Below are 144,179 nucleotides of genomic sequence, written 5' to 3'. Positions count from 1 at the left end.
CACATTAGTACACTTTCCAGATTTAATTGAAGTTTGCACCTCAAACTCCGAAATCCAAACATTGGTGGGAAATTGTATTAACCCCTTCCCTGTCCTCTCAAACAGCACAGAATGCTATTTAACCTTTCTTCAATGACTCAAGGCTATCGACAAGACCCCCAGTTATTATGCTGAATGGTAATCCAGCTCTAGCTCTGTCTCCATATTCCTCTTCGTCCTTATCAGGTGGTCGAATCTATTTTTCTGTCACCCAAACCACCTATAATAGCCTTCCTTCCCTACCTGTGTTCCACTAACTGCTGCATCTTAACCAGTAAACAAGCTTATTAAGAAGTACTAAAAAGAAGCTCAGGGGTCCCTGGATGGCTCAGTTAAGTGTCTGCCTTCAGCTCAGGTCATGCCCCAGAGTGGGCTCCTTGTTCAGCGGGGAACCGGCTTCCCCCTCACCCCCCACCCACCCACTCATGGTCTCTCTCCTGCTCTCTTTCTCTCTCTCAAAGAAAAGGAAAGGAGGGGTGCCTGGGTGGCTCAGTGGGTTAAAGCCTCTGCCTTCGGCTCAGGTCATGATCCCAGGGTCCTGGGATCGAGCACAGCATCGGGGTCTCTGTTGGGCAGGGAGCCTGCTTCCTCCTCTCTCTCTGCCTGCCTCTGCCTACTTGTGATCTCTCTCTCTGTCAAATAAAAAAAAAGAAAAAGAAAGGAAAAAGGAAAAAAAGGAAAGGAAAGAAAAGGTAAAGGAAAGAAGCTCAAAGACTCAGAGTGTGCTCCCCTGCTATTCTCATGTCAAGCACCGAGTTGCGGCACTGGGCTCTGGAACATTTGTTCCTGTCCATCATTCTTGCTAAGCAAATTCAAGGTTCAAGGCTAAGTATTCTAAAATACAGAGGCTACTGACTAAAAGTCTGGCCACGCGGGGGTTCTGATGTACCTTATATTGTATTGCCTTTTAGAGATTTTGAAGTGTTTTTTATCCATATAATCATACTTAATAATCACAATACTATTCAAATAACCAGATGAAAAAGATCTCAGACCTAAATGGACTCTTGCCCCCGGGTGCAAGCAGAGGGCTTTCTGTTCTCTCCAAACACTTAGGAAAGATTATAAAAAGTCAACAGTTGGAGGCCCTAAGACCTTAAGCACCACGCAGCTCTAAGTAGTTTCTTTAAAGCATAAGCACCTGACATGAACTAGGATGTCAGGAATTCAGCCACGCTGGCTCCTGAGCAGAGAACAATGGGTGAACTCACAGTCTGGAGCAGAAGGAGAAGACGGATGAAAACTCTGCGCACACTGAGCTTTAGAATTTCGCGAACAGTTCTACAGCACATGGTTTAATGAAGCAAATTAGACTGGACTATCCTATATGTTGCTTTACGTTTTAAAAGCCATATCCATCTTACTTTTTGTCTCCCAGAATCAAATTAGCATTTTGTCAGAAAGCTAAATTTACACGAAGGATTGACACGCTCATTCTCTTGGCATCACCAACTGTTACGGGGCTTCATTCCTGAGAGCAGAGCAGATGCAGTTAGGTCTGCTGTCCCCATTAGTTCTTCCTCTCACGTCCAACATAGTGCCCGAGACGAAAAGGCACTCAATAAATGTTTGATGAATCAATGAATTTGTAAACTCATCAGATTTGTAAATTATCTGCCTCATTTCTTCCAGTTATGGCTATTTGGGAATCAAAAAGAAAAAAAAATAGAACTAGATTTAATAAACCACCAGCCGATCATTTACCAAGCTATTTGGATTAACCACAACTTCCATTATTAACTGCCTTCTGTGTTAGGAAATGTCCAGAGGCAGCATGGAGAGAAAAAAACGGGAGCAGGAAGGGAAAGCAAGTGGGGAAAGCAGCAATTATGCTGAAGTAGAATTAATTGTTCCAAATCCATCACCCTCACCTCCGGATCACATAATAATGGGTCCTGTGCGCCCTTTGACTCTACACCGCACAGCAGCACCGCAAACGGAATGCACTATGAACCGAAATCTTTTTGTTTCTCTCCATATACGGTCTGGGCACGTAGCCAGTAAATGGGTTCAAATGCCCTCAAAGGACCATGTTCCAGCCGGCGGCTCCATTCGCCATACGTGGGATTGTGTGGACACGGTCCTGGGAGAAGGTCTCAGCTGTCGGGGAGGAGGCAGGGGTCTCGGCTATCTTGCTTTCATTCAGTCTGACAGTGTTTACTTATTTAGGATGGAAAAAGAAGTCGTTTGAGCTATTCCTATGTCTCTCTGGGATCCACGGGGCTCTCTAATTGCAACAGGGAGACATTTACATATACTGTACATATTTAAATTCAGCAGCCCTACTGACAGAGTCTTCCAACAGCTGTTTAACCAAAATTCATCCTGGGCCGCCTGGGTGGCTCAGTCAGTTAAGTGTCTGCATTCGGCTCAAGTCAAGGTCTCGGTGTCCTGGGACAGAGCCCCACACGGGGCTTCTTGTTCACTGGGGAGTTATTTGCTCCCTCTTCCTCGAACACTGCCCCCCACCCTCCGTGCGCTCTCTCTCGCTCACTCTATATCAAATAAATAAATAAAATCTCAGGGTACCTGGGTGACTTAGTCGGTTAAGCATCTGCCTTTGGCTCAGGTCATGATCCCAGAGTCCTGGGGTCCCCTCCCACGACAAGCTCCCTGCTCAGCAGAAGAGTCTGCTTCTCCCTCTGCCTCTGCCTCTCCCCCTGCTCTCGAACTGTCTCTCAAATAAATGCAAATCTTTTCAATAAACAGATAAATTAAAATCCCTAAAAAATAATAAAAAATAAATATCATTAATCTTAAATTCAGTTATTTCCTGAAATCTTAAAACCATCTATCTTCTATTTGTTGTAGTTTATTAAAGAGATCACATGGTGAATTCCTCGAATAAGTATTTCTTCATTTCCGCTCCTTAGGATGAAGAAGTTTAGCAGGAGAAAAAGCAAAAAAGTGGTTTCTGATATTTTCCACTCTTCTCCCAAACCCACCCTTACCAAAAAAAGTATCACTTCACATTTGCATATATATCTTCCCAGTCAGAGTCCATGAACTTCCTAATATATCTAAAATATACTCAAGATATACAATTATTCATAGGAAATTTTTTGACTTTCTATGATGCTTGCTACTCCTGGTTTTTGTACTCAAATTTTCTTTTCAGTTCCCTGCAGCATTTTAAAGGTTACTCCTCATACAAGTGTGGATAGCAGTGATCAATACAGAAATCAGTGATCATCTCTGCTGGGTATCAAGTGTGTACGTGATGTCTGTTTCATTTAGCAGACACACACAAGACAGATGTAAGAGTTAGTGAAATCTACCTATATGCTTAATTGTTTCTAAAGCTTAAGGAAGCTTATTTAATGGTATACCATTTAATTAAAAAAATAAAACTACATCAATACACAGATGTATCAAAATACAAATAGTACCATAAACAATTAAATCAGGGGGTGCCTGAGTGACACAGTCCATTGGGCATCCAAGTCTTGGTTTCAACTCAAGTCATGATCTCAGGGTCTTCAGATTGAACCCCGTGTGGGGTTCTGTGCAGAGTCTGCTTAAGATTCTCTTTCCCCCTCCCACCCACACTCACTTGCTCACTCTAAAATAACTAAGTCTTGGGGTGCCTGGGTGGCTCAGTGGTTAGGCCTCTGCCTTCAGCTCGGGCCTTGATCTCAGGGTCCTGGGATCGAGCCCCGCGTCAGGCTCTCTGCTCAGCGGGAAGCCTGCTTGTCCCACCCCCATCTGACTCTCTGCCTGTGATCTCTGTCAAATAAATAAATAAAATCTTTAAAAAAATAAAATAACTGTCTTAAAAAACAAATTAAACCAAGAACTATCATCCCCCTTCACAAAGTATGAATTGCCAACTGTGAGCTATTGCACAGTCCTAAGAATTGTTGATACAAGAAGACATAGTTTAACTACTATGGCTAATTACAAAACGTATTATAACTGTGCTTTTCACTTAATTTGTAGTCTCTTTTCACTAATAGAAGGGTAAGATCTTCTAGCATGAGTGTCTAAAGGCAGAGTTTTATTAACAATTTTCATATAAAACTGAGGGACAGTCTGCGTAGTACTCTTCAAACATCTCAAAGTCATGAAAAACACCAACTAAGAAATTATATCAACAGAATCTAAGGAGACAGGAAAACTCAATATGATAGGATATCCTCGACTGGATCCTGGAATACAAAGACAACATTAACGGAAAAACTAGGGAAATTCAAGTGAAGTCTGGAGTAAAATTAATAGCATTGAGACAATTTTGTCTTAGTTTTGACAAATGCACAAAGTAACATGCATTTGTGGAAGCTGAATAGAGGGTATAGAAAAATTCTCTGTGTCATCTTCACAACTGTTCTGTAACCAAGACATTATTCAAACATAAAAAGTTTACTTTAAAAATGACAAAGGTGGGGCTCTTGGGTGCCTCAAATGGGTAAGCATCTACCTTCAGCCCAGGTCATGATCCTGGGGTCCTGGGATGGAGTCCCACACTGGGCTCCTTGCTCAGCGGGGAGCCTGCTTCTCCCTCTGCCTGCTGCTTATGCTCTCTCTCTGGCAAATAAATAAAATGTTTAAAAAAATAACAAAGTCAATAGGACTAAAGATACCAGAGAAACAGAATATAGAGGTCATATTCTCATGTTTCCTATATGCCGGACACTATGCTAAAAACTTAACACGTATAATCCCAATGAAATCTCCACTACGTTCCAAAAGACATATCCTATTCTCTTTTTTTAAAAGATTCTATTTATTTATTTCTCAGAGAGAGAGAGAGAGCACACACACAAATAGGGAGAGTGACAGGCAGAGGCAGAGAGAGAAGGAGGCACCCCACCGAGCAGGCAACCCAATGCGGGGCTCAATCCCAGAACCCTGGGATCATGACCTGAGCCAAAGTCAGATGATTTAACCCACTGAGTCACCCAGGTGCCCCCAAAAGCCATATCCTATTCTTATCTCTACCAATGAGGAAACTGAAGATCAGAGAAATGAAGTAACTCGCCCAAGGACACATACACAGAAAGGGGCTGGCACAAGGTTAGAAGTCTGTTACCAAGACAAAACCAAAGTCTAGAATCAACCACGACACTCCCCAATCCCACTAATGGAGATTGCTCATTTTTGGGAAGCTGCAGATTACCTGACGCCCTGCGTGGTCACATGTTTAAATAAGTGCTACCTTCAGAAAAGATTTTGTGCTTTCCGAGTCTCCATTCTAATAATGTCCACGACTTACTACATCAACTGCAGCCATTTCCATTGTTAACTTGTACTGCCATTTCTCTTTACTCTCACGGACCTCTGCCCTTTTCCATTATCACATTCATATATACAACCCATACTGCACTGAGTGGAAACCCATCTTCCGGACTCAACAGAATGACGGAATTCTTTCTATATATAGTACTATTTGCTTGGAACATGACATTACTTTACACTGCTGATCTCTATACCCCAAGAGCTGGATTATGTAAAAACACCTTGGCTTCTTGTGTTCATCTGTGCCCAAGCATCTCAAGAACTCATTTTCTTCATCTGGACCATCTGTCCCAAAGGTTAGGTCTCAGACTTCATAGTTAGCTTAAGAATCTCCCCTATGGGGGCGCCTGGGTGGCGCAGTGGGTTAAGGGTCTGCCTTCAGCTCAGGTCATGATCTCAGAAGCCTGAGATCCGACCCCGCGTCAGGCTTCCTGCCAGGCAGGGAGCCTCTTCTCCCACTCCTCCCTGTTCCTGCTCTCTGTTGCTATATGTCTCTCTCTCACTCAAATAGATAAAGAAACTCTTTTAAAAAAAAAAAATAGGAGATGAAGAAGAAACAGAACTGTAATTTTTAAAAAGATTTTTATTTATTTATTTGATAGAGAGTGAGAGAGAGAATGACAGGGGAGAAGGTCAGAGGGAGAAGCAGACTCCTCGTGGAGCTGGAAGCCCGATGCGGGACTCGATCCTGGGATTCCGAGATCATGACCTGAGTCTAAGGCAGTTGTTTAACCAACTGAGCCAGCCAGGCACCCCCAGAACTGTAATTTATATGAATGAATGAATGAGAGGGAAATGCTGGCCTAGCCAACAAATAAGAGGCACATACTCCCTCGGGACTCTACAGAAAGTTGTGGAAGAGCTTGGACCTGACAAGAAGAAAGGGACACCCTTCCAGACATAGGGATTTTAGCAGAAAGCAAATACAGTAAGGTACTCAACCAGCTGATACTTCTCCGTTTAGTATTTTCACAGGTTAATTTCACCTTTTAAGGTTCATTGATCTATTTAGATTCAGATGCCATACTCATTTGTGAGTTAGAAGAAGTCCTTTCTCACTGGGGTCCAGTTTCCAGATCTGTACAGGGAGGTAGTTAATGTTCTCTAAGGGCCCCCACCTTCTCTGACATTGTAACAGCTCCAGAACAGGAAAATCCAATCTAAACCATAGTCTAAAGTGATGGCCATCCCTAGACAAGGTAAGATCGGGACCATAGCATGTCTATAGTACGAATTCATAAGCAAAAAGGAAACAAAATAATGTGGGTGTTGAGTTTGCTAAGTTCTTTATAGATTCTGGACACTAGTCCTTTATCTGATATGTCGTTTGCAAATATCTTCTCCCAAAACTTCCAAACTCATTTTATGAGGCCAGCATCACCTTGATCCCAAAACCAGACAAGGATCCCATCAAAAAACAGAGCTATAGACCAATATCCTTGATGAACACAGATGCGAAAATACTCAACAAAATACTAGCCAATAGGATTCAACAGTACATCAAAAGGATTATTCACCACGACCAAGTGGGATTCATTCCAGGGCTGCAAGGTTGGTTCAACATCCGCAAATCAGTCAATGTGATAAAAGTAAATTAATTTAAAAGGAATTTCAGTTCTAACTACGGAAACTTCAAAACAGGGCTTGGAAGTGCTCTGGAGTAAAGGGACGACAGGTTTGATGGCTTTTCTTTTTTCATTACTATTAAAAAAGGTAGGGCGCGCCTGGGTGGCTCAGTGGGTTAAGCTGCTGCCTTCGGCTCAGGTCATGATCTCAGAGTCCTGAGATCGAGTCCCACATCGGGCTCCCTGCTCAGTGGGGAGCCTGCTTCCCTCTCTCTCTCTCTCTGCCTGCCTCTCCATCTACTTGTGATTTCTCTCTGTCAAATAAATAAAAATCTTTAAAAAAAAAAAAAAAAGGTAGTGTTAGTGCTAATATCATTAGCGACCATTGTTTTTATTAGTTTTGACAAAAAAGCACTAGATTTTCTGCTGCAGGAGTGAGAGGTTTAGCAAAGGCTTTAGGGAAAGGCATAGACTATTTCACCTGAGAGGAAAACCAAGAGACATAAGGTAATGCTTTTTCTGATCAACTCATGAAGAAATAGGGAAAAAGAGCTATTGCTTGAGTCACATAAAGATAAAATGCAGGGGGAAAATGTTTAATAATCTATGGCAAGTGTTTAAATCTTTTCAAAACAGTGACTCAGAATAGCACATTGATTTTCTTCGTTGTTAATTACCCTTAAAGGAACAATCAAGTAGCTCAGATCAAACATTGAACCAGTATTTACTCACCAGTATCATGGGCTGGCAGTTACAAGGGACATGGAGAAAAAAGAACAACACAGCTAGGATTGAGTTTACCTTCTAATACAGGAAGATTTGTTCGGAAGGGAGGGAGCAGGTGCTTATCAGACAAAAACTTAGGAATCCTTGACTTAACCCATCACGTGTTGTTTTTTTTTCATTCATTCATTCATTCATTCATTCATGTTTGCATCTGTCACATCCTTTTCCTAAGGTTCTCCTGGGCTACATTTTTAAGCCTCTCCAAGCTGTCCCATACACAACCATCAAGTTGTCTTGCTACTACACACCCCAAGATTCAGCCACACCAAGTTATGTGTAGGTTCACAGGTTGCTGGACTTTTTCAGGCTGGTCTCTCTGCCAACATGACCTTTTAAGACTCAGCCAAAAACCACCTCATCGGTGAACTTCTTCCTGACACCTGCAAGCAAAAATGGTCCTTTCTCTGCGATTCCCCAGCACCTAGCACATGACTGGACTGCCTCTTGGCAAACTCTACGGGAATTCTTTGTTTCTAATCCATCTCCATCTTTAGAGAGTTGTCTAAGACAGGACTCAGTTTCAGGAAACAGAAACCATCCCCAAATGTTTAACCAGAAAGCAACAGAACACAAAGAATTGGATCCTTACAAGATAGATGGAAGCGATGGAGGAGTGGGCTCAGGACCGGATCTCCATGAATGGCTCCCAGAACTACACATCTGGCTGGCCCCACAGAAACTCAGGAGAATCAGGGAGCACTAGCATATAAGGGGTTATATGCTAATAAGGGGCTAATAAGCAGCTTCAGAAATGCCCTCGTTCTTTACAGCGGGGCTTGGGGATGGCAACAGCAAGGACAGCTGGACCGCTACCACCTCTTTTACTGCTGCTAAGTCCCACGTGAGTGCACGTATTTGATGAAGACGAGGAGAACTCAAGCTACAAGGAGACTTTGGGAGACACAGATTTTTAATTTTCAAAAACTCGGCAATATAGGCAGATAACCAGAAAGAAAGTTGGAGTAGATGCTGGGGGACAGTCTCCCATAAATCCCATAGAGACTTAGCATCCAGAAATGGTTCCCAGCTCATAGGATGGACGTAAAAATGCTCATTGAAATCATGAATTCTGAATGTAAAAGGACTTAGAAGGTGGTTGGTATCTTTCAAAGTGGCCCCATTTCTTGCTTTCTTTGTTTTTCTAACAGCAAAACGTCTTCATTTTTTTTTTTTTTAAAGATTTATTTGACAGGTAGGCAGAGAGGCAGGCACAGAAAGAGGGGGAAGCAGGCTCCCTGCTGAGCAGAGAGCCCGATGTGGGGCTCAATCCCAGGACCCTGAGATCATGACCTGAGCCAAAGGCAGAAACTTAACCCACTGAGCCACCCAGGCGCCCCAAAACGTATTCATTTTAAAAGAACATTCACCTTAGCGTCATTTATAAAAGGGAAAAATCTGGTCTCAACTAAGTATAAAATAAGAGGAGATTAACTGAATGAATGCTAATAAATAATTATGCAGTCATTAAAATGATTATGCAGATCTCTCTGTGGACAAGGTATGATACTCACGATCTGACCCACCTCACACACACCACAAAAATAAAGGTAAATTAAGGATAAAAACATGAGAAGCAAAATTTGAAAACCCCAAAAGCAGAAAAAAAAATTCAGGATGGGGAAAATTTTTCAAATTACGACAGTAAATGAGCATACACTATAACAGAAACTGCCAAATCTGACTCTATTTTATGGCATGAATTACTATTCTACTAAGTAACCAGAAAGCCCATCAACACAGGATTAGCATCAAGATTTTATGAAGAGGGCTGGCTCACTCGGTCAAGCATGTGACTCTTGATCTTGGGGCTAAGAGTTCTAGCCCCATGCTGGGTGTTAAAATTACTTTAAAAATAAAATCTTTAAAAAAAAAAAAAGAGTACATAAAGAAGTAATCCTAAGAAAACCCAATGAAGGCACCTGGGTGGCTCTGTGGGTTAAGCCTCTGCCTTCAGCTCAGGTCATTATCCCAGTCCTAGGATCATGCCCCGCATCATGCTATCTGCTCGACAGGGAGCCTGTTTCCCCCATCTCTCTGCCTGCCTGTCTGTCTACTTGTGATCTCTCTGTGTCAAATAAAATCTTACAAAAAAAAAAAAGAAAGGAAACCCAAGGAGCCCAACAGAAAAAATGAGCAAAGGCTATTAACAGGTAATTCACACATTTTTTTAAAAAGAGCCAATAAACAGGGGCGCCTGGGTGGCTCAGTGGGTTATGCCGCTGCCTTCGGCTCAGGTCATGATCTCAGGGTCCTGGGATAGAGTCCCGCATCGGGCTCTCTGCTCAGCGGGGAGCCTGCTTCCTCCCCTCTCTCTCTCCCTCTGCCTGCCTCTCTGCCTACTTGTGATCTCTCTCTCTCTCTCTCTGTCAAATAAATAAATAAATAAATCTTTAAAAAAAAAAAAAAAAAAGAGCCAATAAACATTTGCAAAGTCACACAACCTCACCACTAATCCCTGACATGCAAATTAACATGACAACAGATCCTAGGACCATCCAAAAGTCTGGGAAAATTTTTTAAGTCTCACACTGACAACCATTGGCCGAAACTGGGGGGGGGCGCGGCACTGGAACTCGAGCACGAGGGTGAAAGAGGGTCATTTTCCACAAGCACATTGTAGAGTGACTCGGCTCCACCTCTCAAATTGTGCCTAGATAATGCCCCCAATGAGGGGTCACCGATTTTCCTGCAAAGTGCCGAACAGTAAATATTGGAGGTTTTGCAGTCCACATCATCTCTGCGGCAAGTACTCAACACTGTCATTATGCGATGAAAGCACAAACAAGTGGGCGGAGCGGTGTTCCAATGGACTTTGATTTGCGGAAACAGGCAATGAGCCAGATTTGGCCCCTGATGTATAATTTCTTGATTACTGCCTAGAGAAACGATCACATATATACACAAATAAGGAGGAAGGCCCCAGGGTATTCCCTGGATTATTAATAATGTTGGAAGAGTAGGAATAATAGAAATATCCATGAGCAACAGAAGAGGTAAATAAAGTATGCTAATGTCACGAAATGGAATACAACACAGCAGGTGAAATGAAGAAGCCAAAATATATTTAGTGACATAGCCAAACTTTAAAAAATAACGAGGTCGGTGGAAACGGCGAGTGTTATCTATAAAGTTTAAAATTTTACAAAAAGCCATAGGGTGAGGGTGAGGGATGATTTCAATTCTGTTCACGGTGCTTTCCCGTATGGCTTTATTCTTGTGAGAAATATCATGCACTCATATTATGTTTACCCCACACATTCATGAAGGAGTATTTCGAAAGCACACAAAATGTGGCAAAAGAAAACAAAAACCAGCCATAAACTCACCACCTTCCTGAAGAAACACACTGCAAACACATTTGACATAGTTCCTTTTCGTTTTGTTTTTGGGTCCCTTACTTCTTCGTAATTGAGATAGTACTAAAGATAACCTTTCCACTGTCTGCTTTTCTTCACTGATTCTAAGCATTTCTCCAGGGCATCTTCGATCCCTTATAGGCATCATTTTTTTTTTTACTTCCATATTATTTATAGGTTTGTAAATGTGCGACTTCAAATCTCTTTCCCAGAAATTCTGGGATAATTTACCTAGTAAATTGCTAACATAAGCCTTCAATTCCACGCCTTCTATACATTCTGTACACTGACAGAGGGTAAGTGAATTATCCCTAGTTCTGCCAACGTGCCACAATCACTAATGCACCCATACGAATGAGCGAAAAATTAAGTGGATTGAATAAACTACGTTTCAGAATGAATTGACAAGACACTTTCTAATTAGCAAAGCTGCTTTAGACTCTCATGTCCGTCTGGGAAAACAAACAAGTACTTAAAAGATTTTCTTTCTTTTTGTGGCCTGGGTCCAAGAGGTCAAAAGCTGATGCTTTGTTGCTTTGTGACCCTGACAGGAATCATGAGCCGGTGGCCTCCACCCAGGACATTGAACATGCTTTGCAAACCTCTCATCTACATGCCAGGGAAGGTGACATTTTGAAATATGGTTTCGTGGTGTAATCACCCAGAAACTCATCAATGCCCACGGGCACCTTGACATTTTATTGCTATAGAACTCATCATCTAAACCTTATAATAAGGCGTCTGTTGGATCCAAATTCAGCAGCTCTATCGTTCCCTAGGTGTTATTTTAAAAGGTTATTGATGTCTAAAATAATAAGGCAATAAATAAAACTAAGCTGCTTTAAAACTGCTACTTCATTAATTCGGTTATTGTTTTTCATAATACGTATCTTTGGATCATTGAAAGTTACTTCCCTTTCTTCAGCAAGGTAGAAAAAGTTTTGCCTTTTTAGACTGTGCCATATAAAGTAACAAAATCAAGACAGTTGGGAGATCTGATTTTGAATGGTTCAATGGTCAGTCTTCAAAGGTTGCTGAATAAGTCACTAGTCATCAGTTGGCCTTGGTTATGCCAACTTCTCTGTTCACTCCTTGCACCTTCCAACTGCTTCTCACCTACCACTGTCTTCCCAGAATACTGGTTAGCACCTCTCTTATTGACATAAGAATAATCTGAGAGCACATTCAGGATTTTTTAGGGCCACACCAGACACTTAGCTTACCACTAGGTTTGATGGACCTAAGAGAAACAGGACTGTGTCTTATTCATTGTCAATAGTGGCCAGTGGTCAGAATGGAGCCTGTGGCACACAGCTAGGGAACAATGAAGCCTCATTGAATTGAACTACAAATACCCAGGAATGAAGTGCCCAGTGAAATTTTGGGAGTTAGGTTTCACCACCAATGAATGTTACAGATCAAACCAATTAATTGATGAAAGAAAACAGTATGCTACTTATGTAGACCGAATGTTTGTGTCTTTGTCAAATTCATTTTAAAACCTAATTTTATAGTATTTAGAAATCGGCCCTTGGTGGGGTGATTAGGCCATGAGGGTGAAGCCCTCACGAATGAGATTAATGACCCTGAGATAAAGTTCCTAAAGCATTCTCTCACCAATCCTGCCATGTAAGCACACAGCACCATGACAGGGAGAAGAAGCAGGCACTCACAGGACATTGAATCTGCCATTCCCTTGACCTCGGACTTCCCAGCCTCCAAAACTGTGAGAAATTAAATTTCTGCTGTTTCAAACACCAATTCAATGGTAATTTTGTTATAGTAGCCCAAATGGACTAAGATCTCTACCACATAAAATACGTGTTTTGCTTATGAAATGTGTGTTATTTCTAGAACTCAACCTAAAGGAACATGAAGCCTACCTTGAGAAAATACACCTTGAGAAAATATACACTCTCCAACATCACCAGTAGCAAAACATAGTATAAATTCTCACGTACATCCAAGCTTGTCAGAGGAACAGTGTTGTCAACTTTAAAAAAGAAAGTGGCTGGCCCATAAACAGAAACCCTGTATTCCACAAGCCCTAAAGTTCTTCAATCACCACCACCTGAAACATACCATGTTGGCAAGGAACGCACTAGTAGGCCTCTCTGTCCCCCTAAGTTTCACTGTTAACCACAACCAACATTATCAAGTTCCTTGTAGAGTAATATTCATGTGGTAGATTGGAAGGTTCTTGAAGGCTTTGAACACTCCCATATCCATAGCAATTATTACTTCCTGATGTCTAGTAGGAAAAAAATATTGGTTGAGTGCCCTTACCTCCTCTAAATCATGGGCCCAAAGAGTTTGGCAGTGACTGCTAGAACTTGAAATATTTTTGAGGCCCAGGTTTCACTTCTGGTTCACACTTCCAATACTCATAACCACACCTATGGTGCAGTCTGGTAGGTGGGCAGTGGCCACCCAAAAACAGAGCCTGTGACAATGTTGTCCAAAGACTCAAATAACAGGAGCTCTAGACTACGGTGTCATTGCAAATCTCCCAGTGAGCTGTCCAATGTGTCTTCATAGAAAGTGGAAAATAAGATCAATACAACTGTTTTGACGTCTTCATAGACACAATGAGCCACAGGGGCAGCAGGAAACATGGTTTACACCTCTACCCCATACGTACTATCGGCAATTCCTCTGCTACAATTCAATGCAAGTAATGAGATTTTTCATCAGGCAGACCACGTGCTTTTATTAAAGTAGCTCATTTAAAGGGAAATTGATGCACTTGTAAATATTTAGAGAACATTTCTAGCTCTGTGCCCACATTATTATATAGGCTCCCTTGTCCTTGGAATGTTAATAGTCCCAATTAGGCTTACAAATAAGTGTGAGTCCAATGGCACCAGCAAGCTGCCTGCATTGTTTATCATCGCAAAGACAAATTGATTTAGGAGGCCGCTCTCCCAGCCAATGTGGTGAAAACCAAAAGTGGTTTGAATGTTAACATTAGTTAGGGAAGGGTCATTTATTAAAGCTGAAAACCCCCTTGCATGACTTCGTTGTTCCAGGGGTTGCAACCTTAGGGCTTTAGTTCCATTACTTCAGAGGGACTCTTCCAGTGACTCCCCCACCCCCCAGTCCTCAAGCCCCAAGGCTATGCTGCCAGTCAAGGGATAGAGGTGATGTTAACATGCTGTTCAGGGTGTTTCAAAGCTCATACATATGCACTTTATCCACTGAATCTTAAGACTGCCATAGGAGGGGCCCCTGGGGGGGTGAGGCTCGGATCCTGATTCTAGGGTCCTGGGATCGAGCCCCATTTTGGGCTCTCTGCTCACGAGAAGCCAGCTTCTCCCACCCCCTCTGCCTGCTGTTCCTCCTGCTTGTGCTCTCTGTGAAATAAATAAATAAAAGCTTTAATTGGGAGGGGAGGGGGGGGAGACTGGAATGGGAGATAGCCAGGGTAGCGTATTCCCTTATTTCAAAGACATTTGGAAAGTCCCAGGTCAGAGGTCTAGTGAAACAACTGGAGTGAGTGGGAGGCCCTACGTAGACCATCGTGGGTGATGCAAATTTAAGACTGGATGACACAATATCGAAAAGAATTCTGAATCATTATTTTAAAATGTCTCATTTCAAGACATCCAAACTGCTTACAAATGTCTGCATCACAAAGTCAAAGTAGACCCTGTGCTCCATCCAAATCCCTCTCCCAACAGGGTGACCATTTTAAACCATTTGGTATGTAACAGCTTTTTCACACACACAACACGCCTGTTGGGGTGTGTGTCTCCATATGGGTGTATACACAAAACTAAGATGTTCCACATGAATACATGATTGTATCTTAATGGCATGCATGAACATCTTTCCATATCACTGCGTATAAATCCACATCGTTCTTACCAATAGCAACAGCCCAGGGAATGGATGTACCGTGAACCAGTTCCCAGGGAGCTTGTGGGTAGATTCTTTTCTTTCTACTGCAAACAGTGTCTCAAAGCAAACCCATATTCACATAATGTTGGCCCACTCAAAGTATTCCCATTGAATGGTTTCATAGAATTAGAATTGCCAGGTCAAAGTACGTATGCATTTTCGATTTTAATACATAGGGTGTAAATGCCTTCCAAAGAGGCTGTAGCAATTTCCAGTATATGAAAGTGCGTGGGGGTTACTTTGAATAACGGACAGCATGTGAGGACGGTAGATTAGGAGGGGAAAGCAGAGTCAAAGAGAACTTCAAATTCTTAGGTCTGAGTGATTTAAAGCATGGTGTCAAACTCTGACACACACAGAGAAGCTTGAACAGAGCATGGTTTAAGGGGAAAACAAACAAACAAACAAAGAAAACAGGAGAGAGAGAAGGAGAAAAGAAAAGGAGAGTAAAGATAAAAGAACAAAAGGCCAAAGACTGAGTCTTTAAGGTCCCAGTGGAAAGAAAGCAGAAAGAAACGTCATCAAAGGGAACAGAGGATGCGCAATCAGAAATGCAGAACGACAAATCTACAAGGGAAGACTTCTAAAGAGAGGCTAATCCCGGTGGCAGGGCACAGAGGTAAGGCATAAAAGCCCTCTTGCATCTAGTGATCAGAAAATCACTAGTAACCTGTGAGAATGCAGTTTCACACGGGGGGCGGGGCAGAGATTGGAAAGGATTTTTAGAAAACAGAAACAGAAAGATCAGACATTCCGGAAAGCTGGTAATGAAAGGAAAACAAAGCGAATGGCCAATAATCTGTCCTCCTACCCCCTGAAGGACCTGATGAGGATGTCCTATACTGTGCCTTGCCACTTCTTCAGGTGACGAGAGATCTCTGATGACACAGGGAGTCCCAGCACAGTAGCCTCTTCAGCTAGAATTAGCTTGGAGGGACCTTGGCACTGGAGGAACAGAAAGAAGAAAACAAGAAGGGGAGATGGGAGCAGACAGCAGAGAATGCTCAAACAGTGAAGACACATTGTGTCTACTTCAAATGCCTGTTCAACTGCCGATCCCATTGAATAAATATTATTAAAATGCACAACGCACCATTTCACAACTATTAAAATGACTGCACAGCTCTCTGTATATTGATGTGGAAAGAGATCTTCACTACTTCAGGGTAAAAAGGTATAACATGGCATGTTTGCGTAATCTCATGCATTTAAACTTGGAATGATCTTGGCATCAAGTATCAGATGAAGAATGTTCAGTAGGTGTTTCCTAACCGTGGACCATCTCCGGGATGGAGGGGGCTATCTATGAGTGGTTTTCATTTTCTTCCAGGTACTCTTCCAAATTCTTTAAATTGTAAATGTGAGTGAACCACCTTACCTAATTTACTAAGGCATTTTCTTAGTGCCTTTCCAGCCTCAGACTTTGGGAAATGGCAATCATAACTGGAATGGACAAGCACAGGTGGCAGAAGAGAGAAGACAGGGATGGGGTTGGAGGACACATGAGAGTCTTCCAGAAAGACTGTCAGGACCAATAAACCACAGCTGAAAGCAAAAGAACACAAGATGTTTTGACAAAGACAATTTTTGAGGCAGGGATCAGGGAGAGGATGAGGAAGAAAACGAAACAGAGGAACGGGATGATATGAGACAGGAAGAGTTCTACAGAGAGGACAGATGCCAGATGTAAATTGAGGTTGTTTCTGGCATTCTGTACTCTGTTCCTTTTCCAGAAGATGAATGTAATGGATTGGTCTTACGTCAAAACGTCTTGTTCCTAGTCAGAGACCCAGGCCGTGCCCTAAAAATCACATGTCGTGAATACCTTCTGTTAATTCTACTGACATATTTTCAGAAAGTCAACGGATTGAATCCCAAGCGGACATCTCAAAAATTCAGTAATACACTGTCTATACAATCCTTGCCATGGGCAACTCTCCCAAGATGGCATTCATTTCTCAGGATTCTGGTATAAAAATGGTCACTATGTTAAGAAAATGGACTTGCCAGTTCAAGGAGGAGCTCTTTGCAGGCATGATAAGCGGCCAAGAAAATGGACTCTCCGTACTGAGGCAAAAGCAAAGTTACCTCAGTCAGTTGCTCCTTCTGCCTCTATCCAAGTAAGCCCTATAATCGCCCTTGCTTCCTTCCCCGTTCCCTATAGAAATTGTTGAAAGGTTATCAAAGGATCTTGGCAGATACTTCTGGCCACAACCGAACAAGGGACACATGAAGAAACCAGTCACTTGAGAATTTGGGGGACACTGGAGGTGGAAAAAAAATTATTCCTTTCCATTAAAAGTTCCACGCAGGGCACCTGGGTGGCTCAGTGGGTTAAGCCTCTGCCTTCAGCTCAGGTCATGATCTCAGGATCCTGGGATCAAGCCCCGCATCGGGCTCTCTCTCTGCTTGGTGGGAAGTCTGCTTTTCCCTCTTTCTCTGCCTGCCTCTCTGCCTATTTGTGACCTCTCTCTCTGTCAAATAAATAAAATCTTAAAAAAAAAAAGTTCCACATAAAGATACAGATTTTCTGAAAATGCTATTTCACAAAGCATCGCTTTTAACTGGTTTTTCATCCATATTCAAAATCTAACAGACCCAGAGACAGAATCTCTACCAACAGTCGTCACCCAACGCCTACAGTAGATTTGTGGGTATGTCAAAAACTGTTAATCACAGGGGTCTTTGATTAATCTACTTTAATTATCTCCCTGGTCTACATGGCAAACCCAAGTGGATTTTCATTATGAAGGAAGAATCATTATATAATTACCAGTGATGCAAAATGTATGAGGCTAACTCAAGACTTACGGAGCACTAGCAAAGAAAGCAAAAGCTGGAACAGGTGTTTAGTCAAAGTGATCTCCAAACTTCACCACTGTTCTTCCTTTTGCTTTTGATAAGGCAGAACCACAGCCATGAAAATGCAAAGAAAAAAATATCACCCAGTAAAATGTATCCAGATCACATAACTGCCCCAGAAGTCTAAGTCTCTGTGCTGAAAGGATGGAAACACCTCCCAGCAAAGTGATGACTTTCTGTTTTTAAGTGCTTGCCTTAGAAATGATGACTTATTCAACCAAAGGTGTGCGGGAACTGCTAATGAGCAATTGAGAATCCTTCTTGGCTCCAATTAAGGATGCAAAACAGCAAAAGTGCACGCACATTTTGATCACATATGCACACGTTGGAGCTCGTCTCCCTTCTATGGCCCATTTTCTGCTCAGCTTCCTTGGTGCCACGGCATAAAGGAAAGTGCAGCCAAATACATATGCTTTTAATCCAAGCAGTGATCACAGAGCAGAGTTATCCCTATCAATTGCAGAAGTCGAAATTTATGAGTCATCCTTGGTATTTCCAGCTCCCTTCTCCCTGAGATTTAATCCAGGTATAAGTTATGCTGATGTTACATTCGAAGGATCTTCTGAATTCATGTCCTTTACTCTGGGGCCACTAGCAACATCCTAGTGAAAGCTAATAATGTTTTGTTTTGTTTTGTTTTTTGTTTTCAGGCAAGCCTGCAGGAGCAACGGTCTGCATGGTAGCTCACTCAGGTCTTTGGAAACTGACATCCCTAAAACAGAATGGATGACACCACCCGCGAAGCCAAACCATACCGGGTCCACCTCCAGAAAGCCCTCTCTGAGTGAAAGGAACCACTAACCAGCCGGTTCTGCCAGACAGGAAACTGGGTGCCATCCTGGAATCTCCCCTCTCCTTCCATATACCACTAAAATCACATCTGCCCACTAAAGACACTTAAATCCCCCTACTCTTCTCTGTTCTACCAGCATCATCAATATGCCACTTCAATACGGATGTCTCAAACCTTCAGCAAGGCTCTCTTTTGTCTACCCATATGCAGGCCCTGACCCCAAATTCGTTTGAGATGATGCACAGGAATTGTTGTAATCATGCCCTCCCCTACTTCTTAAGTCTTCACTGGCTTCCCATGATTTTTAGGACAAAAAGAAATTTCTCCACAAAAATCTGTAAGTCTCTGAGTGTTCTGGCCCCTACCTGCCCAGCGCCTTATCTTGTACACTCTCCTCGCTAAGCTTCTTATAAGGTATCCAACTTTCCATGCTTGCTCGCTTCTGCAACAGGACCTTAGGATGTGTTATTCTTAGAAAGAAGCCCTCGTGATATTAAGTTAACATCACTCCGACTCATCTTTGTGATTCCCAATTCAATGATCAATTTCACCAGGACATTCACATCGCACAACTCCTGGGTATGCTAGTCCTGTTGTACTCTCTGAGGACAATTACCTCCTGCAGCTGTAAAGTACAAGCCCGGGAGAAGTCCTGATTTCTCCTCCTCCTCTCTCTCAGGGAGCACTTATTTATCCTCCATGACAAAGTTTTAGAACCACGTAGCTTTCCTAGTAACCACGTTGCACAGTTCTATTTCTGACGTGGTTATCGCTGGATTAGATCATCTCTTCCCATCTAGGTCGGAGGACCTATGAAGAGTGACGGCCTTATTGGTCTTGTTTATGGCCATATATCCTGCATCTTGCACAATGCTTGGTTTAGAGAACGGTCCTCAAAATGTTTATGTTGATTCGAGATAGGACTCAAGGTTTCAGAAAAGAAAAGAGTTGCCCTTCTTTTTCTTCTTCATATCTTGTTGATTTTATTTCAATTGTCACCATCTGTGGACCCTGTTGGTTTAACGTCTGGTCTCTGTGTGGTTGGCTATTTCTCAACAGGCTCCTCTGGAGAGGTAACAGATAATTTGTAGGACTCCAGGCCTCTCGACACACAGTGCATGACTTGGATCAGGGGAGATATCCCGTATCTCGGTTCTGCTCTGATTCTAACTCCTATTTTGCTTCACTGTCTTCTTTAGCTGGTGGTGACTAATGTTGTTCATCTCATCTGTCTCTCTGTGCTTTCGTGAAGTGCTAGACTCTTTAGAAGATCGTTCTGCCGCACCACGTTTTGTGGGCATTTCAGTCCCCGTAGCTGCCTTCCACACCTTGGTACTGTCTCTGGATTTACACTGATATGGGGTCGTCTGCTCCATTCCTTCTTTAGCACATGTGGATGGTGGTTCTGTAATGGGGGTCACCTGTTCTCCACGTTGGGTTAGTTGTTGCCTGCTCGTGGTTGGTGGATCCGCACTTGTGGTCAGTTGTTACCTCCTAGGGGCGGACCGTTCCCACTGATGCTTGGAGTTTATGGGTTTGTGGTTGGTTGGTCCAAATCTAGGCTAAACTCCTGAGGTTTACTAGTAATCTCAGCCACCCTGAAGCCATGTGTTCTATCCCAACGATTCTGACCTCTGTATACATGCCTTCCAGAGGGCAATGTAGAGCCCCACTCCAACCCTTTGTTTGGTCATCAATGCCCTGCTCCAGCCTATGGCAGTCCTCAGGTGGCGTAGGTTTCACAAGGCACCAATTCTAACACCCCTGACTTCCACTTCAGAATTCAACATAGTTATTATCAACACTACCATCATTTCTTCTGGGACTCTCTCTCTTATGCTAGATGACCAGTTTATTAGAGAGTACTTAATTTCAAGAACAGGAGGTGGAAGAGAGGCATGCAACCAGTAATGTGGGTATGTGTGTTGAGCTTCCTACCTTCTCAGACCATGCTCTTCTGCCCAAATCTCTAACGTCTTGTTCACCACCAAGTTCCACTCTTCCTCCTTACTTAAAAACAGACTGTTTTACCTACCTCTACTCTCTGGATTCTAACAGAGTTATATATTTTACCATGGCATGTTCCATCTGATATATTTAGGGTGATTCCTTACCCCCCTCCCCAAAATATTTTCCTTCAAATAGAATCCTTAAAGCTTAGGAAGCTTACTTTCATGGAAGCAGAAGTGAGTCAGGTAGCATAAAGAATCAACATTTCCCAACCAGGAGGTACTGAGCGTGTTGTAAGCACACAATAAATAAAGTAATTATAATTTCCATTATCATTCATCTTTACATTGTTTTCATGACGTGATTCCCATGGATTTAAAAATCAATGTATTAGGGTGCCTGGGTGGCTAAGTGGGTTAAAACCTCTGCCTTCAGCTCAGGTCATGATCCCAGGATCCTAGGATGGAGCCCCGCATCAGGCTCTCTGCTCAGCAGGGTGCCTGCTTCCCCCTCTCTCTCTGCCTGCCTCTCTGCCTGCTTGTGCTTCCCCCTCTCTCTCTGCCTGCCTCTCTGCCTGCTTGTGATCTCTGTCAAATAAATAAATAAAATCTTTTAAAAATATAAAATAAAATAAAAATCAATGTATTTTACCATATCAACAGATGCAAGAATTATTGTCAAAATTCAATAATCACTCATAAAATCTTGACAAGTGACAAATAAGGGAATTTCCTACATCTGACAAATGGCACCATGCCAAAAGAAATAATAATGATAATCCTACAGATAAGTTTATGCATATTGGTAAAAGATTGAATCTTTTCCTCCTACAGATCATCCCAAGGATGTCTACGCTCACCAGTCCTATCCCACATCATGCTAGAGAACTTGATGGGTACACATCTCAATAAAAAGAAAAAAAAAAGTACAGATTTTTAAAGGGAAGAAATAAAAGTGGCCCTATTCACCAATGTCATGACATTTTGCTCAAAAAATCTGTAGGTACCCACAAAAATAGCTCCTAGAACTAATGAGTTTATTAGCAAGGTCACAAGATACAGTGTCAACATACAAAAATCAATTCTATTTCTTCCTACAAGAAAGGAATGATTTGGGCTCCTGGGTGGCTCAGTTGGTTAACCATACAACTTCTTGATTTCAGCTCAGATCATGATCTGAGGGTCAAGGGATGGAGCCCTGCATCTGGCTCCATGCTCAGCAGGAAATCTACTTGACGTTCTCCCTCTCCCTCTCCCACTGCCGCACACCCCATTCATGTGCTCACACGCTCTCTCTTTAAAGTAAATCTTAAAAAAAAAGGAATGATTAGAAAATTCAATTTTAACGTGCCATTTACAAAAACATCAGAAAAACATGGAATACTTAGATATAAAAACAATAAAATATGTGCGATATTTATATATTATATATGTATATGAAATATATATATAGCCTAAAAATTAGATAACATTGATGAGATAAACCAAAGACAACCTAAACAAAGGGAGATATGAAATGAGTTTAAAGACCAATTATTGTTAAAAAAAGGCAATTCTACCCCAAATCAATCTATAATTCCAATATAATCCCAATCAAAATTCAAGCAGGATTTGGAAAAATTGGAATCTATAAGCTGATTCTCAAATTTATATGGGAAAAACACGTTTTAAAATAGACAAAATAATTTTGAAAATCAAAGTTGTTGAACTAATGCAATCAGATTTCATGCTTTATTATACAGCTACAGGAATTACCATAGCATGCTACATTGGTGAAATGATAGGCAGGAGCATGAACAGAACAGAACAATGTCTAGAAATAAAGCCACACATAAAGGGTCGAATGATTTTCAACAAAGGTGAAAAAGCACTTAAGTATAGGGTAGTCTTTTCAAGAAATATTACTGGAACAAGTGAAAAGACATATACAAAGATAAAACACTGAAATTTACCTCTGTGTTTCATTTCATAAACAAAATTTACTGGAGAGGTGCCTGGGTGGCTCACTCGGCTGGACGTCCAACTCTTTATTTTTTTTTTTTTAAAGATTTTATTTATTTATTTGACAGACAGAGAGCACAAGTTGGCAGAGAGGCAGGCAGAGAGAGAGGAGGAAGCAGGATCCCCGCTGAGCAGAGAGCCCGATGCAGGGCTCGATCCCAGGACCCTGGGATCATGACCAGAGCTGAAGGCAGAGGCTTTAACCCACTGAGCCACCCAGGCGCCCCTGGACATCCAACTCGATCTCGACGTAGTTCCTGATTTCAGGATAATGGGAGAGGGCCCCTTGTTGGGCTCCAGGCTGGGTGTGGAGCCTTCTTAAAATTTTTTTTTTACTGGAAATGAATCACAGACCTACATATAAAATTTAAACTGTGAAACCACTATGAGAAAATAAGGGAGAAAACCTTAGCAACTTCAAAGATTTTTTTTTTAATAGGATCCAAAAAGCATTAAACACAGAAGAAAAACTGAGAAATTTTATTTCATCAAAATTTAAAAATTGATGTCAAAATGCACTCTTAAGAAAATGAAAAAGCAAGCTACAAACTGGAAGAAAGTGTTTGCAGAACAGATCTCTAATAATGTGCTAGTGTGCTAAATATGTACTGAATTAAAACCTCAAAAATAAAAGGATCAATCTTTTTTTGTTTTAAGATTTTATTCATCTGAGAGAGAGAGAGAGAGAGAGAGAAAGAGAGAGACAGAGAGACAGAGAGACAGAGGAAGCACCAGCAGGGGGAGAGGCAGTCTGAGCCAAAGGCAGACTTCCAACCATCTGAGCCACCCAGGAACCCCGGCATCAGTCTTTTTTAATGGACATAGATTTGAGGAAAATTTTATATATTGCAAAAGATGGCCAGTGAGTACATGAAAAACAGCAGTCTATTTCATCAGATATTAAGGAAATAAAAATTAAAATCACAATGACATACTACGGTACAACATGAGAATTAAATTTATTTTAATTCCAGTATAGTTAACATACAGTAGTTTTGGGTGTACAATATATTGATTCAACACTTCTATATGATATTCAGTGTTCATCGAAATAAGTGTACTCTGAATTCCCTTCATTTCTTTCCCCCACCCCCCACAACACACACATTCCCCACCCCGAAGTCACCATCAGTTTGTTCTCTATTGTTAAGAGTCTGTTTTGTGGTTTGTCTCTTTTTCCTTTGTTTCTTAAATCCCACATGATGGGGCACCTGGGTGGCTCAGATGGTAGAGCATCTGCTTTCCACTCAGGTCATGATCTCCATGTCCTGGGATCCAGCCCTAAGTCAGGCTCCTAGCTCAGTGGGGAGTCTGCTTCTCCCCCTCTCTCTGCCTCTCCTCCTGCTTGTGCTTGCTTGCTCTAATGAATAAATTAGAAAGCAATTTTTAAAAAATAAACCCACATTTGTGAAATCATATGGTATTTGTCAATCTCTGACTCATTTCATTTAGGATTATATGCTCTAGATCCATTCATGTTGTTGCAAATAGCAAGATTTCATTCTTTTTTTTTATGCCAGAGCAATACAAAACTATGAAAATTTCAGAAGTTGACAATATCAAGTGTTGTTCAGGAAGCAGAGCAACTAGGACACTCTTATGTTTGCTGGGAATACAAAATGGTACAGTTACTTAGGAAAACAACTTGCATTAACTTATCCACTTAGGCAAGCCTACACCTACAATATGACTCAGCGGTTCCACGCCTACATATTTAGCTCGCAGACATGGAAACTTATGGCTGCAGAAAAAATCAACATGTGAATGTTGATGGCAGTTTTCTGGATCAATGCCCCAAACTGTACATAATCCTTTAACGCAAATACCTGTATAGGTACACAACCTGTGTTACATCTGAACAGTAGATTACTACCCAGGAATGGACATGAACAGATTACTAATATATGCAGAAACATGGGTGGATTTCAAATGCATTTTACTGAATAAAACAAGCTAAACTCAAAAAACCAAACTATATGATTCCATTTATAGGACATTGTGGAAAAGGCACAACTAGAGGTAAAGGAAACAGATCAGTACTTCGCAGAGGCTGGAATTCACAAGGGATGGATTACCAAGATGCAGGCAGGAGAGAAATTTGGAGAGGTAATGGTGCTATTCTTTATCTTGGTTATGGCAGTTCATGGAATGCATTTTGATCAAAACTCCTAGAACTGTACACTAACACAAGTCAACTTTTCCGTATATAAATTATACCTTAATAAATCTATTAACGAAATGAGAGTACTGAGGTCATCCAGTTGATATGGTCCTGTCACTCTTGAGGTCAGTGATGTTTACAACTTATTTTTAAAGATTTTATTTATTTATTTGACAGAGAGAAATTACAAGTACACTGAGAGGCAGGCAGAGAGAGAGAGAAGGAAGCAGGCTCCCTGCTGAGCAGAGAGCCCGATGCGGGACTCGATCCCAGGACCCTGAGATCATGACCTGAGCCGAAGGCAGCAGCTTAACCCACTGAGCCACCCAGGCGCCCCTACAACTTATTTTTAATGAAAAGAGTGCTCTAATTTCTTCTTCTGGGACTAATCAGAATTAAGTGATCATGTGAGACCCTCTGGGCCTTTAATGATTGGCTCTTCTCTTTTTGTCACTTTAAGAATCCGCCCCAATGACCTGGGACATCTGTTCAACTAATGTAGTTCAAGGGTAATGCGAGTCATTGGTTTCAGTCATTTTTTCATGCGGCAAAATATTTGGTGTTTCATTCTCTTTCAACACACAAAAAAATCTTTTTCTGCCCCCTCTCCCAAAAGAAATCTCACTTAAAAACTTCATTATATGAGATGGGTAAATTGTATGTCATTCCAGGTCAATGAGTAAGTGATTGCAACTCTGAGAACAAGTGGAAAGTCATGTTTAAGAGAACAGCCTTTGGAATCATATAGACCAACGTCACACTCCAGGTTCTGCTTATTTAGATCGCTGGCTTTGGAGACAACACTTAATATTTTTTAGAGCTTCTATTTTTATTCTGTAGGATATTCACAGCATCTTTCTTACAACAAGGTTATTGCAATATTACTGTATGGCTCAGCGTAATATTTTCCCAGTTTTTTGAAGTATAATTGGCTTATAACATGGTATAAGATTTACAGTTTTACTGAATTGATACACTTACATACTGCAAAATCATTAAAACCATCACCCCATCTAATTAACATACCATATTTGTGGTAAGAACATTTATGATCTATTCTCTTTAACAACTTGAAAGTATACAATAAAGTACTATTGACTATAATCCCCATGCGGTACATTGGCTCCTTAGAACTTATTCATGTAATAACTAAAAGTTTATACCCTTTAGAAATACAAATCAAAACCACAGTGAGATACCACTCACATCAGTCAAGAGTGGCTAAAATTTACAAGTCAGGAAACAACAGATGCTGGCGAGGCTGCGGAGAAAGGGGAACCCTCCTACACTGTGGGTGGGAATGCAAGCTGGTGTAGCCACTCTAGAAAACAGCATCGAGATTCCTCAAAAAGTAGAAAATAGAGCCACCCTACCACCCAGCAATGGCACTGCTGGGTATTTAACCTAAAGATACAAATGTAGTGATCTGAAGGGGCACGTGCACCCAAATGTTCATAACAGCAATGTCCACAATAGCCAAACTATGGAAACAACCTAGATGTCCATCAACAGATGAATGGATAAAGATGTGGTGTATATATACAATGGAATACTATGCAGCCATCAAAAGCAATGCAATCTTGCCATTTGCAACGATGTGAACGGAACTAGGGGGTATTAAGCTGAGCAAATAAGTCAATCAGAGAAAGACAATTATCTTATGATCTCCCGGATATAAGGAATTTGGGAGGCAAAGTGGGAGGAGCTCCGGGGTAGAGAAGGAAAATATGAAACAAAATGGGATTGGGAGGGAGACAAACCATAAGAGACCTTAATCTCACAAAACAAACAGGGTTGCTGGGGAGAGACAGGTAGGGAAAGGGTGGCTGGGTTATGGACATTGGGGAGGGTATGTGCTATGGTGAGTGCTGTGAAGTGTGTAAGCCTGACGATTCACAGACCTGTACCCCTGGGTCAAATAACACATTATATGTTAATAAAAAAAAGTTTTTTAAAAAGAATGTGAGGAAACTTCTCAGTCTGATTTTCTTCTAGAATCCAGCATACATTCCATAGTAACCTGACATGACTGCTAAGAAGGCAAAGGAAACACATTTCCCTGAAATCAAGCTATTGCAATATCATCTGCTTTTATCAAAAGTATGGAACAAATGCATCATCTTAGCCTGAAACTAAAACTTGGAAGTAGTCATTTTTCATTACATTTTTTGGAATTAAAAACATATTAAATCGGTCCATTATGAAAATTCTATTGTCTATGTTATATGCTTCAGACCATGTCTGTGTCTTAAGGCTGTGAAACAATTTTTGTAATTGTAATAAAAAAAAACAAATTATTGACTTAAAAAAAAGTTTATACCCTTTAATCAACCTCTCCCCATTTCCCCAACCCTCTCAGCATCGGTATCCACCATCCCATGCTAAGTCTAGTTCAGCTTTTCTAGATTCCATACTGAAGTGATACGGTACAGTATTTGTCTTTCTCTGACATATTTCACTAAGCGTAATGCCCTAAAGTTCCATCCATGTTCCATCAAATAGTAGGATTTCTATATCATCGCTGAATGATATTCCATTGTACAGATGTAGGATATCTTCTCCATCCCCTCATGGACACTTAGGTCATTCCCCTATCTTAGCTATTGTAAATAATATTGCAATAAACATGGGAGTGCAGCCATGTCATCCAGGTTCATTTCCTTTGGATATACATGCAGAAGGAGAATCATGGGATCATATGGTAGTTCCACTTTCCATTTTTTAAAGAACCAACACACCATTTTTCCACAGTGGCTATACTCATTTACATTCCTACCAACAGGGCACACAGGGTTCCTTTTTCCACATTCTTCAGCTCCTCTGCCAATTTTTTTTCTTTTGTTTATTTTATTTTAAAGATTTTATTCATTTATTTGGTAGGCAGAGAGGCAAGCAGAGTGAGAGAGGTGGAAGCAGGCTCCCCACTTGAGCGAGCCCATGCGGGGCTCGATCCCGGGACCCTGAGATCATGACCTGAGCCGAAGGCAGAGGCTTAACCCACTGAACCACCCAGGCACCCCTCTGCCAATTTTTTTATGAGACTTCTTTAAAATACTGAGTTGCAGGGCACCTGAGTGGCTCAGTGGGTTAAGCCTCTGCCTTCAGCTCAGGTCATGATCTCAGGGTCCTGGGATTGAGGACCATGTCAGGCCCTCTGCTCTGCAGGAAGCCTGCTTCCACCTCCCCCTCTGCCTATCTCTCTGCCTACTTGTGATCTCTCTCTCTTTCAAATAAAAATCTTTAAAACAAAAATATTGAGTTGTAGGAACTTCCTTATATATTGTTGATATTAACCCTTTATCAGAGATATGGTTTTCAAATATTTTCTCCCATTGCACAGGTGCCTTTTATATTTTGTTGATTATTTCTTTTTTTTTTTAAGATTTTATTTATTTATTTGTCAGAGAGAGAGCGAGCGAGAGTGAGCACAGGCAGAGTGGAAGGCAGAGTCAGAGGGTGAAGCAGGCTCCCTGCGGAGCAAGGATCCCGATGTGGGACTCGATCCTAGGATGCTGGGATCATGACCCGAGCCGAAGGCAGCTGCTTAACCAACTGAGCCACCCAGGCGTCCCTTGTTGATTATTTCTTTTGCTGCCAGAACAATTTTAAGGACACACAGGCTTCTCTTACTACTTCTACCATCCACCGTTTGCCATCCTTCCATCTTAGATTTATTCTATCAGTTAAAGCCTGGATTTCTTCTTCAACAACTTTAAGTTCCCCATTGGAGCAGCGGACCACTCTGTGTTCAACAGAGGTTGTGTTCTGTCTGGTCTGTCCCCTTCAGAGGTAAGTCACTCCCACACTCTACTGCATCATAAAGAACCACCACCAAACTGCCATAGGACCCATTGCCCTAGAAGAACATCAGGGCATCAAGTGATGTCAGAGTACCAACTTCTGAGCCTTCAAATAAGCACAGACCTCATACCCACACAGATATCCACACACCAACAAAAAGCTTCTAGTTGAATATTCAAGTGTTAAAGCCATCTATTTCCATCAAAGAAGAAACCCATCCTTGAATAGAATGGAAAGGACTATCAAGAGTAAAAAGGAGTTAATCAAGAAAGTGAGCTGGCTTGCCACTGTTCCGTAGGTCCCAAAATTAGACAATAAGACTCAGACCAGGTACAACAGCATATTACAGTACAGCAAGGAACAGGAGCATCAGCCAGGTAATTTTGCCTCCATTGGATGTGATCCAACAGATGAAGTCTATACATGTAGATATATTGTACCTGAGGAACTCAGAGTCAAGAATTTGCATACATTATAGTAAGCAGTAAACTACCTAGTCCCTCCCCAACACCCTTTTCTCAGGTAACTAACAGTGATCATCTCCTATGAGGTCTTCATCTAGTCAATCCACCTACATGAATAACCACAGAAACCATCCAGTATCAGAACAGTGAAGTTCTGAGGCTTGACACAATCAGTGCTATTGTTCAGAAACACCTCGTACCTGAAGAATATTGCCTCTCTTCACAATTACCAAACAACTTATAGTTCAGGTAATAGTCTCTTCCCATCATTTCTTTCCATAAGGAAAATTAATTTACCTACAACCTGGTACAGTTTTCTAGCTTTGGGTTAAGATGTAGTCCAAATTTGCCATGGTCATACATGAACTTTTTACCAGTTAGTCATAGTTCTGACTCTGGTTACTGAAGGTCAATAAGCCAGAACTGAAACCAGAAGAGTGACGTGTGCATGAGGATGGACTAGTGCCATCGAGGAACGCAGCCCCCCAACACACAGAAACATTAAATACTAACTAGAGTGCCTTCATAGAAGCTCTGGAAATCAAACAAAAGATCTAGAGCAACCAAACAAACGTCCAACCAAGAAAAAACCACATTCAAAATGGAAGAAAGAAATTTCCTCAAAATTTTAGGAAATCTGTGCTCCAACCCTTCTTGACCTGGAATAATGCAGTTTGGGGTAAGTGGCAGACCCGTCTCCATTTCCCTTTCTTGAACTAGAGAGAACATGGTAGATGTAATTTGGGAACATTTTAACTGGTTTTAGGCACTGCCTGAGGATTGATTTCTGTATCCCATGATTCTGTTATGACACAAACAAAAGTGACACAGCTTGGCCAAGGCTAGGAAAAGCGACAGGAAACAATGTACTGTAAGTCACTAGTGATAGCTGCAGAGGAACCTGAGACACGCAGATGCTAGGACAAGAGGTTATGGACAGAGGAATACAATAGAACAGCTAAGTCCTGAGAAGCAGGAGAGCAAATCAGAGGAAAAGTAAGACATTTGAAAGTGGGTGTTCTTTTGAGAGATTTAAACACACACACATACATACACACACATACACAATCACAGAGAAACCATATAATGAGAAAAATAAAGACCTTAACCCTTTATGAAATGCTGATCCCAAATCTCAGAACATGCCCTGATTATTAGTGAAAGTTTTCCTCTGCACAGAGGCAATCTGCAAAAACTCGAAGCCATGGCAGTTGTTTCGTTCTTTTGTTGTTCTTGTTGTTATATGAATAAACAAACATGCGATTTTCTTTCTTTCTTTCTTTCTTTCTTTCTTCCTCTCTTTTAGTTTATTAGGTTATTTTTACTAGTCTCTACACCCAATGTGTAACTCAAACTCAAGGCCCCAAAACCAAGGCTCACAGGATCTTCCAACTGAGCCACCATGCACCCCTACAATCAATTTTCAAAGTTCACAAGTTATACAAAGTAACTGAAGGTTGAGAGGGATGGTCTCTTGAAAGAAACAAAATAAGTGTCCAGAAACCACCCCCGAAGAACACAAGCACTGAACTTGCTAGACAAAAACTTTGAAAAGGCTCTACAATATGTTCAAAGAGCTAAAGGAAAACACTAAAGTCTCAAAGAAATCAGGAACAAAAGATCTGAAAATAAAGTAAGAATATCAGCACAGATAAAATTATTTAAAAAGAACCAAAGAGAAATGATGCACTTAACAGACACAAGGCTGCCTCAGTCAGTACAGCAAGCAACTCCTGATTTCGGGAGTGTGAGTTTGAGCCCCATGTTGGGTGTGGGGATTACTGTAAAAAAATAAAAAAAAAAAGAAATGATGCACCTGAAATACACAAAACACAAGTTGAAAAATTCACTAGAGGGGTTCAACAGCAGACTCAAAGAAGCAGAAAAAAAAAAAAAAAAAAAACGTGTGACCTTGAAGCCAAGTCTTATAAATTACCAAATCCTCGGGGGAAAAAAAAAATGAAGTGAATAGAATCTAAGGGATTTATAAGATAAAATCAAGCAGATCAATATATACATTAAAGGAGAACAAAAAGAAAAATTGGTAGAGATTACTTAAAGAAATAATGGCCAGAAACTGTCCAAATTTGAGAAAAAAGTTAGATACATAAATACAAGTAGCTCGGTAAACTCCAAGTAACATAAATCCCCCAAATCTCCAATAAGACACATTATAATCAAAACTGTCAAAAGCCAAAGACGAATTCTTGAAACCAATAATAGAAAAGTGACTCATCACATGCAAAGGATCACAAAAAGTTTATAAACAACGTATTAGCAAAGGCCTTGGAGACCAGGGGTAAGAATTTATTACATATTATTGTTAATAATATGTTAATTATAGTATGTGTATACATGTGTGTCCACACACACACACACACACGCACATATACACACACACAGTGAACAGTGAAGACAAAATGTCTCTATCTGACAAAACCATCCTTTAAAACCAAGGGAGGGGGACACCTGGGTAGCTCAGTTAAGCATCTGATTCTTGATTTTGGCTCAGATCATGATTTCAGGGTTGTGAGATGGAGCCCCAAGTCAGTCTCCATGCTGGGTGTGAAGCCTCCTTAAAATTCCCCACATTATCTCTCTCTCCCTCTCTAAAAAAATAAAATAAAGTAATAAAACCAAGGAAGAAAAATATTCCAATATATACCAAAGAAAAAGAATTTCATTTCCTCTAAATGTGCCCTACTGGGAATGCTACAGAGACTGCTTCGAACTGAAATGAAAGAACTCTAGAGAGTAACTTGAAGTCATATAAATACATAAATTTTTCCAAAATAGGTAAAAACAACTTTTTAAATGTAAGAAATCATTCCAAGAAAATTAACACTGACCCTTCTCAAACTCTTCCAAAAATCTGAATGAGGAAATAATTTTATATTATTCTGTGAAATAGCCAAAGCCAGACAAAACTACTACCAAAAAAATGACTGCAGAACAATATTCCTAATATTTATCAAGGGAAATATCATCAACAACATATTAGCAAATCAAATTTCACAGCATATTTAAAAGACTATATATGATGACCAATTTGGCTTTATCTCTGGAATTCAAGTATGGTTCAACCCACAAAATTCGATCACTGTAATATACCACACCAACGGAATGAAGGACAAACAACATGAGAATCTCCATTGCTGCAGAAAAGACATTTGACAAAATCCCACAGTCTTTAATAACAAAAATACTCGACAAAAAAGTAATAGCAGGAAAAGACCTCAAAATGATAAAGGCCTTCTATGAAAAACTCAAACTACCATCATCTCCAATGTTCAAAGAAAGTTATACCTCTAACATCAGGAATAAGACGAGGATACCTGATTTTACCACATCTACCCTACACATAAGAGCAGAAGTCCTTTACAGAGCACTTAGGCCCCATAAGGAAACAAAAGGGATCCAAACTGGAAAGGAAGTAGTAAAATTATCTCCATTCACAGAAGACAAAATATCACAGCAGAAAACCCTAAAGATTCCATTAAAACAAAACAAAACAAAACAAAAACCTATAAAATACACTTATGCTGAACATCACCAACTGTATATAGTTGTTGGTTCACAATATTGTATACCTGACACTAAGGTAACAATGTGTGTCACCATGCACAACTGAAAACAATTTTTAATCAAAATACTTTTTAAAACTCCATTAAAAAAAGAAAAATAATGCTTCATCTGAAATTCAAAAACAAAAAAAAAGGAGACGTGATAAAGAATTAAATTTCCTATGCTAATCAAAAATTTAAAAAGACCCTGAATTAATAAATTCAGCAAACTTGCAGGATACAAAACGAACACACAAAAGTCAGTTGCAAATCTTTACATTAACAAAGAACCATCAAAAAAAAAAAAAAAAAAGAAAGAAAACAAGAAGTAAATCTAACCAAAGAGTCAAAATACTTGTACGTTGAAACCTACAAAATGTTGTCTAATGAATTGTAAAAAGACACAAAGAAATGAAATGCCATCCAGAGTTCATGGGCTGAAAGACAAAGTAGTAAGGTATCAACACTCAATAAAGTGATATGCAAGTTCAGTGGAATTTCTATCACAATCCCAATGATTTTTTTTTGCCGTAATAGAAAAATCCACAATAAAATTTTTATACCATTGCAAGGTGACTTCAATAACCACAACTATCCTAGACAAACATGTCTGTAGGACTCACAGGAACTGATTTCAAAACATACTACAAACCTGCAGTCAGCACAGTAGAGTGGGACTGACATAAAGACAAACAGAACAGTGGAACAGAACAGAAAGCCCAGAAACAGAAACAAACCTTTACAAACATGTTCAGATGATCTTGAAGAGGCAGCTAGAGTGAGTTGTGATGAGAGAACATTCTTTCCTGGTTCCTGGGTGGCTCTGTCAGTTGAACAGCTGCCTTTGGCTCAGGCCATGATCCCGGGGTCCTGGAATGGAGTCCTACATCGGGCTCCGAACGCAGTGGGGAGTCTCGTTCTCCCTCTGCCCCTCCCCCTACTTGTGCTCTCTCCACCCCCCATGCTGTCTCTCAAATAAATACTTAAAATCTTTTTAAAAAAAGAAAGAACACTCTTTTCAATAAATGGTACTAGGAAAACTGTATATTCACATGCAAAAGAATGAATGTGTGTGCTTACTTACACCTTATACAAAAATTAACTCAAAATGGATCTAAGAAGCAAACCTAAGATGTGAAACTATAAAGTATTAAAGAAAACTCAGAGCAAAAATTTCACCACACTGGATTTAGCAATGATTTCTTAGCTTTCACAACAAAGACACATTCCACAACAATCAATGACACACAAAATTTAATTAACAAAATTTAAAAATCTGTACAAAGCACACTATGAACAGGCAAAAAGAACCTGTGGAAGAAAACATTTGCAAGTCATATTATCTGATAAGGGATTAATACCTGTTTTATTTGGCAAAGTCCTAAAACCCATCAACAGCAAAAAATTTGATTCAAAAATAAGCAAATGACCTGGGGAAAAAAAACCCTAACAGTGACATCAAGTCATACCCATTAAGATGTTTTCTATCAAAAACGGAAACTAAGAAGTGGCAAGGATATAGAGAAATTAGAATCTTGGTGCACTGTTGGTGGGAATATAAAATACTGTGGAAAACAGCATTATAGTTCCTCAAAAAATTAAAAATGAAATTACCATAGAATCCAGCCACTCCATTTCTGGGTCTATAGCTAAATTCATTGAAAGCACAGACTCTAAGAGATATTTGCAAATCCATGTTCATGGTTGCATTATTCGCAAAAACTAAAATGTGGAAGGAGTTTAAATTGAGATTCATCAAGATAGAAAAGAGCATGGTGATTGTCAAGGTTGGAGTTAAAGAGAAGTGGAGGATTAACGTTAAATGGTATAAAGTTTCTGTCTGGAAGGATAACGAAAGTTCTGGAAGAAGATGGTGGTGATGCTTGTGCAACACTAAAAATGTATTTAAAGCCACCAAAGTGGGGCACCTGGGTGGTTCAGTGGGTTAAAGCCTCTGCCTTCAGCTCAGGTCATGATCTCAGGGTCCTGGGATCAAGCCCCAAATCAGGCTCCCTGCACAGCAGGGAGCCTACTTCCTCCTCTCTCTCTCTCTGCCTCTCTGCCTACTTGTAATCTCTGTCAAAGAAATAATAAAATCTTTTAAAAGAAAGAAAGAAAGTTGGGGCGCCTGGGTGGCTCAGTGGGTTAAGCCGCTGCCTTCGGCTCAGGTCATGATCTCAGGGTCCTGGGATCGAGCCTCGCATCGGGCTCTCTGCTCAGCAGGGAGCCTGTTTCCTCCTCTCTCTCTCTGCCTGCCTCTATGCCTACTTGTGATCTCTCTCTATGTCAAATAAATAAATAAAATCTTTAAAAAAAAAAAAGAAAGAAAGAAAGAAAGCCACCAAAGTACATACTTAAAAATGGTTAAAATCTATATGCGTGACTACAAAGGAAGAAGAAAGAAAGTAGAAACTGGAAAAATATAGATGCAAAGAACCAGTATGCTAAAAATTTTCTTAAAATGAAAAACAGGAAGATAGAAAAATAAACATTTTTAAACACCCAAAGTGTTCAATTTCTAGAGGGCTTTATTTAACCCATGAGTTTACTACTTATTATCTTCTAATTCAAATGAGAAAAACTATTTCTTTTTTTTTTTTAACATTTTATTCATTTACTTGACAGAGGGAGACACAGAGAGAGAGGGAACCCAAGCAGGGGGAGTGGTAGGAGGGAGAAGCAGGCTTCCTGCCAAGCAGGGAGCCTGATGCAGGGCTCGATCCCAGAACCCTGGGATCATGACCTGAACTGAAGGTAGACACTTAATGACTGAGCCACCCAGGCGCCCCGAGAAAAACTATTCCATCTAAAAACTATTAACAAACTATCTACTATACTCTTGGACCACCTCTTCTTAGGGAGAACAACTGAAAACAATCAAGATTTCAAGAGTGATGCCTACGATTTACCCACAATTCTGTCAACATTTCCCCTCTTTATCTCAACTGAGTCAATTAAAGAAAAACGTACTGAGTGCCTGTTTTGTATGGTAGCTGTGGACACAAAAAGGAATATGATATGGCATCTGATCGCAGGACGCTCAAAATTTAACTGAGTGCAAAGAACATGTAACAGCTAATTCTGATACTGGGCCCTCATTAACTAGGTGCTCTCATCTATTTGTGCACATAACACAACGGGAACAGGAGGAGGGCAGAAGGCTTGAAGAGTTGAGACAAAGAATGCCTGTAAGAGAAACTGGATGGGCAGCCCAAAGTTTACTTAAAAATGAATAAAACTGGGACCCCTGGATGACTCAGTTGGTTATGCGTCTGCCTTTGGCTCGGGTCATGATCCCAGAGTCCTGGAACCGAGTCCCATGTCGGGCTCCCTGCTCAGAGGGGAGCCTCTTTGTCCCTCTGCCAGCTGCTTCCCCTGCTTGTGCTCTCTTGCTTTCTAATAAATAAATAAAATATTTTTTTAAATAAATAAAATTATTGGAGACATCTGGTTCAATGAATAAGATATCACATATGGCCAACCCAAACATTATGAATACCTCAAAAATTTTGCAAGAATCCCCAAAATGAGAGCAAATAAATGTGAGAGGTGGTCACAAATGACAGCCCCAATTTTGTGTCGGTGACTTTGTGAGGACATTTAATTCTAAAGGAGGACACAGATAGGAGAAAGTCTCTCCAAGAGGACCCAAAGCTTTTAATGTATAGACATGCCATATGCACTCAAAATTAGCATATGCTTTTAGAAATGTTGATCTTTTAGCATTATGTAAGCTGGAAGAGAGAAAATTAAGAAATACTAAGGGAAAAAATGCTAGAAAATCCTTGGTGGGAGGCCCTCTTTTATTATTTTAAATGAAGTCTCAGTTTAAATAAACGTGCCAGCAAGTGTGAAGGTGCTAGTTGGCACTCCAATGAGGACGTTATCAACATGCTAGCTCCTGCTATCCACATTTCCCCAGCTTCGCTTTTGACCTAATTATGACTGGTGCGGAATAACTATTTAGATCTTATTGACCATTAAATAACCATTAAATGGATTTTAAGGGACTTTTAAAGTGTGGAGGTATCTTAATTATTCAAACAAAAGAGCAGAAATACTTTATCAGGATGAGAATCAGAGAGGCTTTTTTTTTAATAGGACAAAAGCCCATTTCTACATTATGAAGTACTAAAATAGTAAGGAGAAAAATATAAACTATATCGAAACTGGTTTTAAACACACCGGTGACTGTCAATGGGTACCTATATAACAATGATCATAAAGAATTGGATTTGACGTTCTGGAAGGAGATAGGAAACCTATGAAATTGATCACACAGATAATCTAGAAAAGGGGGTTAAGGCAAAATACAGACATTAGGGGGGAAAGGTAATAACCAAGGAATATGGAGTCTAAACATGCCAAACTGAAAACCTAGGACAGAGGCGCCTGGGGGGCTCATTCAGGTAAGCGTCTGACTCATGATTTCAGCTCAGGTCATGATCTCAAGAGTCCTTGGATCCAGCCTTGGGACAGGCTCCATGCTTAGTGGGGAGTCTGGTTGAATTTCTTTCCCTCCAATACTCACGCTACATTCTCTGTCTCTCTCGTGCTCCCTCTCAAATAAATAAACAGATATTAAGAAAAAAATCTGAGGCAAATATGTGCCAAGGAGTCAAAATACTAATAATTCTATCTCCCACCAAAAACACCCAATGACTCTCTGACCCTATTTTCCCTACCCTTCTAATATTCTAAACTAATATCCCTAAGTTTATACCAGCAAACTCACTTCACTCCAAGGATTCAAGCATTGTCTTTTTCTAATCAGGTGACACTGAAGGACTTCTACCTAATCAGTCTGGCAGCTTCACACTGAAGAAGACAAGTAGAGGGCCCAACTAAGACCTCACACCCCAGTTCTAGTGACCATGCCTTTCCAACCCTGTTTCTGATCTAAGTCTAGGACCTGGAATCCTGATCTACTTTTCCTGGTGCTGGAGATTTCCTTGCTTTTTACTAAAAGTCCTATGACTAAGCTTCCAAAAGGTATTATCAGGCTTGTTTGTACACTAAGTTGCCTGAAACCCGGCCCCTGGCTAGCTGCCACACTTTTCTGATTCTAACTCCAAGCCGTCTGTCTTGTCATGATCTTCTACATTGGCCGGTCATGCCTTGACAAAAGTGTCTCACTTCTCAGGCTAGATTGATGCTTAAGTTTGACTCCCAGTGGCCTGGCTGCTCTTAGTACTAGCCACATCTTGGGTACCCACATTAACTGGAATAACCCAAATGACTTGGGAAGAGAGGCAGGCTTATCTAAGAAAACAGACCAGCTGGAGCACGGGGCTGAGGAGATCCATCTTAAAAAGCCAAGTTCACATCCAGGTGGCAGTCTCACTGACCACAGTCCCAGCTACAGATCCAAAAATAGCTCTGTACCTCTGAGGACCAGGTTATTGCACATCTGGCCTACAGTCACCAGCACCGTAAGTCAAGGGACCCAGGAGGGGTCACACCTACACATGATCCCAGTAATAGGCACACAGAGCTAGTCCCAGATGTGGTCCCAGAAGTAGCCCAGGCCCTCTCAGCCAAAGGCTGGATACACATAGAGGTAAGCCAACAAACTCAGTCCAACAGTAGGTTCTGAAATGGCCCTTTATCTGGGTTCTAGGCTTTCCCAGCCTCAGTCCATAAGCAGTCTGGCTGGTAATAGCAGACACACCCTTCTGTGCCTCCACAGATCCTGAAACTATCCCTAAAGCATCTGATTGGCCCAAAGATCAGATAGGCTCTACACCCTTACAACCCAATGGTAACAAGCCCATAAATTACTGACCCAACTATAGACCTAGCAATAGATTCAAAACCCAGCTTCAACTCAGCATACCTGTGATTCAAGAGGTAACCCATCAGCCCAGAAAACCAACAACAGATGGTATTTACCTGCTGAAACCAGTTTGTAACAACTGGAAGAGGCATATGGTATTTCAAATGTGGACACCAAAGCAAAGCAAAACAGATTATGAAGAACCAGGCAAATACAGCACCACCAAAGGAAACTAATAAAACTCCAGGAACCAATCCCAATGGGATGGATTATACAAACTGTCTGACAAAGAATTCAAAAGAACCAGCTTAAAGAACCTCAATAAAATGCAACACAACACAGATAAACAACAAAATAAAATCACGAAAACAATGCAAGAATAAAAAGGTAAGTTCAGTAAGGAGACAGAAACCATAAAGAACCAAACACAAATGCTCAGGCTGAAGAATACAATTGACAGAACTAGAAAATTCAGTAGAGAGCTTCAACATCAGAATTGGTCATATAGAGTCATCATATAGAATCAGCAAACTTGAAGACAAGTCATTTGACATTAGCCAGTTAAAGTAACACAAAGAAAAAAAGAATTTAAAAGGTGAAGAAAGCCAGCATGAATAATGAGACATCACCCAGTGAATGAATAGTCACATGATAAAATTTCCAAAAGGAGAAGAGATAGGTAAAGGAAAAGAAATTTTTTTAAGCACAGAATAAGCTCAACACACACACACACACACAAACACACACACACAAACACACACACAACAGGCAGGGCTTTAAAAAAAATTAAATTAACAAAATAATAAAAAAAACTTCACAAATTTTTTTTAAAGTTTTATTTATTTATTTTTTTATTTGGCAAACAGAGATCACAAGTAGGCAGAGAGGTAGGCAGAGAGAGAGAGAGGGAAGCAGGCTCCCTGCTGAGCAGAGAGCCCGATAGGGGGGCTCAATCCCAGGACCCTGAGATCATGACCTGAGCCAAAGACAGAAGCTTTAACCCACTGAGCCACCCAGGTGCCCTGAAAACTTTGCAAATTTTTAAAGATGGGTAGCCAAAGGGTGCCTGGGTGACACAGTTAGTAAAGTGTCCCACTTGTGCTTTCGGCTCAAGTCGTGATCTGGGATCATGGGATTGAGCCTCAGGTTGGGCTTTGCCCTCAGTGTGGAGTCTGCTTGGAATTCTCTCTCCCCCTCCCTCTGCCTCAAGCGCTCTCTAAACTAAATATTTTTTTTCTTAAAAAGGGGTGGGGAGAATCCCACACCATGATCCAATGGGATTTATACCTGGGATGCAAGACAACCCAAAAATCACAAAATCAGTAAATGTGATACCCATTAATAAAATGAAACCTCAAAGTCTTATGACTGTCTCAATAGATACAATACAAGCATCAGACAGAATTCAACATCTTTTAATATCATAAACTCTCAATATTTTAGTACAGAATGAACATACTTCAACATAATAAAGGCCATAAATGACAAACTAAAAGCTACCATCATACTGAATGGTGAAAGGCTGAAACCTTTTCTTCTAAGATGAGAACAAGGATACCCACTCTCACCACTTTTATTGAACACAGTGCTAGAAAATTTAACTGGCCACTCTTACTACTCCTTTTGAACACAGTACTAAAATAATAGCTGGAGCGCTGAGGCAACTAAAAGGAATACAAACCATCCAAACAGAGAAAGTAAAATTGTGTATTTGCAGAGGACAGGATCTTATATGCAGAAAACCCTACCCCCCCACAAAATTATTATTATTCAGTGCAGTTGCAGGATAAAAAAAATCAAAATACTAGGGATAAATTTAAACAAGAAGGTGAATGATCTCTACATGGAAAAATATGAGGCTTTAATGAAAGACATTAAAGAAGACACAAATAAATGTAAAGCGATCTCTTGTTCACAGACTGGAAGAATTAATATGGCTGAAATGCCATCTACAGATTCAACGCAATCCCAAGCCAAATGCCAATGGCGTTTGCATAGAAATAGATAAAACAATCCTAAAATTCAAAAGGAATCAGAACCTCGAAGAGCCAAATCAAACCTGAGAAAGAAAAAAGTTGAAGACATCACACTTCCTGGTTAAGATCTGTATTAAAAAGCTTGTAAAATTTCAGAGACCAGTGATTCTCCTCCATTTCAAAATGGCTGACTCATAAACTCATAAACAGAACCCAGGGTATGTAATATGGAACCATTCTTATCTACTTTTAGTATAAACACCTGATCACAAGAAGACCTAAGACATCATTATGAAGGAGATACTGTAACCCCCTGCGGGACAATAAAGATGATGGGCTAGCAAATGGGAAATGGTCTTCCGAAGTCTCTCACATAGAGGGGTGTTGCTTGGGGTGTAACACAAGGCAGAACTCAAAGCAAGTTCTCAACAGGTCTAATTGCAATCGCAGGAGCTGGCCACCAATCCTTAGGCACATTTTCCTTCTTCTAAGATGGCCATTGGGTCACCTCAACCCCACGTAGACCCAAGGCCCAATGCCAGTTCCCTTGGTGGTGATTTACTCACAACTCCCTGTCCTTTGGCTTCCAGGGCTCCCATCCTCCTTACCGTCCTATCTGAACAGGAGGGCACCCATTTGCCCTGAAAACATACTGTGGCATAGTGCACGCCACAAAACCCCACAGAACCCACCAAACAAATACCACTTCAGCTTGGCCCAGGTAGCATTATGTGTGCCCGAAGCCATGGCATCCTGATCCATATAAATTTAGGATCCCACAGAAAACCATCACCAGTGTAGACAGTTAAAATCTAAATAAATGAATGTACTCAGACGACTTTGATGAAGCTCTTTGTTTATTTAGGAAGGGCATAAGAGTCCACGGGAAAGCCTCATAATAAATAGAACTCATGCTGGGAAAGCTCTCAACAGCTTTTAAAACCTCCCAATCTCGCTTTTACCCAACCCCCCAACAACCTTCCACCACATAATGATGTACTCCTTTTCTCAATAATATTTTAGCTGACAGATGAGGTCATTTCCAGAGAAGCAGTGACACTTGAACAGAGGGGGGTTTTATTTATTTAATTTAAAAAGATTATTTAAGGTTTTCCAATGCTCTTAGCCCCCTAGCAGCCAAAGAAACAGAAGGCTAATGTCAAATGCTTCTACCAAGAGGTTTACTAATGAATTGATGCGATTTCTACCAACCCCTCCGCTTTTATTTCTTGGCACAACATCTGAAAAAGACCAAAAGATTATGGCCTCCAAAAGGAAATGATACAGCTTTACTTTTTTAAAGTGAGTTATATGTGGGTTTCTCCCCACGCTCTTTAGATTCTCCTCCAAGATAAAGGGTCTCATTATTTACAGCCATATGTTTAGTGAGTCATGTCAATGTCTGCAACTCATGTGTCTTTCATCTCTTCCTACATCCCACAAGAAACACTGAAAACCAAATGGTTCCTATGAAGGGCTATCCCCAGGCAAAACCGTGACGTGGGGCAAGTTTGTCATTTTTTTTCCACTCCCTTTATTTAAGGTCTATTATATTCCCCCATACTCTCTTCAAACCACAAAAGAACGACCTGCTATTCATTGGATTTCAGTTCCCTGGGCACGCTATTTAAAAAAAAAAAAAAAAAAAAAAAACACACTTCAAATCATAGCATATTTCTCTAGTCAGCCTCCTCTGAAGAAAGTCCTGGTCCTATGTGCATCTTCTGAAAATCATCCCAAAGGCAAAATAGATAGACAGTGAGGATTTAAGAGACCTGCAACATTGTAGGGAAGACAATGTTGGAACCTCTGTCTCCCCAGGAGACCAGGAGGGTAGACCAGTATCCACGAGTTGATAACACTAGCCAAGCTAGAAAGAGCTCAGGTACTACTCAAGTTAGAGGGGATCACGATGCTACCAAAAAAAATCTAAGTTTTATTTTTATTAGTAATCTCTACACTCAACGTGAGGCTCGAACTCACAAAGTTTCTGAGGTCAAGAATCACATGCTCTTCTCACTGAGCCAGCCAGGCCCCCACAATGTTAAAAATTTTCATGAAGTGAAATGTTCATAGGGAAAATGGTAGTAAACAGGAAGTAACAAGTCTAGAGGTTAAGGAGCCAGACAGACTGGGTTCAACTGGCAAGCCCATCATTTACCAAGTAATCTTGGGTAAGTTATACCCACTCCCCATACTCCTATTTCCTATTATTAGGTGACTAACAAGATGAAGGTCATCCCTATCTACTTCAAAAGACTATAATGAGAATTGAGAAATCAGATGTAAACCAGTCCCTAGCACTTGATCAATGAAAATATACCACTTCCTAGGGATATTCTCTAGGATACCTCACTTCTGTGTCCATTTCTTCATCTATAAATTGGAATAAAATAAGTTATTCCCAATATCTTCTGATTATCATAAAGCACAAAGGAGGAAATCAATGTGAAAATCCTTTGGACAGTCAACACAATAGACAAACCAAAGGACCCTTCTCGACAATGAAAATCTATCATCTAAAACCACCACCTGTATTGGGGCGCCTGGGTGGCTCAGTCAGTTAAGTGGCTGCCTTAGGTCATGATCTCAGGGTCCTGGGACTGAGTTCTGTGTCAGGCTCCCTTCTCCCTCTCCTTCCCTCCCCTTCTGTCCCCCTGCCTTCTCATGCTCTATCTCTCAAGGAAATAACATCTTTTAAAAATTTTTCAAAAAATAAAACTAAAAATACCAACTACGTAAATAAAGGTCAGGATCTGATGAGTTTCATCCCCTTTTCCATGGCTCCCTAGTTTAGGTGTATCCTGTTAGCAAGTCCAGTCACAAAATCCATACAAACCAAGTCTCTTGCTAGCAGCACTTTGTTTCCTCTTGTGAGTCCAACATTAGGACTACACTTGACTCTCGCTGGTTTTGGCTTCTGCGCAATCTCCTTATGAATTTAAGTACCCATAATCCTGGTTTTGGCATCTGGATTTTTCACCATACCCACCTAATTAAAGTTGACAGAATTTATGACCTCTGATACTATTTCCTGTTTCTACCTACGTTTCCAGAATTCTTCTATTTCTTACCATCCCTCCTGGTTACTGTCTTCCAAAAATGCTATCCATTGGCCTCTTAGTGGGGAGCTGGGCTGCCCATTTGAACCCAGGGTATAGACACTACCATGAGATCTGGCAATCTTTTATCATGAAGCTGCATTCATTAACAGTTGTGAAACCTTCTTGGGTTCTGTGCATTCTTATGGAAAGGATATATGACACAAATCCCAGTACCCCACATGGGTAATAATATTTCAGATTCACTCAGTACTGATGAAGTCTGGAAAGGTGAAGATATACCCTAATGATCTTTCCATGAGCGATGTACTCCTTTGGCCTATGGCCAGGGCTGGCAGTAGACGCAGAAAGGCAGTAGACGGAGAAAGTGTCAGAGTGAAATGGAAAATTAAAACTATTTTGAGAAGACTAAAAAATGAATGCATTTAGGCCTTAAATGGATTTGGCCAGATCAAGCAGTAAAAGTTGGAGGTGGATGCAATTAACATAGTTCCTAGTACAAAATGGATAATCAATTACATGTTTGACCAAGAAATTAATAACCTACTAGTTTTTAAGGTCATATCTAAATAAGAATTTCAAAAGGTCAATTTTATGTGTTATAAATCACATTATTCTTCTAAACTATTTCAATAACAAATACCTTGGAAAACTACTGATGTAATATAAGAGATATTGGGATGGCCTGGCAGTCTTGAGCTTTATTAATAAATCAAAAGAGGATTAAAGATTGAGAAAGAATGATGGTGACAGAAAGACTGATGGATGACTTCCTAGCCAGAAAATACAGCCCTATTTTCCTAATAGGAACTAACAGTTATGAGAAGCCCCAATTTTGCATCGGTTAACCATGATATTATTTACTGAACACTGTGTGATAGTATGTCCATTTGTGAAAAATTCAGAGTGTTCTGAGAAGTTGTCATATAAAATATCAAGTTTTGGAAAGCCTGGCTGGCTCAGTCCATGAAGTCTGCAACTCTTAGTCTCGAGGTTGGGAATTCGAGTCCCACCTTACGTATAGAAATTACTTTGATAAAATACAGTCTTGAGGGGTTCCTGGGTGGCTCTGTGGGTTAAAGCCTCTGCCTTCAGCTCAGGTCATGATCCCAGGGTCCTGGGATCGAGCCCCACATCGGGCTCTCTGCCTGCGGGGAGCCTACTTCCTCCTCTATCTGCCTGCCTCTCTGCCTACTTGTGATCTCTAAATACACACACACACACATATAAAATATGTAGTCTTTAGGGGCTCCTGAGTGCTCGGCTGGTTAAGTGGCTGCCTTCCACTCAGGTCATGATCTCAGAGTCCTGGGATCGAGCCCACATTGGGCTCCCTGCTCTACTTCTCCCTCTCCCTACTCGTGCTCTCTAGTAAAGAAAGAACATCTTTAAAAACCCTTTTCAAATTTAAAAATTAAAAGAAGTGTCAAGTTTTTAATATTTTTTCAAAGTCTGTTAAAGAAGACAGACACAACTCATTTGAGTTGTTCCCTGCCAGAATAAAACTCAAGACTCCTCAAGGAGGGTGCAAATATAATGCGATTGTTTAGCATAACTTCTGGACAGTGGCTGAAGAGATGTAAGGCCAGAAACACCTTCCAAATCCTTTTGTTTATTTCCAAACCCTACCTGTTATTTTTACACATGTCACTACCCTTCATTCACCTTTTCCTTTCTTTTTGTCCTGCTTCTTGCATTGAACACTCTGAGGATGTGGGTTAATAAAAATACTGAGGTAGGAAATTCGCCTACAGCAGACGCAGTGGAAATCAAAACTATGAAATGTGCCTGTTTTGGCCATGGTTATATTCAACTCTTCCTTCCTTTATAAAGGACTCAAACTGTTGTTTTCTTCCTTTATAAAAATGTCTGTGCATTTCCTGCCATACGTCTGGCTTTATAATGACATCACTGGTTAGATGATTTTAAGAAAACGAAAAACTTGTCTCTGGGGAAGTGTTAACAAAGACCAGGACAACACACACAAAAGAATCAGAAAATCAGAAAAGTGAAGTCAAATAACTGCTAACCAGTTTCCAATTAACAAATTCAGTTTAAAAACTGAATATAACAAATCTTCCCATCTGTGTACACGGTTAAAGTATAATACATGATTATCTACTGATTATCTACTAGTATTTCTGAGAATTACAGCATTTCAGCTAGGAGTGTTCCTAGAGACCTAGAGATCATCTCCGCCAACCTCCTTGTGTTTCAAAAATGAGAAAAACGAGACAGAGAATGGGGCACCTGGGTGGCTCATTCAATAAGTGTCTGCCTTCAGCTCAGGTCATGATTCCAGGGTCCTGGGATCAAGCCCTACATCAGGCTCCCTGCTCCACGGGAAGCCTGCTTCTCCCTCTCCCACTCCCCCTGCTTGTATTTCCTCTCTCACTGTCTCTCTCCATCAAATAAATAAATAGAATCTTTAAAAAAAGAAAAAAAGACAGGGATGCCTGGGTGGCTCAGTGGGTTAAAGCCTCTGCCTTCGGCTCAGGTCATGGTCCCAGGGTCCTGGGATTGAGCCCCGCATCAGGCTCTCTGCTCAGCAAGGAGCCTGCTTCCTCCTCCTCTCTCTCTCTGCCTGCCTCTCTGCCTACTTGTGATCTCTGTGAAATAAATAAATAAAATCTTTAAAAAAGAGAGAGAGAGAGAGAGGAAAGTGACAGAGAAAGACTCTTTCCCTAGTCATACAGCTGGTTTGTGACTGAGCAAGATTTAAAAGATAAAAAACTGGGTCTTGTATTTTACTACTATCTCAAACAGGGCAATGTATGACATTTCAACTGGTTGGCCAGCAAATTATCAATTCACCAGTGAGGGTCCCAGGACCCTGGGACCATGACCTGAGCCGAAAGCAGAGGACTTAACCCACTGAGCCACTCAGGCACCCCTAAAAAGAGTTCTAATATTGCTTCAAGTTTTCATTGATTTGGTCACCTAACTTGACTCTGAGTAAACTTGTAGGCTCATAAGCACACCCGCACAAAAATAAACAAGTTTTATATCTGTATTTGAACTTACCCTTTCATCATGCCTTAAAGGAGTCAGAAATGGTATATAAGAATCTGTGCTATGAGAAAGCAAGCCAATCATGGTAATAAATATTCCTGATTATATTTTCCTAAAACCAGGCAGATAATGCAGTGAGGAGATCGGAGAGGCAAAACAGAAAGGTCTTACACTCTTTTACTGAGTTGGTAGCTGGGTCTTGAGAAAATGCCTTTTGGTTGGATTTTTATGGTGATCTAAATTACCATGGGGCTCTCCAACAGGAGATGGTGACCTACAAAAAAGGTACAGGGGAGAAGGGAGACTATGCAAAAATATTTCTACCTTGGAAAGCGAAACTACAGCTCCGTTTCCATAATCAAGTAAAACTGCCATTTTTAAAACAGCATCACCTTTCTACTCCAAGAACAGCATAGGGATACTACAAGTCTAAACCATTATTATTAAATTCAAAAACTTTCATTAAATTGAATATTCTTCCTGGGGAAAAAAACTGGGTCTTGTATTTTACTACTATCTCAAACAGGGCAATTTATGACACTTCAACTGGTTGGCCAGCAAATTATCAATTCACCAGTGAGGAATAAAACAAGATCGTTCTGTCACACAACTCCGTAAACTTCCATTTTGGATGATCTTGTTTTAATGGTCACTATAACTGAATTTCCTCTGAATGAAATTGAGCCATACATCATAAAGACAGCTCTCAAATGCTTCCTGAAAATAGCCGAACAATTTTGTGATTAAACCAACATGTAATTGAATGCATAACACAGAGCCGGAAATTTATGCAAATGCACATCTTAGTTTCACTTGGCGTAATTCTTTCTCCTGATGAGTTAGTATTAGCAGTTGGGAACAATCAGCAGAGCCAGGACAATGCACAAACACAGCTTAGCAATGTACCGAGAGGCCTTCTAGCTACCATACCTAATTCTCCCTCTTTGAGGAGCAATACCCACTCCAATGATTACTTAATGTATTAATTCAGACCCTGGGGGAAGAAACTAGCAAAATGCGTAAGTAGGGGTTTCTGAAAGCTCTTAAGGGTGATCTTTCCCACACCAAATGTTTAAAATTATATAAAATGGTAAAGGAGGGGCACCTGGGTGGCTCAGGTCATGGTCCCAGGGTCTTGGGATCAAGCCCTGCTCAGCAGGAAGTCTACTTTCCTGTCTCTCTTCGCCTGCCTCTCTGCCTACTTGTGATCTCTGTCTGTCAAGAGAATAAATAAGATCTTTAAAAAAAAAAAAAAGTAAAGGAGTCCAAATGTACCTGCAGTATAAAAGCTAAGTACCTGTGACCAGAAATTAGAATCTTTAACCCAAAATGTAAAAATATGCTAACAGGTAAATCAGATCCTTTCTCCTATAATAATGGTGAGGGGGTAGACAATGCAATGGAAACTCTCCAGCCTTAATAGTTAGTTTAGATCAGCAGCTACTCCTTAAGTAGGGATAAACTGGCCAGGGCTCCTATCTCACAGGGGCCCTTCTAAGAAAGATATTAGGGTTTCTTAGAGGAGCACGGAGGCTTCGAGTTTACTCTGAAATTGCAAAAGAGCGCAGATTATGGCAGCAATCAGCTCTGAATTCAAGTCTCAGATCTGTCACTGTTACAGGCAAGGTAACACAGGAACGAATTAACCCCCAAAACTTAATGGTTTAATGCAAAATATGCTTATTCCTCCCTGAAGCTATAAATCCAACAAAGACCCCTTCAGGGTGGGGAAGAGAGTTCTACTCCACATGGTCACTCAGAGATCCAGGCTAAGAGAGGCTCTACTGTTTTGCAGCTATAACCTTCCAGGTCAACAAGTTATAACAAGTTATGGGTAAAGAGAGCTAGAGAGTTGCACACTAACTCTTAGTGGCTTCAGTATGTAAATGACAGGCATCACTTCTGTCCATAGCCCATAGGCCACAGTTGATGCACGGTCCCGCCTAACTCTCAAAGTCCTATACAATGAAGGGAAGCATGTGAATCTGAAGACCAGTTCATTTCTTTCCCCTTGGCCAGGTCATGTGACCTCTGTATACTTTCATTGCCCTGTACATAAAAGGACATGTAGAACAGTAACCACCTCAGAGAGCTGGTGTTAGTTCAATGAGTTAATGCAATAAAAGCATTCAGTACAGAGCCCAGCACATAACCTACCATTTCCCTGCTCTCAAGCACAGTGAATTCGTGATGGTGCCGGATATAAGAGACTCTGAAAACAGAATTTTAAGCAGCAAGACAATGTTCTGCTTACTCTCAAGAACTAGCCAAATTTTACACGTGTTGGAGTCCATAAGAACATCTTCATGGGATCTAGGAGACTATGTGAACAGACAGATAGGAAAGCCACAGCAAGGTGGGCAATAAGGTTTTGCTAATATTGCTGATTTGTTAGAGTATGATGATTGAATAAAGGAAAACAACAGTTTGAGTCACATAAACCTGGATTTGACTCCTGGTTCTATTGTCTATAGTTGTAAGATCGTGATCAAGTCCACGACAGGGTGTCTATGAGAACCTTGCTTGCCCTTCGGGGTGGACAGGGGGTAATGGCTTCTCATAGAGAGATCAAGAAATGACAGCCCCTTGGTAGCATTTGAGCCGAACACAAGCTTGCACACATTTGAGAAAATTCTTATGCAATAGCTGAACATCGCTCTCATCTATAACCTACAGAAATCAGAAGCTACCTAGCAGGGGGACGGTGGAGAGGGCCAGAAAGAGTCAATGAAAATTCTTACTGTAAAATATATATAGCATCGCCAGCCAATAACAAAAAAAATAAATAAATGGTTATTCCCCTTGCCCTCACAAGGAGTTCAAGCCGCCTTGTAGAAAGACAATTCTATAAATAGCCATTAACTGTTCCCACTGACTGCTGCAACATGTTAGGAGACTATACAGTGGCAAAGCCTTCCAGTACTCACAGCAGTTAGGACCATGAGCAGAAAATACCACCTTTAGGCTAACACCATGAAACTTTTCCCCTTCTTCCCTAACTCTGGGAAAAACATATACAACAGTCCCTGTACCTTTCTCTCTTTTTAGATGTCATCCACTTCTCTTATTTATACCCACCTCCTTGAATGAAGCAATGTTTCCAAATAATGCTAATGAGAAACAGCTCTCTGAAAAGCCAAGTTATGGTCTCCAAAATTCACTGAGGAGGTTCTACTGGAAAGTTAAAAAAAAATAAAAATAAAAAAAGTGCCCACCCACCTGGGTGGCTCAGTCGGTTGAGTGTCTGACTCTTGATTTTGACTCAGGTCCTGATCTCAGGATCGTGACATCGGGCCCCACATCGGGCTCCAGGCTCAGCCTGGAGTCTGCCTAACCCTCACTCCATACTCCTCCCCCTGCTCTCTCAAATGAATAAAATGAATGAACAAAAGAAACTAAGAAAGAGGAAGGAAGGAAGGAGGGCAGGCAGGAAGGCAGGCAGGCTGGCTACAGCAACCAGTCAGAACAATCAATCATTCTTCTCAAGATTTCATTGAACTTCTATGGCTCTTGTTGGAAATATACTCAAGTATCCAATGGAGAAAATGCAAATGAAACATCTCCAATTGATAACAAACTGGACTCATACCAACATTTTTTTTTTTAATATCCTTTCCCTGTTAATTCATTTTGTTTTCTGCAGTGGATGAATATACTACGGTTCCAAAAAATACATCTATGGAGATGGAAAGATGGAAAGATGGAAGGGCCTATAGGAAGAAAGTGTGTGTTTGTGTGTGTGAATACATGATTTTAATGACGGATTTGAAAAAGGCATATTGTGCTTTTCCAGTTAAGTATGTGAGGATGTGATCACTTTCAACTTGCCATAGAGATTCTAAATGCCTAAGCGAATCACCTTCTTCAAGCCCACTCCAGGTGTAGAGGAATAGAGAAATCTAAAGCCAAAATGCCACTCAAAATTACTGTGCTTATGCACTGAAATGTATCCCTTTTTAAAGCTCAGTCGCTGAGGCATCTGCCTTCAGCTCAGGTCATGATTCCAGGGTCCTGGGATCGAGCGCCACATCAGGCTCCTTGCTCAACGGGGAACCTGCTTCCCCCTTCCCACTCCCTCTGCTTGTGTTCCCTCTCTTGGTGTCTATCAGATAAATTTTAAAAATCTTAAAAAAATAAAACAAATCAGTGAATACCAGGACTAACTTCCAAAGCTATTTCTATTTATGTTACATAGTGTCAACTATATTTACATTACATCATTTACATAAATAACTCTATACACAAAATACTAACGGCAAGGTAGACTTTTTCAAATTGACAAGTTTGCACCTAAACTGATCAAATAAATAAGCACCTCATTTTACATGCATAAACTAAGGAAAATAATAATTATCCACCAGGGATGTCGTGAAAATTCAGACACTAAGAAATGTAGAGCACACATTGGGATTGTCAGAGCAAAATAGGAAATAAACGGTCTTCTCCTTGTTTTCAAAGGTTGTTCAAACCAGTCCCTGAATCTTTGACGTCGTAATAAAAAAAAAAAAAAAAATCCATTACCAAACAGTAGCTGAACAATTTGGCAAATGGATTCAGCATAAGGTAAACTTGTACACTCTCTCTGATTTCAACCAGCAAGTCAAGAATTCACTTTCATTCCTAATCCCATGCTTTCCAACAAGGTGGATAGAAACAGAGCTCTCTCCTCCCCTCTGCCTGTCAGGGCTCCACTTCTCCACCCACCTGCCAATTCTGTTCCCAATTTCCTCTGGCCGGAATTTTCAGCCAACTATCCTGACTTCCCCTGCAATATCAAAGGGTAATAAATTCCCCCAGTTCTCTCCTGGAGGCATCTGCTTTTCCTAGAAGATGCTGGACGACAGATAAGCCATTTGAGAGCCAATACATCTGTTCAAACAAGTGGAAACATTATAATTGGTGAGAACGTTTTTCTAACTTCTCTTGTGTTCATCCCAGTATCATAACTGGGAGTCAAATCCTAAATGGGACCGGAAAATGAAGGGACAATATGGTCTACTCTCAAATGCCTTGTATGAGTCAAGCCCCCACCCTTGGCTCCCAAAAGAGGCCCACACCATCTCTGTGTTTGAGGGTTCTGATGCCAAGATTAGTTGCATTTTAAGCTCTCTTACTGCCCACCTCTTTAAACCAAGCCAAGAAAACTGAACTGGCCAGAAAATTAATATAATTTAATAGAAATAAATTCAATCATAAACCTTTCAGATAAAACTAAATGCAGATTCTATGAGGCATGGATGAAGAGTCCTAGTTCCTGCTTAAAATGTAGGGAGAAGGAAGTAGACGACACTACCTAACTCACAACCATGAGCACTCAAGTCCTAAGACCTTAGACATCACACATAAAGGGCTCATAGCTGGCCTATTCCACTGATAGTGTCGGTCATCTCTCAAGTTCTAATCTACCCGCTTCCCAGGAGAGGCAACATCGAAAGCCCACAATGGGGGCGCCTGGGTGGCTCAGTGCGTTAAGCCTCTGCCTTCGGCTCAGGTCATGATCTCAGGGTCCTGGGATCCAGCCCCTCATCGGGCTCTCTGCTCAGCGGGGAGCCTGCTTCCCCCTCTCTCTCTGCCTGCCTCTCTGCCTACTTGTGATCTCTGTCAAATAAAAATCTTAAAAAAAAAAAAAAAAAGAAAATGAAAAAAGAAAACCCAAAATGTTTGCTATTGTTCTTTTATCAGGGTTTTGGTTGGAAGGGGTCAAAAATTCTACCTCCAACTGGGATGATGGAAAATGAAGTTGTTGAAGAAAGCGATGCTCTTTACTGCTTATTCCTTATAATATGATATGATGTGGGTAAATCTGCAAGCCTTCTATTCCAAGGATCTTTAGCATCTGTCCTTTCTTTTGCTGGATCCAACTTGTCCGCTCTTTAAATAATATTGTAGATGTCTTAGCAATGCCCTGGCGACAACTTAGTATCCTTTCTATCCTGCTGAGTCTAATAATCCTTCAGTGCTTGCCCAAAGAAGCAGAATTCATAAAAAGCCACATACCTTAAAGTATGCGATGGTTTTCAAAGACCCAGAGTGATCTGTAGCGTGTCCACTCACTGTTGCTCGTGCAGCCCAACTACACCTTAATTATATCTGCTTCATTTACACCTATTTTAGGTTTTGAGTTGTTTCAAAAGCTTTCACAGCTGAAAACAATTTCTTACAATAACAGTAGATACATATATGTATGTTTTGCCTATGTATATTAGGATTATCAACAAACGTACCAACATATATATTTAAAGTGGGCTCCAAGTGGAGCTTGAACTCATAACCTGAGATCAACACCTGAGCTGAGATCAAGTCAACCGCTTAACTCAGCGAGCCACCCGGGCACTCCCAACATAAATTTTTTTGATGGAATTTTCTATTTGGATTGATGCTTGACCATGCAGATAAAGCAGGACCTGACACTCAGGTAAGGACCTCTTCTCCCCCACATTGAGCTGTCTCGGTTAGTTACCTTTAATAGGGCCCATCAACCACCTAGAGAAATTGTATATACTTTGAAAGGAATCTCTGTCGCCAGCCTGAGCTGGCTCAGTCCGTAGAGCATACAACTCTCCATCCTGGGTTTGTAAGTTTGAGCCCAACGTTGGATACAGAGATTAACAATAAAATCTTTAAAAACAAAGAAAATTAAAAAAAAATCTTACGGTGCCCAGATGACTCACTGGGTTAGCGCCTGCCTTCAGTTCAGGTCATCATCCCAGGATTCTGGGATCGAGCCCCGTGGGGAGTCTGCTTCTCCATCTCCCTCTACCTGTCACTCCCACTGCCTATGCTCTCTGACAAATTAAGAAAAAAAAATACTTAAAAAAATAAAAAGAATCTCTAGGTCGTAAAATGAATTCCTTGGACCCAGATCATTATCGGCATGAGAACTATGGGGGAACTTGTAAAGGATGATGGGTCACTACCTATTCTTGCACATTTAATCCCATGACAGTGTACACACCTGGCCAAAGCATGAACTTCAGTGTCATTGGCCTGGATCAACCAGAGCTGTGGGAGATCTGGAGGGCTGACAGATCCAAAAGAAATCATTTCATGAACTCCAGACAACTACCCATGCCTCATACCTTGGGGTACAATAAACACTTGAAGTGAAGGGAATCCAAAGACATCGCCTTGAGCGGGTGAGTACTGTAGACATGTTTCAGGGGATAAAGTGTGAGTTGGAGAGTAGTGTAGTAGTTTGGTCTGCTAGGGCTGCATGACAAAGTAACACAGGTAGGTGGCTTCAACAACTGAAATGTAATTTCTCCCAGCGCTGGAGGCCAGGAGTCGAGGATCAAGGTGCCACTTGAGTCAGTCTTTGGTTAGGTCTCTCTTCTCCCGGTGTCCTCACCTTTCATCCACGCAGAGGGAGAGAGACAGAGAAAACTCTCACGTCTCAGAGTGCCTGGGTGGCTCAGTGGGATAAAATCTCTGCCTTCGGCTCAGGTCATGATCTCAGGGTCCTGGGATGGAGCCCTTCATTAGGCTCTCTGCTCAGCAGGGAGCCTGCTTCTCCTCTCTCTCTGCCTGCCTCTCTGCCTACTTGTGATCTCTGTCAAATAAATAAAATCTTAAAAAATAATATATAAAATATATAAAATAAAATATAAAATAAAATAAAATATAAAATAAAATAAGATGAAATATATAAAATAATAATAAATAATTGTTAAAAAAAAACTCTCACGTCTCTACCTCCTTTTATACTTTACTTTTGGTGGCCCAATAATGCTTTACTGAAATCGTTTGCTTTACATTTCTTAACTAGCTGGATGTTTCATGGCACCCCTGTCGGTATCATCTATGACGTCATGAGGGTGGCAGCCAGCAACACTGCAGCCCACAGAGAACCCTTAAAGAGATACTGGGGTCTTCCCAGAGTTCTCCGGCTAAAGAGCAGTGCCATGTCTGTTGGGCAATGTTAGCAGTCTCACTGAAAGTCCTATTTCTACTGGACTGAATGTTTCCGGCTCTCGGTGCTTCCTTGAGGGCTTTGATAATCAGGGTAGAGGCAGAAGGTAGCACCTTAATCTAGATCTGTCTGTTCTGAATGCTGAGTTTCACCATAATCTTCAGGTGCTTCCATCACCAGTTGCTTTAGCGACGGTATGCCCCCAACATTTTCAGAGAGAGACCTGGGAGGGGGCAATCTTTGGGGCTCGGACAGACACACCACCCACTTCCCCACCTGTACACCTCAGGTATGCCACTCTTATCTCCTCGAGGTCCAACTTAGGTGGCAGGGCGGAGGCAGCTGGTGTTGGATGAACCTGGATTCAGGAAGACGTGTTCAATCCCACATGAAACCTATCACTCATCACTAAACTTGTCCATGGATATGAGTCTGGACACAAGACTCAGAACGTAAGCAGAATTGTGAGAGGAGACAAGGACATCCCTGCTCCAAACCTCTCCTCCTCAAGACTGTCATGAGTACATATTGCCAGAGAAGAGAGAGGTCACTCCACACTCCTCTTCAGGATTCCACAATTAAAAGACTACCACATCTTGGGGCACCTGGATGGCTCAGTCAGGTAAGCGTCTGCCTTCAGCTCAGGTCATGATTCCAGGGTCCTGGGATCAAGCCCCATGTCAGGCTCCCTGCTCAGCAGGAAGTCTGCATCCCCCCTCTCTCACTCCCTGCTTGTCTTCCCTCTCTTGCTCTTTCTCTCTTCATCAAATAAACAAAAACAAAATCTTAAAAAAAAAAACGATTACCAATCTTAGTTTCACAGATTAGCTGGTTGTCATTTTAGGAAGGTACAGAGGCTGGTCTTGAGAATTAAAGAACCAAGCTGATGTTTCAAGGAGGATTAGGAAGTATGAAAGTATAACAAATATGTCGGTGAGATGGAAGATCCCACGCCCACACCCAAGGACATTGAACCTGGGAGTGCCAAAGGAGGTTACTATTTATCAAGTAAAAAGGGAATAGCAGCAAGGTGGCATGGGAGCTCAGTGGGAGGAGAGGCACAAAAACAAACCACCTACATCACTATTTAGCCCAAAGTACATTCTAGAAGTTGAACAACAGAATGAGTTTGAGCAACTCAGAACTCCAAACCAAAATGACCACTGGGACCAGGTCAGGTAGCAAAAGTCAGCAGCTCTAAGAGTGAATACCTGATAGATACTCAATGCGTATTTGCAAAATAAACTGAACGGAATATTGGGCTCACTGTCCCTAGATCCTTGACTTAGATACTCCATGGCATTCACACTTACTTCCTTTTGGTTAGTTACCTGTTACAGTCTAACAGCACCTAACAGTGCACCTGTTAAACTAACAGTGCACCTTGTCCACGCGCCTCGTAGTTCTCAAAAGTAAAGACAAAAAAACAGATAAAATATACATCAAAAAGTCAGAGAAATTTTTTTTTAGTAGCAGCGTACATTTGTTCTAGGCACTGCTGGCTTCATTTTGCCTCTGAGACGTGATGAAGAAAACCAATAAAACTTGTCTTTCTTTAACACCTTTACATGAGTGAGGTTTTTTCGTTACTTCTCCCAGACTGTTTGCTATCAACACCATTTCAAAACACAGAGGGGTACCACATCAGAGAACCCTTATGTCACCACCCCCTGCCTGAGAGAGGTAGGAGCGTAGAAAATAGAAAGAACCCGTCATTCACAGCTTCAAGCAGCTGGAATACCTTTGGGGCTTGAGGTGACCCAGGACAAAACTAACTCACCAAAGCCTTTCTTTCTTTCTTTCTTTTTTTTTTTTTTAAAGATTTTATTTATTTATTTGACAGAGAGAGATCACAAGCAGGCAGAGGCAAGCAGAGAGAGAGGAGGAAGCAGGCTCCCTGCTGAGCAGAGAGTCTGATGCGGGGCTCGATCCCAGGACCCTGGGATCATGACCTGAGCCGAAGGCAGCGGCTTAACCCACTGAGCCATCCAGGCGCCCCACCAAAGCCTTTCTTGATGATGCCTCTTGTTCCTCTATTTAAGGCAACAGACAAAGCCCTGAGACCAATTCCCCCACGACTCACGGTGCCAGAGCAATTTCAACACAGAAACCCACTCAGCCCAGAGAGTAAGAAACAACTCATGCACTCGCTCATGGCTGTTTGATTACAGGGAGATGGAGAGAAGGGAGTTGAGAGAAATTGGAAGGGGAGGTGAACTATAGGATACTATGGACTCTGAAAAACAATCTGAGGGTTTTGAAGGGGTGGGGGGGGAGCTTGGGGTAACCGGTGGTAGATATTAGAGAGGGCAGGGATTGCATGGAGCACTGGGTGTGGTGCAAAAAACAATGAATAAAAAAACAATGAATAAAAAAAACTACAAGCTCAAGTGCTGCAACTTACAAAGCCTCTATCCTTTTGAAAGCTCAGAGTCCTATAAGCTGTGCTTGCCTTTGTTACCCAGCCTCCTAAAAGCCCTGAGACCGCCTCTTTAACTTCTTCAACAGCGGGAAGAAAAGGGTAGGGAATTTTCACCCTGTGGTAGTTGCACCCCACCTCAAACGCTCCAGGAGAACTTGAAAAGTGACCTCTGCATACCGGGAATATTTTCGTGGAACGCAAGTGCAACTTGGTTGTGAACGCATTTAAAAACAGTAAGATGTATAAGGGTAGTCCTTATATAAATGGTGTGCCGTTAGCAAGATGAAGAACAGAAGCGGAACTCCAAAAAATGACAGGACTGACTGACATTCCAGCAACAATTTTTCGGGAGTCTTTGTATTTTAGAGCAGTATCAGTTCACAGAAAAATTGTGGGAAGGGTAGACTTTCCGTACAAGCTCTCAGCCCCTCCCCTCACCCTGCCCACAGTTTCCCCTTTGTCAACATCTTGCATTAGTTCAGTACTTTTGCTGCAATTCATAAGCCAATACTGATACACAATTAACCAAAGTCCTATGGGTTCTGGCAAGTGTAGAAGGATGTGTATCTACCATTATAGTATCATACAGAAATTTTCAAGGCTCTCAACATGCCCTGTGTTCAATGCATTAATCCCTCCCACTCCTTCAGCTCTGGGCAACTAATCATCTTCTCAATGTCTCCATAGCTTCCCCTTTCCCACTACGCCTTGCACTTGGATTAATACAATATGGAGCCCATGGAATAAGAGTTCACTTCTTGAGGTGCCTGGGTGGCTCAGTGGGTTAAGCCTCTGCCTTAGGCTCAGGTCATGATCCCAGGGTCCTGGGATCAAGCCCCGCATTGGGCTCTCTGCTTCTCGGGGAGCCTACTTTCCCGCTCTCTCTCTGCCTACTTGTGATCTCTGTCAAATAAATAAAATCTCTTAAAAAAAAAAAAAAAAGAGTTCACTTTTTTTATTACAAAGTAAAATGCCATTTGTACCACAGTTTACCCATTCACCTACTGCCGGGTATCTTGGTCATTTCCGAGCTGTACCAGCTACGAATAAAGCTGCTATAAACATCCATGGGCAGGTTATCGTGCACATGCAAGTTTTCAGCTCCTTTGGGTAACTAACAAGGAGTCTGATTACACAATCTTACATTAAGGGTACATTTCGTTTTGTAACAAATTGCCGAACTGGAACTAAAGTGGCTATACCATTTCACCATTTCCTCCAGCACTGAAGGAGAGTTCCACTTTCTCCACATTCTCACCCAGCATAAAGCATGGTCAGCATTCCAAATTTTAGCAATTCTAATACGGGTATGCTAGTATCTTATTGTTTTAATTTACAACTCCCTGATGTCATATTAAGTTTGGCATCTTTTCATTTGCTTCTTTGTCATGGGCACACCTTCTTTGGTGAGGTGTCTGAGCAGATCTTTTTCCCCATTTTTTAACTGTGTTGTTCTCTTATTGTTGGGTTTTAAGAGATTGGGGGATATAATAGATGCTGATCATTTATCAGATATGTGTTTAGAAAAGATTTACTCTCAGTCTGTGCCTCTTTTCATTCTCCTACTACTATTTTTTTAAAGTTTTATTTATTTGACAGAGAGACAGCAAGAGAGGGAACACAAGGAGGGGGAGTAGAAGGGAGAAGCAGACTTCCCACAGAGCAGGGAGCCTGACATGGGGCTCAATCCCAGGACCCTTGACTGAGCCACCAGGCACCCCACTCCAATAGTATCTTTAACAGAGCAAAAGTTTTCCATTTTAATAAAGTCTAACTTTCCAATTGTTTCTTCCATGAATCATGCTTTTGTTATTTGATCTAGAACATCATCATAAAACTGAAGGTCACCTAGATGGGCCCCTATGTTATCTTCTAGGTGTTTTCTATTTTTGCAATTTACATTGAAGTCTATAATTCATTTTGAGGGGGTTTTTTGGTGAAAGATGTAAAGTCTGTGACTACGTTTGTTTTTATTTTTCTCATGTAGATATCCAGCTGTTCAAGCATCATTTATTGAAAGGACTTTCGTTCTGCACTGAATTGCCTTGATTCATTTCTCAAAGACCATTCCTGTACTATTCTGTCCCATTGATCTGTTTGCCTGTTCTGTCATTAATACCACACGGTCTTGAAGACTGAAGCTTTACTGTAAGTTTTGAAGAGGAGTAGTGTAAATTCTCCAACTTTGTTTTTATCCATATTGTGTTGGTTATTCTGGGTATTTTGCCTTTCCATATAAACTTTAGAATTCCATTATCTGTATCCACAAAGTAACTTGCTGGTATTTTGCTGGTGATTGCCTTGAATCTTTATCAGTTAGAAAGACTGACCTCTTGACAAGATTGAGTCTATCTATGTATATACATGCATGAAATGGCTCTCCATTTATTTAAATCTTTGATTTTATTCATCCGAATTCTGTAAGTTTTCCACAAACAGATCTCCTCTATAATTTGTTCCATTTCTAACTAATGATTTCATTTTTGGCACAAATGTAAAAGGCATCCTATCTTAATTTTAAATTTCAATTGTTCATTGCTGGTATATAGGAAAGCAACTGACTTTTGTATTAACCTTTTGTATTAACCTCCAGCAACTATGCTATAACTGCTTATTACTTCAAGAGTATTTTGGAATTTTTACAAAGATAATCAGATCATCTGCAAATAAAGACATGTATATTTCTTCCTGTTCAACATATATACCTTTTATTTCTTTTTTTTTTTTAACTTATTTAAGTAGCCAGGCCTTCCAATACAATGTTGAAAGGAGTGGTATGCATGGCATCTTTGTGTTATTCCTAATTATAGAAAGAAAGCATCTAGTTTCTCAACTTTAAGTACGATGTTAGCTGTAGACATTGTAGATGATCTTTATCACATTACACAAGTTCTCCTCTCTTCCTAGAGTTTGCTGAGAATTTTTACCATAAATGGATGTTCGATTCGACAACTGATTCTTTCTACATTACAGATATGATAACATGATTTTTCTCCTTTAGCCTACTGATACAATGGATTACATTAATTGTCAGTAACAGGTTTGAAACCTAATGTCCTATAGTACTGCCACATCCATAAAAACACAATATATCATTAGAATGGAATATTAGGCAGTTACGAATCAGGTTTTCAAAACTATTTCATAACCCGAGAAAAGGCTAACATAATAAAAATGGAAAGAGCAGGCAGATGCCCAGAAAACTTTTAAATCACAAATAAGATGGCAAAGAGACAAAAGCACCAGACCCACTAGCTGCGAATTCATCCATTCCCAAAGCTGAGCAGAGCACAGCTGAGTAAATGCTGCCTACCAACTTGACCATCACCAGGTTTAGTCAGCAAATGAGGAAAAAATTAATATAAAATTCCAGCAATAAGACATAAACAAATGACTGGAGTTAAGGACTTTTCAGCAACTTGCTTTTTGCTCATGGATCAGATAACTAGAACTATCTGTGTTATTGATGTAGCATAAGCGTGGGGATTTTACTACTTACACTTAAAGACTTCTCTTTTTGGTAATGACCAACATGTTTGTTTTTTTAAAGACTGGTTTTTCTCGGTACGTTTTTAAAGATTTTAAAACTGTTTCCTATCTGCTCAAGTTGAAATCTTTAAGAACCTTATTTTTAATTTGTAATATAAAAGCTTACAACTTGATTTAAAAAGGAGAAAAAGAAAAAGAAAAAAAGGTCAACAGGGGTACCTGGGTTGCTCAGTGAGTTGAGTGTCTCCCTCCGGCTCAGGTCATGGTCCCAGGGTCCTGGGATCGAGCCCCATATCAGGCTCCTTGCTCAGTGGGGAACCTACTTCTCCCTCTCCCTCTGCCTCTCTCCCTGCTGTTCTCTCTTTCTCTGTCAAATAAATAAATAAAATCTTTTAAAAAATAAATATTTAAAAATAAATTTATAAAGATCAACAAATACTAAGCATGTATTCATAAAGGTCTTAAATCATTTTTAAAAAACTGAAAGACTGGGGCACCTGGGTGGCTCAGTGGGTTAAAGCCTCTGACTTCGGCTCAGGTCGTGATCCCAGGGTCCTGGGATCGAGCCCCGCAACGGGCTCTCTGCTGAGCAGGGAGCCTGCTTCCTCCTCTCTCTCTGCCTGCCTCTTTCCTGCTTGTGATCTCTGTCTGTCAAATAAATAAATAAAATCTTAAAAAAAAAAAAAAACCTGAAAGACTGCTGTACAATCCCTTGGATGTGTATACCATACACACACAATGCTCTGTAAATCATATACATACACACATTTACATCAACAAAGAAACCCACAAAAATTTTAACACATGGCACTTAGACTTAAAAAAGGATAACTGTTTACAGTACAAGAGCTAAAACAAGAAGGAAGAACATCATTTTGCTCAAGCTTAGCTGGGGATATATAGGTATATTGGGGGACCCAAATATTCAGCTGTTTGGTGAATGTCCATGAATGACCATGAAAGCAAAGAAAGTATTGATTTCAGGGTTACAGTAATTTTTCAGAGGCAGAAAAATTTGCAAATATGAAATCCATTAATAATAATGATCAACTTTATATATAGATACAGATATATCTACATATGTATATATATGTATATATAGGATGATGGTTACATAATACTGAAAGGATATGGATGTAATTGATAATAATGTTCATTCCAGGGGATTTTAATTTGCATTTCTTATACTTTTCTCTATTTTTCAATTTTTATGTGAAAAGGGATTCACTGCAAACTACAATGGTGATAAATTTTCTAACCCTAAATGTTATTGAAGAATGGTTTATTATTAGACATCCATAAAATTAAAACTATGCATTTTTAATGATTATATTTAGGAAGAATTATTGATAATATTAAAAATGCTTATGACATAGTGTTAAATGAAAAAGTATAATTTCTGGGGCACCTGGCTGGCTCAGTACGTGGAACATGTGACTCTTGATTTTGGGGTTATGAGTTCGAGCCCCATGCTGGGAATAGAGATTACTTAGAAATAAAATCTTTAAAAAGAAAAAGTATAATCTCAAACTATATATACAATAGGATCTTCTCTCTATGAAGAAACAGTTTTCAGGAGATAGGTCAAAAAGTTAGCAATATTTCTCTCTGGTGGGTTGGAATTATGAGCAATTGCTATCCTTTTCCCCAAACATTTTTGCATTTTCTAAACCCTTCAACCAAGTACCATAAAGTCCTCTTACGAATTGAAGGAAGTTTTTAGTGTGTCTAGTAACTAATTAAAATCCCAGAGATTTAAGTCATTTTTCCAGATAGAAGATGACCTCATAAATTCAAAATCCCTTCCCAGTGAAGATGTCCAGATTTGGGGATATTTTAGATTTCAAACAGGGAGTGCTTCCACGATAAACCAACAAAAACCTAAAAGAACTGGGGAGTGTTACTTAGGATGTTAACATTAGTGGTATCTGGGTAGTTCAGTAGGTTAAGCATCTGCCTTCGGCTCAGGTCATGATCTCAGGGTCCTGGGATTGAGCCCCGCATCAGGCTCCCGGCTTAGTGGGGAGTCTGCCTCTTCTTCTCCCTCTGCCCTTCCCCCTGCTTGTGTACTCTCTCTCGCATAAATAAAATCTTTTAAAAATGTTAGCATTATGCAGATGCGCATTTAATGTGAACCAATACATATAGCCATTTCAAGGTAACATAAATTGGAGGAAAAGATGATCCCTATCTGTATTTCTATGGAAGACAGCAGGGCAAAGGAGAGAAAAACATATAGGAGTACAGGTCACACTCAAAGAGCAGGAGAAGCTGATGGTAAACATTGACTTCCCTAGGCTACATGGCCGCAGCATGTTAACAGCCTAAGACACCTTACAAATCCATACTGGTCTGGAAAGTGTGTATACATTTTATTGAAGGACACTGTATATTTTGGTCTCCTGAAAAGCTTGTTTGCAAGGTTATTAAGTTACAAAACACTTCAAAAAAAACCTACTGCCTCCAAACAGATATACAGACTTCTGTTAAGGTGAAACTCTTCTTTAACCTTGGGGTGCGCCATCTTTAAATCTGCATTTGGTCCAACGGGATCATTTCCTCATTAAGCCTCCTCTGCACATGCCATAGAGCCTTCCTTCTGGAGTCCCCGTTTACGACTCAAACAGAGAATAGACTAGGAGTTAACTCAGAACCTCCTGGGTTTATAAAACCTGACAGCAAGAAGCAAATTACGTGATCGATGCAGCCTACCTTCTGCTGTTAGGAGAGCATATGCCATAGAAGCATCTCAAAACAATTTTTCAGGTGTAAAAAAGACTGAAAAATCAAATTATTAAGTGAAATAACATCAACATGTTACTGGGGCTTGTACCCATGGCAGCTGTTGCATATTCTGACAATGCATCTTCACAGGAGCTGTCGAACGTGCTCTTCCTGTCTGTATCCTCTCTTGTTTATAAAGAAGTGTGATTATAAAGTAGTATGACTATTTTAATCTAATAGACCATACATCTTTTTCGTCATAATGAGCGCCTTTCTCTTCAAAGGAGTCACTGGAAGGTGCTACCTATTTCATTGCTCAAAACCCGCTTGAAACACCATTTAGTAAATACTTTCTGACACAGGAGAAAGGTCATCTCAACATTTTACAGTCCCTCTTAACTCCAGACTGATGGCAAGACACTGCCCTGAAACCCTTCTGTACGTCTCCCCCCACACTGTCCATCCCCTCAGAAGATAATGCTTGACCCCTATTAGGACTGTTTTTTTTCTTTTTCTTTTTTCTTTTTTTTAAAGATTTTATTTATTTATTTGACAGAGAGAAATCACAAGTAGATGGAGAAGCAGGCAGAGAGAGAGAGAGAGGGAAGCAGACTCCCCGCTGAGCAGAGAGCCCGACACAGGCCTCAATCCCAGGACCCCGAGATCATGACCCAAGCCGAAGGCAGCGGCTTAACCCACTGAGCCACCCAGGTGCCCTCTTTTTCTTTTTTTAAGATTTTATTTATTTAGGGGTGCCTGGGTGGCTCAGTGGGTTAAAGCCTCTGTCTTCGGCTCCAGTCATGATCTCAAGGTCCTGGGATCGAGCCCCACATCGGGCTCTCTGCTCAGCAGGGAGCCTGCTTCCTCCTCTCTCTCTGCCTGCCTCTCTGCCTACTTGTGATCTCTGTCAAATAAATAAATAAAATCTTTTTTATTTTATTTACTTATTAACAGATTTTATTTACTCCTTCACAGAGAGAGAGAAAACCAGCAGGGGGAGTGGCAGAGGGAGTGGGAGAAGCAGGCTCCCCAATAAGCAAGGAGCCAGACATGGGGCTGGATCCCAGGACCCTAGGACTATGACCTGAGCCAATAGCAAATGCTCAGCTGACTGAGCCACCCAGGCGCCTCACTATTGGGTCTATTTTTAAACCGCCAACATAACATGGATAAGGCGTATCAGTATTTTCAGATACGGAAGGGTCTCAATAAACAGTTAATTTTTAAAACTGATGTTTGAAATGGCATGTGTGAGATTTATGGTCTTTTCACACATTTTAATTAATCAACAGAGGTGTCTTGAGCACCTACCATGTGCAATAGCCACGAGAAGCAAAAATCTCTATCATTATAAAGCTTGTGGTCTATTGGAGGAGACAAACAAGCAAATACAAAACACAAATATGATATGATGTCAGGTAAAATAAATGTCATGAAGAAAAACCAAGCAAGGGAAAAGACAGTATCAAGAGAGGGTGCTATTGGAGAAACAAGAGTGGGTGCCATGCAGATACCCCAATGAGGTGGAAGAGCAAATCAAGTGAATATCTAAGTGCAGAATATTCCTAAGAGAGGGAACAACAAGCCCAAATCCCTGAGGCAGAACCATGCCTGTGTTGTTTGAGGAACAGCAAAGGAGTCAGGGGCTAAAATGGAGTGAGCAAAAGGAAGACTGTCAACAGATGCGACAACAAAGGGAGGCAGAGACCAAGGAGGGCCACGTCTAGGATGGTGAACTCAAAGTGTGACAAGAAGCCACTAGACACCTGTGAATAACAGAATGACAGGATCTGATGAATATTTAAAAAATGATCGTTCTGGATGTTGGGTGAGGAATGGACTGTATACTATCTAGGAGGTTACTGACATTCTCTGGGTAAGAGATGGTGAGGATTTGGGAAGGGTATCGATGTCAAAGATGGGTGAGGACTAATCAGACTGCATGCTTGTTCTGTCAATACCACTAACAGACTTGTATGCAGGTCACAATACACATCGATACCTGCTGGCACAAAGTGTGAATGGTAGGTACCTATAAATTTGAGTTCTAGGTCATCTTCAGTTTTTTATTTGTGCATTTCTAGACCAGTTGAGGACTTTTACCACTAGTACTAAAAAAGAAAAAGAATTTTTTTTTCATTTGGGAATGAGGAGGGGTCCACAATCTAAAACACAGACACCGAAGGTAATTAACAAAAATACACGACCGAGTATATGCAACAATTTGGTGGTCGAGGTACTTGTTGCCAGAGTCACAGATGGGGTGGGGCAGGGGGTGGGGAGGGAAATACTTTGCAGGGGTAGCCACGGGGCAGTCAGACCAATCAGTCCAAGGAAAGTCCAGACTCTTGAAATGATGCATATTTCCTGGCTAGGGCGGCGTGCTGGGGAAGAACACGACAGTAATCTGAGAAAGGAATCCTAATGAACAGAGGAAACATTCTGGGAAGCAGGCAACAAAGAGCAGCCAGAGGGTAAGTCCTGCAGTGCGGAGAACATCCAGTAGTAGGCAAGATTTCCGAATAAAAGAGTAGCCCAACTTCAAGTAAGCACGGCAGGAGGCAGAGGCCCCAGCAAGCAGGTAGGGGGCAAAACACAATATGGCAGAAACACAAGGGGTCTGTCCTCAGAAAACTTCTGGGAAGCTTACTGTGTGCTGTTGACGGAGCCAAACGTTACTCGGATGAGCTATGGTTCCAGAATAAAAGAAAATATAATTTTCTTGACCTACCTTAATGGCTCCATGATCCGTTCAAGGATCCTTTGATCTTTAAGGCCACAAAGAGGCCTGCCTCATTTGCAAGGTGAGCTGGAGTCAAAGTCTTCAAGAGAGATGAAGAATGGCAAGATTCCAGGCCGTCATGTGCACAGCGCTCACACGGGCCGTCCCTCCTCAGGATGTCATAATACACCAACCCCAGCCTCCATCATCTTTTAGCTTGTCCCCTGGAATCTTGATTCTAAGTTCTTTGATAGCAAGGGCCTTCCTTATCTTACTCATCATTAGATATATAGTATGTCCAAGGCACAGTTCATGGTAGGTGTTCCACAGTATGTGTGGAAATGAGGGATAAATGAATGTTAATGAAAGTTAATATGAGAAGACATTCTGCATGGTGACATTATGAGGACATCGTTCTTACATTACACCCTCGTGTCCTTGTATATATACTGAATGTGCAACTTCTCATCAGCCTAAACTTCTTGCTGAAATTCTGACTTGGCGAATAACCTGAAGAAATGCCAATTAAACCAACCAACTTGCTTTTTAAGGTTTTCCTATAATTTTATACACATTCCCACTCAACACCTTGAGCCAACCCCATGCCTAGCAGTCTCTCAGGGCTGACCTGAGGCATCAGTGTCCTTCTAGAAATGTAAGACTAGTTTCTCCTTCCATCTGGATGGTGTAGCATTTCTTACCAGAAACAAGTCACTGAAAAGTATAAGACAGTATAATGGGAACTAATGGGCCAGTTCTCAAATTCTAGCATTGTCCAAAGGTGTACTGACAAAAGAGGACATCACAGACCTAAGTCTTAGCCCAAGCTCTGTCACTAAACAGCACTCTGACCTCAGATCATTCACTCCCCATCTCTGTGCTTATTTCCCAAACTATAAGATGCATAGAGTCAGGGCTCCCCTGAAGTGCCTTTAGGCTTTAAGGTTGTGTGAGGTCCATGAGGATAGGGACCCAGAGCCCAGCAAGTCATGGTCACTACAAAACACTTCTTGAATGAAAGAACAAAGGAGCTCGAAATGCAAATCAAAACTATAGGGGCACCTGGGTGGCTAAGGTCCTGATCCGAGGGTCCAGGGTTGGAGCCCCCCATCAGACTCTCTGCTGAGCAGGGAGCCTGCTTCTTCCTCTCCCTCTGCCTGCTACTCCCCCTGCTTGTGCTCTGTCAAATAAATAAATAAGATCTTAAAAAAAAAAAAAAACTATAGACAATTTGTCTCCCAGCAAAGAAGAAAGGGCCTTAGCGAGTGAAACAAGAGAAAGAGTCTGAACATGTGGAAAACTGAAACACAAGTTATTGTAGTTGGGAAGAAATTTCTATGAGGATTCAAGGGCAGTCTATCCAAATTCAGTGCCATATTCACGACACATGACAGCTAGCTCCCTGACCAAAAGGTGTAATGAATTAAGGAGAGAAGTCTTCCCTAAAGCATGTGGGACATGTTTTTTTAGGGAAGACATGACCAGGATGAATGTATCTTGGGTAAAATCAGGCACTTTCTTGGCCATATTTAGTTAACATTTTCAGACCTGGGGGTACCATTAGATCATAAGAATAATATTTTATTTAATCCAATTAAATGTCCTTTCAGATGCCTCTATTTCTGTGGAATATTTTATTAAAGATTATATTTATTTATTTGAGAGAGAGAGAGTTGAGTGGGAGGTGGGGGCAGGAACAGAAGTAGAGGGAGAAGCAGGCTTCCTGTTAAGCAGGGAGTCCGAAGTGGGGCTCAATCCCAGGACTCTGAGATCATGACCTGAGCTGAAGGCAGACATTCAACACATTGAGCAACCCATGTGCCCCATCCTGTGGAATATTTCAGTCCATCTTCAGTCTTTTCAGATTTTTGTATAGTCTTTCCAGTTTTCTACAATCCAAGCATTTATTCAGACTTTCCTCCTGCCAAACAATTCAGTCAAAAACAAGAAGCATTTTGGGGCACCTGGGTGGCTCAGTGGGTTAAGTCACTGCCTTCAGCTCAGGTCATGATCTCAGGGTCCTGGGATCGAGCCCCGCATCGGGCTCTCTGCTCAGCAGGGAGCCTGCTTCCTCCTCTCTCTCTCTCTGCCTCTCTGCCTGCTTGTGATCTCTCTGTCAAATAAATAAAATCTTTAAAAAAAAAAAAAAAACAAGAAGCATTTCGAGTAATTGTAAGGATAAAAAAAATCAAAACAGTTATGATAACTACAGTTCATGGAATTTTTACCACGTGCAACTGTGAGCATGTGAAATAGAGCATCATATTTAACATTCACGATAATCCTGTGAATTCGTTATCACTCTCACCGTTCTACAGAGGAGCGAGCTCAAGGAGGGGAAACAACGTGTCCAAGGAAGTGAACTCACAAGCGACAGGTCTAGGAAATAAATCTCAGCCTCACTGACTGCAACATCCAAGTTATTGAGCTTTACGTTATGGATTCAGTAATGTATTGGTATTGAGCTATTTTTCTTTCATTAAGTATTCATTGAATACTAAGGGTTGAGCACTGGGCTATGTAGGGAATTAAAATGTCAACCAAGAGAGCCAGTAGCTCCCACACAGTACTTAATGCACTAGAGAGAAGACAATGAAACAGGCAATCACAGGCTGGTGACCTGAGATGGTGAACAGCCTGTAAGCAATCACAGAAAAAACACCTCTGAAATGGAAACTCAATACCACAACTCACCCACTGGTGGAAGAAACGGACCTCCGGGTTGTACATGCATCCATTTCCGTAGGGACTGAGTCAGTGAATTAAACCAGTCACACACACACACAAATGGATTTTCCTAAGCTATAATTTTCATTGGGTCATAAACACTTGTCGGCCCCTCCAGAGGACACTGAACCCTGATCGTCTTGTGAGACAGTTCCTGCAACATACAATTAATGAAATAGAGGCTTTGGTCAGGCTTCCCTTCAGCTGAATATCATAATCTACGTAATCTATGTAACACTCATGAAATATGCATGTAAACCTGACTACTTTCATTCTCTAAATAAGCCAACCAAATTTCAGAAATTTAGTAAAAGCGTGGGCAACTTCACAAAGACAAGGGCAGCACAGAGAGATGGTGGTCTTTGGGAATACATAAAGAACCCACTTTTGGGGTGCCTGGGTGCTCAGTGGGTTAAGCCTCTACCTTTGGCTCAGGTCACGATCTCAGGGTCCTGGGATCAAGCTTCGCAACCGCTCTCTGCCCAGCAGGGAGCCTGTTTCCCCCCCTCTCTCTGCTGGCTGCTCAGCCTACATGTGATCTCTCTGTCAAATAAATAAATAAAATCTACTAAAAAGGCGCGGGGGGGGGGGCTGGGTGGCTCAGAGGGTTAAGCCTCTGCCTTTGGCTCAAGTCATGGTCTCAGGGTCCTGGGATCAAGCCCGCAATCTGGCTCTCTGCTTGGCGGGGAGCCAGCTTTCCCCTCTCTCTCTGCCTACCTCTGTGCCTACTTGTGATCTCTCTGTGTCAAATAAATAAATAAAATCTTTTTTAAAAAAATTTAAAAAATAAAAGAATCCACTTTTATGGGGAAAAAAAATTCCTCTCCAGTTTCAATTAGACATCTTGTAAGGGCCTATTTAGCCAGAGCAATTCCATCCGGTTCAACAGTGATTTTGTTGTTCATGCAGTAAAACTTAAAATGAACCTGCACCTCCCCCAGGGGAACTTACTTAAAAGCAAGTCCCGGAAACCAGTAGAATATGGTCGACCAGTCCCTGATAACAGAGCCCAAATACAAGGGGGGGGTCAGGTCAGGTGGAGGTAACAGAGCCCAAATGCAGGGATGAGTCGGGCCAGGTGGAGACATCCAATCAGTGAAGCGCGCATACTGTTTTCCTAGCTATCAAGGAGTGTGGGTCCCGCCTTTTGGGTGCCTTTTGGGCACCAATTCTGACCAAGGTGATAGGCTAGTTCAAATAGCTACTATGGGGTGAACTGTATTTTTGGCCACCCATGTGTGACCTAGCACGATTGTGCAGCTTTCCCTGTGTGTTACAATTTCATTGGCCAACTGTGTGTGGCCAGACTCAACCACATGGCCTTTGCTCTATAGAAGTTAGTCTGTAAGGCCCGGGTCGGTTGGTTTGATTCTTGATGTTTGGCACGAAATAAAGCTTTGCTTGACCTTCGCTTTGCATCAGTCTCATTCCTTTGACCATGGACCCAACAATCTCAAATGCCGATTTTCATTCATGTATATGCAATTACTTGGCTCCCTTGCCCATGGACCTGAAGAGGCAGAATCTATATTGGAATGGTTAACAATTACAATCGTTACAAAATTACAGTAATGGCTACAGTTGTGGAACACATAATGTATGTCAGGCATTATACAGTGTGCTTCCTAATCACGATCTTACTGAATTCTCACACTGAAGAATGAACATTGCCGTTTTGCAGATGAGAATGCTGAAACCTGGAAGTGAGATCCCTACCCAGAAATCTAGACCTGAGCCCAAAAAGCTAGAACACTGAACCCAGAATCTTAACCACTTGAGACAGTGGCAAGCACTTAGCAGGGGGCTTGCCCTTAGTAACTTGCTGAGGATCATAAACAGCCTAATAGTTACATTTTGTACACAAAGACCACTACACACATAATTAATAAGCAGCTTTAACACTCAGGAAAAGGAAATGTCAATTTCTCTCGTCTTTTGCTTTTGGCCCCTCCCTCTGTAATCCTCATCACACCCTTCCTGGAATGGGCTCTGGGATCCACACTCTTTTCCCAAGACATTCTTCCTCTAGGATTTTCCACTTTCCAGGGCGATCACTGTGATCTAACCCCACCACCATTTATTTAAGTAAGGCTAAAGATCGCCAATAAAACACAAAACTGCTCTCTAGAAGGAAATTTAAAAATCACAGGGAAAGTATCACGAAATACTGGTACAAACATTTCCCTCCCTCTAGGTCTTCTTCACTGAGTGAGGTTCTTCGCTCTGACGTCATGGACGGCATATGAGGAATCCAATACAACTGTTGGCATTTATGAGAGCCTACATCTGAGGGGAGGGAAGAGGAAAGTACATAGCTTTTATCAGACACAAAAAGAAATCCCTGACAAAGACGAAAGGATCTTTTCAAATGATTGAGTCTTTTCTAGCCATCTACAGAATTCTTGTCATGTATATAGCGTCCCCGTACTTTCTTCTCTTCTTCAATCTCGACCACCACTCAGGTCCAACTCCAAAGGCGGTCTCTCACCCACAGCCTTCAGAAAGCCCTCTCTGCTGACTCTTACCCTGTCCATGTCCCTGAATTTGCTGGTAATTCCCAGGGACAGGCTCTGTCTGCAGTAATCAAAGGAACGAAGGAAAGTGACTGAATTCACAATTCTCTAGCCCCACGTGGCATGCCAGCTGCAGTCTGGGCAGACCTATTACAGAAAAAGCTGCGCAATCTGGCACTACCCCAGGAGGGAAGAAGAGGAAACCAGCATTTCCAAAATGCCCTAAGACAAATCTCTGATCCAGTAACTGAAATTGATGCCACGGAAATGCAAGAGCATTGACACAACCCTTTGAAAGAGACCTGATCAAAATGCAAAGCTAAAAGTTGTCTCTGATGACTCGAGCTGAGCGGCATACACCTCGGGGGTGGGGGTGGGGGTGGGGGCGCAGAATGAAATCTAAACCACAAAATGTACGCAGATTGAAACAGAACAAAAAAGATGGCGCTCAGGGGCACCTGGGTGGCTCAGTGGGTGAAAGCCTCTGCCTTCAGCTCACGTCATGATCCCAGAGTCCTGGGATCGAGCCCCACATCAGAGAGCCTGCTTCCTCCTCTCTCTCTCTGCCTTCCTCTCTGCCTACTTGTGATCTCTGTCAAATAAATAAATAAAATCTTTAAAAATAAAAAAAAAAGATGGTGCTCAGAGAAATGAGAGTTAGTTTCAAAACCTTGAAAAGTGTTCTTTACAGTGATTAAGAGTACTACGTAATAATGTAGAAACGTGGAACACAACAGTAAGGGACAAAACAGAGCATACAATCATGATGATCACACCTGTAAAACTGCGTTATCTACAAAACAAAAGAGTTTAAGAGTGAATTTTTTCTGAATTTTAAGCTGTTTGGACCCAATGATTTTTTTTACCCTTTTTTGAATTTATGTAGCATCAGTGTCATGTGTTTATTATTTAAAGGAGGAAAAAGAGCACAATTCCCAACTGAAAAAGAAGTACTGAAGGTGCTTGGTAATGTCATCAAGCTCAAAGAAACAGATTCTAGAAAAATCTGAACTTACTTCTCGATCAATGTATCAAGAGACTAAATCTATTTTCTTCCTACCAAAACAACTGCCCTTAAAATACTGAAAGGACACAAGTAAAAAGGACCAAAAAATTAAAAATAAAAATAAAAAAGGTTGCAAAGTTCTTGCAAAGTATAACTCAATGAACAAAGTATATGAAACTGGAAGTATACCACTGAACTAGGTGAAATGACTGAGAAGTAGATTTAATTATTTGCCAGCTCACCCTCTACCCTGTCCCAGAACTCCAGCTGGGGTGTCTCCTGCCCTCCAAGTGCCCCTTCCTGGGCAGTGCTGTCCTCCCTTTTCGAACCCTGCCTTGTGAAACTTGCTTAGGCTCCAACATGAACCGCCACTCACCACAGGGCAATCATTTTATAAGTTCCATAGCGATGAAAGGGATTTTTTTTTAATGTAGTGATCACCGCAACCCCACCCTCTTTCTCCGAATTCATTAAGGTTCCAGTTCAGTGCAGGGCACAGGGGAAAGAGTAGCTCAGTACCTAGGTTCTCTTTACTTCCCACTAGGTTCTATGGAGTAACTCAGGTCTGGGACCAAGAGGTTAACGGTTGATTGGGCTTATTTCTGGCCAAGGCCCCTCACAGGCCTGAGAAATGCCCTTGAGACTGCAATTTCCTTGTGGTTTTTCCTACAGGAAAGATCACAAGTTAACAATTATACATCGCTATTGTAACAAACTCCAGTGAGTGCACCAACTCATAAATTCAAAACAACATTTCAAGAAATATAAATGTGTGATCAAGACCTTGAGGGATACCACTCTGACGTTAGTAAAACAATTAGTCCTAAATCTTAGGCATTTGAAATTCATTTGCTATCTGTAAGCCTCAGAGACCTCACCTGTAAAAACGGAATGTTCTTACCGGCGCCAACCAGACGTTAACCAGATTACCTGAAGTCCCTTACTAGCCCCAACGCGGAAGATGCAGCGTGACTAGGCTGGAAAATAGTTCTCGTTCACCTGGATGCCTGGGGTGCTCCTCTATTATTCTCCAGCCATCTACCCTACCTCTTCAAGTCTTTTCCAAACTGCTCTGAAGTTGTTTTGCGAAAGCAGACCTGATTCTGTCTCTCCCTTATAGAAAACCCTGGATGGCTAGCAACAGCCAGCTACATTTGGATAAAATAAAATCCAAACTCCGTAGCTCGGCAACCACATGTCCCCGGTATGAATGTTAATGGTCTTCATTCTCAGGTCTGAAAAATGCAGGACTGTTGTTTCTGAACACAGCCAAATCACTATTTTGAGAGCATGTTCCACCAGAAAGCACCCCCCCCAAAAATTGCAGTTTACCAATTTCATGAAAGTTCAATTCCTTATGGATTTTCTCAGCCATTTTAGGTTGAATCACAATGTAAGATTTTCCATCTCTCTCTTTTCCCCCACTTTATTCTAGCATTGATCTTATTGCCAGGAGCTTACTTGTCTTTGCAACAGGGGAGCCACAAAGGGCGCGAGGTAGCTGGTCCCTAGCCATCCTCTACGAAACACTTGCTAGACCATCCTAATGGGAGTTCTCGAATGTCATCCCCTCTCTACGCTAGCATCTGCTAACTTAGACATCTTCCCTTCTGGCCTCAGGGCTTGTACCTCATGCTCCCTTCCACCCTGGTGTCCTCTCACAATGATTGACAGGCCCCTCCAGGTCTGTGGGCTCTCAGTGGCTCGCAGGAAAACTTCTGGCTTCTTCTCACCCCAGGTCCTATTTTAAAAACATTGCCAAGCATTTTAAACCATTTCCTTGGCGTATGGCTCCCCAGTAGGAGAGAATGGATAAGGGAAGACACCATGCCTTTTGCATTCCCTGATACATTTTGGGGGGCACCTGGGTGGCTCAGTTGGCTAAGTGTCTGCCTTTGGCTCAGGTCATGATCCCAGGGGTCTGGAATGCAGTCCCACATCAGGCCCCCTGCTCAACCTGTGTCTCCCTCTCCCCGCACCTGCCCGTGCTTGCTCTCTCTCTAGTTTCTCTCTTTCTTAAATAAATAAAATGTTGAAAAAGTAAAATAAAAACGGTTGCTGAATGAATAGAAGTTGCTTCACAACTGGTTTACTCTAATCCTTCTGGCTTCTTCTACACACTTATCCACGCAGAAACACAGAGTAAATACAGGGTGCTATGGAATTATGTACTAAGGAACACTAGCTTAATACAAGTTGATCAGGACAGATCTCTACGCAGAAATAATGTCTAAGTCCTGGAACTAGGACACAAGGTGGTAACCCCAATCTCTCCCATCTCACTTCCAAACAAACACACACAACAGTTAATTCATCAGTAATCATGAACAATTCACAGCAGTTTTTAAAATGCCTTTAAAGTCGGGGCACCTGGCTGGCTCAGTCAGTAGAGCGTGCGACTCTTGACCTTGGGGTTGCAAGTTCGAGGCCACATTGGATGTAGACATCACATAAATCATTTTAAAAAAATCAACAAATAAATAAAAATAAAATCTATTAAGAAAACTAAAATGTCTTTAAAGTCCTAGGAGACTTCAGAAGTGTCTCAGGGGCAAATAAGAGAAATGAGGAAGAGAAGTATAGGGTCCTGGTAGGCAGAATAATGGCCCCCCAAGATGTCTAAGTTCTCAGAACCTTTAAATATGTTTCCTAACATGGCAAAAAAAAAAAAAAAAAAAAAACTTTGCAGCTATCCAGGAGAGCCCAGCTGGATGACATGAGTCCTTAAACAGGTAGACCCTCCCCAGCCATGGCCAGAGACAGAAGGGGCAGCATCACAGGGGAGATGGGACATTGCTGGCTTTGGAGATCACACAAAGGGGCCATGAACCAAGAATGTGGGCAGTCTGTGGAATCTGGAAAAGACCAGGAAAGACCGTCTCCCTTAGAGCCTCCAGAATGAAACACCCTGATTTGGGTTCACTGCCTTCCAGAGCTATAAGATGACAAATGTGTATTGTTTTAAGCCACAAAGCATGTGAACTTTTGCTATGGCAGATGTAGAAAACTACCATAGTTCCTCCATTATCTTTTCTGGTGATCCAAACAGAGGAGCTCTGCACTGACCCATGATCCCTACTGGGACTCTGCAGCCAAGTTCATCTGGGGGCAGGGTTCTAAGAGGACGAACCTCATTGTCTCAAACATGTCTCAAACGTGTCTCGGTAACTTTTTCCTATTGTTGTTACCTCTATCCCAGAACCCCCTCTCCCCAGACCCTTTGCCTTCACCCAGCACTATTTTAGTGACCCTCCAAGGATGCCACCCAGTTCTGGGTCTCTGATGTCCTGTCCCTACCCTACTCCTGGCAAAATCAATTGCTCCTTCTTCTCACTTTCTATTATGTTCCATATATGCTTTGCTTACTGAAATTACAAGCTGACAAACCCTCACGGACAAGGACCAGCTCTCACCTAAAGCTCATTTAACTAAGTATCCACTGGAGTGTTGGGCTCATAGTAGACACTCTTCTCTGACTGCCTCATCTAAGCAAGCCTCAGCTGACTGTATTTTCTTTTTTTAAAGATTTATTTGACAGAGAGAGAGAGAGTAAGCACAGCAGGGAGGGGGAACAGGAGGAGTGGAAGACAAGGGTAGAGGGAGAAGCAGGCTTCCCAGTGAGCAGGGAGCTTGACCCAGGGCTCCGTCCCAGGACCCCTGAATCATGACCCGAGCCAAAAGCACACACTGAACTGACTGAGCGACCCAGGCACCCCAGCTTCCTATATTTTCAATCATGCTCCATGTGTTCTTTCTTTCACAATGCCTACAACTGATCATTCTCTATATGTACCATCTATCTTCCCCACTACATGGAGTTTGATGAAAATAGGTCAGCTCTGTCTACCATGGTATCAGGGACATCTGGCCCAGAATGCAGGGAACAAATCCATTGTTGAATGTGTGTTTAACGTAGTTTGCATCCGAGAGAAAGAGACCCATGGGCAAGATGATCCCAACACATAGCTGGTGGGAACTATGGAACAAAGCCTGACGCGAAGGAGCCCAAAGACTGCGTCTGGCCATCCTCTCTCTGGCTCATGGGACCCAATCACAATCTCGCTAACAGGAAGAGCCAGACCTGTTCTTCCTGAAGCAGCTCCTCCCTCCCAAAAGAACAACTAAACAGAGTGCTGGCACAGAGCTCGGGAAGGTTGTCAACTTCAACAGAACTTGTCGCTGTGTATTGCAGACAGTTACTGGCGAGTAATGAGGAGCCCTTCCATGCATCCTAAGTGACCGCATGCATAGCATCTCTATCGAGACTGATGACGCTGTTTTCCCAAACTCAGAGAAGACTCTTTTACCAATTTCAATGCTAAAATGAGTAGGCTGAGAGCAAATACCTGTAGTGCACGTTGGGTGCCTCTCAGTATGTTGGTCTTCAGTAACTAATGGGTTGTTTCAGATGGAAGTGTTCATAGCTAGTAATTAGGAAATCCTACTCAGAAATGTGCTCTCCTTTGAAGCCGCTTCGAAATGCAAACACACCTAAGGGGAGAAAATGTTTTAGGTAGATAACTGTTCTGAGTTTGTTTGTTTTTCCAACACCAAGGACAGTCTTACTGCCAAGATAAGTAGCAATGACTATAGTGGGATTTAAGGGACCTCAGGAAGGTGGGTCCTCAAAAATCCCCTCCACGCTATTGATACCGCCTGCAAGTCCCCCTCCCCCACCATTTAGTAATAATTGTCCCTAGGGGCCAACCATGCATCACCCTTTCTAATCAAAATTCAAAAATGTAGAAAAGGAAGCTCTAATCCCTAAGTAACCACAAAGAAGGTGGTAAGAGTCTTGGTTTGGGACATGCTTCATATGGAAAAAGGAAAAGGAAATCTAAGAGTCCAAAATGTGAGAATGCTTTTGTAGGTTGCGGGGTTGGGGAACCAAGAGTTCAAGCAGGTGCCCAACATCAAAAGAAGAGAGTCAAGAGAAGCTAGTGCCCGAGGGGCCAAATGAAGGCACCTACACTGCGCAGTAGCAAGCTCCCCCCGGAAGCAGCCAGGCTTGCGCATTTGCTGCTCGCGCATCTCCTGTCACACACAGGCACGCAGCAGTCAAGGTCTTCTCAGGACAAAGGCAAAGAAAGCTCTTCCTGAAATGAATGTCTCCTGCTGGACAGTGCCTAGGCCAAGGCCATCACTCAGAGACTATAAAGCTGATCATATTTCCTTTACTTTCCCTGGCAGCCCATCTCTGAGCTCTCCATTCTAAGCAGTGCTGTTTTTGTCCCCTCCTAACTTGAACTCTTAAAGAAAGGATTTAAATGTCCTAAAATCAGGTGGCTCAGTTGGTTAAGCAGCAACCTTTGGCTGGGGTCATGATCTCAGGGTCCTGGGATTGAGCCCCACATCAGGGACCCTTCTGCTCCCTCTCCCTCTGCTCCTCCCCTCTGCTCCTGCTTCCTCTCTCAAATAAGTAAAATTTAAAAAAAAAAAAAGGTTCTAAAATCATTTACTTGGCTCTCTAGTTGATTGTGGAATTAAGTAACTTGATGCCTATTAAAAGGAGGTAAGTAGGTGTGCCTGGGTGGCTCAGTTGGCTGGGTGCCTATCTTCGGTTCAGGTCATGATCCTAGGGTCTTGGGATTGAGCCCCCCATTGGGCTCCCTGCTCAGCAGGGAACCTGCTTCGCCCTCTCCCTCTGCCTCTGTCTGCTGCTCCCCCTGCATGTGCTCTGACAAATAAATCCTTTTAAAATAAAATGAAACAAAATAAAATGAAATAAAAAGATGTGAGGTGTTGGGGAAGAGTTACAAGAGGATTTAAGAATGCAAAAAGGATTTAGATAAATTAAAGCTTGCCCCAAATTCCTGAAATTAGGCTGTCATGACTTTAATCTTATACCCTAGCACCACTAATGGCAGGACAGTTTGTTTTCTTTCTTTTTTTTTAAGATTTTATTTATTTATTTGACAGAGAGAAACACAGCGAGAAGAGGAAACACAGGCAGGGGGAGTGGAAGAGGGGGAAGCCAGGTCCCCACCAAGCAGGGAGCCCGATGCAGGGCTCAATCCCAGGACCCCGGGATCATGACCTGGGCCGAAGGCAGATACTTAAGGACTGAGCCACCCAGGTGCCCTGGCAGGACAGTTTTCTAATGTGATCTAACAATGCCTAAGGTACAATCTTGTCACAATGACCTACTTGAATCTAAGCTAGCCTTCCCAATCAATTCTCAGTTTACAAGTAATAAATGGTATAGAGAAAGGAACAAATCAGCTCCTGAAAGAAACCTACAAAAATACAGACTCGGTGTGCAACAAGTTCTTCTAATGGAAAACGGGAACTGTTTTAGGTGAAAAGACACTATATGACAATCAGATGTGATATATGGTCCTCAATCCCACTTTGGATACAAAGGCAGGAAAACACATTTGGAGGACCACTGAGGAAATTTGCATAAATGCTGGGTGTTAAGTAACATTAATTTTTCCAGGTGTGCTATTAATTTGCTCCTGAAGGAAAAGCATTCTTATTTTTCAGAGAGGGATACCAAAATATTTATGGTTAGAATGTCACTGTATCTGCAACGTACTTCATCACGTAACAAAATCCTGAAATTATGCCATACCGATTATTGATTATTCTGTCTGTGCTAAAGGACAGTGAAACTGGTTTTAAAAAAAAAGCTCACCAGGTATTTCTACCATAGTTAAGGAATAACAACTTGAACTTTGCTATGCAAATGCTCCTTGACATACTCCTAAAATACACGGAATGAAGTAAGGCTAGGATAATGGTTTCCAGTTCACTTACAAGCGATATTCTGCCATTTGCATTTCACTGCAAAAGTATCTACCTAAGGAAAAATAGGACATTCTATTGATCTAATAGCAACATAAGTAGACCAATGATGTGTTGAGCTATACTGACAATCAATGCAATTGAAAGGGCAGAATATTAAAACTCAAGGTCCATCAACAACTATTTAAAGGACATTTTCCCTGAAAACAAAAAGGAAAGAGAAGATTGACAGACAACGCTACCAGTGTACAGAGGTTAACCAGAAATGAAGCTGAATGGCATCAACATTAAGGTAACAAGCTCTGGAGCCTACCAGCCTATAGCTGAATCCCAGTCCCACCACCTGTCAGCTGAAAAATAATAGAGCATACTGGCCCCATAACGTCCTTGTGTGGATTAAAGGAGCTGTAGAGTATGTGGTACACAGTCAGCACTCAGTACAAGAAGCCTTTCTTTCTTTATAGCAATGACTTTTAATCACTGGTTCATTGAAGGGCTTTGGGGTGTCCCCGTCCCCACCGGATTGAGTGCTAAATTTTGTGAACTCTCATCTTCTCAAAAGAAAAGTACTTCGTTTTTAGCAGATACTAAGAGCTCCACAACCACCTCCAAAGTTTAAGACTCACTGCGTGAGAGGCATTTGTCATAATTCCAGATACGTGGCATGACTATACGGACTGTGGCAACTGCCACCAATTATGTTTGTCCTGTCAAAATGTTATGCTCCCTTCTTCTAACAACACATAGTTTTGCTGAGCATCTGTACCCAAGAGGAAAAAAAAAAAAAGGGACTGTACACAAAGGGCAGTGACATCTTTTTTTCCTGTCTAATCCGCACCGGCTCTGGAGAGGGCAGCCCTGATTTATGCCTTATTATAACATTTGGAAAGGTCAGCTTATGTAATAAAGGTACTATGGCCTCGCTACATCATTAGAGAGCCCACTTTCAGCCAGGGAAATGGCACGCTACTTTGACAGAATTGACGCCACTACCCAGAAGGCTTTGACTCGCTGGAAATCTGATGAAAATTTTCAAGTCCCTTGGCAATAATTTTCCAGCACAATTTTAAGCTGGCTGTGCTTCTGCAGCAGTGCAGCTAAAATCTGCTACAGGCAAATCCCTGCAGAGTCTGAAAATTTGTCAGAAGGCAGACATGTCTGTAATCAACGATTAATCCTATTGACCATGATTAACGCTTCCATACTCCAGCCTCTCAGCGCCAAATGCTATGTCATGATTCCACATGTCACCACACATCTCTCACAGGATTACACCGTCTTTCAAATCTCCTTTCAGAGGAGCTGGAAGATTGTGACACATAGGTCATATCCATTTTAGAGATGTTACATTTCTCTCTTCAGCTAGAGCCTTTTCATCTCTGATGTGATTCTACTCTATATTTGCAACGGCCAGGTTTCAATACAATTCCCGTGGTGGCGCAAGCATAGGAACTTGGTGGTCGGATGGTTTGTCCTTATGGGACACGAACAGAACATCAAAAACAACGCATTTCCGGGCATGCTCAGGGTGTGACCTTGGACAAGTCACCTGTACCTTTGACAAGACTTATTGCATACCTACAGAGTTCCAATCAGTTCCTGCTAAGTTCAGGAGATGCATACTAAAGATACTCTTCCTGCCCCCAAAGAGCTTACAGTGTAGAGAGAAGACAGACAAGTAAACAGGGAATTTCAGTACAGTGTAATAGAGGATAATTACAATGGAAGTGATCATAGAATACTGTAGAAACAGGGAAGGCATCTTTAAAGAGCAGGCATCTGGGGCACCTGGATAGCTCAGTTGGTTAAGCATCCAGCTCTTGATCTCAGGGCCCTGAGATTGAGCCCCATGTTAGGCTCTGCACTGAGCATGGAGCCTTCTTGAGATTCTCTCTTGCCCTCTGCCCGCCCCCCGCCCCCACTCATACTTGCTCACTCTCTCTCAAACAAATGGTTTTTAAGAAAAGAGCAGGCATCTAAACTAGAAGTTACCTAAGTGTATGTGTGTGCGCTGGAGTGTTCCAAAGGGAACAGCACGTACAAAGGCTCAGAAGTAAGAGAGAGCATGGTAACATTCAGGAGTTCCATGGCTGGCCTATGGAGATTGAGAGATAAATTGTTAAGAGCTGGGGATGAAAATAAAAGTCAGATCATGGCGGGCCTGGGGAAGGCATAGAAGATGTTTAAAACAACCGGAAAACACGAAGAGACATCAAAGTGCTGTGAGCCATTGCGATATGATAGGAATTACATTTTAGAAAGATTACAACAGATACAGTGTAGAAAATAGACTGAATGAAGGCAATGCAGAAGGTAGGAGACCAGTTTAAAGTCTACTGCTTTTATCTAGGTAAGAGAGGATGATGGTCAGACTAGACTCCCCGAAATGACAGTGGAGGCTCTGGTACGCAACCCCAGAACACCTTCAGGACCAAGGCACTCACTGCCCTACTTGCCAGCAATATTGGTTGCTGGAGGCACACAACTGAATCCCTCTCCAAAAACTGCCTTCAGGCACAGGGAGCCTACAACTGGACGACAGCTCTGAAGGAAACCCCAGTTTGTGAGCTCCCTAAAGATGATGTGAAGGCTTTTCTTTGGACAGCATCGTGGCTGGGTTGCTCCATCTCCCTGATGCTGCATTACTCGTGTCCTCACGCTTTTGTTCCTGAGGGTGTTCCCCAATACATCTCCTGTCTGTTTCCAAAGGACCAGATCTAAGGCAGAACCTCAGTAGTTCTCACCTGTAAAAGGAGGGGGTGAATGAGTTCCTTGCTGAACACACTTCCTGTCCATTCTACCACCTCATAGTCTTTGGAATTTTTTTGACAGTTCTTGCAGATGTTTCAAAACACCAGGAAATGGATACACCAGACGCTTAATTTTTGCAACCGCAGCAGGACTCATGACAATAATTAGAAATGTTTTGCAAACAGACCACCCACAAATCTTGCACCCAGTCGGGGTTTCTATTGTCTACTTATATAAATATAAAATTCTTTATGGCCTCCCTGCCAAAGCTTGCTTCTTATAAAAAATACTGCTGCTCCCCACAGACCAGCATGCAACAGTGCCTTATCTTTTGCTGAGAGCAGAACTAAAAGCAATAAGTCTAGCACTTTTCTAAATGCACAGCAAAGCTGAATGTATGATTAATGTATCAAGCTGAATATTGCTGCAATGACTCTCTCCTCCCCCTTCAAAAAAAGTTCCTCAGCAAAACAGAATTCTTTTGTGAGCTATTATAGCTATACCTCACTGCGTTCAATGGTAAGCCATTCATAAACTCTACATCATGTGATTCTGACCATCTCAGAACCACAATTTCTTATGGACGTTCCATGATTTATGAAGGCCATATTCCTGTGAAGAAATTCTTAAGATTTTATTTATTTTTATTTGTCAGAGAGACAGCACAAGCAGGGGGAGCAGCAGGCTCCCCTGTGAGCAGGGAGCCCCATATGGGGCTCGATCCCAGGACCCTGAGGTCATGACCTGAGCCGAAGGCAGAGGCTTAACCAACTGAGCCACCCAGGCATCCCCCTGTGGAGAACTTTTTAAAATCGTGAATTTACAAAGTGTGATTCTAATCTTAGAATCTGAGAGCTGCAAGAAACTTCAAAACACAAGACCAGGAGTCTTTAACCTAAGGTCTCAACCTGAGATGGGCTTCCAAAGGTCTACAGAATGCTAAGGTTCTATACCGAGTTTGTGGAGTCATGCGACAATTGTTAATAGAGTATATAAGCTGATACACACGAGACTCTCTGGTCCTGCAAAATTAAGACCCATTGTTGATACCAATGGTCTTGCTTCCTGCTTAATGAAACTTAAAGTTTAGAGCAATTCCATGACTTAGCCAGGGTCAACAAGTTTAGTATTAGAGCCCAGGGTGGCTTCGTTTCAGTCTGGTGAGCTTTCCGCTACACTGGGCTTGGAAGGCATTTCAAACCAAGGCCTCATTTGGAGTACATTATAACTTCTTTCCTATCACACCAACATGTCCCTACTGCCAAGGGAACGCTTCCTCAAAGGAAACCAAAGCCTTCTGTTAGGCTCAGTAACTTTTATAACTTTTAACTTTTACCTTCTATTTATCTAGCATTTTATGGTTTTCAAAGCACTTTCCTATCTACGATTACATTGAAGTTGAGCCTCAAAACCCTTTCAAGATAGGAAACTAGCAGTTAAAAAGCATAGGCTCTGGAATAAAGCTGCCTGGGTTGGAGACGTACCTCTCCTATTCCTAGCCAGGTCACCCTGAGCAAGCCACCTACCTCTTTCTGCCTGGGGTGCCTCATCTGTGAAATGAAAACACTTAATAAATATTAGCTAGGACCATTATCCCTGTCTTAGAATTACCAATGAGGGGTTTGAGAGGAAGTTCATGTAACTTCCTTATAAGTGCCCTATAATTAGCGGCTTTGGGACTCAAAAACAAGGTCCTTTAACTCCAAGTCAAAAATCATTTTAATGTACAACACATAGAATTCTGAAAACAAAATAACCAGGAAGCAATCAACCTCCCAAGGACTGAAACAGCCTCTCATTTATATCCAGGGATCATCTAGGTGCCGTCACTGGGTACCCAACTATGAAATTCCGAAGCTGTTTTGAGAATCACCTCTTACTTCCTGTTTTTAAATACAGAGAAATTCAAATCAAATAGCTGACTAGGTTATGTCTAAGCTGTTTTTGAAGCCACATGAGACATAACCCTTGAGAATTTTTGAATTCAGAAGACATGTTGCCCATGATCAATTCTTTTTTTTTTTTTTTTTTTTTAAATTTTATTTATTTGACAGAGAGAAATCACAAGTAGGCAGAGAGGCAGGCAGAGTAAGGAGGAAGCAGGTTCCCTGCAGAGCAGAGAGCCCGATGTGGGGCTTGATCCCAGGACCCTGGGATCATGCCCTGAGCCAAAGGCAGAGGCTTTAACCACTGAGCCACCCAGGCGCCCCAGCCCATGATCAATTCTTAAGGGGAACTTTTCTCCAGTGAAATGGAATGCCATATTAAATACCCCAGCAAATCAAAAGGCACAGGACCTTAGAAATGCTATTCCCAAGCTCTGGCTGGTCCAGGTTTTATCCCACAATGACCATCAAAGCCTGTGTTCATGGTCTGTTTAAATGAGCAAGGCCCCAGATAACACCCAGTCAAGGGCCGGAAGACTTTCTTCCTGGCTTAAAAAGACAAGAAGACCTCACTCAACAACGTGTGCAGTGACCACTTCAGCTGCACTAAGAAGGAGCTCCCCAGAGGACCTGGAATGAAGAAGCCTTTAAATGGGTTTTTCAATTGCTATAAAACACATTTTGGGGCACCTGGGTGGCTGTTGGTTAAGAGTCCGACTCTTGATATTGACTCAGGTCGTGATGTCAGGTCCTGGGATTGAGCCCCACATCAGGCTCTACACTCAGCAAGGAGCCTGCTTGAGGTTCTATCTCCCTCTCCCTCTCCCCCTGCTTACTTACTTTCTCTCTAATAAACACATCTTTAAAACACACACACACACACAAGGGATGCCTGGGTGGTTCAGTGGGTTAAAGCCTTTGCCCTCAGCTCAGGTCATGATCCTAGGGTCCTGGGATCGAGGCCTGCATTGGGCTCTCTGCTCAGCGGGGAGCCTGCTTCCCTCCCTCTCTCTCTGCCTGCCTCTCTACCTACTTGTAATCTCTGTCTGTCAAATAAATAAATAAATACCCTTTTTGGGGGGGAAATAAATAAATAAATAAAACACATGCATGTACATTATAATCTTCTTTACCCAAGTATCTGTATGTGTTGCTAAGTGGACTGGATTGTGTGAAAAGTATCCCCTTTCAATACGCACATCCTTGGGCTTAATGGGCATGGTCTTTGGTGACAGACTGGCAGGCAAATTAGAACACACAAAACTAGGAGAGGCTCTACAAGTCTTTTCTTTAAACAAACTCACCCATTCTCTTGCCTTGCAACCATCCATTTGTAATTTGTTTTTACAAGCCACCTACACTTGGTTTCAGTCAGCTGAGGCCCCATATAAAGTGACAAGAAAGGTGGCATTTATGAGTAGCAGAAGATTTAAAAAAAAAAAAAAAAAAACTTTACTCTACCCCGCCCCTGTAAAACCATCCTTTTCTCCAGTGTCATGGAAACATAACACTATCTTTGAATTGATATCTATGAATTGCTTTCACTCGTGGCTTTGCATTTTCCTGTAACAGAGCACTCTGAGTGATGTTATTTAAGCAGCAAGAGTCTGGTCCTAACTCTCCTATTCAAGCTCAAATTAATATAGCCCAATATGTTGATCATAAATCTGATGTAGAAGCTATGCAGGACAGGAGGATGCTGGCCAGGGGGTTGCCCAGAACCCGGACGTATCCATGAGTTAGGTTTACTTGACCTCCTACATGCAGAGTCAGCTGCCACCCACAGTCCAAGTCCAGGCCTAGGTCAAGGCGAAAGGGTACTGCAGTGTGATGGCAAGAAAACCAAGTATCACTAAATGGGGACAGATGTGACCTACACTGGTGGTGAGCACAGTGTAATGTACCAACTGGTCAGATCCCCACGTTGTGTGCCTCAAACTCACATAACACTGTGTGTCAACTCTACTCAAAAACAATTTAAAAAAAGAAAAAACCACGGGCGCCTCGGTGGCTCAGTGGGTTAAGCCGCTGCCTTCAGCTCAGGTCATGATCTCAGGGTCCTGGGATCGAGTCCCGCATCGGGCTCTCTGCTCAGCAGGGAGCCTGCTTCCTCCTCTCTCTCTCTCTCTCTCTCTCTGCCTGCCTGCCTCTCTGCCTACTTGTGATCTCTCTCTCTCTCTCTCTCTGTCAAATAAATAAATAAATAAATAAGAAAAGAAAAACCACCAAGTAGATGGTGCATCCAGAAACCCGAGTCCTAGTGCTCGTTCTATTGCAATTTAGTGGGCACCTTTGACAAATTTCTTCTTCCCAGGCCTGTTTTCTCTTGTAGAACATGAGAGGAAATAAAGAAATGATCATTTGCGCTACGTATCACATGCTAAGATACAGAGCCCCAAACCAGTAATTTAGCATCTAATTTGTCATATTCCTGATTCCATGATCAACCTTGACCGCAACATTCTAGTAATCAACCAGGTCTGTAACTTGCTTCTGAACATGACAGTCCTCGCCTGGAAGTCCAATTCTTTGATACGCTAACTACCCCCAATCGCCCTCCCTCAAACGTTCTCCCATGAGGCACTAGCCAACCAATTTGCAGAACATCTAGACTGTTGCTTTTTCCGTGGGGCGGGATGGGGGGTTCTTTGAGAGATTGTTGGGAGGAAGTTAAAGAAAGAAACCTAGGGGCTGCCCATTTTCATGTATTGTCACAATTTGGTTCAGTTTCCACCTCACTTCGGTTCATTATTTTCTTGGCATACAATCTAATTTCATCAAATATGCAAACCTGCCAAGGGAGGGATTAGATTGTTACAACCTGGAGGTTGATTGGACACGTGCCGCACAATTAGCATTTCAAACAGGTATCAAGGAAGCCTAGGAAGATCTATTTTCTTTTACACTTACTAGCATCAGCGGAAATGCTTCAAAGACTATAGGAAGCTAAGTTCTCCTGCAAAGGTAGAGACAAGGGATGAGAATGAATTTAATTGGAATTTGGGGGCAAGGGTTTTTTTTTTTTATTGTAAATGGCAACTTTTCCAGTAAAGAACTGCATTTTTTTTTTAAAGATTTATTTATTTATTTATTTATTTGACAGAGAGAGAGAGATCACAGGTAGGTAGAGAGGCTGGCAGAGAGAGAGAGGGAGGGGAGCAGGCTCCCTGCTGAGCAGAGAGCCCGATGCAGGACTCGATCCCAAGACCCCGAGATCATGACCCAAGCCGAAGGCAGCGGCCTAACCCACTGAGCCACCCAGGCGCCCTGCAATTTTTTTTTTTACTAAAGATTTTATTATTTGAGAGAGTCTTCACAAGCACAGGAGTAGGGGGAGAGGAAAAGGGAAGAGGGAGAAGCAAGCTCCCCGCTGAGCAGGGAGCCCAAGGTGGCTTGATCATTCAATTGCAGGACCCCAGGATCATGACCCAAGCCAAAGGCAGTTGCTCAACCAACTGAGTCACCCAGGTGCCCCAGGAACTGTAAATTTCTACAACAAACCAATATTGGAGATTTCTAAAATGCTTTCTTTTTCTGTTCTGGTATATATCCATATATCCTTGGCTCCTAAACATAAGAGATCTTTAGAAATTTGCATGCAGACGTGAATGGCCACTTCAGTGACCTTAGATAAGAGGCTAATGGAAATGTCAAACTTTTCATTATGTTGGAGACAGTGTTAAGAGAAAAAAAAGATTAGAAACATATAGCAAGTATAGAGGACTTGAAGACGACCTCCCCCTACCTCAAGACTTTGCGTTGGCTCACAGGCCCCTACAGATAGCCCTGAACAAAAGCCTAAGCCTCTCTCTGGAGTACTTAACATATTTGGTTGTAAACTCCACATTAAAAAATAACCTTTGGGGGCGCCTGGGTGGCTCAGTGGGTTAGGCCTCTGCCTCCGGCTCGGGTCGTGATCTCAGGGTCCTGGGATCGAGTCCCGTGTTGGGCTCTCTGCTCAGCAGGGAGCCTGCTTCCTCCTCTCTCTCTCTCTGCCTGCCTCTCTGCCTACTTGTGATCTCTCTCTGTCAAATAAATAAATAAAATCTTTTAAAAAAATAAAAATAATCTTTGGGGCGCCTGGGTGGCTCAGTGGGTTAAACCTCTGCCTTCACCTCAGGTCGTGAACCCAGGGTCCTGGGATCGAGCCCCGCATGGGGCTCTCTGTTCAGCAGGGAGCCTGCTTCCCTTCCTCTCTCCGTGCCTGCCTCTCTGCCTGTCAAATAAACAAAATCTTTAAAAAAATAAAAAATGACCTTGGATCTCACAGGGAATCCTCAGACATTTTAGGGTTCCTGGGTGGCTCAGTCGGTTAAGCGTCTGCCTTTGGCCCAGGTCACGACCCGAAGGTCCTGGGATCAAGTCCCGCAACAAGCACAAGAAGCCTGCTTCTCCCTCTGCCTGCTGCTTCCCCTGCTTGTGCTCTCTGACAAATAAATAAATAAAATCTTTTTTTTAAATGAGTGATTTAGATAGGTAACAAGCAGAATGTGTGTCCTATACTTAAACTATTCCATCATAGATCTCCTGGCAGCCAAACTGCATATATGCCCTCGAGGAGACCCCGCCAGTCACCTGGTAGCAGGCAGCTCCCTGAAAGCCAGTCCCCGCACCTGTTAGCAATGGAGTCAATTCTAAGTGTCTCTACCTGCCACTCCCAACCCTTTCAAGTGACTCTGAAAATCGCAGGTGTCCTCACCAGAAGGTTCTGGGCCAGACTCTTCCGACGTGTCTCAAAGGACAAGAAGCGCAGAGAGGACAAAGGGCTAGGAATAAGGCCTGGGTCCCCTATAGCTTTCCACCCTGGAAGGCAGCTTGACAAAAACAGTCTACTGTCTTCACACAAGAAGCCCCTTTCTAGCCTCCGATAACTTGAAAACGCTGCTGCTGTGACAGGCTGCACATTCAGAAGAACGGATGTGAAGGGGAACGGGGACAGGGACAGAGCTGGAAAGTACGGAAGTATGAGATCAGCTCCTTCCCAAGGATAGATTAAAAACAGGGGCCATCAATAGCCCAAAGGCTACAGCACCAGGATCGGAGATCAGAAAACTTTAATATAAGGAAGGGCCATGTCACCAACGTGCAATGTGGCCTCTGGCGAGTCAGTGACATTCTCACTGTGCCCAGAGCTGCCTAGCTCGCATCTGCCCCTGATGTGGACTGCACGCCTACAGCCCAGCTCATTTGGGATGTCTTCTGGGAGAAGTTTTCGCCTTGATAGCTGGTGAGGCTGAATAAGCAGCAAAACAGAAGAGCAGCAGCCCGAGGTGCCCGCTGACCACATCCCACCACGTGGCCTCCTGCAGCCCCGTGGCGCGGTGGATGGATATTAAAGAAACGACAGTCTCTCTGGCGGCTCTGCCTAATAGATGATTCCCTCCCATCTCTGTCTTATCGGTCCCAGAAAATAAGGTTTTGCAATGTTTCAAAGACCCTCCGATGAAGAAAAGGCTAGGGCTTAAAAAGTCACAGAGAAGACAAAAGTAAAGAAAACTGAAGTTAAAAGTAATACCCAGCAATGTGTCCATCAACGTGGCTGTTTGCAAGAAACCAAAAGAATTCAAGGAGCAAAACAAAGGGCTGGGAAACCAAGTAATTCTCTGTGCTGCCAGGGTGGCTCTGTTGGTTAAGGCTCAGGTGGTGATCTCAGAGTCATGGGATCGCGCCCCGTAGTGGGCTCCCCACTCAGTAGGAAGTCCGCTTGAGATTCTCGCCCTCTCCCTCTGACCCTCCCCACTCCACACTCTCTTGGTCTCTCTCAAATAAGTGAACGAAATTTAAAAAATAAAGTGGTGCCAAGGCTACCTATTGGCAGGGGCGGGAGGAGAATCAAATAGTTTCTCATTTAAATCTGGGCCATGTATAGGAATGGCTCTAAAGGAAATTAAACTGTGTTTTCTAATCTACTCCTAAAAGACACATGGACGACCACAATGCCCAAGCATTTGTAAGCCTATATACCCCATTCCTCCTACAAGGATTTTTCCAATCATGCAAATCACCTGAAGGACCTGTTCGAAATACAGTTCCCAAGGCTATACCCTAGAGATTCTGTTTTCCATCATTTAACAAATTCCCTGAGAGATCCAATGACCAGGCAAGTTGGGAAACTCTACCCCAAGTAAGGCCTTCTAAGTCCTGACTAGTCAAAAACTGTGATGTAGGAAGGGCACCATCTAAGGACTTATTAGAAATGCAGACTCTCAGGTCTTGTCCAGCCCTAGAATGTCTTTTTTTTTTAAACAGTTTATTTTTTTTAAAGATTTTATTTATTTATTTGACAGACATAGATCACAAGCAGGCAGAGAGGCAGGCAGAGAGAGGGGGAAGCAGGCTCCCTGCTGAGCAGAGAGCCCCATGCGGGGCTCAATCCCAGGGCCCTGAGATCATGACCTGTGCCGAAGGCAGAGGCTCAACCCACTGAGCCACCCAGGCACCCTGTCTTTTTCTTTTTTAAAGATTTAGTTTTACGTAATCTCTACACCCAATGTGTGGCTCCAACTTACAACCCTGACTCCCAGAGTTTCATGTTTTACTGACTGAGCCAGGCAGGCGCACCCCCAGAATCAGTCTTTAAACAAAATCCTTAGGTGATCATTATATACATTCAAGTTTGAGAAGCACTGTTTTTAATGGGTGAGTCATCTGGGAACCTAGTCCTCCATAATCGTACTTCTTCATGAATCAGGTTAGGAGATAACTCTCCAATTTGCTTAGTCATTCGACTAATATCTGGGGTAGATTCTACTAAGTGTCTCAGCACTGTGCTGTGCACCAACATTCATATTTTGTAGAGAGAAAGCCTTAAACTACAGGAATCCATCCTCCACAGTAGAAAACCAGGCACTGGGACAGTCTCAGGAGGAGGATCTTTTAAGGGTAAGGTAGAGCGGGGGCATGTCCAAATCATACCATTTAACTGAACACCTACTCTATCTGTGCATAAGGAGGGTTTGGGCTCTGTACTACAATCTCTGACTAAATTCTACCCTTAAATCTCAACGATCTCACTGTTCCACTTAGCCAAGAGATCAGAGAAGGCTGGTTTTGAGTCCAGGTGTGTATACAGCATCGATGAGGAGCCTCACACAGCCCCAATCGAGCCCTCTTGGGAAAATGACAGTCATTGGAGCACTGGCAGAAGCCAATAAAGTAGGATATAGCAGGGCACTTTCTCAGAGAGGGTCAGGATGGTTTGCTCCACAGAATAGAGCCAAGGTTGAAGCCAGGAGGCAATGGTATATGAACACTTTAACACTTCCTAAATGAGGCGACCCTGGCGAAGGACCAGCCATTGTGGTTAGAGTTCAATTTCAGTTGTTCATTTCACTCCTATGTAAACAATGACTCTAACTCCCCCGGAATTTTTTTTAAGAGTTACAAATTTACAAGAATATATAGTATATAGATCTCCTCTATATGGTTCTAGCCCTTTAAAGTTTTGGAGCAGCTTATCACAAAAAGCTCTTTCAAACAGCTTTCGTTCACTGGCAGGTCAGACCTGTAATTGCAAGTTTACAATCCTTCTACAAAAGTCCTATTTTTCTTTCCAAGTTTCTAGCCTCCAAATTCTCCTTCCTTGTTAAGCAGGAAGAAAAGGTGGGGGGGGGGGGACACAGGGAGAAGATTACAGTCACACCCGGCCCATGTTCACAGCAGGCCTCCAGTGACTTTTAGCTGGCATTAACACACGGTTGGTTTCCTTAGAAACTTATGTAACAGACTTAATGCTTCGTCCTAATCCATTTAAAGTTTTTAAGGGGCCAAGTCCTTTTTCTCTGAACAATTTTTTTAAAAATATTAAGCAGTATACTGTGGCTTTTCAATAGCAGAAAACCTGTAAGTGGTTTTCTACAGCCACATTTAGAGCTGTTTATAACAAGATGTACTTTCAAAGATGTGTTTATGTGTATTACATGGAGGCATAAACAAAAACATACACATGTGGACAAGAAATCATAACTTGGACCATTCTTTATGATTCTCTGACTAGACTCAAGAGGTAAATTATTATCATAGGTAGAGAGAATTATTGAACATACTTATGCCCATAGGGTTATAAATACTGGTGGGATAAAGCCATTCTCCGGAGTTTTGAGTTTTGGGTTCTTGATTCGGTATCTGAATCTGTGGACCCACTTCTTAAACCTTCCCTCCTTCAAATCTTTCTCCTTCCACATCGTTGATGATACTACCCTGTCTACATTCTATTTCTTTGACCATAGCTGGTGGTGCTTTTCTCTTTCCACTGGAATCAAAGACCAATCTTAAACTCCCTCTACTTACTTTCTACCTCAGTGACAGCAGCTAATGTCATAGTTCCAACCACCACCTTATTGTAAATAAATCCCTAATTTATACACCCAGACCTGCCCTTTCTCCAGAGCCTAATTCCCACATACCAAGCCACGAATCTCAACTGGCAAGTGCTTCTACCATCTCAATAAACACACACACACACACACACACACACACGCCTAGCTCAATATAACTGAATCCAAACTCCTTCTTCCATAAATCAGCACTCCTTCTAGCCTTCTCCCTTGTCTGTTGGTGGTATCATCACTCTCCTGGGCTCAAAATCTTGGTGCCTTTGTTTCTTTCTTTCTCTTCCTCCCCCCATGAGCTGTGAATCATAAAGTGCTCAAAAAACACGGATTTCTTCAACAAATATCTATTGAGTGCCAAACATTTGCAAGCCATCGGTTAACCCATTAGAAGAAGAGTGGGGTTGTTTCCTTTTTTTTTTTTCCTACTTAGAAACAAGGTAAAAACCTTCAGGTTTTAGAAATGTAGCAGGACTAGGAACCCCCAAAACCTTCTTGCTGTATCTTATCTAGAAATGAGAAATTTTATTTACAAGTCAAGCTTTTAAATGCTTAGCTGAACTCTCATTTCAGTAAGAAAAAAAAAAAATCACCGAAGACCAAGAATAAAGAGAAATCTGAAAAACCAGGGCAGTGAGCATATGACCTGATGCTAGCACAGCCATAAAGCTACCTGTTGGCATCCCTTAACTACAATCTTGAATTTTAATGGTCACATATATACATAGAAGACAAGGTCATGGCTCATACAAGGAAAGGGGTTGAAAAATGAGATGTCAGGATAAACCTGGCACCATCCAAAGACTACACCTTCATCAAAATGGTAGACAAGATAAAAATCTGCATACAGTCACAGAAAAGCTAAAAGTATTATTTTGTGGGAAGAAAAAAAAAATCAAAAGTTGTACTGAACTAGAAACAGAAGTAAACTTCCTTAGCCCAATAAAAGATGTCTACCAAATGCCACATTTAATATTAGGATAACATTGGAAGCATTCATTTTAAATTTAGAAACAAGACATAGATGTCCTCTACTTATACTTCCACTTAGTACTTTGCTAGAGGACCCTAAGGGTGCAATAAGAAAATAAAAAGGCTTACAAGTTGGGAAAGAAGCAAAACTATTTACCCTTGCATATGATACTGAAGAGGGTTAGAAGCAGAAAAATGTTTCTCTTTAGCCCAGAAGGCTGACATATAGCCTGCAGAGTTCCAATTAAGGATCAAATGTGTACTGTCTGCTACATTCTTAAAGGTTTTCACGACTGCCTGTACGTCTCATCGATAGTTAATATTGAGCTGAATAAGCACCAGAGAAATCTTGCAGAAGCAGTTTTACAAGTAGAAATTCAAAGAAGAAATTTATAATCTAATCCTCCCTACATGTCCCTTACCCCATGATCATTAAGCACATAACCACCAGCTTCATACAGCAAGAGCGCAGCTCTAGCTGTGCATGGGTGCTGTCTCCGTGCTACTTGAACAAACTAAGTTGCCCCGTAAAATATCTCGAGAATTCTTTTTTGACCACAGCGCTCAACGATCCGCAATGATAGGACTATCTATGACAATTCTACAAGAGAAACCACAGACAAACGAATACAATAAGCATTCACGACCAGATCATGGTAAAATCTGGATGGGATGGCAAAACAACTAGAAGAGGAAAACCAATTATTCAAAGGAAGAACAATGGTGGAGAAAACTTGTGGAGAAAACTTACCATACATCTATAGTAATCAAGACAGCATGGTATTGGAGAAAGCCACGCAATTAATGGGTCCCATGCAGGGGCACCTGGGTGGCTCACTCGGTTAACCACTGGACTCTGGATTTCATCTGTCATCATCTCAGGGTCATGAGATCAAGCCCTGGGTCAGACTCCTTGCTGAGCATGGAGCCTGCTTAAGATTCTCTCTCTCTCCGGGGCACCTAGGTGGCTCAGTGGGTTACCTTCGGCTCAGGTCATGATCCCAGGGTCCTGGGATCGAGCCCCGCATCGGGCTCTCTGCTCAACAGGGAGCCTGCTTCCCCCTCCCTCTCTGCCTGCCTCTCTGCCTACTTGTGATCTCTGTCTGTCAAATAAATAAATAAAAATCTAAAAAAAAGAAAAATTAAAAATAAAAGATTCTCTCTCTCTCCTTCTCTCACTGTCCCTCCCCCCTTCTCAAAAATAAATAAATAAAGGGGCATCCTTATACATTAGCAAACAGAAACTAGAAAGCAAATTTTTAAGAGCACATGGCTGGTTCATTCGGTGGAGCATGTGACCCTTGATCTTGGGGTTACAGGTTTGAGCCCTGCGTTGAGTGAAGAAATTCCTTAAAAATAATTTCTTTTTATTTTTAAAAAAGAAATTTTTAAAAAATACTCTTTGCAATGGTAATGACAAAGTGTAAGGTAGTTATAAATAACATACTTTTCTAAAAGAAATTATAAAACTTCACTGACAGTACACTTAGCTTTGCTAAGCAAATAAATAAAACGTGACCATGGATGGCCAAGCATACTATCCTAACGATCTTACTTTCCCCCTAAAGAGCATATAAATTCGATACAATTGCCATCAAAATCCCCAGACTGAGTTTTCGTGGAACTTGATAGCTAATCCTAAAATTCAAATGAAAGAGCAGAGGGCCAGGAAAATTTTAAAGGGAAACAAAGTGGAGAGAGTCCCTTTAATAAAGACCAAACTTATTATTTCAAAGCTTTAGTAATTAGGGGTGCCTGGGTGGCTCAGTCATTAAGCATCTGCCTTCAGCTCAGGTCATGATCCCAGGGTCCTGGGACGGAGCCCCACATCGGGCTCCCTGCTCAGTGGGGAGCCTGCTTCTCCCCTCTCCCTCTCCCTCTGCTTATGTTCCTTCTCTTGCTGTGTCTCTCTGTCAAATAAATAAAATATTAAAGAAAGAAAAGCTTTAGTAATTAAAACACTGAAATATTGTCAACAGGGGTTGACAAATGGACCAGGGTAACCCAAGATGGAGCACAGGAACAAACCCAAAATCTACAGAAACTTCATCTATAAGGAAGTTACCATTACAAATAATGGAATATAGGGGACTAGTCAGCAAATGGTTCTGAGACTATTGGTTCACTCTATGGAGAACATTTTTTAATTAGATCCCCACTTGACAAGTTTCATAAAAGTAGACTGCCACTGGATTAAAATCTTTAATGCTAAAAGAAACTAAACAATTGGCAAGGAAAACTTTGTAGAATCTTTTTATGATTGGGGGATATGAAAGGAGGAGGGGAAGAGAGAGAGAGAAAAGCCCAAGCAGGCTCCTCACCCACTGCAGAGCCCGACGTGGGGCTCAAACTTGCCACCGTGAGATCAGGACCTGAGCTGAAGTCAAAAACCGGACACTGGACCAACTGAACTACCCAGGCACCCCCACATCTCTGATGTTTGATTTAAAGGATGTTAAAGATGCCGGGAGAAACATTTCTGGACATACATCTTGACACCATTGTCTAATTAATTCTTTAGACTAAGACTGGGGAGGTGCTGTTGCTGAAACACTTCATGCCTTAGAACCGTTACCACCAAAGTCCTCCCCGTCTTGGATAGGTAATGGTACAATTGTTACTGATAAATCAATTCAAATATAGACCCACTAACGCAGTACGAATCCTGCCATCTCCAGCTTCCAAAAATGTCACTTTGTACACATCATCTTCCAGTTTAGATAGGGGAACAATTTTGATGATTCTGGATGCTAACAGTCAAGTCTAAGATAGACTTCCTATGTGCTTCGACTATATGATGCCAACCACATATAACTTCATACATAAAGATCTCTGCTTTGGTCAAAGGAGTCTGTGCTCCCTAAAACTCGTCACACACATTTCTGCCTCCTTGCCTTTCCTCATTATTTACAATCCTTTTGGTTCCCAGATATCTCAGTCTGGCTTGCACTATAAAATCCGGCCCCCTGTTCTGTGTGCCAGCCCCGCCCCCATCATCATCCTGTAACCTATTAGATCATCAATCGCCCTCCCTGATCATTTCTTCCACTGAACTCTTCTAGCAAAATCTGTGTCACTCCCACGGGACTCGACCACACCATCCTTTTATTTATTTTTATGTACCTATGCCTGATCAACCCACCTAGACTAGATTATTTTTCCAGTTATATTGTCTCACTCCAAAAAGGATAGATGGGGGTGTAACTGGACTGTAAACCTGTCAAGGCCGTAGTTCATGTTTCCCTAGCACCAAGAGTGTTGGGCTTGGCAGAAAGAAAGGGCTACTTAAGACGGCCAAAGTCCCCAACACAAAACCTGAGCTCGGACAGGAGAACAAGGACCCAAGCAGGAATCTGAAAACCCTCCCGCCCCGGGCTCCCATGGACCAATGGGACCCTGACAAGCGGGAATCTGAGACCCCCACCCCAGGCTCCCAGTGGACCAATGGGACCCCGACGAGCAGGCGAAATATACAAATAAGGGAAACTTGCCAAAACACCCCTGAACTCCCCTCGAGGTCCCTTAAAAGCCCCCTTCTCCCTGCCTTGGGTGCGACTTCCGCCACTCTGCTTTCCAGAGTCGCGGAACCTCGCCTGAGGATGCCCACCTCCTCCCGGCGCAACTTTCCTGGCTCCCCTTCTCCTGAGCCCTGAAACTTCACCAGAGAGTGTTTTTAATAAATCTTGCCTTGCACCCACTTTGCCTGGTGTTGTGTTTATCTCGCCGGAAAAACTTTACAAAGGGTAGAACTCCACAAAGGACCAAAACTACCAACTCCACTAGAAGGAGATCCAGGACCACTTTGTTCACAGCTGTCTATCTAGTACCAGCAAATTTTGTCATACTACATGCCCAATGACCATTTGTTGTGGAGTGCCTGAATAAATGAACAGGCCTTATAATTTTGTAATCATGATAAAGACTTCCAGGTACCAAATGCTACGTGAGAAATGAGACTGAATACGGCAGACAAACACACTAGAAGCTCCATGGCCCATACCATTAGAAGCTCCCCCAAAACCATCAGCCTAGTTGTATATGAGCTGCATAAGCCCACTGTGTGCCTCTTACTTCAAAGCAAGATCGAGAGCTAACATGAACTGGGTGACTGATTTGGACAGGGGCTGTGCAAGCAAGTTACACATACGATAGGATCTTTAAGACTGTCCTGTGGGGCGGGAAGTAGGATTATTCCAGATTACAGGTGAGGAAACTAAATCACAGAGAATATATAAACTGACCTACATGCCACATAGTGGGCCAGACATGACACGAAAGCAGGACACCCAGGTTTACACTCTTAAGACACTGGGACCATATGGAAAAGATAACTATGGATTCAAACAGGTCAATTTGAATAAGGTTAGTATCTGATTCTAAACCCATCAAGTCAATGAATTAAACCACTTGTTTGCAAATAGGTTTGCATTTGCAAAATAAACGGAAACACTGGGGTGCCTGGGTGGCTCAGTAGGTTAAGCATCTGCCCTCCATTCAGGTCGTGGTCAAGCCCCACATCCAGCTCCCTGCTCAGCGGAAAGTTGGCTTCTTCCTCTGCCTCTCTCCACCCCTGCTTATGCTAGCTCTCTCACTCACTCTCGCTCTCAGATAAATACAATCTTTAAAAAAAAATTAAGAAAGAAGAGGAAACACGGATGGGGCTTCTGCTGGCCTCAGGCACGCTCATGGGCCCTATTTGATTTGTCCCCTCCCCAACATGGGCTCTGAGAAGTAGGTATCACTGTTGCCCTCATTTTGCAGGTGAGACAACTGAGAAACAGAGAGGCAAAGTACCTTGCTCAGGCTCAGAAAGGTAGCAACAGGCACAGCTTGGTTTTGACTCCAAGGCTGGCTGTTTCACCATAGACCACGGTTGCTCAGGTCAAACACATTTGGAGGTTATAAAGGCTTCCGTGTATTATGCAGAATTCTCCTAACAGTTATTAATGTGCTATGTTATCTAATATCCTAGCAACCAACATAAGGTGAAGAAAGTTCTAGACCATTTAATAGCCACAGACCCTAAGTTCCATGTTGAGGGCATCCAGCCAGGGTTTACTCTAACTCCGTTAACCTTCAATACCATAAAATATCAATTTTCCATAGAACCTCATACTGGTCAACACACAAATCAATGTCCGGAACATGTTGTTAGCAGATAGACCTCATTAGACCAATTGAGAAAAAGGGGGCACCATCAAGACCATAATTCTATTTACTATACATATCCTAGAGACAAAGTAATGGTTATTTGCAATCTGGGACATCTTATAGATTTCGTGAAATATGACCTTTGGTAAAATACTTTGAGGCTCACTGACTGCTCTTAATCTATCTACCAAGGTATTTGGAGAACTCTAATTATAGCCACTGTATCTTATTTATGCAATATTCAATTACTAACATGGCACGCCATTTATCTCAATAATTATTCTATTAAATCTAAATGAGTGTTTTTAACTCAGTCTATATGCTGGAAGTGTTCTTCCCCATGCTTGGGTCCATCATCTGCTTCCAGAAGTAGCTCCCGTGTCGTAACAAGTCTGCACACAGGCAACTTAAGAGAATCGAGTCTCTGTGGATCTTAGACATTGTTTATGCAAAAGAATTAGCAAGGCACTTCGCATACCAAAAAACTGCTAAATCTACTCGCCTGGTCACTCATTCCCCCCAACCCCAAACTCCGAATAGATGATGCTTAGGCCTAACACATGGGACAGGAAAGAATTCAATTAAAAGAGCTCCTACTCCTGACCACTCACTCAGATGGGGGTGGAGGGGGGAAGGGTCAGCGGCCACCCTCCCCCTCCCAATCCACTGAGCTGCTTCACCCTGCTGATTTCAGATTCCGTCTCTTTCTTTACTCTCCCAAACACTGTCCAACGCCTCCCAGACTTGTGGGAAGAAAAAGTTGGAAAATACTTTCGCTGCCTGAACGTTCCTATTCTGGACTAATGGAAAGACCATTGTGAATGGTAACAGCTTTCCGTGGCCTATCTACTTAAGCATTCTGAACTCAAAAGAATCAGCAGACAATGGCACAGGATAAAGCTAAAACATAATGTTTTCCCTCTGACTGCCATGCCATGATGCTTCCTGAACTGTAGGGAAAACGTGCAAGAACTAAGGCGGTTATTAACCAACGGTGGGGAAGCCACCCCATCTCCCCGCTTACTGCCACCTCCTGTGCACTTCCCCTAGGAAAACAGGGATGGACAGACAAGTTCAGAGTAGTATTCACATCCATTATTTTCCCTGTTTCAGCCTCTAAAATACTCTCTGGGGCCCCAACTGGTGTGCGCTTCCTCCTGCCTGTGTTCTAAGAAGGAGCAGCGGACTTGAATGTTAGCGCTTGAGGGCACCTGGAGAACCATGGGGTCTGAGGACCAGAGGAAGATACTTGCGGTAAAGGTACTTACTGTCCCCTTTTCCATATGATCAGAACAGATGGGGCAAGAGGAGGGAGGGAAGTTAGGAGGCCTGAAGGAAGAGGCAAGCCGTTGTCCGTGGAATCCACCCCAGGAGAACAGGTGTTCGCCTTCTGCACATGCGCTCTCTATGCAAACAGCCGAACCCTGGCACACTGTGCTTCACAAAAGTCATTGAGAACTTGGGGAAGATATATTAAGTACCAGTAACAGTCATTTCTTTAATGCCAACAGTCATGGCCAGACCATGAAATTACACAGCTCTTTCAAGCATCACAAAAAGGGTATTAAATTTAGAGTCAAGTACAAATTAGGAGAGACTTTAAGGAGCATGGCTCAGAGCCCACCTGAGATGAAAACCTTCTACAGGACCCCCAGAAACAAATACTGTTCACCAACAGGTCACTCCACTTAGAGGCTGTTTTTCTCTCTTTACAAAGCCATTGCTAGACCAGGCCAGCATTTCCCAAAGCATGCTGTGTGTGTGAATCACCTGGATGAAAACCCTTGGGCAAGAAGTGGGTTGGGGGGACTGTTAATATTAAGGTTCTTCAGGGGCACCTGGGTTGCTCAGTCAGGTAAGTGTCTGTCTTCGGCTCAGATCATGATCCCAGGGTCCCAGGAACGACCCCCACATCAGTCTCCCTGCTTAGCAGGAAGCCTGCTTCTCCCTCTCCCTCTGTCCGCCACTCCCCCTGCTTGGGCACAACCACGTGCTCTCTCTCTGTGTCAAATAAATAAATAAAACCTTTTAAAAAATTAACTCTTCCATCTGTGGAATTGAAAACTCTGAGGCTGGGGCCCAGGAATCTGTATTTTTAACACATCTCTTGCCCCTCACCCCAAATGGTCCTGATCTATATTTAACAAGCTAGAAAAATGCTTCGGAGCTGTCCTTCCTGTGCTTATGGACTGAGCACAAATTCCATCTCCTCTGTGAAACCCTCCATTATCTGAGTCAATAGATGCCAGCTCCCCTATTGCCGTGGGGTCAGATCGGGGCAAGCACAGATACCAAGAACTAAGTGTTGTGCACAGCAGCAGGGGCTTGCAGAAGGGCTTAGAAATGTGCACCAATCCTCTGCGCTTGAGTTTCCAGGTCTGGGGGCTGAACGCCAAAGTCAGGGTGCCAGCAAGGTCAGATCCAAGCGCCCCCTTTCAGGCTGCAGACTTCCCACTGTACCCTCAACATGGTGGAAGGGACCAAGGGGCTCTGTGGGATCTCTTTTCGAAGAGCACTCATTTCAGTCCTGAGGACTAAGACCTCGAGGACCTAATCGCCTCCCAAAGGCCCCACCTTCTAATCTCACCTTGGGGGTTCGCATTCACTCCAGAGTCTTGAGGGGAGAAGAACATTCAGCCCCTAGTGCCTTCTACGCAGCCTCCAATTGGTGAGAACAGTCCATTGCAACCCACTAGCAACAAGGCTCGAGAAGGCATTTTAGTGCTCATTTAGGGATGGACAAAGAGGAATCAAAAGGAGACAAGAGAAGGCCAACTAGAAAATTCTACGTGGGTAGTAAGGGAGGGAAGTAATGTCCAATATGGGACCTTCTCTTGACAAATACCAGGCAAATACCTCATGGGTCCTGTACAGGTGGGAAGACAGAAGGGGGTGGAAGGGTGCTGGTGAGAGGGGTAAGGTTTGGCCTCGGCTAAAATGCCAAAACTTGGTAAGGTGAAGACACTAAATCAGTGTTTCTCAAAGTATACTTGAAAAAGCTCTGCATCAGAAACCCCCGGGGGGCTTATAAAAGACCCAACTCTGTACCTCACAATCTCTACAGCCCAAGACCCCGCCTTTAGTAGTACCAGCACCAGATGGGCTCCCCTCTAGTTCAGCTCTTCACTCTTCCAACTTGTCATCACACTGATTCTGGGGGCTTTGAAAGACGAGCCAGCAAGCACAAGCCCTAAGAATTTGTGACAGGAGATGGATGAGGGAGGTTCCGGGGAGAATTCCAAGCTCCCCACTTGGTGAGAGTGATTCAGGGAGACCCGGTCCACAGAGATCACCACATCTCAGTTTGTGTTCAGTTGCTTTCCTGCTTCATAGTTTCAAACCCCTCCCTCCCTTCCCCGCCCCCCCCCCCCAAAAAACAGAAAACAAAATAAGCCAACCAAGTGTCTCAAAAACACACTGCCTCGGTTGATTCTGTAAGAACAGCAGAATGGCACTGCTTATTTTTCCAGAGACCTTCAATTATTTTCTGAATATCCTCCCATAGACTATAAAATTGTCCAGCCCAGTCTCCTCTATGGACTTTGCTCATTTATGCCGGCAAACTCACCACCTGCACCCAGAAGGCTACATGCAGACTCTCTCCCCACCTCTGGCTCATCATTACTTCTCAAGCCAGGTGTCTAATATTCCTAATGCCTCCTGGAGCCTGCTCAACTGAACTAAGAACTCCAAAGCCCTATCTACATTCAAGGTGAGGCATAGGAAATTGGCTGGGGGATTCAATATTAAAAAAAAAAATTACCTTACATGTTGTTACCAAAATACAAAGCAGAATTTAACGCATCTGATGCAGCCTGTAATGGGAAATGCTACCTAGGGGACAGTGCATCCTGATTCCTTTCCAGCCAGAGACATAACGTGTTCTAATAAGCCACTGCCACGTAATCCACAGACCATTCCATACCACGATGGGATACCACACTTGGCCATAATGACAATTCCAAAATACAGAGTGAAGATCTTTGCCATATCTATCCAGAGAGCCAGCCAACGGATATTTCTTCTACTATTCCCCAAAAGACCTGTTCTAGTTGCCGTGATACAACAATGAGTGAAACACACGCAGTGGCTGCACTCATGGAGCTTATCTTCCCGAGGGGAAACTGACAATAAACACAAAAGTCAAAGACAGTCATTTCAGTTAGCAATAAATATACAAAGAAAATAAAACAGGATACTAGAGCGGGATAAATCACAGAAGGGGAAACTTACTGGGTGGTTGAGAAAAGCATCTCTGAGCAGGTAATGCTAGAACTGAAACCTAAATGACAAGGGAGAGCCACCAACTTGAGAAGGTCCAGAGACAAAAAGAGAGCAAAGGGCAAATGCAAAGACGCTGAGGCAAAAAAGAGCTTGATCTGGCTGAGGAATAAAAAGGCCAAAATGGCTATAACGAAGCAAATAAGGGTGAGTGTTTGGAGAGGAGATCAGTTAAGGAGGCAGAGCGAGACTGTGCAGGACTCTCGAGGCGATGGAGAGAAGGACTTTATTCTGTGCACGACAAGAGGACAAGGAGCTCGTGTGGACTGCTGTAAACGTGCTAAGTAAAGACATACTTGCCTTTTTACTGACAGCACTCCCATGGGCTGAGATGCTTTTTTTTTTTTTTTTTTTTTTTTTTTTTTTTTAAGATTTTACTTGTTTATTTGAGAGAGAGCAAGAGAGAACACAAGTAGGGGGAGAGGCAGAGGGAGAAGGAGAAACAGATGCCCCCACTGAGCAGGGAGCCTGATGCAGGGCTCCAAGATCATGATCTGAGCAAAAGGCAGACACTTAACCAACTGAGCCGCCCAGGCACCCTGGGGCAAGATGCTTTAGAAAATATCTACTTTAAACCTCTCAAAAGCTCTATCAAGTGTAACTGTTCCTAGACGAAGCCAAAAACAAAGGGTTCACCCAAGGTCACACCTAGTAAGTCATGAAGCCATGATTCAAACCTGTGTCTGAGTCCAAAGTCAAAGATGATTAAGGGCTACACAAAGTAAGAAGTTCTGTTCAAGTAAACCCAAGTATCCTCAGCCTTACCCTTTCCGATACATACTATGATGCCATTTTGCAGAGGAGTAAACTGAGGAAGAGAGGGCCAAAGGACCCATCCCATGCACATACCAGCAACATTTCCCCACCATACCAAATGCCACATTTTTAGAATTACCTTAATCCACGTTAACCTGACTTAGACACTTGTCACTGGCCTACTCCTTTATGCACAGTCATTGAGGGCTCTCGAGGCGTAGCAAATGGCCCCACCATCAGAACTGATAAGGTGTAGAAGGCAAAGCAACATTTGGAAGCTATCCCTCTGTGCAGGGCTCTCTGTGGCCAAAGACACTGCCCATCTGTGTGCAAACATGAAGCTGTAAGATTTTTTTGCATGTCTGTGTCTAAGGGACAATGACTCTTCTCAGAGCTGTGAATAAGATAGAAGCGACTGGGCAGGTCTATAATGTCTGTGACTGCTGGCGGACAATAAGAGCCAATAGCTAATATGGTTATGATCCCTGAACCCCTCTGGTAGCCACTCCAACCACGTGCCACACCCTGTCACCCTCGCACTCCAGAGCACCCCTTCCAGAAGGGGCAGGGAAGAGAAGCACGGACTTTCCATGTAGCACGGGGAACCAGTGGGAGGTTTCACACGGTTCATCATACAGACATTGGTCGGTAGAACCTACGACTCTCGATCTCTAGGTGGAGAGTTCAAGCCCCACATTGGGTGGAGATTATGTAAGCTATTTAAAAAACTAATAAATGAATGAAAGAATGACACATCCAGAATAGGCAAGCCCATAGAGACAGAAAGTAGATTGGCAGTTGACTAGGGCTGGCGGGGTGATGGGGAACAAGGAGAGATCGCTGAGGAGAGTTTGGGATTCTTGGAGGTGGGGAGGAGGAGTGATTTAAAAAAAAAAAAAAAACAAAAACAACCTTCTCAAATGAGTGATGCTGGTTGATCAACAATGTGAATATACTAAAAACCACTGGATTTTATAGTTCCAGAAAAATGAATTTTATAGCATGTGAATTGTAGCTCCAGAGTGCTCATAAAAATATACATTTGGGGGAGATAATGTTAACTATATATTATTACATACATACACACATACACCATATATATACATATGCACACATATATGTATATGTACAATATACATACATGTGTATATGTGTACATATATATACACACACATATATGTGTATATATATATATATATCCATACAATTCTCAGAAGCCATTTAAACAAAAGTAACTCCAGCTAATAGAACCCAGGCTGCATAAAACCTTACTCCTCATGAGGTTTTCTTTCTTCATGCCTCCCTTTGTACTTAACATCCTAACAAAGAATCTTCCTGTTACAGCCCCAAGAAAGCAAACAATAGAGAGCTCTGAGACTCAGGCAGGAACCCCTGGGAACCCCTGACTTGTTACACTGGAAATAACATCACAAGGCATGCCTAATTATGACAGTTTCATGAGTGATAATTAAAATAGCACCTAACACTTGCATGCTGTGTGCCAGGCCCTACACGTTAGCTGCTTTATGTGTATTCTTTCATTCACGTCTCCCAAGCACCCTGTGAGTCAGGTAGTACTATTCAGCCCATTTGACGGATGAGATAAATGAGGCCCCAAGGTTAAGCAACTGATCCCATGTCAAATCACTGGGATTTGCTGCACCCAGAATAGATACCCAGTGATTCTGATACCTGACTCACAGTTCAGTCCCTACACAACACACGACATCCCATAGCAGTGGTATAATGATTAGAGGCCCACCAGCTAAAATGCATTGTGCACCTGCTTTATCCCACATATTCTACCTGGGGTAGATGACGCCACTGATCTATCATTCTATAGGTGGGGAAACAGAAGCCCAGCGTAGCTTGGCAGCCTCCCCAGAGTGGAGGGTGACCAGCCATCCCAGAAAGGGGCAGAGGATGAAATGAAATGTAGGCAGTCCCTAAGCTGTGCCCCTCCCTCCCTGACAGTTCCATCGTAACCTCACCGGTGGGGAAGGAGATTCAGCACCTGTGTGACCCACGAGAGCCAACTGCAGTCACAGTCCAGCTGACCAAACCCGGTAAAATCAGCCAGCGTGGGGGCCTGACCGGTGTCCCTCCTCTCTCTCTCTCTGCCTGCCCACAGCTACTCTCTGTATCCCCCCCACTCTCGTTTTCTGGCCTGTCTGCAGAAGAGAGGGATTTTTCTCCCCAACATAAATCATGCAGAACTAAGGACCCTGACCAGATCTGAAGTGTACAATACAAAGGCAGCTCTGGCTTTTCGCTTTTCATGTATTTTGCACAACAGCCAGCCACCAGGGCAGGCAAATCCCCACTGCCCTGAAGCTCCAACAGGAGTTTTACAGGGCTCCTCATCTAATTAAGAAAAAGGGTCGATTTTTTTCAGGGTCTAAAAAATCCCTCTGGTCTGAAATCTATCCATTATATTAGTTGGAAAAAAAAAAAAAAGCTTCCTCGAATGAGACATTAAATAAAAGTGCTGATTGAATTTTATCACCCTACGTAATTAGAAAATAAAAGTGAATCTGATAATAGATTTTTAAATGATACTACCCTTCACACACAATAAATTTCTTTGATTTTTTTTTATCCCTCATATATACACTCTGATCTGTATAACCTACTTTAAAGCAAATACGACTTTAATGTGAACGGCACATTATCACCCGTCAAATGTAAATCTCAAAGGCATGCTCTCGTTAGGGTACGGGCTGGGCCAAAGTCAGGACTTTAAGGACAATGAAAGAGCCAGGCAGTGGTTTGAGGCTAGGGACAGCGGGCTTAGAGAGAAATCCCTTGTAGTTGCCAAAATCAACAAAAGTAAATCGAGGTTCAGTTATCTAGAAGGTCAAAGCGGAGGGAACAGGTAGAACGCTAGCATCTGAATTCTAGGAGGTCTGATGGGGGAAAAAAAAAATCCTAGGAATCACATTATCTACAAGGACCATACAAGCCTGATACTGGGATAGAGCTTCATTACCAGAGGTCTTTCACTCACACACACACACACACACAGCCCGGACCAGGCAGGAAACGGTCTCAATGTACGAGTGGAACTGGATTTGAAAGGGTCAGAAAAGTGGCAGCAGCTGGCAATGCAAAGACGAAGAAATCAATAGCTGTGGCTAGGTCCTGATAAGTGTCAAAAAGTCCTTTATTAAGGCAGTGTTGTTCTCAACTATGAATATGCATGGCCTGAGCTGGTGGGCAGCCGACTGCGTGAATGGCTCTTTCAACAGGGACCCAATGTCACTCGGGAGTCACTGAGCCAGGGACGGCGCCCAGGAACGCTGCTGTCAACAGCACCTGCTCTAGACTCTTCTCTCTTGTCAGTACCTACTTCAGATGGTGGCCTTCAAAAGGCCAGACTGCATTAAACACGTCTTATACAATGTGGAAGGCGCTCTTGCTCAAGTCCCCGATGGAAGGAAAATGGTTACTTTTGTGCCCCTTCAAAGAAATCTTGTATTATTTAGAGTCAAGGACAGCAGAACACTCGGTGCCCACACTGGTGGCCCGAGAAAATCCTTTCAGGAGACCTGACCAGCCTGGTGGGGGAGAAGCCAAAAATCCCGATGGCTCATCTGTTATGAATGTTGCATTTCTGAAGCACAACTCCATTTGTATTCGCTCTTGCTCCAACACCTTTTTGTGGTACCCTCTGCAGGACGTACGTGTACATGGGCAAGTTTATTCACATGACAGCCAGAGGGACGGGGCACAAGGAGCGACTGCTTCGAGGGTGTGTGGTTGTGAGATTTCCTTTTGGGGTGATGGAAAGGTTTTTGAACTGGACAGAGATAATGGTTTTACAGCACTGTGAATGTACTAAATACCACTGAATGGGACACTTTCAAAAGGTTAATTTCATGTTATGGGAATTTCAATTAAAAAAGATGCCACATTCCATCAATGGAGCCTGTACTCCATCTGTTGCTTGGGCTAGTGATTGTGTTGGGTCCCGGGTGGACCAATAATCATACAATTAAATGTCTGTCAAGTCCTTGCATGATTCCAGAAAGCATTCTGAACGCTGCCTACATATTAACTAATTTCACCGTTACGGCAATTCCCCCAAAGAAGGCACTGTTATTCCCATTTTACAGATGAGGAAACTGAGGAATACAGAGGTTGAGTAACTGGCTCAAGATATTATAACTCGTAAATGGTGGAGCCAGGATTTATACCAGCCAGTTTGGCCACAGAGACTGTGCATTTAAGAACTGTGCTATACAGGGGGTGGGCGGGGTGCGGTGGGGGTGGCGCACCTGGGTGGCTCAGTCAGTTAAGGCTCAGGTTCATGATCTCAGGGTCCTGGGATTGAGCCTCACCTTCGGCTCCCTGCTTAGTGGTGAGTCTGCTTCTCCCTCACTCTCTGGCCCTCCACCCCCCCACCACCAACTCATGCTCACTCTCAAATAAATAAATATAACCTTAAAAAAACAAAAACAAAAAACCTTGCTACACTGCCTCACACACACACACTAGCCTCAATAGGCACGCAGTCAATTCATGGTGAGTGCAGAGACCCTAAAGGTGGGTGGAGACCAGCCAAGTAGCAAAGGAGAGAAGGCGCATGAGATGAATCATAAATGACTAATCTGAATTAAAAACACACAGAGGAGTCCTTAAAAACACACAGAGGAGTCCTTCAGATCGAAGGGAAGATCCTAAATGGCACAAACAGTGGAACTCTGTTAGAAGCACCCGGCATCACTAGAGTAGGAAGAGGTGACAAGTGCCAAGCTGGGAAGCAAAAGAGGACAGACCGTGGAGGCTTTCTACTTACCTTGTAGGCATAGAAGAGCTATTGACAGCTTTGAAGCAGGGGGTGACCCAGAGTTGTGTTTTGGGAATACCAGACTGGTGACTCCCCGGTAGTTAGAATTGAGAGGGACAAGACAGCAGGCAGGAAGGAAGACAATGAGCTAACCTAGACAAATGGTAATTGGCATCGAGAGGAATGGATGGAGTGAATATTCAGTGATTCCAATGAGCCAGACTCACCAGCTCAGAGTCTCTGAAACTGCCAGCAAGATCAAAAGCAAACCATTTCCCTTGGTAAGTTCCACCTTTCTATTGTTCTTTAAGAAGTGTTAAACATCATCATTTCTAAACAGGCCAAGAACAGCTAGTCTGTTCTTCATTTTCAGAAGCCCTCTCATTGAAATTCTCAACGCAAACCGGACTTCAGAAAGCAGCATTCAGGAATACCAAGTTTCCTTAGGGAAGAAACATCCAGGTTCGACACAAAAAAATAGAATTCATGCCTTCCCAGAGTCTCGAAAAGAGAATGGTTTGAAATGAATATGAGAAATTAACGATGCAGCATGAGGTTGTCTGGATGGCTTTGTCATCCGAACGGCACAGGGTTTCAGGACAGCAGGGATTAAAACACCAGCCAGGAGAGTGAAGACTTCATCAGGAAATGATCTTGGCATCAGAAAGAAGATATTGAAAAGAGGGGGCAAAAATAAGATTGTTTAAAATTAGATTACTATGTGATGAATTGTTAATCTGTTTTGTTATTCCAAGGACCATGTGGTCCTCACAAGGTACTGGGCTATTTGGAGACCACGGGGGGGGGGGGGGAGTAGAGGCACCTGGTGGCTCTATCAGTTAAGTGGCTGCCTTTGATTCAGGTCATGATCTCAGGGTCCAGAGACTGAGCCTTGCATCGGGCTCCCTGCTGAGGGAGGGAACAACTGAGCAGGGAGTCTGCTTCTCCCTCTCCCTCTGCTGCTCCTCCTGCTTGTGTTCGAACTCTCAAATAAATAAATAAAATCTTGTTTAAAATGAAGCAACTCGAAAGAGCTAGAAAATTCAATGTGGTACAGGGTCACCGCGAATGTTATGGGAGAGCGTCCACATTGGGAAGTCAACAAGAAGAGGCTGTTTATGGGAACTGCAAGGTTCACTCCAAAAGTTTTGTTTCACAGCAAAAGTGCCGCACAGACCCCATGCTGGGAGCAAGTACAATGGGCCAAAGAGAGAAGAGGGAATGAAGGCGAGGCAGAAAGTAAACACCAGAGGTTGAAGGCCAGGGGAGAGGCCTTTGAGAGGTAGGGACAAGAGGCCAGGTACCTGTGGTTGAGTAAGGTGGGGCCAGATGGCTCGGAACACTAGATAAACATGGTGCCCCTCGGGGTGCCTGGGTGGCTCAGTGGGTTAAACCCTCTGCCTTCGGCTCAGGTCGCGATCTCAGGGTCCTGGGATCGAGTCCCACATCGGGCTCTCTGCTCAGTAGGGAACCTGCTTCCTCTTCTCTGCCTGCTTGTGATCCCTGTCAAATAAATCTTTAAAAAAAAAAAAATGGTACCCCTAAGCTTTCTTCCTGGCACAGGGCTGTGTCTCTCACCCCTTTTCTACTTCTACGAAATACTTAAAAGCTTTGCTGAAGTGAGATTTACTCAGAGAGGAGCAACCAAAACCAGAGAGGTTGCCGAAAGATTGTCTCAAGTTCCCTCCTCCCACCTCATCCCCACCCAATGGACTGGGGCCACTCCCCGGTTTTAATTTTCTAGTCATCAGGGACTGGTGATCGAAGCATTCTGTGGTTCTGTAAGAATCTTAAAATGCCACCTCCCTTTTGATCAATGTCCCATTAGCCTGAGGGTTTCACTGGGCAGGGGAGAAGGTCAGCAGATTGTCTTCAGTCTAAGGCAGGCCAGACTTCCCAGGGAAAAGGAGCGAGGAGGGGGTGGGGAACAGTCGCGCCTACATTCAGGTGCACCGTTTGTGTGGCAGGCAGGATGCCCAGAGAACATTCTCACGTTTGTCATCTGTCAGTGCGTCATTCTGGAATAGAATTGGTGATCTCAGTCTCTGACCTCACTCAGGCTACAGAAACCTCTATAGTCCAAAGCCAGGCAGCATCAGACAGGGATGGTCGAGGGCACAGCCAAGAACAGACAAGCTCTGGTCTCTTCGAGGTGCTCACTGGCCCTGCTCCCCAGCACCGCTCTAAAGCACCCTACCCCTCCCCGAGCTTCGGAGCACGGCTGCCTACCTAAATCTCCATTAAGTGACTTTCTACTTTCTACCCCTCAACAGTCTACACTTGGGATACAGGTCACACTCCACCTACTTGGACGGGTTCCAGAGCCAGTCCAGCCAAAGCTTTATGACCAACCATCTCCCTGAAATCCAAGGGACGAGAGAGACCATCTGCTAGCACCCCTTCCCTTCTAAGCCGAGATACATCCCTTCCAGGAGGAAGAGTCTATAAGAGAGCCCAAGCAGGTTGTTGCTCTGCTACATCAGAGTATTTTTTTTCCCCAGCCCAAACTTAACAGGGGGAACCTGAGGAAGGGAATCCTGCATTTAGATAATTATCCGAAGATAATCCCACATAATCACGCTGCCTGCTCGTTGTCTACCAAATCAAACCCTCCTTGCTAAAACAACTCCTTTCAGGAAAAGCTGAACATTAGTGTATGTAATAACCCATAATCCCACCCAAGTGGCCAATCCCAAATGGGGATCGATAAGATTTTTTAAAATGTGTAAAAAAAAAAAAAATAAAAACGTGGAGTCCTGGGTGCTTCGATACAAAAAGGCAGAGGACATTGAGGCTTCTCAGGGCAAGACAGGTTGTTTGCGGCGCAGCACTATCAGATGCAATGAGAAGGGCTGGGATCGGCACAGCTGAAATGCAACGCGCATCTGAAGCTGGCCCCGGGAAACTGATGACCCAGGCCCTGCACTCGAGAAGGCCTGAAGACCTCCAAGAAAAATAGGCTTTAAGAAAAAGAGATGATACAGGTGCCTGGGTGGCTCAGTCATTAAGTATCTGCTTTCGGCTCAGGTCACGATCCTGGCATTCTGAGGTCGAGTCCCGTATCGGGCTCCCGGCTCCGTAGGGAGTCTGCTTCTCCCTCTCCTTGCCTGCTACTTTGCCTGCTGGTGTTTATGGTCTCTCAAATAAACAAATAAAACATTTAAAAAAAAAAAGAAGGTTCCTTGGTGACTCAGTCCAGTAAGTGTCACCTTTGGCTCAAATGATGATCCTAGAGTCCCAGGATCAAGTGCCTCATCAGGCTCCCTGTTCAGAAGGGAGTCTGCCTCTCCCTCTGACCCTCCCCATCTCTAAATAAATAAATAAATAATATAAAATTAAAATATTTTTAAAAAGGAGGAAAAGAGACAAAAGGGGAACATCTGACTGGTTCCATCATGAAAGCATGCGACTCTTGATCTCGGGGTTGTAAATTCAAGCCCCACATTGGGTGTAGAGACTACCTAAAAAATAAAATAAAATATTTTAAAGATTTTATTTACTTATTTGAGAGAGAGGAAAAGCAGAGAATGGGCAGAGGGAGAGAATCCCAAGCAGACTCCTCACTGAGAGTGGAGTGGGCCTCGAGGCTGGATCTCACCACCCATGAGATCACGACCTGAGCCAAAACTAGGAGTCAGACACTTAGCCTACTGACTCACCCAGGCACCCCAAAAACAAAATCTTTAAAAACAAAAGAAAAAGAATAGCATCGCCAGAAAAGAATCCTACTCACACCCCTCCCAACTCCTGGCTTCCCATTTTAAAGCTAAAATAGCAGGGAAACCTCATTTAGGGAAGTATTGTGTTTGGGGGACTTATAAGGCAATTGGGGCTGCAGCAAAACTCCATTTCATTACAGTTTATAACAGCAATATTTTTTTAAAACTTCCATTCTGTTTGCTCGCCTTTAAAACACCCAGGGTCTTCCCCTCCCCCGCCCCCAAGTGATCCGGTAATAGTTGTTTACAATATCCAAAAGACGCAGCTATGATCAGTGAAATTGCTGAAACTCTCTGCTTTGCTGATTCAGCAGATGTGCTTAAGATCTATAAAAATATAATGATCTTCTGTAAATAGGGCTGGCAGTGCCAAAAGAAATAAAAATAAAGGTATAATCATTAATCATTTTCATATGCATTACTTGGAGGGGGTTGGAAATGAAGGGATTAATTACCACAGGCAAAACGCTCTATGGAGAAACAAAGTACCTATTCGAGTTGAAGGACATGCTTGCATTACCAGTGTCTTGGGCATCCTCCCTAAGGAAAACAGAATAGCCAATGAGGAAGCCCCCAACTGATTCCACTGCTGAGACAACGAACAATCCACTATATTTATGAAAAATAAATAAATATACATTCGTTAAAGATACAAATTTCCATGGCATCCACAACTATCCAAGTCAAGAGTATAACTTTTTTTTTAAGATTTTATTTATTATTTGACAGAGAGATCACTAGTAGGCAGAGGCAAGCAAAGTGAGGGGGGAAGCAGGCTCCCCGCTGAGCAGAGAGCCCGATGCAGGGCTCGATCCCAGGACCCTGAGATCATGACCTGAGCCAAAGACTGGGGCTTAACCCACTGAGCCATCGAGGCGTCCCTAGAGTCTGTCTTCTTAAGCAGCTTTAACCAGCTCTATTAAAAATCCTATCAAAATCTTGTTTTTTGTTTTGCTTTCTTTTACAAAACGTTGGTAACTCTTTAATGGAAGAGTTGTTTTTTTTTTTTTTCCCTCTCCTCGGAATATGTGGCCCCATAAGAGAAGACTCATTTAAATCTGTGAGCCCCACCCACCCATTTCACCAAATGCTCATGAGGAGACCTCATGTGTTTCCTCACGGTGAAAGGTCCTTTTAATCATTTTTAAACACGTGCGAATGGAGAAAAATCCAATTGCTGCCCCCCTCCATGAACGTGAATGCCTGAGCAGAGGACTCAATTCTGCGTTCACCGAAAGTAGACCAATCCCATCTTGTGCAGCTTCTCCACGAGAAAAAGAGTGATTCTGTTTTTCATCCCCACCCAAGCCACTCATGCAGGGACCCATGAGACCATCCCTCAGCCACCAGTAACTGATTTTAACAGCACAGCCACCTGCACTTAGAGGTCTTGGGCACTGAGGCTGGGCCAGCCGCAGGATCCAAGCAACACTGTCTAAAAATATCATACTGCACGAGGGCCTCCATCTTTTGGTTCTAAATTAAAGGAGGAGAGTATTTTAGGGTGTACATGAATGACTCACCAAATTTAAAAAGGGGGGGGGAGACTAACGCCGGAGTTTCTGGCAACAGCATGGAGAAAACACCACCTAGCCAAACATCAGACTAAGCGGTAGAAAACAATGCTAATTTGGACCCCAATGTGCTAGATTAATTATGCAAGAAGAATGTAAACAAGCGCAGTAAAGAATCACATCAGATTTGAGGTCTTTGCATAGATTGCATTAGCTGCATCTGTTTTTCTCCGATAAATGATACTCAAACCCTGAAAAGGAAATTTCCAATGGGAGAATGGAGGGGGATTCCAAACACTGATGACCCTATGAGCCTCCAAGCCTGTTAGGTATCCAGTGGACGTGATGTTTATCCAAAGCCAGCAGCTGCGGACACCTTGTCTAGCACTTGAGGAGACAGGGCACTGGAACAGCAAAATGGTGGATTCTGCCACACGCTTGAAGAAAATGGTTTTCTTCACTTCAGCAGGAAAAGTCTTCATGGAGAGGTGCCTGGGCGGCTCAGTCACTTAAGCATCTGCCTTGGGCTCAGGTCATGATCTAGGGGTCCAGGGATGGAGCCCCGTGTCAGTCTCCCCGCTCAGCAGGGTGTCTGCTTCTCCCTCTTCCTCTGTCCCTATCCCCGGCTCGCTCACTCTCCCAAATAAATAAAATCTTAAAAAAAAAAAAAAGGAAAAGTCTTCAAGGAATGAAGGGAATAAAATCAGGATAACTCTTGGGGGAAAGATGAATATAAACATTGTAGGTCATTTTACTCACCATTACAAATATCTTTTCATTGCCATATACATTCGTTGTCTTCAGTGAAAAAAAGATGCTTCTTTTTTAGCTGAGCAGCATATAATTTTTCAAGCCTATAACCCAACTAGAAAGGTCTTGAGTCCCCTTCAGACTAACAAGTCAATACTTGACTTTCTCTTCCTCATAACATGGGAGTTAGAATTTTCCATTTAAATATGGGGATTTATAGCTCTTGCCCCAAACCAAAACTCATTGTGGGTTTTTTTTTAAAGTTTTTATTTAAGTAATCTCTACACCCAACACAGGGCTTGAACTCGGGACCCCTGAGGATCAAGAGTCACATGCTCTCTGACTGAGCCAGCCAGGTGCCCCATCATTGTGGGTGTTTTTTCAGTTATTTTTGTTTTTTTCAGACTTCTCGAAACCATCTACATCTGGTTGCATCACAGGTCAACTTCTACAGTCAGGGTATTTGTGACTGAGTAATTATTGTCTGGGTACAAGTATATTGCAGATAATATTAACCCTTTCATGCCATCAAACTCAGCCTCATCTTGATTGCTTTATCTTCCAAGAGGCAGAACACAGACACCGACTGGAACTATTTACTGCCATGCAGTCTGAATACTGCACACCAACCCTCCTGAAATGAGTTCTTTTGTGAGAAACAGTCCTCTGCCCAACTCCCTGTATATTCTACAGGCATATTTTTTTCAAGATTTTATTTATTTATTTAAGAGAGAGCATGAGCAGGGGGAGGAACGGAGGGAGAGGGAGGAGCAGACTCCCCGCTGAGTATGGAGCCTGATGTGGGGCTGGATCCCAGGACCCCCGAGATCAAGACCTGAGCTGAAACAAAAGTCAGTTGCTCAATGGACTGAGCCACCCAGGCACCCCAGTACTGACATGTTTGATGAAGTCTACAAAACCAGATAGAGCTGTTTGATACAAATGGATATCCACACACAAAGTCAGACCCAAGTCTCTTCACACCACACACATACAACTTCACTCAAAATGAATCAAAAATCTATACATTAGAGCCCAAACTAAAAAATTCTCAAAGAAAACAGGAGTGAATACACAGGACCTTGAATTTGGCAGGATTTCCTTAGATAGGACACCAATAGCACAAGCAATGAAAGAAAAAAAAGATGGGGGCGCCGAGTGGCTCAGTCGGTTAAGCAGCTGAACGGTTGGTTCAGCTTGGGTCCTGATCCCAGGGTACTGGGGTCAGGTCCTGCACTGGGTTTCCTGCTTGGCAGAGAGCCCGTTTTTCCCTCTGCCTGCCTCTCTGCTACTTGTGTTCTAACTATCAAATAAATAAGTATTTTTTTTTTAAAGAAAAGATCAACAAATCTGATTTCTTCTACATAAAAGTTTTTGCATCATACAACACCATTAAGGAAGTGAAACTACGACTAAGAGAATAGAAGAAGATATTTGCAAATCCTTTGGTTGAGGAAGGACTTGCATTAGAATCAACGTCTATTACAATTCAGTAACAAAAAACTCAATACCACAATCTAAAAAATGGCTGAAATATCCAGACATATTTTACCCAGAAGACACACAAACAGCCAATAAACACATGAAAAGATGCTCCTCATCATTAGCTGTCAGGGAAATAGAAGTCAAAACCACAAGGCAGAACCACTTCGCACCCCACTAGAGTAACTTCCATCTAAAAGACGACAGTAAGTGTTAGCGACAATATGGAAAAGCCAGTAGCCGTTTGGCAGTCTCTCAAAAGATCCAACCTACAGTTACCATATGATCCAGTCATCTCTCTACCAGGTACATACCCAAGAGAAATAAAGACCTACGTCCCCACTAAAACTTGCATGGCAATGTTCACAGCAGTACTTCCTAACAGCCAGAAAGTGGAAACAACCCAAAAGTCCATTCAGTGATGAATGGTTAGACAAAGTACACTGTGGAATGCTGTTGAATGCTCTGAAATTAGCTCATCATGGCGGTCGCCTAACTATGCGAATAGACCAAAAGCCATTTAGTTGTACACTTTTTTTTTGAGATTTTCTCTTTAAGTAATCTCGACGCCCAACATGGGGCTTGAACTCACAACCTGGAGATCGGGAGTTGCATGCTCCCCTGACTGAGCCAGCCAGGCACCCCTTCGCTATATACTTCAAACGGATGAATTGTAGAGTATGTAAATTAAATATATCAGTAGAGCTTATATTATACATACTTTTTTTTTCCAAGTCAGAAACATTTGGCTCAATAGAACTGCAGTTTCTCACATAGAAGGGTTTCATAATAGGACAATATAAAGTTCGTTTGAGCTTAATGTCATTATTGAATAGCAGCAGTCAAGGAGAGCAGAGGATAGTTAAGAGAGAAGTGTGAAGGATAAGAAAGGAAGGGAGAATTAAAAGGAAGGGAGAATTAAAGCCACTGTCTACCCTTCTATTTTTTAACTATCTTCCAAAGGGAGTTATTTCCCCATGATAAACATGATTTTCTTCAACTCCATGGGAAGTATTCTTTTCTTTCCCCTGTAGACAGTGATCTCTTAATGTCCAGTACAAAATGAAACAGAAGGTAGAATGATCAACAGTGGCCCAGAATCCACTGGTCACCCATGAGAAACCAGGACCCCCAGGTCTCCACCTCTCCCTAAGTTCTAGGCCCTTCTCAACTGAGCCATTTAAGACAGAAGAACATTATTTACTCATGGCGCTTTTTGGGGCCCCACAGGGGCATCCACTGCCGGAAATGAAGAGTTACCTATCTCTTGGGTAGAAGGGGGAAGAAATCATGCCATCCCCACTCCTTCACAACCCTTAAGGAAACACATTTAAACAAATGTTAACACAACCATTAACCAAACACATTGGTTTGGCCAACCAGATAGTTGCATTCTCTACCCTTCTCTCCCTCCCTCTTCACCAACAGGCTATCCTTGATGGACTGCATCCAAAGAGCTCTCCTGATGAGTATGGCCAATGGGAGTGCCCCCCAGGAGACCTGGCTGTCCTCCTGCCAGGCAGTGGGGTAGCAAAGGCTATGGTCCCCATCACAGGCCACAATCCTGGTTGGGTGGCTCTTTCCAGCAATTACCACACTCGCAGAGTTTTCCACAATGAGCTCCTCCCCAAAGGCCTTCAGAACTAGAAGCAGCAGCAGCAGCCCCTTGGGGGTGCTTCACCAACCCTTATTTGTTCTCATGAATTCTGCCCACGCTCTTTATAAGGCCCTTGATTCAATTCCCTTCAATCACTCCTTTTGCATGTACCACCTGCTTCCAGCTCGGACACAGGTGGACATCGGAGCTTTTCCTTCTGCAGGGGGCTAGAACAGTGAGGTCATAGTGAACTCTCCATTAAAGGGACATGGAAGAGCTCTGTACACGTCTCCTATTTTCTTTGCCTTCCAGCAATTCCATAATACATGGCGTTGTCACAGATTTATCCTCTCCGTGGCTTGGAGGAACACAGCCCAGGTCACTTAGGCCCATTTAAGTAGTAGGTTCCTTGACATTTTAAAGAAAGACTAAATGATCCCCTTTTCAAAAGCTCTGGCTAAATGTTCCTGCAGAAAGAAAGCCCACCTCAATCTGAAAATGACTGTTCATAAAGCCAAATGCCCACTTCAGCTGGAGCTAATCACTGCTATTAGGGAATGATTTCAAAATTTCTAAGGCAGGGACTATACAGCTGTCCCTGCCTAAATGTATGAATTGGGTATGCACTCTCTTAACACACAAAATAGACCCCATGTGCCACCCGTCCCTGAACTCTGGTCTTATAAGCCCACACAGTTCATTCCAGTATCTATTCTGATCTCAGATTTGCAACTTGGATTTTAAAAATGTGTTTATTGTAGGATCTTCTGAGCATACCCTAGCAACACTGCTACAGGCATGACAATGCTCTGTTAATTGAATTTCCACCTGCTTCCTGCTTGTTCATGAAAACCTTCCACCAAAGTTAAGGCAACCATCATTCTTAACATAATCCAAACCAAGAAACGGGACGGTTGACCATCCCACGTTAGAACCTGTTCTCAGCTCTACAACTAATGCAGTCAGGGCTTCATTTTGGCAATTAATTGTCCCTGCACTTATTGCTATCAACAGAGCAGGAACACGAAGTTGGTATTTAGGCATTTACTACAATACTACAGAAGTTGTATCAGCCAATCTGACGCTTCGATTCATCCAGTTTCCTAAGAAGCCCTGAACTTGCACCATCCCCTCTACAACCCCAGCTCTCCCCCTCCCCCATTTTCCTCCTTGCCTTATGATATTAAGAACATGACCAATGTCACCAAGCTTCCACTGAATCTGAAGGGCGATTTTAGTGGGCAGGCCCTTCTCGTCCTCCATGAACATTATGTTGGGCATCTGCCTTTGGCTCAGGTCATGATCTTGGGGTCCTAGGACCAAGCCCCACATCAGGCTCCCTGCTCAGCAGGGAGTCTGCTTCCCCCCCTCTCTCTCTGCCTGCCTCTCTGTCTCTGGAAAAAGGTGGTTCTTTTTAGGTTTTATTTATTTATTTGACAGAGAGAGAAATCACAAGTAGGCAGAGAGGCAGGCAGAGAGTGAGGGGCTTGATCCCAGGACCCCGAGATCATGACCTGAGTTGAAGGCAGAGGATTAACCCACTGAGCCACCCAGGCGCCCCTATACCATTATTTTCAATGCAGGATGCGTTAGGGTTCTCAGAATCATGTCACAAGTAGAGTTTTTCAATCGACATAACCTCATGAAAATTTAAACTGTACAACACGTTGACTTGATACACTTAGATACTGTAATATAAGTGCCAATGGAGCAATAATTCACACCTCTATCACATCACAGGATTATCATTCCTCTCTTAAGTTTGAAGATTATGATATACCACTTTTGTCTATATTCACTATTCTGTGCATTAGAACCAACATTTTTGGAATTCCATAGCATGGGGGTGGTACGCACTGGACTTAGTAATTAACCAGTTGTCTTCAACATAGAAAAGAAGCATGAAGGAATGATTCACCTAATTATATCTGAATGCTCTTTAAATTCAATTAATTTAAAAGAAAAATAGGGAATTTTTTTCCCATTAGAAAGATTAAAAGCATGACTTCTTGCATCCCACATTACTTATCGAAGCCACTGTCTCAAAGTTGTAATAATTCTGTGTTCACAAATATAAAAGAGTAAAAATACTCAAAAAAATACACAAAATATTCATCCAAACCAGGAAAAAAAAGAGTCCTTATTATTGTCTTTCCTGACAAAAACCACTGGCTTTGATATCAAACAACACAGGTGCCTTTAGTATCAACGATTATTCATGCTTGGAGACAAAATAGTAAAGGGACACAAGGCACAACAGGCCACTTATAGAAAAAAAAAATAGTGCACAGCACATTCTGCTACAAAATACAAATACTCCATAGGTACAAAAGTTTCCTTCAAAGAATGACTCCTCCGGTCAGGAGGCTGGACTTTTGCCTCCGCATTTGTGTTTTTCCTAATCCACCAGTTGGGAGTCTAGGCTCAAGAGGTTATATTTATGCTCAAAAACTCTTTATCATTCTTCTTTGGACAAGCGTGGCTTACCAAGGAGTTATCAAATGACCTCCTTTTTGGCTCAAGAATCAACCAAGGTTCGGTAAGATACTGGTTTTTATTTTGACTCCCACAGTCAAAGTTCCAAGCAGGCTGTGATAGCACAAGACCAGAGGATAGATGTACATTCAACTCTAAAAATCATCATAATAAAGGTAAGTGATCTCAGTGTTCTAGTTAAAAGGCAAACATGGGCAGACTAGGAAAGTAAGAAATTCCAATTCTATGCTGCTCACGAGAAACATGTGTGAACCACATGAATCTAGAAAGGGTGATGATAAAAAAAAAAAAAAGAAAAGAAAAGGAAAAAAACCATAGCAGACCAATTCCACCCAAGATTAAGAGGCTGTAGTTATATTTCTATCCAGCAAAACAAACTACGAGGCAGAAAGCATTCCTGGAGATGGAGACCCCATTCTCCAGACTTTTTTTTTAAGATTATTTATTTATTTATTTGACAGACAGAGATCACAAGTAGGCAGAGAGGCAGAGAGAGAGGAAGGGAAGCAGGCTCCCCGCTGAGCAGAGAGCCCGATGCGGGGCTCCACCCCAGGACCCTGGGATCATGACCCAAGCTGAAGGGAGAGGCTTTAACCCAATGAGCCACCCAGGCACACCTCCAGGTTCCTCTGTTCGAGAACAGCTCCTTTCAGGGTGAAGGCTTTCCATTCCAGGATCTGACTCCTAATGTACACCTTTTGGCCTGAAAAATACTATTTTGCTAGCCACTGATGAATTTAAGGGGACTTTTCTGAGATAATTTTGTACAAGATTTACTTGTTTTCGAAAGGAAAGTTGAACTAGTTGCCTAACCTCACCTGATACTCAAAGCAGAAATGTATATATTGGGTTTTTCCTCCATCTATATTTATTTAAAGGACTAGGTTTAGTCTGAAATTATGTCTTTAATACTTTAAGTTCATGTTATAACATCATTTATGTATTAAAAAAAAAATGAGGGCAATTAGTAATAGTCTCCAAAAACTGGCAACCCATGTTAGTTTCTCTCCATCTTCATTCTGACATAGGAAGTTGACAGATCTCATCAATCAGAAGGTCTGCAAACCACTTCCTTAAAGGACAACAAGCTCAGGAGGACAGGGCTTTGAGTGCCAGGATCCTTTCTGTGGGTAGGCATAGAAAGTAGAAAAGCGACGTTGTTACAGACAGCGGAGTCCATTCCCCAATAGCATTTAAGAAGCTTTTCTTGTCTTCCATGCTTAAAGCCAGCACAGGATAAATACATATGTTTCTGATATGTTAACTCAACTGCTCTGCAAACTAGTTCTGCCAAAAAAGGTGGGGCAGCCCAGCAAATTCTAGCTTTTGTTTATTTGCAAATGAAAGAGTACTTTCCTGAACCAGAAACTCAGGTTTTATAAATATTAAGTAAGAGAAAAACCTCAACTTCTCTAACTTGAAGACAAGTATATTAGATTTTATTTATTGATGTTCTCCTTAGGCTGTGCTATTCTTTATTAATGAAATGGTGCGACACTCAAACAACGAGATGACCCAAGATGGGCTTTTCCCCTTTATGCGAAATGTATTTCAGATGCCGAGTGATGTATACCAGAAACCTTTCTGTTGATGAATACTTCAGCTCAATCAAAAAATAGAACATAATAGAGGATTATGGATGAATCTGAAATAATGTCAAGTATGATGGGATTTTCCTCAGTAAACAGACTAATGAAAATATGATCAATTTGAGTTGAGAATCTGATGAAACAAAATAACTTTCATGGTGTCACAATTAAAAGCAAGGCATTTACTGAGAACCAACTATGGATGAGTTCCAGGAAGAAAGCTTTCACTGGCTCATAGCCTGCATACATTTCTTTTTCGTGATGTTTCCAATTTTTTGAGGTAGAAGTAGTAACTGGACTATCTCTGTTTTGTTTTGTTTTGTTAAATTTCTTCCACTGGAACTATTACCGTGGTGATAAAAATAAAAACTGCTACTTTTTTTTCTTCAGCTTTTACAGATTCTTGAGCGAGCAAGCAGCCCATTTGATGACCTCGCATATGGCTCAAATATTATTGTTCAAAAAGAATGATAAAGGCCTTTTTACATCTAAAAAAATTAAGAAGTTGGGCTCACCTCTAGACTCTAGCTCCCCTGTGGTGAGCAGAGCCCAGCAGAGCTGGGAGAGAAGTTGAATCGCTCACCACGCTGTACCCCTGAAATCAATGTAACAACTAGGTTGTCAACTTTACCCACCCCTAAAAAAGGTGGTTCTTTTTAGGTTTTATTTATTTGACAGAGAGAGAAATCACAAGTAGGCAGAGAGGCAGGCAGAGAGTGAGGGGCTTGATCCCAGGACCCTGAGATCATGACCTGAGTCCATGACAGAGGCTTAACCCATTAAGCCACCCAGGCGCCCCCCTATAAAGGTTTTTAACTAAAAAGATAAAGGCGCTAAGTGAAGTCAAGCAGGGATGAGGTTTCAGGGTGTTTTTTTTCTTTTTTTTAGAAGGAAACCTTCGCACTAGCTAAGACTCCTAGAAGAATGTACTGTATACACCACTGCCTTCTTTCTCAAGGCCCCCCTTTATTAGTGTTTTTTTTTTTCAAACTCTTAAGGGCTTTTAGTAACATCCAAATCAAAACCCCAACATTGCTCTCTTTTGTGAAACTTGGCAAGCTAATTCTAAGATTAATAAGGAAGTACAAAGGACCAGAAATAGACACACATGATGAGAAAGAATGAGCGAAGGACGTTTCCCTATCCGAGATCAAGAGTTGTCATGGAGCTAGTCATTAAGATCTTGGTAAATAGGGTAAAGGGACAGGCCAAGAGACCAATGGGACATAACAAAAAGCTCAGAAACAGACCTGTGCAGATATGGGCAGATGACCCGGGACTTGGGGTTAATGCAGATGAATAAGGGAATGGATGGAATTTTTTTAAGTCAACGTGGGGCCTGAACTCATGACCCCAAGATCAAGAATCACAAGCGCTACCGAATGAGCTAGCCAGGCGCCCCTCAGAAGTGGAGAGACTTTTTAAACATGAGTACTAGAACAAAGTGTTATGCATTCGGAAAATAAAATAATCATCTGAATTTTACTCAAACCATACACACAAAAAAACAAGTCCCCCTGTGGATTAAACATTCAAAAGCGAAAGATAAAAATCAGAGAAATTATTACACAAAAAAGGAGGTTATTTTTAAGACATCTCAGTAAGGAAAGGCTTCTTAAAACATAAAGTACAAGTCATACAGGAAAAAACTGGTAAATCTGCCTAAATTAAGAACTCTCATTCATTGAGATACCATAAAGCAAATTTAAAAAGCACAATGTGAAAGACAGCTACAATATACAGTAATGGATGTGTGTATTTGCACGTTTGTACACATTCCTAAAAATGACTATGAAACAACCTACCTCATAGGAAAAGAAAATTAACAAAAGGATGTAACAGACTTTTAGGAAGAAGGAAAACAATAAAAACCGTGACAGTAAGTCAGCATCACACAAAATTAAAATCCTAATTATATGCCCACCAATATTCAGTAAATTGGCAAAAAAAAAAAAAAAAAAAGGAATACTGACTATATGATGCTTTGGTGTTTCTTAAACACCTTTGAAGATTCTAGAATCTTTAGAAAATGGGTTTAGAAAATTCTAGAATCTTTAGAAAATGGATTAGCATTACTCTGTATAGTTCAATGTCCACATATCCTTTAACCCAGCCATACTACTCAGGTAAAAAAAAAATACGCAAGAGAAACCCCTCACATGTACGCAGTAAGAGACAAGAAAAATGATGTTTATAAAGGCATTTGCTTGTAATATAAAAACAGCTAGAAAAAAAACCAAGTATCTGTAATAAAAGAATTATATTCCTACACAGAAATAAACTACAGCAATGTACGTTAACATGGATTAAACTCACCAACATAATGTTGAGTCAAAGAAGCAAATCAAAGAGGAATATATGGAATAGGATTCCATTTACACAAAGGATTAAAACACAGCCAAACAATACACATATGCAGGAATACGTACCCGGTTGCTCTAATGATAAAGAAAAAGTAAAGAATGAGTATCACAAGTCGAGAGTGTTTTCCCCTTGGACAGGAGGAAGCCATGAAGGTGATTAAGTTCTAGAACCTAGGTGAGGTTCAGTGGGATGAGGTCCGGAGCCAATGACCAAGATAGAATTCTTGAGACATCTTTGGTGCAAAATGGTGGTTCATTAAAGCACGGGGACAGGACCGGTGGGCAGAAAGAGCTGCTGCCCCGGGTTGTGAGGGATGGCATGTTATGTACCTTGCGGTTGGGGGAAGATGATGAGAAGGGAGGTTTCAAGGGGAGTTTTCATACGTTAAAGAGGGCCTACAAGGTGCGGGGGGTGGGGAGGTCTTGCCCTTATGGCTTCATCAATGTCATCTTTAGGTCAGCCATTAACATCAAGATAGTTGGGAGATTCTTGGTGGGGTGTTATGAACCTGCTATCATTTACATTCCCTTCTACCTCAGCCTCCTCCAGTTTATGGTGGGGAGGGAGACATTAGGGCTTCAGGAACTGAGAGTTATTTGCCTCTGGAAATTTGTGCTATTGATAAGGTCACCTCCCTGTTTAGATCTCTAGGGCATCTGTAGAGCAAGGGAGATTCCTGTTCTGCAGGATTGTGATCTCTGCAAGTTAACTATTTATCGTTTTATGGCAGTCAGGGGTGCCTGAGGAATGCTACACATATTATGGAGGGGAGCGGGTGGAGAGGGGGTGCAAGGTGCCAGCTTTTGCTCTGTCCTCAGCCAGCCTCCTACTCCCTCATCATTCCCCCCTGAACAATTTTGACCCTTAAATCTTTAAGGTGGTTGAAGGTGGAAGATCTCATCTTCTGTAACTTCTTCCTGCTGAATAGGGGCGTAGAGCTGTCCCTACCTGCTCGGGTCAATATTGATCAGGGTAGGAACGTATAAGGAAGTTACGAAAGGTGGAGGCAGCAAGCACCATATTAAGATTAATAAGGCGATAAGAATGAGAAGCCCGAAAAGGAGATTTGGCCATAGCCCTCCTCCAAACCAGGAACTTAACCAATCACTAAGAGAGAGAGAGGGATCTTGTAGAGCCTTAATCTGGGCATTCATATCCTTTATTAATCCTGTGACATTTCTGTGATAGTCTGGGATGTATACGCAACATTCTGTCTTGATAACTGAACATGTGCCACCCTGTGCTGCTGTCAGGACATCTAAGGCCACCCTATTTTCTGGACTGCCTTGCATATCTGTGAGACTTCGGTATTAAGTAGGGAGATGCTATTTAGTGAATCATTGAGTGCCTTTGTAGTGTATTTATTAAGGGCTTTTCTACATGCCACATGACATCCTCTAGTCCTGCAGATGGAACAAAAGTGGATGCTAGGTGACCATCCCATTTAAAAACAGATCATGTCCATCTTTGCTTTAAATTGGGGAGATTAGCTGGAGTGGTGATGGTTTTAGTAATGTGCCCATGAATCCAGGCAAATCCTAAGGTACAGTGACTTATCCACCCTGGAGGAAGGCAGGGCCACAGGTTAGTTCCACATATCCAGTGGGTTCCATTTGGAGCTGGCCATCTGATGCCAGGTCACCTTACCCAATCAGTAGCAAACCAGTCAGTAGCCTGGAGTACTACTACTTGGGAACACATTTCTAGTGATAGCCATCCTAGATATCGTGTGTTATTTGCCCAAGTATCATACGTATGATTCTTTTGTTCCCAACATAAAACTGCCTTTTGACTGAGCCATCCAATCGTGGGTGTAAGCCACAAATATGTATCCCAGATCTGATATATACCATCTTCAGTATAGGGATAAGGAGGGTTTTGGAACTTAGGCCCATATTTGATTGGGGAGTTATGGCTTGATAGCAATCCCCTTTCCTTCCAAATAGCTCCATGGGCATGTAGTACCGGGAAAGCATATTTGGAGTCAGTGTTAATGTTTATCTTAGACTTTGGCAATTGCAAAGTGCTAGTGAGCACTATGGCATACCTAGCTTTTCTTATTCTTTCTATGAAAACTACTGTCATCAGAAAACCAACTGTCATTCGTATTTTTAACAGGGGCATCTTAAATCTGGCCATATAGAGTAAGCAAGATCAATAACCTCTGAACATTTTTGCTCTATAGAGAAAGAGGTACAGTGGTCAGGTTCAGGCATAAAGGTAACTAGGTTTAAAGTTTGACAAGTTTTAAGTATTATTTCTGGCATATCTGTAAGTATGGCCCAATATTTAATTAGTCGGCCTACATCATTCACTGGTGGCCTTTGGCTTCTAAAACAAATCTGGACCTGATGTGAAGTCATTACAGTCAGGGACTGTCCCATAGTGAGCTGTAAGGCTCTTTTTATGAGGAGGGCTGTTCTAGGTTTCGCTAAAGCATCTGTTTGCAATTGCACCTCAACAGAAGTGGCCTCTAGGATAAATATGACTAAGGGATAAAACCAATAAGAAGCCCTTTGAGTGGTCCAGGCTTAACAATAAATATCCTGAATACAGAGGATCACTGGCAAGTGGGAGAAAACTTGTCAAGAGGTAAGGGGAGTCCCCCATGTATCATCCAATCCAATCATAAATAAAGTGGGGTCATCCATTATCTCCACAAGTCCATAGTTAATCCTATGGAGTGTGGTATTCTGGCTTTTAGGTAATTTCATTATCCCAGCCACACACAAGGTGTTAAGTTATACAATTGTAGGGGAATCAATCCTATTTTTCCAGTTGTTTAATCATGTGCCACGGGGTTCTGCTAATATCCCCACAAAATAATAAGATCGACTAAAGAAGCTATTATGCAACTCCTCTGAGTCTACCTCAAATTGTCTAGCTTAGGTAAACAAACATTTAAAGACAATCGAATCTAGAATTTAACACCCATAAATGTGTTACTAAAACATAATTTTTCTCTCTAAAATAACCCTCATTTCCAGAGATAGCCAAATCAGGGCTAATTCACTTGAGAAACAAGTCCAGTTTTAACAAACTTGGCCTATTATTTACATAAGCTCAGCAAGAACAGTTGAGTGTGATCAAATAGATCTTTTAGAATCTGCTTTGCTGGAACTTTTTATAAGGAATCTCTAGGTTGAACTTTTAGTAGCCTCTCTGGGCCAGAAGCCAAGCCACGTATTTGCCATCAGGCATGCCTGCAATACCTGTCAATTTGGGCGAGCTCCTCTTCTGAGACTCTGTACCTACCAAGGAGTGACATTCTTTACTCACTCGGTGAGGCTGCTGGGAACTCTGTAAGCAAGGTATCAGGCCAACAGTCCCAAGGGGCTTTATGGCTCCAGGTTTCATAAAGTCAACCTTAGTTCCTTAAAGCTGTCTGGTCATATCTGAGTCTTTTCAAACATGACATCCCAGTCAAAGCCTTGGTAAAATAACCAGTTTCCAATGGTGTCCTGTAACAAGGAGAACAGATTCTTACTGAACTTATGCAAATGACTGATTGCCATGGAAGAAAAGAATACTTACTGAGACCTTTTGGTTTGAGGGTTCAGATAGAGAGAAAAGTTGAATGCTTTGAGTACTTTTACAAATCAATACTTTTACATCTCTGTAAGTTACAGATAGCTTAAGAAAAAGTATCCCTAGTCTGGAGGAGCAAACATTAAAGAACCAGCGATGTCTAAAATAAGACAAAACATTAAGAGACACAACACTATAATCTTTTAGTTCATTTAGTTCCATGTTACTAATTCTGGTGAATGCAGCTTTAGTTAGTTAGTTTTGGAAATTCTTACCCATTTCAAGTTTTAGGATTTTCAAGTATATCAAATATCTGTATTTGTCCTGAAAGTCCTTTATATGAATCTCCTTTAAGATAAAACTCATTTTACAAGAGAATTAAAACAATTATAAATGACAAAAACTTGGAATGGGTATGGTTAGAGCTGAAGAGACAGGACTTAACAATTTAGCTGCAAGGAAATCAGGTTACTTCTGCGACACATAACATTTCCATAATTACAATATCAAGCGATGATATCTCAAAACATTAAAACTTTAGGAAATGCATAGAATCTCTATAATAGTTATAGTATTTTCCCAAACAGTAACCCAAGGTTTATCATTGGTTCAGTAGTACTTCATGAGCAACTTCGCAGACCAAGGAAAAGCCTGAGTTAAAGAGATTTACAACTTAAATCTTGTCAACATTTGCTAAAATCTTATAGAGTTTTAAAGCACATGCCTAAATATAATTAGGGATGTTAAACACCTGATAAAACAAAACATAGGAACTGGGTTTTCTGGTCAGGCAAAGAGAAAACCATTTACATTTTCTTAACAGCAGATCAATTAATCTAAGAAAAACCTTGTACTTTGAACAGAGACAATTTTAGTCTTATACCAATGTACCTTTAAAACCCATTCATTCAGTCAGATCTTGACCATAGCTAAAATTCCTTTTCTGAAGATTTCCCTTCACAAACCTTCTACAACTTTCCTTTGCATTCAGGTTTTGTCCCAAGCCATTTCCTTCCGGACAACCATCCCATTTAGGATAAAATTACCTTCCCTTACCTTCAACAAAATGTATTCCCATTCCTTAAATCTTTATTACATATCTCCTACTTTAACTATTTATCGTTTTATGGCAGTCAGGGGTGCCTAAGGAATGCTACACAGATTACCGAGGGGAGCAGGTGGAGAGGGGTTGCAAGATGCCAGCTTTGGCTCTGTCCTCAGCCAGCCTCCTACTCCCTCATCAAAGGTATTATTGAAGAGGGACCCATCAGTACAGTTTCAAGATAGTGGAAATAGTTAATCGTTTATCAGGGGTAATTTTTTCCTTTAAACTATACTTCCATATTTGAGGATAGACACATACAATTATTTCAAGGTGAAAACATAATGTCCTTGAATTACATAATATCAATACGGATAAATCTCACCCTGCCCCCTGCCCCCCAAAAAGCCTCTCTGCATATTGATCTCATTTTTCCACATTTTGTGGAAACCCTGAAGGAAGGCTTAATCATGGAGAGCATCATCAATCTGCCTTTTGGGAATTACTGTTTCCGGATTTCCTGTCCTTAGAAATCCTAATGTCAAGCTATGCACATGAAAAAGATTAGGGCTGAATGTTTCACAAAAGGACTCTTCCAGTGAGACACTCAAATAAGGTCCTTAGAATCAAATCCACCTTCTTTTGGAAGCAGAACTTCAAGCCAGGCAAAAAGGAGGGTCAAGTTCATCCCAGACAAGGGCACCCTCACCTCCCAAGACCCTAAACTCGATGGAAGACACCCTAAGAGATCTCTATTAAAAAAAAAAAAAAGAAAAAAGAAAACCGGGGCACCTGGGTGGATCAGTGGGTTAAAGCCTCTGCCTTCGACTCAGGTCATGATCTCGGGGTCCTGGGATTGAGCCCCGCATTGGGCTCTCCACTCAGCGGGGTGCCTGCTTCCCCCGTTCTCTCTGCCTGCCTCTCTGCCTACTTGGGATCTCTCTCTGTCAAATAAGTAAATAAAATCTTTAAAAAAAAAAAAAAGAAAGAAAACCAACACTTCAAATGCACTGCCGAACCCCTAGCGTTGCCTCAAAACACCTCACCTCTTTGTACGTCTTGTTTCCCTAGTAACAACCAACCTTGGCTTCCGGACGACTTGGCTGCCAGTTCATCATCTGTCTGTTCCAGTTTATAATTCAAAACATTTCACGTTGAGTTGATGGCTCCAGGAAAGAATTTGGACTTGATTGCCGCTCACAATCCTGCATTTGCCACTAATCCAACTCCTTCCTTTCTCTTTCTTGGCCATTGTGATCCACACCTGCTAGCATCAGCTGGCCTTTGCCTTGCTTCCTGCCAGCATCCTGCCAACTCAATTCCCATGCCCGAGCCCATGACCTTCTGCCATTACCTCCTCCTCAAATCCATCTTAAGGATCCCTTCCAGCCGGGCTCTGGTGCACACAGTGACTACAGTAACTCCCTACGCCACCACCAGTTTGACACATCTAGAGACGGCCTCCATGGGGCACCTGGGTGGCTCAGTCTGTTAAGCACCTGCCTTCGGCTCAGGTCATGATCTTGGGAGTCCTGGGATCCAGTCCCCATGCCGAGCTCCCTGCTCAATGGGGAGCCTGCTTCCCCCTTTACTCCTCCCCTGCTCTCTAGAGCTAATAAATAATAAGATCTTTAAAAAAAGATTGAGGGATACCGGTGGAATTTTGATCGGAATAGCATTAAAAGTATAGATTGCGCTAGACAGTATAGACATTTTAACAATGTTTATTCTTCCAATCCAAGAGCATGAAATTCTTCAAAGAGCTGGAGCAAATAATCCTAAAATTTGTATGGAATCAGAAGAGACCCCGAATCGCTAAGGAAATGTTGAAAAACAAAAATAAAACTGGGGGCATCACGTTACCTGATTTCAAGCTTTACTACAAAGCTGTGATCACCAAGACAGCATGGGACTGGCATAAAAACAGACACATAGACCAGTGGAACAGAGTAGAGAACCCAGATATGGACCCTCAACTCTATGGTCAAATAATCTTCAACAAAAAAGGAAAAAATATACAGTGGAAAAAAGACAGTCTCTTCAATAAATGGTGCTGGGAAAACTGAGCAGCTATATGTAGAAGAATGAAACTCGACCATTTTCTTACACTGTACACAAAGATAAACTCAAAATGGATAAAAGACCTCAACGTGAGACAGGAATCCATCAGAATCCTAGAGGAGAACATAGGCAGTAAACTCTTCGATATCAGCCACAGCAACTTCTCTCAAGATATGTCTCCAAAGGCAAAGGAGACAAAAGCGAAGATGAACTTTTGGGACTTCATCAAAATCAAAAGCTTCTGCACAGCAAAGGAAACAGTCAAGAAAACAAAGAGGCAACCCACGGAATGGGAGAAGATATTTGCAAATGACAGTACAGACAAAAGGTTGATATCCAGGATCTATAATGAACTCCTCAAACTCAACACACACAAAACAGACAATCATATCAAAAAATGGGCAGAAGATATGGACAGACACTTCTCCAATAAAGACATAAAAATGGCTATCAGACACATGAAAAAATGTTCATCATCACTAGCCCTCAGGGAGATTCCAATTAAAACCACATTGAGATATCACCTTACACCTGTTAGAATGGCCAAAATTAGCAAGACAGGAAACAACATGTGTTGGAGAGGATGACTCTGCCTACTTGTGATCTCTGTCAAATAAATAAAATCTTAAAAAATAAATAAATAAAAATTAAAGAAGATTGAGATTGCCTTCTTGCCACACCCTAAAGGACACTTAATGAGTGCAATTTCTGAGGAGTTCCAGATGCCCCTTTGTCCAGGAGCACAAGGCGTAGCTATGATATGCTATCTTAAGCAGCGCTGGAGAAACAAAATGGGGTTGGCTAAGGCCAAAAGACCAAAGAGACCCATGCAGCTATTTATGGAAAAAGTCCACCTGTGTGGACCTCATCCTGAAGATATTAATCTATAGGCCAACTCGATGCTTTGGGAGCAACACAATATGATGGCCAAGCACCAAGATTCAACACAGACAGCAGAAGCCCGAAGAAGTAAGAGAAATTTCTCCCAGTCTCTTCTAAGTTGTTCTGCCTAGTTAACTTGTATACTCATCTCTCGAACCCCAGTTTAACCTTCCCCTCCTCTCTGAAGTCCCAGCCCCACAGAATTAGCATGGCCTACCAGGTGCTCCAATACCAAACATCCTCTACTCACTCCTTTAAATTGGGATTATAATCTATCACCTGAATTACAATGACCTGCTCATTTATTGTTTCCCTTGCTGGAAAGATAAGCTCCATCAGGACTGGGCAGCATTGAGCGCAGTGTCTAACCCATGCTACATATAAGGAATTATCAAAACAATAAACCTTTTTGAATGAATGAATGAACTCTTTCAAAAGACTAGAATGGTATGTCAGTCGGAAAGGCAAAGCATCTCAATTCTAGGGCAAGTGAGGAAACAGGACATGACCCCAAATACAAATCAAGGAGGGGGTGGTCATGGGCGGCATCTTCAAAATCAGACAAGGGCTGGCAACGATAGGGAGCAGATGGGGAGCCTCTAAAAGTTACTCCCCCAACTTGGTTCAAAAGCATAAAAAAAAAAAACGGTGGTGGTCCCAAACCCCAGGGTAGGGCTGAGTCTTTAAAAGAGGGAGCAAGGGACCAAGGTGGCCAATAGCTCTTTGCAGCCTTTTTTGTTTTTTGAAGATTTTATTTATTTTAAAGATTTTATTTATTGATTTGATGGAGAGAGATCACAAGTAGGCAGAGAAGCAGGCAGAGAGAGAGAGGAGGAAGCAGGCTCTCCGCCAAGGAGAGCCCGATGTGGGGCTCCGTCCCAGGACCCTGGGATCATGACCTGAACCGAAGGCAGCGGCTTAACCCACTGAGCCACCCAGGCACCCTTTGAAGATTTTATTTATTTAATAGATAGAGACACCAGAGAGAGAAGGAACACAAGCAGGGGGAGTGGGAGAGGGAGAAGCTGGCTTCCTACTGAGCAGGGAGCCCGATGTGGGACTCAATCCCAGGACTCTAGGATCAAGACCTAAGCCAAAGGCAGATGCTTAACAACTGAGCCACCCAGGTACCCCCTTTGCAGCTATTAATGCTCTTCAAGGATTACTGATACAATCCCAGGATCCCAGGGCTGCTTGGGAAAATGAGCTCATTCCACACTAAGGGGAATTACGAACACTTCAAATCCTTCTGAAAAGCATGCACAGAATAATTTATGAAGTCATCAACTGACTACACCCTCACTCTACTTCTGGCTTTCTCAGGACTCCCAGGGAAACAGAGCATGGACCTCAAAATTTCTTCCCCTCAAAGTAAGGCAGCTTCACCCCTCCTCACTTTGCACCCTCCCAAGGCAGTTTAGAGAGAACCCTCATGCTCACCTTATAGTGCCCAGGCCAGCCTCAGAAATTAAGTTTACCTAGAAATATTTACAATTTCAAGGGGCGCCTGGGTGGCTCAGTGATTAGGCATCTGCCTTTGGCTCAAGTCATGGTCTTAGGGTGCTGGGATCGAGCCCTGCACTGGGCTCCCTGCTCAAGGGGAGGCCACCTTCTCCCTCTCCACTCCCCCTGCTTGTGTTCCCGCTCTCGCTCTCTCTGTCAAGTAAGTAAAATCTTAAAAAAAAAAAAATTTCTTTTTTTCTTTAAGTGCTCCCCACAGGGAACTAAGTTAAGAATCACTTTGGTGGGGTGCCTGGGTGATTCAGTGGGTTAAAGCCTCTGCCTTCGGCTCAGGTCATGATCTCAGGGTCCTGGGATCGAGCCCCGAGTCCAGCTCTCTGCTCTGCAGGGAGCCTGCTTCCTTCCCTCTCTCTCTGCCTGCCTCTCTGCCTACTTGTGATCTCTGTCAAATAAATAAATAAAATCTTTAAAAAAAAAAAAAAAAAAAAAAAAGAACCACTTTGGTCGGGCACCTGGGTGGCTCAGTGGGTTAAGCCTCTGCCTTCGGCTCAGGTCATGATCTCAGGGTCTTGGGATCGAGCCCCACATCGGGCTCTTGGCTCAGCAGGGAGCCTGCTTCTCTCTCTCTCTCTCTCTCTCTCTCTCTCTCTGCCTGCCTCTGCCTGTGATCTCACTCTGTAAAATAAACAAATAAAATCTTAAAAAAAAATCACTCTGGTTTATACTTCCTGTGTATTAGGAATCCACCATCTCTTCCCACAAAGAAACTACTTTTGATTGATCTTTGGGAACAGCGATCTTCCCAACAGGAATGCAGGAAATGTGCCTAATGGGGAACAACCTGGGATATGCATACAGCCAGGAGCAGACAGGGCCCCAAGGTCAACTGGTAGGTGAAATCGAGGGTTTTCCACTAGCAACTGTCAAGGTAACAATAAACACACTGATTTAAAATTTAAAGTGTATGTTCACAGACTCTCTTTGAAAGAGATAATACTGTCAACAGTGGTTGCCTCTGAGGACAGACTCAAGGAGGCTGGAGGGGCTGGCAGCGTGGACAAGGGTTCAAAGGAAACTTAATTTTCTTTGCAGACCCATTTGTACCTTTTGAAATCCCGCTGTTTGCTAGTCATACTCTCAAAGTTAGGCCAATTTCATGTTAAATAAACTAAAATAAGCATCCTTCTCGAGGCCTGGCCCTCCTTCACAGTCAGGCTCAGCCTGACTTGGGAAACTCCCATAACACGCTAGCACAAAGAGATCTCCGGGAGTTTCGCGTGTGGGTGGGTATTTTACAGGAGGGCCTACTGCCAGGCAGAGAGGTCTGTGTGATTGTTAGAGGCAATGCGGGCTATACCAAAGCTAGAACAGATGGCAAAACAGCTGCTGCTTGTAGGCCAAGTGGGTCCAGATCAGACTTGGTCCTTTCAACTGCCTGATGTCAATGGCAGCGTTCGGCCAGTGTGCTCGTCTTGGTTAACCCTGGTTTGGGTAACTGGAAAGATCATTTACCAGAATTCAGTCTAAATTAGCAAAAATAGCAGGGTTGCTCAGAAAGCTTACTGAAGAGGACAGTACAAGTGCCCAATCATCAGCTACAAGGCTGGAAGATTTGGGGGGACAGGGCCCATGGCGGTCTCACGACATCCCCAGTGTCTAGAAGAGCGCCTGAAAGCAGGCATTCAATGAATAACTGTTAAAAGAATGGACGTAGGAAATAAATAAATAAATAAATAATTTAAAAGCAGAACCGACGTAGGAGAGGTAGACAAGTAGGCCCCCCACTTGTCAGAGAAGTTAATCGACTTGTCTGAAGGCACGTAGCTCAAAATGGCAGATCTCAGACTACAACAAGGTGGGATTCCTCATCCACTGAGCTTTTCATTATATGAAGCTAGGGACAGACTGGCACCAAGAGAATAAGGGTTTCAACAATTTAACAATTGATCAGCAATCTCAAACAGTATGACCTAAAAAACAAAGCGGTATCGAGATAACGGAGAACAAAGAGAATCCAAACATATAATTCCCTTTAAATCTGTGTATAAACATTGGACAAAATTACTATGAAGGTCTCTAAGTGTACTATGAACACAAGTACTTTCAGCTAATAGCCTTCCTTCCAGATGTGAGGGATATCTCATTGTGGTTTTGCTCTGCATTTTCCTGATGACTAGCCTTGTTGAGCCTATTTTCATATGCATTTTGACCATTTGGAGGTCTTTTTGGGGAAAAAAATCTCTTAAGCCCTTTGCCCTTGTTTTTAATCAAGTTATTTGGAGTTTGGGGCGCCTGGCTGGCTCAGCTGGTAGAGCATGCAACTCTTTATCTCGGGGTCATGAGTTCAAGTGCATCACTGGACATAGAGTCTACTTAAATGTGTGTGGGGTGGGGGAAAGAACTCCCAAGGGCAAATATCTCCCACTGCCTTAAAAACAAAAAGTCATTTGGGTTTTTTTTTTTTTTTTGGGCTCTTAAGATGTAGGGATTCTTTATATTTTGGATCTTAGCCCTTTATCAGATGTATTATTTGCAAATATCTTCTCCCATTTCATTCTGTCATTTCATTTGCTGTGCAGAAGTTTTTTTAGTTTGATGAATTCTACTTACTTTTGCTTTTGTCACCTGAGTTTTTGGTGCCATATCCCAAAAATCTTTGCAAAAGCCCATGTTAACGAGTTTTTCTAATGTTTTCTTCCAGGATTTTTGTGGTTTCAGATCTAACGTTTATAACCTACTCTGTTGCTACTAACGCCTATAACCTACTCCGAGTTGATTCTTATGTATGTGTAAGGTAAGGGCCCAGTTTCATGGATTTGCATGAATGGCCAGATTTCCTAACATCATTAGCTGAAGAGACCATTCTTTCCCCACTGTGTATCCTTAGTGCCCTCATCAAAAATTAGTTCATCCTCTCAGTAGTCTATGTTTCTATGCCAGTACCACACCTCTGATTACTATAGCTTGGTAATATAGTTTAAAACCAGGATTTGTGAGGCCTCCAGCTTTGTTCCTCTTTCTTAAGATTGTTTTGGTTATTCAGGATCTTTTTTGGTTCCATACAAATTTTAGAGTTCTTTTTTCTAGTTCTGTGAAAGAGGTCATGGTTGTAGAGAAAAGGGAACACTTGCACACTGTTGGTAGGAATGTAAATTGGTACAGCCATTATGGAAGAGGGCATGGAGGTTTCTCAAGAATGTTAAATTAGAGCTACTATCTGATCCAACAATTCTTTTTCTGGGTGTATAACCAAAGGAAAGGAAATCTGCACCTTGGGGAGAGATCTACTCCCCCATGTTCATTATAGCACTATGCATAATCGTCCAAGATGTGGAAACAGCCCAGGTGTCTATTTTTTATTTTTTATTTTTTTATTTGACAGACAGAGATCACAAGTAGGCAGAGAGGCAGGCAGAGAGACACAGAGAAGCAGGCTCCCCGCTGAGCAGAGAGCCCAATGCTGGACTCGATCCCAGGACTCTGGGGCCATGACCTGAGCGGAAGGCAGAGGTTTAACCCACTGAGCCACCCAGGTGCCCCAACCCAGGTGTCTATTAATGGATGAATGGATAAAAAAGAAAACATTGTATACTGTGTGTAATAAAATGGAATATTACTCAGCCTTAAAAATGGAGATCCTGTCTTTGGACATTATGCTAAGTGAAACCAGATACAGCAGAAACATAACTGTGTGATCTCACTGATATGTGGTATCTAAGAGTCAGACACACAGAGGCAGAGAGTAGAACAGCAGTTAGCAGGGATGGGAAAGTGAAAAAAATGGCGAGAGGTTAATCACAGGGTACAAATCACATAGAATGAATACATCTAGAGCTCTAACGTATGGCATGAGGACTAGAGCTAATATGGCTGTACTGGACATTAGAAATGTGTTCAGATTGCAGATTTCAGGTGCTCTTACCACAAAAAAAAAAGTGTCAACTAGTTGAGGAGATAGGTTAATGAGCTTGATTAATGTGATCATTTCACAATGTACATGTATATCAAATCCTGTTGGATGCCGTCTAATAACTGCAATTTTTATTTTAAAAAGAATAAAACAGATCTGTAGGAATAAATGTATGCCAGTCCTAACTACTGTAAGATAAAGTTGCCTGACGGGTGCCTGGGTGGCTCAATTGGTTAAGTGTCCAATTCTTGCTTTTGGCTCAGGTCAGGATCTCATGGGTATTTGGATGGAGCCTGCAGAGATCTGCAAATTCACTGGGGGGCTTGCTTGAGTATACTCTCTCTCTGCCCCTGCCCCCCTTGCTTGCTCTAAAATACATCTTTAAAAAAATAAACAATAAAAATCTTTTGCGATAAGGGGCACCTGATGATTCAATCAGCAGAGCATGTGACCCTTGGTCTAGGGAGTTATGAGTTCAAGCCCGACTCTAAAAATAAAATCTTGAAAGAGAAAACCTTTTGTTATTCAGAAGTGCTTTCTGGGGGTGCCTGGGTGACTCAGTGGGTTAAAGCCTCTGCCTTCGGCTCAGTTCATGATCCCAGGGTCCTGGGATCGAGCCCCGCATCGGGCTCTCTGCTCAGTGGGGAGCCTGCTTCCATCTCTCTCTCTCTGCCTGTCTCTCAGCCTGCTTGTGATCTGTTTGTCAAATAAATAAATAAAATCTTAAAAAAAAGAAATGCTTTCTGCTTAACATAAAAAGGAACTATCAACTTCAAACATTGCTAACCAACACAGAAAATATGTTTGTAGCTTCCAATATAAAGCAGCAGTCCTAAAAAGTAACAAAAAGAGAAGGCCAAGTCCAAAGGCCTTGGACTTTCAAAATTTGTCCCCGTAGACCAGGTCCTGGATCCAGGAAGAACAATCTACAAAATTGTGCCCTCCTTCTAGAAGTGTAGCCCAGCCCCCACTGCTCCGGCCACCACCCCACCCCCACCAGCCAGAACTAAAACCTTCCTAATACTGGCTGCCCTTGTACCAGCTTCCTGAACACCTTCCAAACTACAGCCTGTCATCAGCTGGCTGATAAAATTATCTGTTCTTTCTCATTGCAAAGTCGGGCTCAAATTCTAAAAAAACATGCGATTAACTTGGTGGTAGGAATCCTGTCACAATGTACACATATATCAAATTGCCATGTTCTACATTTCATATTAGAACTGTATTTGTTGATCAGAACTCAAAGCAGAAAAAAAATACAAGTTTAAAATGAAATGAAGAAACAGTAAGCTAGAATGTCAGCCTTTAGGTTGACAGAAAAACAAATCACCCAAAGCCAATTCTCTTAAGTTAGTCTTACAACATAATCGATTTATCAAAACCCATTAGTTGCCACTGTCCCCACCCCCACCCCCGTCCTTCTCCCCTCCTGCCTGCCCCCACTGAGCATGTGCATATATATATGCATATGTCCCAGTTGGGGGTGGGGAGGGTACCAAGGTCACAACAGTCAGTCTTGCCTGCTCCACCTCCGACGGCAGAAAAGGACACCCAAGCCTCTGCCGAGGCACACAGCCTCCCCTTCCAACCCTCACTCATCACCCATCTCCAGATGCAGGAAAACAACAGTTACAAAACTCAGTATCCCTAAAATTTCAAAAATGTATCCAAAATGATTATGTCCATGTGTTGATATTCTTGGTGGTCACCAAAGCCTGTTCTTTCAGTACAAGACCTAGCATGTCTGCAGTTAGGTAGGATTAGGTGATTGGTTCTGGCTAATCAAACATAGAAGCAAATTATATGTATCGCTTCCTACCTGTAAGAATCTAAAGCCTTCAGAGACTCTCCAGTTTCTTCCCTAACTTTGGAACATGTTCCAAATACAGACTCTACCATCTTGCAGCTACACTATCAGCCTGAGTTCATCCTCCAACAGTTTGGGTCCCTGAATATCTATGCTTTCTCGGAAACTCCACAAGTTGCACTAGTATCCACCATATGTGAGAAATAGATTCTGAGATTTTTGAGGTTACTATAGCAGAGCATAGCCTTTTGGCTAATACAGATCCCATAGAGCACAATTTTTTTTTAAACGTTAAGTTGTTAATGGAAACAAGTCTTTGCTGAATTAGTAATTAATTTCAGGACACCTGGCTGGCTCAGTCGGTAGAGCATGTAACTCTTGATCTCGGAGTTGTGAGTTTGAGCCCCCCCATGTTTTATGTAGAGATTATCTAAAAAAATAAAGAATGAAGGGCACTTGGATGGCTCAGTCGGTTAAGCATCTGCCTTCGGCTCAGGTCATGATCTCAGGGTCTTGGGATCAAACCCCACGTCGGGCTCCCTGCTCAGCGTGGAGTCTGCTTAAGGATTCTCTCTCCCTCTCCCCCTCACCCCACTTGCCTTCCCTCTCAAAAATAAATAAATAAAACTAAATAAAATTAAAAATGAGATCATTAAAAAAATAAACAATTTCAGAGGAAGCAGAGGTACGCTACTATCTTAAAGGGACAGAATCTCCCTATTGCTCCCACTTCACTCCTTTCATTCACCCCTATTGGCTGTCAGATGGCTAAGAGAAGGACAGCAAAACTTCAAAACACTCATCAGTTGGTGACTTGGCCAATTAATCATTCAACAAGATAGTTTTCAATAAATAGACTCTGAATGAATTGACTTTCAGTAATTTGGTTGGCTTCCAGAATAGCAGACTCCTACTGCAGGCTGGTAAAACACTCTTTTTGCAAGGGGAAAGCCCTCCAAGCATACCATGGAAGAAATCCCTTCTCCATTTGCCCAAGGTCAATGCTGTCTCTTATCACTCCAAATTTCTTCTTTCCTGAACATAGCATCTTACCCGGGTTCAGTACATCTGGCAACTTAAAAGGTCCTAGAAATCTGTTGGTCAGTGAGCTGAAAGGGAGTCCAAAAGATGAAGCTCTTATCCCTCTATTCTTCCCAATCAAGTTGAGACTAATAACTCATCTGTCTCTTGACCAATGCATGCCTATTGGACTGGTGGGACTCCCAAGAGAAGGACTTGACTTTACAGAGGATTAGCACATGGCATCTAGTGACAGGCTGAATAAAAAGACTTTTAGGACTGGGCACCTGGGCGGCTCAGTGGGTTAAGCCCCTGCCTTCAGCTCAGGTCGTGATCTCAGGGTCCTGGGATAGAGCCCTACATCAGGCTCTCTGCTCAGCGGGGAGCCTGCTTCCCCCCACTCTCTACCTGCCTCTCTGCCTACTTGTGATCTCTAATAAATAAATACCTTAATAAAAAAAAGACTTTCAGGACACTTTAATGCCTAGTAGAAAGGCCACTGTTTCGTCTTTTCCTTTCCTGACCTCCCTACTCTTCTTATCTTTAAAAATCAAAGTTCTTTGAATTATCCAGAGGCAAGATATGAGGGCTCTAACAAAATATAAATGTTTTCTTCCTAGCAGCCCCTAAAGAAATGCTCCTTCCCCAAAATGAGATAATTCTCCATCCTCTAAAGTTACTTCCCATAATACACCAAGCACTCTGGTTTGCTGGTCCTAAAAGAACAGATCTAAATGGTTCCCCCTTGCTGAAGTAGACAGATCCTGTGCTCACCATCTGCACAGCTGTCTTTGGTTCTGGGATACTGGTGGCTGCCTCTTGGGGACTAGGGAGGTAACAGAAGGACAGAAGAACCTCAGAGCCTGGGCAATAAGAGAGGTAAAACCTGAAATTTGGGGAGTATTAGGTCCCTGTATCCTACAGTCTCATATTACTTTTTATTTCTTTGTAGCATCTAATACATCTTTATATCCTCCTTCAGTGCCAAACGAAGTGCCTGGCAAACTATAAGCCCTCAAATATTTGTTGAATGAGTCAGTGGATGATTGGCTGGGTGGGTGGATGGGTGATCAATTCTTGGCTCCAACTCTCCAGGATCACACCCAAACTAAGTGAAGCAGGTGCAGGTGAAGAGAAACTTTCAGGTAGTAAATTCCAGGAGTGCTACAGTGTGTGCCCATGCATGTATGTACCAGGGCAGGAGAAAAGAGAGGACCACTGGCCTTTGGTTTGGGAAGTATCTGTAGTCTCCTAGTCCTCATACCTGAAATACGGGTCCATAAAACCACTAAGAGTGGAATCCAGAGAAAGCCGTATGCCTAGTGATCTGTATGCCAGGGGCTAGGGGAAGTGGGTGATGGGGGATTACCATGGCTCAGTGTGAGGGTGGCTCACTGGGAGTTTCAGCTTCTCAGGAGTTTCTGTCAAGGTTGTTCAGGTCTCCCTAGCTGCATGAGCAGCAATTCAAGACATGGTTGTCTGCAACTATCTGCTGTTTGTCCCATTCCTGTTCTCCATAAGGACATGGAGTACAACAGCTCGCTTCCTTTTACGACTAAGAAAACTTGGTGAGCAGGCAGAAAGTACAGTAGTGGGAGTGGAAATTGTTTACTCTTGGGAGTCTAATTGAATTTCAGAGAAATAATTTGCATAATGTAAAATGATTTACATATAGATGGAAACAAGAAGTTCACCAGACCTTTCTTTTAACTTCTACTCCTTCCCATCTCCACCTTCTTCCAGCCCAAGGTCACATAGTAGAGGCTGACCCCGCAGTCCCTCCCAGTTAGCCCTCACCTCCAGCTCCCAGGAAGAAAAGATGCCAAGGCAACAGGTTTCACAATACCACTTTTTGTCATATTAATGATGTGTAATTTTAACTCAAAGATTTACTACTTCTAAGAGTCTGATTATGAAATATTGTGGGAGCCCGCTCAGCTTAAGCAAGGGCTGCTACGGGTGTTTTTGATTGGGCTTCCCTGGAGCAATAATGAAGTCATTTGTAAACCTACCCGGAAAGATTCTACTAGCACTTCTCCCAGGCAGTCTTTCAGTTACAACAAGCCTTGGATTGCTACAGTGAAACATATGTTTTCTATTATAACCCTCAGCATACTTCTGCTGTTGTCAGCCCAGCCCTGGGATACCATCAAGTTCCTCTGACAGTTTCTAGGAACTCTTATCAGGATAACAGGATTAGCTACCATACGGTGACAGGAGAAAGTCCTAGAAATCACCCGTCACTTCCCCCATACTATTGGTAGGAAGCACAGGATACAGATCCCAGGGCACAAGCTTAGGGTCAATCAGGAACGGAGCACAAAGGAAAACCAGACAGATGGGGAAAAGACCCTTGAGGAGTTTCAGTGTCCTACACCAAATAGGACCAACTATAGGAACTTAAGGGTTAGGGGAAGTCTAAACCTTGTGGGCTGAAAGCTAGACCAAGCAGCAGAGCGGGAAGGCCAAAACAGGGACTTCAATCTGCAGGACAGCCAGCCAGAGTGGCATGTAGAGGAAGAAGTCCGGGCGACCAGCCAGCTATATTCAAAACCCTGCAGAATCAGTATTTTTATATATAGATATAATACATAGATCAAGTTGATGGTGCCATTTGCTAGCCATAAAGATATCTAAATAACATTGTCTCAAATACTTTCCAGAGACCATCCTGTCTCTACATTATTATTCAAGAATTTGACATCTGAAAAGGCCACTTTGGAAGACAGTTTGGTGGTTACTTATGAAACATACGGCACCACCCAGCAATTGTGTTCCTTGGTATTGACCCAAAGGGGTTGAAAACTTACAGCCACACAAACACCTGCACGTGGAAGCTTATTTATAGCAGCATTATTCGGAATTGCCAAAACTTGGAAGCAAAAAACGCATCCTTTAGGAGATGAATGGATAAACCATGGTACATCCAGACAACGGAATATTATTCAGCGCTCAAAAGAAATGGCTATCAAGTCACACAAAGATATGAAAGCAGCTTAAATGCATATTACTAAGCGAAAGAAGCCAATCTGAAAAGCCCGCATGCTGTATGATTGATTCCAACTATATGAAATTCTGGAAAAGGCAAAACTATGGAGATAATAAAAGATCAGTGGTTGCCATGGGGAGAGATTAACAGGCAGAGAACAGCGGATTTTTAGGGTAGTGGATATACTCCATAACATTATTAAAATGGATATATGTCCTTATAGATTTGTCCAAACCTACATAATGTACAACACCAAGTAAAAAAGGGAGGGGCTTAATCTGGGAAATTACTGTGGGACACAAAGTACTCTGAACTGATTCTGAACTTGGTTCTAATTAGGATTTGGCCATGTGCCAGCTTACTGGGCAAGTCCCTCACCTCTGCAGACCTCAATTCCCTTTACTATCAAATGAAGTAAATACTTATAGACAGGAGATATCAAAGATATTTAGAATCAAAGAGCTACAAGTTATTCAACTTCAAATGGTGATTTTTGTCAGTTCATAAAAATACTAATAGTTCTTTCTTTAAAACAAGTTGTGGGAGGAGGGGGTGGTTCAGTCTCTGAGCATCTGCCTTTGGCTCAGGTCATAATCCCAGGGTCCTGGGATCAGGCCTGCAGTCAAGCTCCATGCTCAGCAGGAAACCTGCTTCTCTCTCTCCACTCCCCCTGCTTGCATTGCCCCTCTCACTGTCTCTCTGTCAAATAAATAAGTCCAGGGGCACCTGGCTGGCTCAGTGGGTAGAGCATATGACTCTTGATCTTGGGGGCCTGAGTTTAAGCCCCATGTGGGGTATAGATCACACAAATAAATAAAAACTTAAAAAGAAAAAAAAACAAAACAAGTTCAATACCCACTCAGCACTGTCATTCTCTTTCTAGAAGGTGTTTTCCAGGAGACTCCAGTTAGTCTCATAAACTGGTCCTGCACCAACCCTTTTTAGAGCACAAGAGGAAGGACAGTTAATCCACACATTCCAATTACTAAACTGAAGATTTTAACTGATACGTCAATTTGGTATTTTCTTTATAAAAAGCCGTCGTCTACCATATGTGACAGGTGACAGAGCAGTGCATGGTGTGTGTGTGTGTAGGCCCAGGAGTCAGGGACCTGGGTTCTAGTCCCTGTTCTGACATAAAATGCTCAATTACCTTGAGGAACTCCTTTAACCTCCACTTTTCAGTTTCCTCCTCTGAAACCTAAGGAGGAAGCTAGTAATAATGGCAGCTACCATTTGCTGAACACATACAACGGGCCTGGCATTATTCCCAGTACCATAGATACTCATGATCTCCAAACCAATCACAACAGCCCACATTAGAGAACATTAACATCCTCATCTTGCAGAAGTGAAAACTAAAACCCATAAAGGCCTTCATTTTTCCCAAGGTCACCCATCAAGTGTGGGCTTCCGACCCAGCCCCTTCTGACTCCAAAGCACAGGTTTCTTCCCCCACTTCCCCATTATTCTGTGCTCTCTCCCATTAGATGGATAAGCTAGAGTCTCTAACGTCCCTTCCCAAACCTGATATTTCACTATTCTAGGATCCCAGTTAAGCCTAGAGGTGGGTGGGAAGCAAAACTGACTGCTTTCTAGGCAAGACCATGTAACTTTAGTCTTGACTATAGGCAAGACTATTTATGGGTGGAGTCACAGTTTCAATTCCGGATGAAGAGAAAGAATTCTACCAGGAGGGGGTAGAGTAGAGAGTGGGAAAGTGTCATGATCAGCCTGGCTCACTTCCGGTTTTGCTGCAGATGAATCCTGCTCATGGAAAACTAAGAGAAGTCTGATAAATGAGAAAGAATGAATGGAAGAAACAATGGTCAGAAATTAGAAACTTGTTATCTTTCATACCTAGAAAAATCCTGGAACCAAAAAAAGGGAAAAATCAGATGACAAAGTCTCTGAGGTACACGGGGCCCTCTATTAGAAACGGACAATGAAGAATTCAATGTCAGACAAACCTAATTTCCTTCTGTGACAGAGTGGACAAGCCTAGCAGTTTGGGGAAAGTAAAAAATGTAGTATACATGTGGTGGGCCTTTATATTCTACCCCAGAGAAAGGCGGTCCTGAAACAGCTTGCCAATAGTAGGACCCCAGAACTGAGCCCAAGCGTAAGCAAAGGGGCTACAATTTCAGGGTCATTTAAAGCCTACCACAAAGGCATTTGTCATTCAACTTCCATTACTATCGTCCAGAAGAGATGATTTTTACATAAGTTCTAAAGGTCTTGCATAGGGATCTTACCTCAACCTCAAACTTTCACTCCACATGCTGGAAAGATCCTAATATTTGCCAGCTGTACCTGAACTAACTGCCTGTCAACCAAGGAATAAGTAGGAAACTGAGAGAGTTTAGGTCAGAAACTAAATAAAAATCTAAGCTACTTATTTATAGGCCAAAACCACACTCTAAGTAACTAGTACATGAAATTGGAGTTAAGAAATACCCATTAGAGCAAATCCGAAAACATAAAGTCTTTTC

The sequence above is a fragment of the Mustela putorius genome, unplaced genomic scaffold (genome assembly GCF_011764305.1).
Source record: "Mustela putorius furo isolate JIRA1106 unplaced genomic scaffold, ASM1176430v1.1 tig00003901_pilon_pilon_pilon, whole genome shotgun sequence".
NCBI lineage: Eukaryota > Metazoa > Chordata > Mammalia > Carnivora > Mustelidae > Mustela > Mustela putorius.
Note: the sequence above shows the minus strand (reverse complement) of the source record.